Source organism: Girardinichthys multiradiatus, chromosome 8 (genome assembly GCF_021462225.1).
Source record: "Girardinichthys multiradiatus isolate DD_20200921_A chromosome 8, DD_fGirMul_XY1, whole genome shotgun sequence".
NCBI classification, from domain to species: domain Eukaryota; kingdom Metazoa; phylum Chordata; class Actinopteri; order Cyprinodontiformes; family Goodeidae; genus Girardinichthys; species Girardinichthys multiradiatus.
In genome coordinates this window covers 15,801,706-15,945,884 of record NC_061801.1, presented here as the reverse complement: position 1 = coordinate 15,945,884, position 144,179 = coordinate 15,801,706, and the positions used below count along the sequence as shown (strand labels likewise).

At 39.0% G+C, this 144,179-nt stretch overlaps 3 protein-coding genes across 5 annotated transcripts; all 3 read right to left on the bottom strand.

The window, feature by feature from the left end:
• Positions 1 to 38,909: 38,909 nt before the first annotated feature.
• si:dkey-34e4.1 (carboxyl-terminal PDZ ligand of neuronal nitric oxide synthase protein) lies at positions 38,910 to 112,871 on the bottom strand. Of its 2 annotated transcripts, none has more exons than XM_047373647.1 (11): positions 112,299 to 112,868; positions 109,472 to 109,543; positions 70,638 to 70,730; positions 70,496 to 70,554; positions 69,227 to 69,335; positions 67,368 to 67,509; positions 63,773 to 63,951; positions 58,425 to 58,586; positions 57,506 to 57,710; positions 54,869 to 55,181; positions 38,910 to 42,513 (listed from the first exon to the last, which is right to left on the bottom strand). In XM_047373647.1, the coding sequence occupies exons 1-11, from the start codon at positions 112,401 to 112,403 to the stop codon at positions 41,964 to 41,966; spliced, it is 1,989 nt and encodes a 662-aa protein (XP_047229603.1). In that variant the 5' UTR covers positions 112,404 to 112,868; the 3' UTR covers positions 38,910 to 41,963. The 2 variants fall into 2 exon arrangements, with proteins under 2 accessions (XP_047229603.1, XP_047229604.1); XM_047373648.1 differs by lacking the exon at positions 38,910 to 42,513 and adding an exon at positions 46,153 to 46,327 and having other exon boundaries at positions 112,299 to 112,871.
• Positions 112,872 to 121,451: 8,580 nt separating this feature from the next.
• cacfd1 (calcium channel flower domain containing 1) lies at positions 121,452 to 128,870 on the bottom strand. Of its 2 annotated transcripts, none has more exons than XM_047373378.1 (5): positions 128,270 to 128,868; positions 125,928 to 126,000; positions 124,777 to 124,902; positions 124,506 to 124,613; positions 121,452 to 124,192 (listed from the first exon to the last, which is right to left on the bottom strand). In XM_047373378.1, the coding sequence occupies exons 1-5, from the start codon at positions 128,376 to 128,378 to the stop codon at positions 124,102 to 124,104; spliced, it is 507 nt and encodes a 168-aa protein (XP_047229334.1). In that variant the 5' UTR covers positions 128,379 to 128,868; the 3' UTR covers positions 121,452 to 124,101. The 2 variants fall into 2 exon arrangements, with proteins under 2 accessions (XP_047229334.1, XP_047229335.1); XM_047373379.1 differs by lacking the exon at positions 121,452 to 124,192 and adding an exon at positions 124,203 to 124,408 and having other exon boundaries at positions 128,270 to 128,870.
• A 1,884-nt stretch (positions 128,871 to 130,754) lies between these two features.
• Positions 130,755 to 136,867, bottom strand: ptcd2 (pentatricopeptide repeat domain 2). The gene is made up of 10 exons (XM_047372978.1): positions 136,716 to 136,867; positions 134,331 to 134,423; positions 134,131 to 134,260; positions 133,926 to 134,043; positions 133,741 to 133,819; positions 133,568 to 133,659; positions 132,681 to 132,794; positions 132,511 to 132,585; positions 132,311 to 132,424; positions 130,755 to 131,692 (listed from the first exon to the last, which is right to left on the bottom strand). Exons 1-10 carry the CDS (start codon positions 136,828 to 136,830, stop codon positions 131,471 to 131,473), a joined length of 1,152 nt encoding a protein of 383 aa, XP_047228934.1. The 5' UTR covers positions 136,831 to 136,867; the 3' UTR covers positions 130,755 to 131,470.
• Positions 136,868 to 144,179: the final 7,312 nt, after the last annotated feature.

Genomic DNA, 144,179 nt, shown 5'->3' with positions numbered 1-144,179 from the left:
TCCACTCATACTATGAAGCGAGGCTGCATCAAACCAGAATACACTGCTTCTCGTCTCATCATTTCTCCTGTTTATTCAGGTAGTACTGTAAAATACACATACAAAATTACATGTAACAGGACTGTATATTGTTTCAGTGCTGTATAGCCAAATTTTCAGTGGTTTTATAAAAGGTAAACCATGTAAGCAGATCGTGTGCTAGTTATGGGGCAGACAGGAGGCTGTGTAATGGCGGCTCTCCACCGTTACTTGGACTGTGCTAGTAATGGGTATAGGATCTTGGTCATCGTTTTAAAGTTAAATGGTTCTTGTTGCAGAATAAGGACCACACAGAGTTCTAGCAGTAGACACATCTCTAGAACAACTGTTAAGAGGAGACTGTGTGAATCAGGCCTTCATGGTAAAATAGCTGCTAGGAAACCACTGCTGAGGACAGGCAACAAGCAGAAGAGACTTGTTTGGGCTAAAGAACACAAGGAATGGACATTAGACCAGTGGAAATCTGTGCTTTGGTCTGATGAGTCCAAGTTTGAGATCTTTGGTTCCAACCACCGTGTCTTTGTGCGGCGCAGAAGAGGTGAACGGATGGACTCAACATGCCTGGTTCCCACCGTGAAGCATGGAGGAGGAGGTGTGATGGTGTGGGGGTGCTTTGCTGGTGACACTGTTGGGGATTTATTCAAAATTGAAGGCATACTGAACCAGCATGGCTACCACAGCATCTTGCAGCGCCATGCTATTCCATCCGGTTTGCGTTTAGTTGGACCATCATTTATTTTTCAACAGGACAATGACCCCAAACACACCTCCAGGCTGTGTAAGGGCTATTTGACCAAGAAGGAGAGTGATGGGGTGCTGCACCAGATGACCTGGCCTCCACCGTCACCGGACCTGAACCCAATCGAGATGGTTTGGGGTGAGCTGGACCGCAGAGTGAAGGCAAAAGGGTCAACAAATGCTAAGCATCTCTGGGAACTCCTTCATGACTGTTGGAAAACCATTTCAGGTGACTACCTCTTGAAGCTCATCAACAGAATGCCAAGAGTGTTCAGAGCAGTAATCAAAGCAAAAGGTGGCTACTTTGAAGACACTAGAATATAAGACATATTTTCAGTTGTTTCACACTTTTTTGTTCAGTATATAACTCCACATGTGTTAATTCATAGTTTTGATGCCTTCAGTGTGAAGCTACAATATTCATAGTCATGAAAATAAAGAAAACTCTTTGAATGAGAAGGTGTGTCCAAGCTTTTGGTCTGTACTGTAAATTTAAGGTTCTGTATTATTATTATTATTGTTGAAAGATTTGCAAAAGGGATTGATTAGCAGACCAAGCAGTGGTAAATGGGAATATTATTTCAGTTGATATTCAAGTAATTAAAAAAGCTTGCTAGAGTGTGGAGAGCTACAGATTTATCCAAGTGAAATAACTATTTTCTGGTACTACATGTGTGTTAAAGCTAAAGGACATACATATTGGAATAAATCAGGTTATGTAGTAAGAACGTAATTATTAACACCTCTGCTGCGGACATGATTTTTGATTTATGTGTAAAATAGAGATTGGAAAGAAATGTAAATGAAAATGTATTTTTGAATACAAATTTGAGATTAAAGATACTATGAAGAGAGGCTGCATCAAATCAGAACACACTGCTTCTCATCTCATAATTTCTCCTGTTTAGTCAGGAACATTCTTCTGCTGCGGGTCTGCCCCCCCTAGACCGGACCTGTAACATTACCAATACCAGCTGACAGTGCAATACTTGGTTGAAAGTAAATTTCTACACTTGAACAGGTTGCATCCTATCAGAGATTTACTGAGCTCCTGAGAGTGACTCATTTTTTGTAGAAGTTGTCTGCCTGCCTAGGTGCTGGATTTTATTCACCTGGGGTCATAGAAGTGATTGAAACACCTGAAGAGGTGACTAAATATCTTTTGGAAATGTAGTGTATTAAGCCATAATAATAATAGAATCATGCATAGTGCTATAAAAACTGTTTGCGAGCTTACAAAGAAACATTTATCTATTAGTGGGGGTTTATGGATATGTATTTGAGCCTCTATATATAACTTGAACCATGTGTTCATTTGAGAAAATCAACGATAAACTCCTATTTTTCCAGCCAGTTTTAAAATAATTTACGTTGTCTGTTGTGTCATCGGTACATCCTGAAATAGGATGGTTCAAATGCATCATTAAAAAGCCAGAATTAATGACATTCATGCTGGCGATGAGTCTGTAAACAACTGAACTTTAGTTCTGTGTGAACAGCTGCAGGCTTTCACTGGTGTTTACAATGTATATACGTAGATCAGTTAAAGGACATCCTAGGCATTGTTGGTACTATAAATGACAGTCTTCTGCAAACACCTCTGTTATGTTCAAGACAACACACCCACCTTTTTTTTCACTTGATCCTCAGCCTGATTAAAGGTTCACAGCCAATCAGGGAAACAGCTTCACTCATTGAAATCAGAATCATAAGAGGAATACTTGTGTGGGGAGGAAAAAAAAGGCTACCGAGAGCTGGAATCGACTCATTGTCTATGATAATCACCAACAATTTTCACTCTTTCTTCTGCACCTGATTGCACCAATAAACACAATGTTGGAACTGAGCAATCAGACAGGCGGGCTAAAGTGTCTGAATACAGATGTCCTTCAGTGATTTACTTTGTGTTCACAGATAAAACAATCATGTCACACTTCTGTAGTTGAAGAGAGGGTCGTGTAGGTTTTCTAAAGTTATTTGCACCTAGAAATGTGAAAAATTGCTGTGTGTTTTGAAAACCATCTTAGGAAATGTTGTACATAAATGAACAAATTGCCAGGTTTTTATGGTGTAAAGAATAGTCAGTCAGTCATTTTCTACCGCTTATTCCATAGTGGGTCACGGGGGAGCTGGTGCCTATCTCCAGCAGTCTATGGGCGAGAGGCAGGGTACACCCTGGACAGATCGCCAGTCCATCACAGGGCAACACACAAACAACCATGCACACACTCATTCATACACCTAAGGTCAATTTAGAGTGACCAATTAACCTAACAGGCATGTCTTTGGACTGTGGGAGGAAGCCGGAGTACCCGGTGAGAACCCACGCATGCACAGGGAGAACATGCAAACTCCATGCAGAAAGACCCCAGGCCGGGAATCGAACCCAGGACCTTCTTGCTGCAAGGCAACAGTGCTACCAACTGTGCCACCATGCAGCCCCAGAATAGTACTATATAGTACTATGATAAATCATTTTAAAATTTTTACAGGTGAAGTTCAACCTTGTTGAAATGAATATTTGCCCACTCTAAGCTGCAAAAGTTCTCCAAATCTAGCATACTGTTAAAACGTTGTTAAAACATTTTTGATTCAAAATCAGTCTTATTTATTAGAAGTCTAACAGCATGCTATATCTCAACATGATACTATTTGCCCACTCTGACTTGCAATTGCTCTCCAAATGTGTTATTTTGATGCCCCAGATTTTCTCTCAGATTTAGTTGTGAACTCTGGCTTGGCCATTCCAAATCTTTAATTTTCTTCTGGTTGATACCATTTTATTGCTTATTTGGATGTATGCTTGAACTCTATGTGATCCAGAAAAGGGAAAGTCATCTTAACCATCAGCTTTTTATCAGACACCTAAAGGTGCTGGGTCAAAATTGACTTTTATCTTGAACTGTTCATGATTTCATCCAACTTGACTAAAAGCTCAGTTCCATTTGAGAAAAAGGAACTACAGTTTATGATGATTAACCACCATGCTTTTACTGGCTTTAACCAAGCCTAGATACCTCATTGTGGATAAAAAGCATGTCTTTCCACCATACTTCATTGACCAGATGTTTGGAGAATACAGAAGGTTGTTGCCACATGTAGAACTCAACTAATATTTGTCTTTATCTCATTTTGTCATTAATGTAGTCCAGGTTTTTTAATGTTTTGTTGTCTCATATTTTCTCAAATTATTAACTGTCTCCACTGTGCCATGTTGTAGGTTTTTTGTCGCCTTCTCCTGATGGATACAATTGAAAACACTACTTGTAAACATTGGCTTTGACTAAAAGACGTATTGATTTGAGGTTGTTCACACTTATTACATGTTGGGACCCAGCCATGGGTTACAACAAGGCCAGCAAAAATTTTTTGGAACTTTCAGAACAAATCACATTAAGTCACTTCCAGCACAGCCAGGAACACGAACAAGAAGGGAGTAACAGCGGACTTCCCGGGACGTCACTGTTTGAATAAAAACCCCGCGTTCCAACAAACAGACCTCTTCCCCACAGGTCCTCAGCGGATGTCTCTTGCTGGCAAGCAGACATAACTCTTCAACTTGAATCCTGGATTCATTCATATAAAGGATGCAATAAGACAAGCGTGACTTGGCTTTTCTTCTGAGGCCTCCAGAAGCAGCCCTAATCGAAGCGGATTTCCCCCACGGCCTGGAAAAGTATCCCACGCTTTTTGTCTATGTAGCAAGAGCTACCTCGTCGCATCGCAGCCATTCAAGGAGCCAAACGTGCCTTTATCGTACGGTTTGGCTGGGCCAGTTAAAAGCCCATCCCCGCAGCTATGGAGGTTAGCTGTAAGTTAACCCTTTTGTTTATCCACACTAGGATGTTTTCCCCAACGTCCAGGACAACTTCTCAGGACGTTTCACGTAAGAGGTGGTGTTTGGGCAGAGAAGATCAGTTTAGAGTTAAATAATCTAAATAATCTTTGTTTAATGACTTTTGTTTGTGTTGAGAAAGTCAGCTACAGTAAGTGCTAGCCGACTAGCACTCAGCTAAGGATGTGTTCTGTGTTTTGGTTTTAAAGTTAGGAAAAACTTTATTTAAAGGGCTGTTTGTAAGCACAGAAGATCGGCCATAACGCGCCGTCCACGCTCATGCATTTTAACACTTTTATTAGTGCTATCTTAAAGGTATGTGTTGATTCTGGTAACCAGCTATAAGTTTCTTTCGTAGCTCCAACCACTAATGGCTAAGAACACGTGCTCGCCCACTTTATGAGTCAGCTGAAGATTATTCACCCATAAAGGTTGTTGGTTTCCAATCTAGTAAATAATATTTCCCTATTATTTTACTAAACATGATAACTAATTAAAGACCATTAAGACCCATTTATCCAGAAATGTTTGGTTCTTATTCAAAACAATGTTTCCTTCAATATTATTTTAATAAACAAAGTCAGCTAATTTAACACCATTGAGAATTGGTCATCCAGAAGGTTGGTTTAATTCAGCAAATCATTCTTTAAAATGTTATTTTATTAAAATAATGTTTTATCCGATCTTGCATTGTGAATGGTTGTTTGAAGGTATACCAATTATTGCCTTAGTTCCAAGACTAACTTAACTTTATTTCTAGATTCTTCAAGATGATCCTTGGTTCTCAAACACGAATATTGCATGGTAATGTTGCATCACTCTTTCAGTCATAGTTTTCACCTATCTTTGTTTATATTGTACATAGCCCATTAGTCTTTCTTATTCTTTCATTCTGCTTTGTGGTTTAGCTGGGTTGTTTTAGCATAGTAAACAATTTGTTGATTGAAATATGTTTGACTTCGAGTTGACTCATTTTTGTTAATAAATTCTGGTATTTTAGGAAATTGTGTGAATTCATTCTGTGTGTGTAGTTTTGCTGTTCAATAAGGCCAGTGCTTGGCTCTTCCCTTTCAATTTTGTTCTGATACCACCATCTTATTGGGTTGGTATTCACAGGACAACCTTTAACAGACTGAAATATTATTTAATAAAATATTTAAGTATTAATATTAAATATTAAAAATATATTCATAATCACAACATCCATCATTTTCAATTGAATTGTCAAGTGTAAATGTCACATTATATGTGGAAAAAGTTTTGAAATGATTTTTGATAATATTATTGTCTTACATAAAAAAAGAAACATGTTTTTAAAAGGAGTGTGTACATCTTGAGAACCACTGTACACCTAGAAACACACACAGCCCAGTGCCGAGTCTCCACTGAGCTGTAGCTCTGTCATAAACAGTGATCAGGCTTTCCTAAATATTTTAATGCATATGGATTATTTAATATTCTACTGATTAATCCAAAGGCCCTGCCTTCTTTACAATTATAATGGCTTCATTGAGATGTACATATATTCTGAATCACTGGCGGATAGCCACCCTCTCTACATTTTAATGTGACCTCTTGAGCACCTGCCTAAATGAAGCCACAGAGGTCTTCTTGGAAATACTTAAATTTCTATCTTTTCTCTGAGTGCTACTTAGTTCTGAGGCAGATCCCCAAACCCGAGAAGTGTGTATGCATACATGCATACGTTTTTGCCCTCTTGTTTGCCTTAAGTGTCGACTAAAGCCTGAAAGCTGATTAGCGGTGGAATGGACAATGAGACACAGCAATTACCGTCTGATGGTCTCTGATCACAGATGTGTGGGTGAGCAGGACTGAGAAGAACATGGTCTCTTCTGTTTGTGTTCTGCAAGTGCTGACAGTGAAGTCTGTCCCAAAAACACTGTTCAAGCTCGGATGATGGATAAATAAACCGGGTGCATATAAAATGTCAAAGGTTAACAATCAACCTGAAATGCATTTTGTCAGGCTACGTTTGCAGCTTTAACTTGGTCAAACAATGAAGACAGATAAAAAATTAAAAATATGAACAATATGATTCATAGCCCAAGATAACATCTTACAATATTATCCCTGCCAGTGCTGTCATTGTGGACTTCCCCATGCAGAGGTTGTCATTGTACGATAACGGCTGGAAAGGCATTAGGAATACCTTACATGATTTAACTGGTCTTTTTATTACTCTCTAATGTCCTCGTAAATCAGTTTTTTCAAAAGTGGAAACTTGCTCCTTGCTGCCGTCTACAGCTTTGATTTGAGACACGATTTGATAAAAATTGTGAGACTAACAAACAAATCAATCATATACAGTGCCTCATAAAATTACTAATTTCCATGAATTGTTTCACATTTTGTCACAATAAAACCACCACCTTTAATGTATTTTAGTCACATAAAGTAGTGCATAATTGTAAACTGAAAGGGAATTAATATATGGTTTTTAAAATATCCTTCAATTTGAAAGGTATGATATACATATCTATTAATCTCACCCGGATCAATACATTGTAGTGTTTTAGTTTATGTCTCTTCCAGCTTAATAGCTAGAACATTTTCACAGAGACTTTATGAACAGCAATTTTTTTTACTACGCGCACAGAGCTTTTCCGTTTAGCTGTGTTTCCCTTCTAACTGAAGCCACTAAAGAAGACTACTGCTGCCATTAAATCTTTACTTTTTTGACATAGAACTTTTATATGTGTGCTCCTTCAAACCTCCAGTTGTTTGTGGCAGATGGCTGCAATAACTGAGCCAGATTCTGCTGGACGTTTCTTGTTAAGAAGGACTTCTCTTCTGCACTGCCGCTACGTACATGCATGTACGTACATGCTTGTATATTACTGCAAAATTAACGGCACCATGCAATAACCTATCCACTGTCTATGTGTTCATTCAGTATGAGCGATTGATGCAATGTCTTAATGCAAACTGCTGGGCTTCTTTACAAAAACAACCTTTTTCCTATTGGAATAACGAATTGAAATTTACTGCATTGTTTTCTAACTTGGATCAATGTAAGTAATTGACATTGAATCTGTCTGTATGACTGGATTGTAGAGACTCGATCTTTTTATATTTAAATTGGATTTGTAAAATGCCTTCTGACAGCATTTGTTATGAATTGATGCTATGTAAATTAACGAAATTAAACTGAACTGAATTGTTGTAATGTGAAAGAAACGCAGGAAAATATATGAATTCATTGAATACTTTTTCAAGGCATGGTAAGTTAAAGAGTGTGATCATTTCACCATCTGGTACTTTTGCAGTTTTGGTCATTTTATATAGGTTTTTTTTGGGTTAGAAAACAATCTGCAACGGGATACCAAGTACGTTAGTTTGTGCCAGATAATGAATTAAGGTAATCTGAAATCAAACTTTACTGTAGAGAAATGTGGTTACATGACTGCATTAGATATTACCTACATACTAATTCTCGTTTCTTTAGGGGCTTAAATATTACTTCAAAGGAGCACAACCCCTCTTGTGAGTTTTCCAATTTTCCCTGCTTTTCATTGAAAGAGTATACCAAGATGCTTCAAACCTACAATCACTGCTCCCCTCTGTAGCGTAGAACATTAGGTGTAGCAGCTTTATAAATCTGTTCATTTTCTTCTTCACGGCTTCTCGGTGTTAGTAAAATGATCGTAGGAACAGATGTCAGCTATTCTTGACATGGTACCATGTTGCCGCGGCTCCCATGAAATTACATTATGTTCTGCCGACGCATTCGTGCATTAAAAACACCCTTCCATTTAAATGTCACTCTGAACGCTTGCTGGCCGCAATATGAAAAACATTATTTTCTTCCTACCATTCAGCAGATGGGAGTGCACATCTTTTTGTTTGTGGTAAGCATACCAGGGCATGTATATGTACTGTGGGATGTCTGTTGCCGTGGGAACATGAGATGAGCAGGTGAAGCTGCTTTGTTGTAGGGATTTCCCATCAGCACAGTGTTGAGTCACCTGAGGGTGTACCTGAGTGGGTTACTTTTGCATTCAGCATTGCATTCAGAAAATGAAGAAGTTCACAAATGTCTCTGTTACACGTTTAATATTTCACACTTATTTAATTCTCTGGGCTTCTGATTATACCTGCCTTCAACTTCTACCTCTCACCATTACTCACCTGACTGTCCTGAGAGGGAGGAATGTATGGACACAGATTAATTTAGCAGGGACACCTTTCTTGGGCATAAGGTGGAGTTATTACAAAGCATGCTGAGCAGCAGTGCTGAGACAGCTGCAGCCACTTTCAATATTCAGAGGCTCAGTCAGTGATCTGCAGCCAGTGCACTATTTTTAGTTAGTAATAAATAACATTCATAAGAACACCAACCACCATCTCTTTCTCCAGTAAACCGTATATACCAGCACCAGGGTTTGAATATAATAATCAATTTGGAAATGGGAGTGTAAAACTGTCAATGGTGCTGCTCCAGTCAAGGACAATCAGCACCAGTTTAAGAAATCAAGGTCAGCATGGTTACCAGTTCTTTTTAAACTCATCAATTTAAATGGAGGTATATCTCTTGCCCTTGATGTATGATCTATTCAAACAAGGAGACACGCTATGTACAATGTGAAAGTGGAATTTATTTAATTAACCCTAAATTTGATGAAATATACCCCATAAAAACATTGAAAACCAAGACACAATAAATGATTTTTGTCAAAACCATCAGACCAAACATATTTCAGTTTGATTTCTATTTCTATTTTTTAAATATGTATTTTTATTGCACACACAACACGCCTACATTTTCCACATTACAAGTTAGTTTGGGACTATTTAATCACAAATAAACAAACAAATGAGGGTATAAAGAACAGACCTCCTTTCCATCTGCTAATGTCCAGATGCACTCTCTGTTTGTGCCTATTACCCAGGGTACAATTCACCCCTGGAGTCCACCCAACTCATCAGTTATTGGCTCATGCAAAGACAGCTGGCATCTTTTAGACAAAACTGTCCATGCTGTCAGAGACGATGGTTGACACCTCAGTAGAGAATAGAACAGCTGGTTGTTAGATATCCTTTTAATCCCATTACAATAAGACCCAGGGGACAGCCTTGCATGAAGGAATGAAGCAAGCTGCTGTAATAATACAGGTTAACAGTTTAAAGGGAAAACTTCCTGTTAAAAACTCTTTTAACTCTTACACAGTAGACTTTGACTTGTACATAGACTCATCCCAACTCTTGGTATATATCAAAATCTTTACTGTTCAGCAAACCAATAATTCATTTGTAATAATAGAGGTGTGCCAAACAGAGACCACCCCATCACATTCATGCAAAAACTGCAAGGCATGCACTTTTAACCCTCATGTAATAGTAGTTTCCACTTCCAACTGTGTGATTTAGAGTGAGTTAAAACTCATGGCGTCCTCTGCTCATATTAACAAAGATTCTATTGTGACAAGATTTCATGTATGTTTGTGTTCTTTAGCAGCTGTGCACCTGGGAGTTACAAGACAGGTACAGTGAGATCAAATACCTCTTTTAATTGTGAATTAGTGATATTAATTAATACTGCAGAACTGGCCAAAAGTTAACAAATTCAAATATTTGAGATCCTCTTCCGCTATAAGGGAACGCGAGCTGAACATTTCTGCATATGCAGTGATGCTGAATAAACCGAGCACTTTGTGGTATCATCAGATTACTCCAATAACACACAATCCTGTAAAATATGAAGATAAATGAAAAACAAATAAAACAGAAAGTGCTAAATCAAGGCTCATCTATTAAGGCCAGGGTTGATTGCATGATGTGAACTTGTGAATGTGTGTTTGTGTACATCTATGCCTTTGCTCGCTCGTGCACACTTATCTTCATGACAAGTGTTTGTTTGATTGAGTGCTGCAAATGAGGCCCGATGTTTCTCCGTTATGTGTCTGTCTCTCGAGAGTGGATCACATGCTGCTTCAGCACCACTCCAATCAATCTGTCACCGTAGAGCAAGTAATCTGATTAATCTTTAGAAGGGAGGAATTCATTTAAAGAATGTTGGAGATGTTTTTTTCTCAAATACTGCATGGGCTGATTTCCCAGCCATCTTATATTTACTTTTATTCTTTACCACAATTAAGACTGAAAAACTGTATTTCTGTTGAAGTAAATTAAAAAGAAACCAGGGGTTGCAGTCTCTGCCATGTCTCACTTAAAATTGACAGATAAGATCCTATATCATCTTAAACACTACAGAACAGAAAGAGTAATTTTAAGGAATAAAGATACGTCTGTATTGCTCAGGTGAGATGAAGATTATTAAGAATATGTATCAAATAAAAAAGTGACCAATTTTCTTTATGTGGTGTCATTTAGATATCCATTATAATAATCTCAAAAGAATAAGCTTTGATTTACACCGCAGGTTATTTCAACTGCACAGCTTCTCCCTATGATGTGTTCTATTTGGATTTTCAAACAAGTAGCAAGTAATTTGGTATTTCATGTTTCCTAAAAAATACTATGAAAGAAAGTTGTGTTTCTCTTGTTCAGAGCATAAAGTAATACTGTATATTCTTTCTGATGTAGAACATCCAACAGTTCTTCAAGCAGGCCTGAAATGTCTCTCCAATAGTCTGCATCTAGTCTCAATGGCAACCAGTTCTATTAGAATTTTAGCTCAGAGATGGTCTACATCTTCAAGAAATAAGTTTCACACCAGACCCTTCGCCTAAGTGAAAGAAATGCTAGCTACTAGTAAAACTAGCTAAATTCAAATATGTTACCATTGAGCTGGTCAAAAACAAAAACACAACAGCCTCTTACATGCAGGTAAATATTCCATTATTTTATACAATTAGCTTATGAAAGCAGGAAAACCCACTAGTGTGCTTATTTCACTCAGGGAATTTCTTTGCTAAGGGCTCAGCAGCCCAGCCTTAAACTCCAAGCACACCACATTCCACGTGTCATAAATGAGTCAGGCTGGCTGCCTCTTGAGCAGTTAGCTATGTTGCTCCTCCTTCATAGCAAGTGTCTATCATTCTCCATATATCATCAAAAGTTGCCTCCATCAACAAAAGCCTGTTTCTCAGTTTTGACAATAACCCCAGATCAAAATGAAACTATTAAAGTCAGAGGCAAACTAAATATATCCTTGGTTGATAAATATGTTAAATATGTGAAATATGCATCTCAAGTGTACATATTATCCATCCCTGTGTGATGCTGAATAAACCATGGACTTTGTGGTAACTGTGGAAACACACATTACCAGTTCGAAATCACGTTCGGGAACCAGAACGAGCTATGAACTGTGTTAGAGAATGAGGGGTAAGACGGACTTAGCGCTGGTTCTGGGTGCTCTGACATCTGCAAAGAGAGTGAGTTGTTTCTGCTCTTTCTGTCGCTCCTGCTCACAATACTTGGCGATGGCAGCTCAGCTGTGCTGTGTCCTAACCATGTTTTTTACACCTTAAAGCATCACAAGCTCATTCGGGTTGAGAGTGCTAATTCTGAATGGCTTCTATTCTCCTTCTGAGAACTCTGAGGAGGAAGCCATGTTTAATCTCACCTGTCCCGTGCTCACGCTCTTATGTTAGGTGGCATGGCTTCACTGCACCTGTTCGAATGTCTGTTTGTCCATTACTCTGCACGACGCTCTCTATCTGTTCAGTGCCTCTCACACTGGTGGGTACTTAACAAGCTTATATTTCCTCTGGACTCCAGAGAAGCTCAAGGACCTCTGCTGAGGTGCTTAAGGCAGGCAGAGAATCTTACACTGTCAGTACGCATGATTCAGCTGCTGGTACAATTTTTACCTTCCTCGTCACTATTTACTATTTTAGAATATTTATCCTCTCTGTTTTTCAGTTGTGCAGGGTGCCTCCAAACAAAGGCTGAGTTTGAAGTTCTTTACAACCAGATGCTCTGTGTTTGTGGTCCAGATGGACCCAGAGTGGCACAGGCTACATCCTGCTTCGACTTTTATGCACTAGCGATAGCCTTAAAGGCCGAAGCTCTTACGAAATAGAAAGTTGGTTACGTTCCGTAACGCCAGATTCTATGAGTATAGGCACACCTCTTTAAGCTTTGGGCCTCACTGGTTACTGAATGGCTATTTGGAAGCCAATTGTCCAGTATCAACATAATTTGTACTCAATGAGACTGGGGTGGGGCCCACTCATTTGGTGGGTGTGGACCACATTTATTCAGTGCTGTGCTGTGTGTGAGGGATACATATAGTGGGAAAAAGGATAAGTACAGACTATAAAGGGGAGTTTTATAAGAGGGAAGAGGAGGAATAAGGGGTCAGGGTTTTGGTTTTTGTGTGTGTTTGTGTTTTTGTCTGCACTTTGTTTTCAGTTTCCAGATGGTGCTGGAGTTTCTCAGGTGTGCTGGGTGACAGGTGCGACTGATCTGCTGATTGCATTGGAGGAGTATTTAAGCAGGAGGCTGCCAACACTTCGATGCCAGAGTGTTTGCCTTCAGTGGTAACAAACTCAGCCACTTCTAAGCTATGCTTCGTTCTTTGTCACTAAGCTGATGTCTATGTTCCTTTGCAGGCAGAAACCTGAACTTTCTGATCATTCTTCTTTGAACTTTGACTTTGGTTCCAGAAGTTTCTGGACAATCAAGATTACCTGTGTTTGGTGGATTTTGTTTGGATTTCACTTCCAAGTACCAAGCTGGCAGCTTCCTGTTATCCTCCGTCTCTTGAACCAAGGCAGAAGCGTACCCTGTCCACCCTCCAACGCAAGTACCTGAACCTTGAATTAACTCCTGAACTCACCAGAACTCACTCTACAGCTCAAGTAAACCATCTGGATTTTCTCCGCTTCACAAACCTGGGTCCCGACTCCCTCTACCCCTGGCGACCTGACTTCACTCACTTAGTAAGCCGTTCTGCTATTAACATAATTACTTCTTGTTTATTCCTCAAGATTATAGTTCTTGTTTTCACCAGTTCTCCTTCCCCTCTTTCCATGCAGTTGACGATTCTACCGTTCACATTCCAGTATCACTTTGTAAATAAAACACCTTTCACTAATTCAGTTGTGCTTCTGAGTGTTCTTCTGTTTGTGGGTCAGATCTATCTTGAACAAAGTGACACTGGGCTAAAGCCCCCAATGTTTCAAGACCGTAAAAGCACTCCATTCACACATTAAATAAAACTTTTTAAAATCCCTAGTAAAAGCATTTTCTGTACTACTATTTGCAAATCGATCTGATGAGACAATTAGGCACGGTTGAGACAACTGCACAAGAATGGGAGCAGAAGAGAAAAGCAGGAGAACACATAAAAAAACACACAACCACACTGCTTTAATGAGATTTCCAAGGTGAGACCCTCAAGCTCCTCCAAGTGGTTTCCAAGGTGTTTCAAGACTAAAATGTATATATCATCCCTCCGGCTGAGTCTCCTCAGAGCAATTAATGCCTGAAAGACTTCAGAAGGGAAGCATTGTAACCAGATAGCCGAACTACATATTTGTTGGTAATTAGACTTTAAGTCATTTGGTACTGTTGATATTCCGCTGTGTATACTTGGATTTAATTTGAGTTGAGCTTCATGTGTTTCAGTGTTTTACTGACTTCTCAGGCATATTAATCCAACCAAACTACTTCCATTGTGGATATAGCATGCTACTGTAAGATTAGCAGGGGAAGAAAGTCATGATTTAAGATTTAAAAAAAATTAAAGGCTTGTTTGTTTTTTAAAAACTGACAACAAAAACATAAATTTTCCCTACAAGCTTCTGTTGTATCCAGGCAGACAGGTTGAGGAATCTTTGATCCAGGTAATTCTTTATCTTACTAAAAACACCAATTGTTTTTCAATTTCAGCATATCTGTTCAGGGAGTACACAGACAAATTAATATTTAAAGAAACAAAAACGATTAAATTAATGTCGCACATGACAAAAAACACAGATAAACAGCACATTTTCAGGGCAAGTGTTGTGTTGAAATTTGTCTCATCTGCTGTTGTTGAGGAGAACTTAATGAGTGCAAATGAAGTGTTTTATAAACATGGAATTTTCATTTCAGAGAGCCGTGAGTCATTTTCCCTAATTGTCAATGTGTATGAAGGCTGAGCTAAGCACTCAGTCCAGATGGCAGATTATAAGCAAGGTCACACACATACAGATAAACACGGTGGATCTTAATGAAATGATTCCCCACTGTTGCAAATCAATGAGGGCATGTCAGTCTGGTGTTTGTTTGAATGCCATTTGAGACAGTAGGAGTCTAAAGCCCTGCAGGCCTCACTTGCTTCAGTTAAGGTCAGAGTTCATGATCCAACAATAGAAAAGCGACTGGGCAACAATGGAAAACATTAATATTTCACAATATTCTTGTATCAAAATCTACAATGAAGTGTTTACACAGATTCCTCTAATGTGATGTAAAATACTTATTGTTATAGTGGATGCTTTATGGCAGCTGTTGCCATCAATGGTGTAACAACCAGTTATCAGATTTTTTGTGGTAATTACTTTTTCATATAGAATCAGGCCTGTTTTTTCCCCTGATACAGAAAATCATCATTTGAAAGTTATTATTAGTATTTTGTGCTTACGTACTATCTTTGATACTGAAAATTGACAGAAAACCAAAAGTGGGAGAAATCTGTAAGGGGAAATACTTTTTTTTAGGCACTGTGTAATTGTCACCTATGACACCTGCTTGTTTCGTATTTCTGCACAAAACAGCACATGACATAGGTTCTAAAATACAAACATAATGACTTTGTAAGAACAGCGTAAGTTACTTATGATTTTCATTTTCACATGTAATGATTGCCTGACCATCTGAGTTTGAACGTTTAATGCTCTACATAGTCTACAAGGGCCCACAAGTGTCAAAATAACTGTTAGCTAAATGTATAATAAAACTGGTCAGTTATCTTATGCCATTAAAATGCACGGCAGATACAGTTAAGATTTATTTTGTCCATTTGAAGAAAGAAGATGAACGATAAAGAGCATTTTGAACTTAGAGGAAAAGAGTTACTTTAGATAAGAAAATATGAGTGTTACAAAATAATTTTTATTATGAAGTCATCACCAATATCAGCTGTGCCAAACTGTGGATAGTTTCTTGCTCGGTGAGTTTGTAGGGGGCTCATGGGATTGAGATTGGAATTTATTGGGGGGTTGGACTGTTTCGTCCTTCAGCTCTGGTTGGCGGACTCATTTGGACCAGGTAGACCCTTCTTTTGTTCATTGCCCTTTCTCCGAATTGGGACGGGGGTCATTGGGGGCTGGGGTCAGAGCGGGGGGTCAGTGTCTGGGCCGGGGTCGTTTGGGTTTAGGGGATGCCAGCACTAATCTGGGCTGGTGTGGTCTGCCTGTCTCCACCTCGGAAGGAAGGGAACCACCTCCTGGGTCTGAGGAATAGTTACCCTTCTGGGGTATCAGTACCTAGACATGGGAATATAGAGTATGTATTGAGAGTTTGAATGAGTGTACAGAGTCCATTGTTGTGTGTCTTTACGTTGGGCGTGTGGGTGTGAGTGTTTTTATGTGTAGGCATAAAGGTGGGAATGTGTGACTGTGTGCACCTCTTTTTTGTGTCAGGTTGGGTCCTGGGCTGCCCCCTCTCCTGGATCAGCTTTCCTCCCTGCCAAACTCCCTGCCAGTGGCTGGTGTCTCTGCCCACTGGTGTATTGGTGGTTCTCAGTGTCCAGGGCTGGGTGCTTTGGTGTGTGCCGCTTCACTCCCGGTGTTTGCTTGCTGGTGCCTGGGCCACCTGGCTCTGTCGGGCCTCTGCTTGGGGGGTGATGTGCCCCAGGGACAATGGGTCTCTGGGTCCATGGAGGGATCTGTTTCGGTTTAGATGGCTGCCGGCGGGGCCTGTGGGCTCGTCGCTGCAGATCCCTGGGGATACTGCACTGTGGCTGCTAGGTGGTTCCCCAGGGGCTCTCCTCTGGGGGGGGGGGGGGGGGGATGCAGTAGTCCTGGTGGTCGTTCTTCAGGGGTTCCCGTGCTCTGTGGGGGCTTTGGATGTTTGTGGCTCAGATCTCCTTTGTGTCTGTCTTGGGTCCAGGGGGGGCAGGTCTGTGGCTTCTCACACTCACTATTGCTTATTTGTATGGAGAAAGCTGATATACACAAGTATGCTCACACTTACACCAACAGGTGTTTGGATTCAGGTGTTACACAGATACACAGATGTTCTATATTGTGCCGCTGTTACCACCAAATACATCTTGCATTTATTGGTATCATGCACATTTTGGTAACATTGCTGATGTTTTTCCTTTTCGTTTCCATCTCCAAGTCCATTGCAATTTAAATGATCCCAGAGCAGTTTCCAATAAAGTTTTTTTATGCACTACTTTTAAATGTTTACCAGTTTCAAATGGGGCAAACTTTTTTTTATAAACACTACTGGTAAAACAGAGATTCAAGAATACCTTAACTTATAATGTGATTGCATTCTTTTAAATTCTAAATTCATCCTTTTAAGTCAATGAAGCCAGGTGGAACTGCAAAAGACCTTTCTTGTCTGTGGCTAAAGGCAAATTCACAAAGAAGGAAACACAAATTTCAACAAGAGTTTGCCAAAACTACGTTGAAGCAAAGAGATTGCCCCACTTTCTTTTTCACATGAGAGATCTCGCCATCCTGTTTTAGAGCATACCACTTTCTATGCAAAGAAGCACACTTGGTTTTAAATTTCTGTTTTCCTTGAGTTGTGTTTTAAATTAATTTTCAGGCAAGTAATGTGAGGACAAACATTTTGCTTTCCAGTCTATTCAGTCTAATGGAGCATCCTTGATAGTGCATCCATACTCTGTTAAATGCAATGAAGAAAATAATGCAATGTGGATTGATTGAATGGGTCTTGGATTCAATTACACGGGTTTGGAGGGTGCACTGAGAGCTAGTTACTGCAAAGATGATACCATCAGAGTCACAGAGGGAACATCACTAAATTAATTGGTGATTCATTTTCAAGAGAAATCATGAAGGGAATTGTAACATACTATTCTAAAACATTTCTTAAAAACTACCCTGATCTTGCTTTGAGATGATCAAAAATCCCTATTTTTTAGACAAAGCAGTTTATTGGTTTTACCTCATATGAAAATCATTGATCCCATTGAAAAGGTTTCCAAGGTTTAATCCAACATTTCACACACTCAGAAGTACAGAAATCAAGGAGATTAAATACAATGATTCTTTGATCATCAATTGTGTAACAGAGACTGTCTCATAGGTCAAAGAAATTGTTCTAATCTTAGATGTTTCAGTTTCAGTTTTATTTATATAGCACCAATTCACAACACACGTTGTCTCAAGGCACTTCACAACAGTCAGGTACATACAATCCAATTAATCCTAACCATTGAACAGTGCAGTCAGAGTTAGTTATTTATTCAAATTGGATAAAAAGTTTTTCTGTCTAAGGAAACCCAGCAGATTGCATCCAGTCAGTGACTTGCAGCATTCCCTCGTCCCGGATGAGCATGTAGAGACAGTGGACAGTCACTGGCGTTGACTTTGTAGCAATCCCTCATACTGAGCATGCATGTAGCGACAGTGGAGAGGAAAAACTCCCTTTTAACAGGAAGAAACCTCCAGCAGAACCAGGCTCAGTGTGAGTGGCCATCTGCCACGACCGACTGGGGGTTTGAGAGAACAGAGCAGAGACACAAAGAGAACAAAGAAGCACTGATCCAGGAGTCCTTTCTATGGGAAGGAGAAGTAAATGTTAATGGATGTAGCTCCTTTAGTCGTTTCACCTAGAAAGAAAGAACAGATAAACTCTGAGCCAGTTTTCAAGGTTAGAGTCTGAAAGAGAGCACATATAATTAGTTACAGTAAAACTCAGTCAATTGCCATGTCTAGGAGAGAGAAAGGGTTAAACACTGAAAGACAGAGCCATGTGGATCATCTGTAGAGGGTGAGCTTTAAGTTGTTGCCAGCAAAAGCTCGGACGATTCCCCTCTCCAGAAAGGTGTCACAGGTAGACACAGAGCCAGGCCAGGTGTAGCTTCTAGGAAGAGAAAAGAGAGAGAACAAAGTTAAAAGCTGAAATAACAGCAAATAATGCAAAATTGGAGAGTAGTGTGAGAATGTAGTGAAGAGGGTGAAAGTGGTCATTATGTCCTCCAACTGCCTAAGCCTATAGCAGCATAACTACACAGATAGTTTCAGTTCAGATTGTTTAGTTAAATGGCGCTTATTTATAACAATGTCGTTTCAAGGCACCCCACAAAGGGTCCCTCTGATGGTCATTGTTATACTAAAAACCACAATGATTGTGATACCTCTCTCTGTCAAACTGATTATAACCATTGGAAAAGAGAAGGGGTCATACAGGTAGCAGAAATGGAGGGTGTGTTTGCACCTCAACCATAACTGAGCCGGTTTAGGCTAAACCTGACTCCCCCTTACTCCATCCAACAGGGAGGGAAGAAGGCTCCCTCCCTGATAACCTAAGCCACTCTAACTATAAGCTTTATCAAAAAGGAAAGTTTTAAGCCTAGCCTTAAAAGTAGACAGGGTGTCTGCCTCACGGACTAAAACTGGGACCTGGTTCCACAGGAGAGGAGCCTGATAACTAAAGGATCTGCCTCCCATTCTACTTCTAGAGACTCTAGGAACCACCAGTAAACCTGCAGTCTGAGTGCTCTGTTAGGAACATATGGAACAATCAGATCTCTGATGTATGATGGAGCTAAATCATTAAGGGCTTTATATGTGAGGAGGAGAATTTTAAATTATATTCTGGATTTAACAGGGAGCCAATGAAGGGAAGCTAAAATAGGAGAAATATAATCTCTCTTTTTAATTTTCATCAGAACTCTTGCTGCAGAATTTTGAATCAGCTGAAGGCTTTTAACTGCATTTTGTGGACATCCTGATAGTAAAGAATTACAATAGTCCAACCTTGAAGTAACAAATGCATGGACTAGTTTTTCAGCGTCACTCCTAGATAGGATAGTTCTAATTTTGGCAATGTTCCGGAGATGAAAGAAGGAAATCCTAGAAACCTGTTTAATATGGGATTTAAATGACATGTCCTGGTCAAAAGTAACACCAAGGTTTTTTACTTTATTATCGGAGGTTAATTTAATGCCATCCAGGTTAAGTGATTCACTAAGCAGTTTCTTTTTTAAAGACTCCTGTCCAAAGACGACAACTTCTGTCTTGTCTGAATTTAGAAGCAAAACATTTAAAGTCATCCAAGTTTTTATATTTTCAAGACATGCTTGTAGTCTATCTAACTGGTTGGGCTCATCAGGATTTATGGATAAGTGAAGCTGGGTATCATCAACGTAACAGTGAAAATGTATCCTATGCTGCCTGATAATTTGACCTATTGGAAGCATATATATAGTAAAGAGAATTGGCCCAAGTACTGAACCCTGTGGTACTCCACAATTAACCCTGGAGTTTAAAGATGATTTATCATTTACATGAACAAACTGGAATCTGTCAGACAGATCAAATTTATACCAGCCTAGCGCTGTTCCCCTGATCCCTACAGCATATTCCAGCCTTTTTAAGAGAATATTATGGTCGACTGTATCAAATGCAGCACTGAGATCTAATAGGACAAGTACAGACACAAGTCCATTATCTGAGATGTAATTGTTAAGTGGACCGCCTGAATGCTATTTAAACCCACAAGAGCAGCAATACTAACAAGCTTATCACATAAGATATGTCTATCTGATGTTGGCTATTTTCTTTCAAATGGATCAAATGTTATAAAAGCTCCCATACTTTTATTGCATTGTCTCAAACTGAAAATGAAAAACAAATCCATCCTTTAACTTTAGTGTACTTATTCAATGATGAGAAAAGGAAATCCCATATGAAGATAAAAAAAAAAAACACAAAATCACTGGTTCCACACTTCTGCTGTTGTTACTTTATACAACCGCCTATTGTTGACAAACCAGCACTTACAGGTAGATCTAAAAAAATTTGAATATTGTGGAAAATTGAATATTGTGGAAAAAGTTCAGTATTTTTGTCACTAATTTATGAAAGTGAAGCTCATATTATATACACTATATTTCCAAAAGTATTTGTCTACTTTTACGTGTACATGAACTTTGATGACATCCTATTCTTAATCTATGAGGTCCAATTTGTTGATGGACCCACCGTTGCAAGCAATAGCAACTTCAACTATTCTGTAAACACCTTCCAAAATGTTTAGGAGTGTGTTTATAGTTAGATGAGGAAATCAGAATTGCAGCCTCCGCTCTAGGTCACCCCAAAGGTGTTCAGGTTGAGGTCAGGACTCTGCCCAGGCCAGTCAAGTTTCTGCACACAAAACTTTATACACCTGCAACCATGGGAATGATTAGAACACCAGAATTCATTGATTTGGTGGTGTGATCTAATACTTTTAGCAATATAGTGTAGATTCATTACACAAAGTGAAATATTTCAAGAATTATTTTCTTTTAATATTGGTGATTATAGCTAACAGATAATAAAACCCTGACATTTTATGTCTCAGAAAATGAGAATGTTGCATTAAATAAAAAAAGCATATATTAAACAGAAATGTCAGGTTTCTGAAAAGGATGTTCACTTTTTATGCGCTAGTACTTGGTTGGGCCTCCTTTTGCATGAATTACTGCATCATTGTGGCATGGCATGGAGGTGATCATGGCATGAAGGAGACTTTTCTCCCATGTGTTGAGTGTGATGGCATGGCTATGGAAACTTCACACTGGACTTTAAGTAACATCAATTGTGTGCCTCTGCACTCTTCCTGCAGACTCTAAGACCTTGATTTCCAAATTAAATACAAACTTTACTTTCGTCTGACAAGAGGACTTTTGACAACCGCGCAACAGTCCAGTTATTTTTCTCCGTAGCCCAGGTGAGATGCTTCTCATGTTGGTTCTGGTTCGGGATATGATTTGTCAGTGTGTAGTGATTCTTGATATGTTGACTCCAGCCTCAGTCCCCCAAATCTTTGAACTAATTTTGCTTGACACTTCCTTTAAGGCTGTGGTTTTCAATGTTGCTGGTGCACTTTTTCCTACCACACTCTTTCCTTCCACTCAACCTTTTATGAATATGTTCGGATACAGCACTGTGAATAACCCGCTACTTTAGCAATAAACTTTTTTAGCCTGCTCTTCTTGTGGAGGGTGTCAATGACTGTCTTCTGGTCATTTGTCAAGTCAGCATCCTTCTCTATCATTGGGTGGCCCATGACCCAGTTTGAGAAACCAGTTGGAGGCTCAGGAACCTATTGCAGGTGTTTTGAGTTAATTGGCTGATTAGGTTGTGACACCATGATTTCCCATTTTTAACATTTTACAATAATCACATTTTTTGAGATGCTGAATTTTGGGTTTTCATTATCTGTAAGCTATAATCATCAAACTTACAAGAAATAAAGGTTTGAAATATTTCACACTTTGTGTAATGATGGGTAAATGAGGTTTACTTTCAGAAAGGAGTGACAAAAAATATTGAACTTTTTCACAATATTCAAATTATTTTAGATGTTCCTGTAGTCATCTCCTGTAATATGTTAATTATAGGGAGATGGATATTTGACCATTCCTCTTAAAACAGTCTGTTTAGATTGTCCAAAGTCCTTGGTCCTGTCTGATGCTCTCGTTTCTGCTGCTCACCCCACAGCTTTTCTGTAGGATTTAGGTCTATGGGCTGAGATGGCCATGGATGAAGGTTCATTTTGGGTGAGCCATTCCTGTGTTGATTTGGCCATCCTCCACCATACATGTGTATTAATGGACATAATGATAGTAGGTAATTTTTTACATATACATCCTTTGTTTAATGTCAGACTGACCTGGGGGGTGGTTTGTTATTGAAAAGCTAAATTTTTCTCATCTGCCTAAAACATATAGTTCCAGTTAAAGTCCCAGTGGCATTTAGCAACCTCCACATATTTACATTTGCCCTCTCTCAGGACAAAAAAGCCTTTTTCTTGCCACATCATATTTAGACCCCTGGGACACAGGGAGTCATAGATTAATAGTTACATTTCCTAGATACTTTGATCCACTTTAAAAAAAATCATGGGGCTCTAGTTATAGTAGGAATGTTTAGGGGTGCCAAAAAAAGCAAATCTATACTAAGGCTTTCAGGCCATTGTAATTTTTTCAGGATGCATCAAATGTATATTTCCTGATGTCCCTCTAACTGTAATGGTACCTAATAAGGCCATGTGAAGAACAGTAAGCAAGAAGATCTGGTGAAAACCCAGGTGGGAGAGTCTGAAGCCAAAAGAGGATCAGGTGTAATTTGAAATTTGTGCAAAAAGCACCAATTTCAGATGTACAGAATGCATCATGCAGTTTCCCATATGCTAAAATTACTCCTGTATTATACTCATTCCGAAAAGCAAAACAATGCAACAATCTGCAGTCCATTCTCTTGCATATCGTATCCTACAATGCAGAGTGCTGACATGATCACAGCAGTTAGTTAAATGAAAACTCCAACCTGGTGTCAGCAGGGAATACTTTTTTAGCTAAAAAAGATGGCATAGACAAGGCAACATGAACTCCAGGAAAAGTAACTTCAACCCACATTACATGTATATACAAGAAATGTTCGTGATTCCTTATTTCTTACGAAAATGCTATCCGTCTGTCAGGTAAATTAGCATACTGGGAGATTTCCATTTAAATACACGTCCTTTTTTTATATTTGCAGAGCAAAAGGCAGTGCTACTGAAAACATGCTACACCTGGCTTAGACCCCTACATAATAAATCTATTTAACTCCAGAAAGCAGTCTGCAAACAGGATATAGCATTCATGTGTAACGTGTAAGAGACTAAACGTACATCCTTCAATCAAATGAGGTGTGAACATTTTGACAGGTGGGCGGGACTTCCGGTGGCTGGGCCTTCCTGTGACGTAACCGGATATCATCATTAATCGGTTGTTGTCATTAGCCGGATGTTGTCATTACAAGGAAGTGAATCTTTCTAATTATATGTTTTTAGATGGTTTTTTTTACATCTAAAACAAAACATGTAGTTTATCCACTTTAAAAGGTCACTCAGGTTAATGCAGGCACATCACACGAAATTCTGATAAAAAGAGAGAACCTGACAGAATTGTAAATTCATTTTGTTTTAACACAGGGGTTATTTAGATGTTTTTACATCTAAAAAACAAGGAGACAAAAAGTAGATACAGAACGTTTCTTCCTCTGCTCAAATGTTTGAGCAATCTAATCTGTACCAGTAACTTGTAGAGATGATCTAAAACCGAGAAATAAATGAACTGAAAAAAAAAAAAATAAAGGTTATAAAATCCTCAGTCACTGTTTATTGAATTAAGGCATCGTAGCTGTTTCATGTGTATTGTCTCAGACACAGTCTTCACACTGACAGTGCTCTTTTCCTGGCCCAATGTCTGGAGCATTGTCTCAGTCAATACACATCCACTGTTTAATTAATAGGTGACCAGACCTCAGACATCCGCAGGTGTTTCTTGCGTATTGTCTCAGACAAAGTCTTCACACCAACTGTAGCCAAAGTAATTAAGAGGAATGTGCTCTTTTCCTGGCTATAAGTCTCGATCATTGTCTCTGACAATTCCCATTCCCTCTTTATTGAATTAACACGTCTGTGCTGTTGCTGAGGAGTCTCGGGGGGGTGTGGCCAAGGGGCGTAACTATGCGCGCTGAAGGTAGCGTAGTCAGTCATCCTGGTTCTATCGAGAGATACAACGCAATCTTTACTGGGAGATCGGCTTCAAATCTGGTAGCTAAAAGTTTATTTTTAACCAATTACACTGAAATATTTTTAGAACACTTGTAAGGAGAAGCAGAAAAAAAAATGTCGGAAAATATTTCAGGAAATGAAGAAGGTGGTGAACATTCTGCTTCTATCGAAAGATACAACGCAATCTTCAGTAATAAGTATTCATCTTTAAGAATTCCTTAAGTGCTTGTGAATGCTCGTTGGATAATAATAATGTTTAACTTATATTCTTTAGAACCCACGAGTGATGAGCTGGATGGTATCGTTTTTAAACAGTCTGACTATGGTAATTATTAACTGCAACAACATCTGGTTTAGTCAACTAATGAATGCTATTATGTGATTTAAAAAATAAATGAAATAAATTCCACTTACAGATTTAACAAGAGACGTATTCCTGAACGTTGGAGAGGTCAGCGTTTGTAACCGTCTGCCTCTGAAAAAAATCAAAGTTGAGACGGAAACTTGTCTTTAAAAAGACAATCTGATCCCAGCTAAAGATGAAATAGAGGGCGAAGCCATTCATGCGCCACAGTCCCCTGACCGTGCGCCGGGAAAATTAACAGCTCCAGAAGAGGAGAGTAAGTCAAAAATAAATATATATATATATATATATTTCTAAGCATATGTTTTCACAGGTCTATGCGATATTGCAGACTTGTTTTAACCCCTGATAAAATATTTTACAGATATATCGAATGATTTAATCCAGAATCCAAACTGATCCCTGGGTCTTATTCGTCTTCTTCTGATACTCATGTTAATATGGAAAGCCAGATCACACATGCGCTGAAAGAGATAAGGAATGTTGTTGCTCAACTTAATGAAATTCCCATTAATGCAGAAGTAGCAGATAACATCGGGTTAAATGCATCTCCTGCTAACAGTGAAAATGTAATAAATCAAAATCTGTACGGTTACTTTTTAAGCTCGCTAGAACAGGCTGTTGAAGATTTAAATAGAACACCATCTCCACCCAGCATTCAGCAAAATGAATCAGCTGACTTACAAATGCCTTCAACGTCACACGCCGCTGATCATACTGGGCCGCATGGCGGCAATTTCAATCCAGAGGTTGCAGTCAACCCTGATCAGATTGAGGGAAATCATCCTGCGACTGTTGAACGTGAACGTTTTAATAACATTGAAATAAGGAGACCTTTTACCATCCCGCCTCCCTGCCCTGGGAATGTCCCTGATCTCGCTGCAGTCTATATAAACATAATGCATATTCTCAATTAGCCGATACTGCAAGATCTTTAGCCAGACATAACGATGTTGTGCAGCTAGAATTAGTCGGGGAAAATCTGAACCGTAACGTCACGTTTACCATTAACGATGATGGGAATATGATTCTGCCTGCTTTTGAGGATTTTCTGGATGAGTTAGTACAGTCCAACGCTGAAATGCCTGCAGATAATAACCTGGAATTTGTTCTACAGGTAGTTAATGACCCTGCAGGAGGGTCAAAACGTAAGGTTAAAGGAACGTTAGACTGTGAACTGATTAATAAGAAAAAGCATCACCTGTATATTGTAGATAATACCGGTAATCAGTTATGCTTTGCCATAAGTCTTGCACACGTCTCTGACTCTAACCTTACTGATAATCAGGCTTCAGAGCTGGGGAGGGAGTGGCAACACAGGGCTGGTTTAGATGATTAGACAGCAGTAACTTTCAGCGACATTGGTAAATTTGAAAACATTCTAAAGAGAAAAATTGTAGTGTTTCATAGAACCGTTACAGGTTCTGCAGCTCTGTGTAAATTTGAGACCAGTTTCCCTGATCGATCAAACCCTCTCTTTCTGCTGTTATTTCAAGGTCACTACTATGGGATAAAAAATCTCAAGGGTTTTATAGGATCGAGATACATCTGTGCATATTGTTACGGGAGCTATGAAAAGCCAGACACACACCATTGTTAAGGCTATTGTCCGGTGTGTCACTCATACATATGCGTGAAATTAACGAACCTGTCGCCTGTGCAGGTTGTCACAGAATCTGTCGTAACTCTTCTTGTTTCAGTAGACACAGGGAACCCCGCAAAAGACCTAGTGCTGACAGGCCTATGAGTGACTGTGAGTTGGTAAAACTGTGCAAGGTGTGCAAAAGGATATACGTTATTCCAATCAGCAAGCAGGATAAACCACATGTGTGTAATGTAAAATGCCGTATTTGCGGTGAGAATATACCTCCTGATTTAGATGTGACGTGCGATGGTCATCTGTGTTACATTCAAACCGCCCAAGCCTGCCAAAAGACAGTTAGTGAAACTGTGCTTAAACAGCTTTTGGGGAAAGTTTGCGCAGCGAAGTGATCTGTCTCAGACCACAGTCATCACTAACCCTGATGAGTTTTTCAGCTTCATGTTCTCAAGTAAATACAGGGTTAACTACTTCCATTTCTTCAACCCTGAAATGTGTGTAGTGCAGTGGAACTACAGCAAACGTGTCATCTCTCCCCCAAGCAAGGTAAACAATGTGTTTATTGCTGCATTCACCACCGCTTATGCGCGTTTAAAACTTCTCAGCAGCATGGAGCAATTGCAGGACAGATTGATTTATATTGACACGGACAGTTTGATTTATGTGACAAAAAGTGGTGAAACTCCTCTGGAGTTGGGGAATTATCTGGGTGATCTTACTGACGAGCTCGCGGGAGACAGCATTTCGGAGTTTGCATCAACAGGACCCAAGAGTTATGCATATCAAACCAAAAACCAGAAAAAGCTAGTGATACGTGCTAAAGGTATCACTCAGACGCATGAATGCAGCGAGAGGGTCAATTTGGACAGCATCAAAGGGCTGGTCGAGGGGTACTTACAGGGGTCAGGTGAGAGTGTCATTGAAATCCCTCAGCACACGATCAGGAGGGATAAAAAGAGATTCCTCTTAAGAAATGCTGCATTTGTTAAAAGGTTTCGGTTGGTGTATGACAAGAGATGCATTTTTTCTGACGGGACAACTCTGCCTTTTGGTTATTAGAGCATAAGAAGAAAAAGAAGAAGAAAGATAAAATAAAAAAATAAATAAAAATGTTGCAATCTGCCGATTTACAGGAGGTTGATTTTGATCCTAGATTTAGAGCGCCTTTCTCATGTATGATAATAGGACCCAGTGGTTGTGGAAAAACCTTTTTTGTAAAAAGTGTTTTGCAGAACTGTAACCATGTCATGGATGTTGTTCCAGAAAATATTGTGTGGATTTACACATCTTTTCAGCCGATGTATGCTGAATTGCAGAAGATGAATAAAAATATAAAATTTGTGGAATGATTGCCTCATTCTTTTGAAGATGAAAACCTGTTTCCTCCTGATCAGAATCATATGATAATTCTTGACGATGTTATTGCTCAAGCCTCAGATGATGAAAACGTGATGAAGGTCTTTACCCAGTTTTGTCACCATTGTAATATGAGCGTCATGATGCTGACTCAGAATGTTTTTCACCAGGGAAAGTTCAGTCGCACTATCAGTTTGAACTGTAATTATATGGTGTTGTTTAAAAACCCGAGAGATAAACTGCAGCTGAATATACTGGCGCGCCAAATGTTTCCATCGCAAAAGGGTGTCTTCCTGGAGAGTTTTGAAGACGCAACGAGAGAAGCTCATGGTTATTTAATCATCGATTTCACACCTACCTGCCCAGAACATTTCAGACTGAGAACAGGCATACTTCCTTACCAGTGGCCTGCTGTGTACGTGCCCAGAACACAGTAAGTCATCATGTCTGCACGTATAAAAAGGAATGCCCCATTATTCAGAGCTTTGTACCAGGCCTGTCCACAGAAACGTAAGGATATTCTCGCACATTGCTCACCCAACTTTCTTCAGGCTCTGTGTGAGATTGCTCTGAATATTTTAAAAGGTAACATTAAACTATCACCCTCTCAACACCGGAAATTGAAGAAGCAAAGAAAAATCATCAGATTGTTGGCTGATAAAAGAACTGGTATCAAGCGGAAACAGCTGGCACTCAAAAGTCAAGGAGGTGGTTTTATTCTCCCCATCTTAACGGCTTTTGCTCACTTGATCGGTGATCTAGTGGGTGGTATAATCAGGAGATAATGTCTCTCAGAACATCGCAGAAGATGCTTCTCATTTCCCCTCATCAATTCAAGCGTCTGACCCAGTCAGACACGTCCATCAGACAGACGGCGGAGGAGAATTTGGATGCTGAAATGAGAGCAATATTAAACGAGCCCGGTTTGACTTCTTATGAAAAAATCAAGAAATACGATGCGCTTTTCCAGAGGTATCTGACTCTACTCAAGCAAGGTGTGAAAGAAGAACAGCGGGTGAGCTTGACGCTTCAGCGTGACACAGAGGTTCCTGAGCATGAGCAGTCCCAAGAAAAAGAAGGCCCTGGACAGGACCAGGTTGCTTCGGATCAGATTGTTACGGATGTACTGAAAAGTCTATCGAAGCATAACCGTAAAAATGCTGAGTACATTTTGAAGAAATTATCCGAAAGAAGTGAGTTGGACTTCGCGAGGTGAATTTGTATATAAAGGGAATGTTGTAAAGGGGTCCCACATGATTGACTTGTTGAAAAATCTCATCCTTCCGTTTAAAAAATCTGGAGCATGGCTACCCCAAGGGTGGTCAGACTTTCTACATACCTTGTCAGAGGTAAACATCCCCATATCTTCAGTCATTAACCCTTATGCTCGTGATGAATATAGACGGTTCAAAACAGAGGGTACATCTATTGAAAATGGGGGTACACCCCCCAGCGTTAAGCAGAGAAGAACAAGAAGAATAAAGCAGATAACTCATTCTCCCCATTGGTCGAGAACCGAGCTGGAAGATCCAAAAAATGCTGATGGGAAGTCAAAAAAGTCTCTTCGTAAGACGACATTACCACCCAGATGGATTACATTTTCACCATAAACTGTTATAAGAAAATGAAACATGTAGCCTATTTCTTTTATTCAATAAAATATTTATTGATTATATTTTTCAAGTCTAACTTCGTTCTCTACTTCACACACTAACATATGATGTCATTACACAAATATTAAATCATAAGAAAAAAACAAAAAATGAAAAAAAAGAAAAAAGACAATTTAAATTCCATAACAATCCAGAAACATCTTCAAAGAGTATGTTCCGTGAGTATAAAATGTACAACTTTGATTAATGACACATTTCGGATATGTTTTCACAAAGTTAGATACCATTAAATCATTCTTAATCACATCTCCGGTGTATTTTGACAACACTTGCTGCAGTGATAATCCGCACGCTCTATGACATAGATAAAAAATGCAATGGTGACCGCACACAGTGGACAGAGTGTTTTGAAGCTGATTATTATGATACAATATTTTTGAGGATCTGTCTTCTAAAAATGTTACGATGCTTGACGGGTAGAACTCGAAATCCGGAGAGAATCCATAAGAGTCAAAAAAATGGTGGTATGAGGCAACGGGTTTCTGAAACGCATTTCCAGTCTTAAATTCCCACTGGAAACTGGAGATAGAGCATCTGTGTCCTCACCCGGGTTAAGATTAAATGCGAATAGAGAGTATCCTTGATTAAATTCCTGACGTGTTATACTCAGCGGAAGATCTTTTAGATGTCGTCCTGTAGCCATAAACAAGTTGTAATACTCTCTCACTGAATTACCTTGGTTAAAATTGGGGTGGAAGGCCTTAGCTGGAATTTGTCTGCTATCCTTACACAAAGCTAAATATTCCATATCAAAATGATTAAAGTCAAACGGATTGAGATTGCGTGTTCCTGTAAAAGCGTCATGATCCAGTAATGCAATCACCACATACTTGGGAAAGATACCTAAGAAAAGATTATCTTGGTTGCACACCCTTGAATTTTCAGGGATGGAATATGTTTTTACATTCACACGTGAAAGTGGATAGAGAGCATTTGCTTTCATTAAAGCTGTAGTGTGACCCAGTCGTACAGCTGAAGAGACGGTAACTTTTTTGATGAAAAGAGATGCTCCTAATATCCTGAGTTTGAAAGTAGTCTCTTGCTGCCATGAGACAAAAAGAATCGTTGGCTCTTGTAAGTTTAATTTTGAGGTCAACAGAGTTTAAAAGAAGTCTCTCGCAGAAAAATATGTCTGCATGCAGGGGGCCTAGGAGATGTACCTCCCTGGAATTTTCCGTAAAGCCTGCTCTGCTCTTAAGACCTTGGTTAGGGCCGTTAGTTGTAACAATAGAGTTCAGAGCCCCTGCAGTGTCTTTATAAAAAAGACCAGAGCTAAACTGGGTTTTTAAAGAATCCTCAGAAAAGTTTAACAATGTCTCAATCATGGCTCTATATGGATGTGTAGCGCTGGATTGTGAAATCAATCGATCTCCGAGAGTGACATCACACTGACTGAAGATGGTGTTTAACGGGAAGTTGATGAGCCCTACAGGTGCATCATCCGGCAGGTTTGTTCCATCCTCGTTAGTAATTTTCACTCTGAGATGCAACAGCGTATCGTTGAGATCTAGATACTTTTCTCCATCTCCCGGAATGAAAAACTTGATCGGGCCTCCATCGGTGATTGCTGATAAAGGCTGGATCTCGGTGTAAATTTTATCTTCAATCGATAGCTGCGTCATTGGGGCAGAAAATAAGTCCAACTCTGCCAGCGTGCACTCTGATGATTTGTTATGTAAAAGAGCCATTATTTAAATATATCAAAACTTGCGGATGACTTCCTTCCTCTTCGTTTGTCAGCTGCGACTGATCTCCTTTTTCGCGTTTGTCGTTGTTTTTTAACCGTCCTTAAACGATCACCAGGGGGTCTTGTTCTGGGTCTTTTGGATAAAACCATAATTCCTGAACCTTCTTGACCTTCGGTGCGTGTAGAACCACTCATTTTACTCACGGCTCTACCGATGAAATCCGAAGCGATATTTGATGCAGCCGTTTTAAGATGGGGTTTTGCAATAGCAAACCCTTTTTTAACCAGAGGGGATACGAAGCGGAATAATTTTGAAAATAATGATCCAATTCCGCGTCCATACATGACCGGGTCCCCATAAAACCCTGGCAGATTACCGCCTGATTGACTTACATAGTAATTTACACAGCGATTTGGATCACGTCTCAGACTTAGATGTGCCATGTTCTCTCTTGCCTGCTTGGTGCAGTGTTGAAGGACCAGGGTAATATGAATGATAATCAATCAGTCTTAGAGGTTATATATAGATCTCTGTTTATACAAATAAAATTTATCTCAGGCTACATTGTGATATCACCAGTTTGAAGTGTAGTCTTACGATGGTCTTACCATAGACGAAATTTACAGGAACATTTTGGTCCGATTTAATTTCTATATGGATATTTTCAATATGTCTTCTGGAAACTGGAAGGTAGTGGGCGGGGTTAAACATCAGTGTAACCATATCACTGAAGTCGCCTTGTACTTTGACGGTCCGCAGTAAAGGTGCAAAAGTGTAGCCTACTATTTGCGGGCTGACCACGTCGCTGTAACAGTATAGGTGATAGAAACCAGCCTTTATATCTGCCAGAAAAGGAGCCAGTTTTGGTTCAGATACATGAATCCCTTCCCCTGGTTTCACGCCCATCATATAAGCTAGAGTACTGAAGAAGCGTATTTCATACGGACCGCTTTCTTGAAATGCAAATCTCTTTTGAACTTTGCTGAATTTAATGTGGATACCCGAGTTCATTTTTTTGAAAAACAGTTCCATCTCTGTCTTGGGTTGAATAACGCTGTTATAGTAGCCACTTCTGATCCTTTGCGTATTGATCTCCACATCGCCAACCTTCCTCCATTCAAAGTAGGCATCATAATCTGGTAAATTATGCCATGTATGAGGGTATGAAATCTCTGCTAATGCAACCATCCATTGGCCTTCTAAATCAATACGTTGAGCTAAATTTACATGAAAACTCGAACTGGTATTATTTTTAAACACTTCCTTGCTAGCGTTAGAGGGAAGGGTAATGTAAAAACCGTCATCCTCTGCCTTGCTGTCCACGATGCTGTATAAATTGTTAGGTTTTAGCACACACCTATTTTATATGTTTCGTAGTTCATCAAACTTGATCCAACTGTTGAATTTCTCAGGCCAATTTTTCCAGCGTACAAAAACCTGTTTGACGCCCTTGACGGTGCGTTGATTTAATATTTTCTCCACTTGATACATCTTGTCCTTAAATATTTTTACTTTTTGAAGTTCCTCAGCGTAAAAAGAACCCTCAATAGGTTCTCCATCCAAATCTTTGAGTTTGTATACAGGAGGAGATCGGGGTATCCACATCCATACACTGTAAACACTTCATCTGTAAAACTCTGTTTGTATTTTTTGTCAAACACTCCACGTACCTTGGATATTCTGACAAGATCCCCCTGTTTAAACATTGTCACTGAGGCCCTGCAATATCTGTTGGAGGTAACATCGTACAGATTCTGAAACACTTGAAAGGCATTTTCTGAGGTCACTTCCATTGGGCTCATCTTAATGCTGGTGTGGTAGCTGTGGTTGTAGCTTCTAGTTAAATTTTGCAGGACGTCAATGTACCGCCGGGTGTTGTTAGCAGTAAAATATCTCCACATCCTTGTTTTTAACGTACGGTTAAACCTCTCAACCACACAGGCTTTTGCTTCACTTGCTGTGGCAAAATGTTCAATACCATGTTTCTCCATTAGAAGCTTAAATTTCTTGTTATAAAATTCTTTCCCTGCATCAGTCTGAAGTTTTTTTGGGACCTGACTTTCTTTAAAAACTGATTCAAAAGCCTTTAGCACCTCTGCAGCAGTTTTCCTCTTTAAAACACGTACATATGCCCTCTTTGAAAAGATGTCAATGACTGTTAATAAATAATTGTAACCGTCATTTTCCTTGGCCAGAGCTTGCATGTCACAGAGATCGGCTTGGAACTGTCTCAATGGTCTGGTGACAAAAACTCTTGTTTCTCGGGAACTTTATTCTTGCAGGTTTATGTAGAGTATAGGTATCTTCTCCCGATAAAAAATCTTTAACTTTTTCAACCGCTACCTTCTTCCCCGTTTCATCTTGTATAACCCTCCTCAACCTTTCTAAACCCCCTAAACTTCCAGGATTTGATGGGTTGTAATATATATTTTTCATGATCCTTCTTTCAGGCATCCCAGTCTTATGCTCACTCTGACAACTTCTTGTTAAATAATGAAAAAAAAAAACACCTGAGGGTATATTTATACTTCTTTTTTTATTTTGTACCCATATTTAATAGAGAAACAAAAAAGAAAAAACACATTCAGATAATAAAGATCAATTCAAACACTGCAATCTTTAAAAAAACAAAACTGTTATATATATGATTACCAGTAGAAACCCGAGAGAGAATACAGAAAAGACAAAACAAGTCATCAATCATCTGAGATCGGATCGTAGCACTCTGAAACAGAGTTAAGCTGCTTGAGACAGTCATTACCGTTCATCTTCTCGTACATATCAGTGATTGCACTATAGAAGCCTTGTACCAATTTCAGTTCATATAAAACCGTCTCTGCAATCGTTTTCACTCTGAAGTCATCTGCTTGTAAGCGTCGAAGTGTCAGAAGTTTCCAAATAGCAGAAAGGAGCTTGGGGTTTACGAGTCGTCGCACGATGCGTTGAAAGTTGATTTGGTAATACTCCTCCTCCAATATCTCCAGGCACTGATGCTGTCGTTGGCTCGGGTGGTTGGTTATGCACCCGTAACAGGTTTCTTTGACATAGTTCAAACAGGTTATGTTGAATAATTGAAGTATTGCTGTTTTCACCGTATTGATGAGAGCGCTTGAGATCCAGCCGTCAATTCCATCACCCCGATCTCCTCCTCCTCTGGTGAAGGCTGAGGAGCAGGTATCGGGTCTGGAGTTTGTGGGGAGGGTGAGTAGCTGATGGTTGCCTCGTCCTCCACAATCACCCTCTTGTCTTCAGGTTGGATATCTGTGTGTACAGACTCAGCCACGCGTAGCGGTGAATAGAGGTAAGGAGAAGGCGGATGATACGATCTGAGGTTATATCCTGTCGGTGTCCCTGAACTGAATAGGGACTCAAAGAGCTGCGACGATGAGGTGGCTGGTGAGTAGAGGTCTGGAGAAGGTGGATGATACGGCCCGGTGTTGAAGCTTTCATCATCATGATCGGGAGAGAAGACGTTCTCTTCTTGCTGGTTGTAGAGGTCCCTGTATGGTGTTTTCCCGTACGCTCCATACATTCTCAAGGTCTGCCGCCCGCCGTTATGAAGAAGAGTCTGTGAGCTCGCAGTTAGACCCTGATATATAGCGCAGGAAGGTGGGAGGGTCCTCAAGAAGGGGAGTGGGTCCTCAAAAGAGGGTGGGCTTTAGATCCACAACAGGGAACGTCATGATTCTTTTCACTGACATAACATCAATCCAGCAGCGTGAGTTTTCGAAAAGATTGGAAAGACGCTGTCCAATTTCATTCATCTTCTCAACCCAAGCATCATACGGTAGAGCCAGCACAGTCTTGAATACACCGCAGTTCTGATTGAATGCCTCCAACACAAACAGATCTGAGGGGGTCGTCTGGTTATTCTTGCGTTTGCTTGCCTGAAAAGACCAGCGGCCATTTGCTGTGGTTTTTGACCCCCACACTGCACTAAAGAGAGGTTCTCTCGCAGCTATTTCAACATCGGAAGGACACATTCTCATCCTTTTTGCTGGTTGAGGAGAGCTTTCATCTTCATCCTCCCTTTCGTACACTGAGACTGATTCAGGGTTATCGTTAAGGTGTGGGATTGCCAGCCGTAACACAGCCCAGTCGTTGTGGGTGAGAGTACACAGAGCCAATGATCCATTAAATACCTCGTCTTGATCCAATTGATACAGGCAGAGCTCTCCTATTTCGTACATGAAAATATACCCCCAGCTACCGCTCAGTCCATATGGTTCCAAAGACCACTCTTCCTGCAGAGTGTCGAACGGAGGCCTTTGTACCTTGCATAGGTAATATGTTGATTTCTTCGGGGCATCCAATTCACGGCGCGTATGCCTGTAGACGGTTACTGGGGTTTCACACAGAAGAGACGTACGTCTTAGCTGACCTGAGGCCTGTTTTTCATCCATTGTTGTTGGTGAAGTTGAATCATCATCTGCAGAGTATGTTACGATAGGAATTCCGATAGGTATCTCAGACAAGGAAATAGATGATGTAGATGGTTGTTCATCATCTTGGCACACCTTGCTTTTTTCCCCGGTTTGATGAAAAACTCTCTTAACTCTAACCATTGTTCGACAAGCGTTCTTTTCCAGTGAATGCTGCAGGTAAATTGTTGCATTTTCCGCTAGTATTTAAAACAAACACTGAAGAACGCCCCTCTGTTTTTTTAATTCGTTGATTCTAGATTCGCCCCCTAATGACAAAATCCTATCAGCGCGCATAGTTACGCCCTTGATAATATTCAGCTAAGAATATTATCTGCCTTTTACCCCAATTCTGCTGCAGGTAAAGAGAAAAAGAGCATGTAAGTAAAAGGCACACTGAAGATGTAGGGTGTTACTTGCACTGATCTCAGTTTGCCTTTAAATATCTGAGATGTTAAGTAAAAACATAAAAATACGGTTTTGGCCAGAAAGGACTCCTCCATAATATCAGTAGAATTTGGTTTAATTATTGAGCCCACTTAACCACTGAGTAAAACGGAAGCCAGTCTAGCTTTTCAGAGTAGCCTTAACTATCAGCTGTCACTGTAACCTTCCTGGGGATTTTGTGCACCCATTTTGGCACTCAATGAGGTAGAGAAGTCATCCTTGTTCTACACTAGCGTACTGTCAGGTAACGTGGTTATGATATCAACCAATAGGGGGTTGTTTATAGTTTTTTTCGTTTGATAAGGGGTCATAATCTGTCAAAAATGATTCATTTTTATTGGCCCACACAGGGATCAGAACAACAGTCTAATGAAATAAAATGAAATAATATAAATTCATCAGAAAATACTATAAAATTGAATTGTTGGTAAGACAAAAAAAAAATTGTTTTCCTTCCAGTTTTGTCTCATCAACAATTTATACACAATGATGAAGTACAAGAATGTGTGTGTTTTTTTTTATAGAAGTAGTTTGGGACAAAACAGTTGTATGAAGTGACACAGGGGCGAATTGAACTGGACTTGCTGATCTCAAATAGCTCTGTGAAAACAAGTAAAGGTCTTTTCCTTTAAGGTAACTTGCCTGGCAGTAGCAACAGATTAGGTTTGAATTCTCACAAACTTACACAAAAGCTATATTTAAAGAATAAAAAATATTTGAATTTAAATCTGTATTTTGGTTTATCAAGTTTACTGTAACTATTTGTATTATATAGAACATATTGCTGTTTTTCTCACCCTTCCTTATGGAAAAGTGTAGCATTATTGTCTTTCTTCCCAGTAAGTACTGTATACGTTTTTTAGTCTTGACACAACTGATGTAGATAACAGAAGGAAATTGCTGCACACATCATTCTTGAATAATTAAAGGAAAAAGCAACAAGAAAGTCTGTTCTGTTTGTTTTATCTGTACCCCAACTGGTAGCAGTTAAGAGCTTGATGAGTTTGTCCACGTTTCTGTGATCACTGGCATCGCATTAGCTTTGATCACTGGCAGGCTCGGCCCGGTCTACACAACCAGACTAATGCTTTTTCAGCAGCGTTAATGGCTGCATAAAGTGCGACGGCATTGTGTTTTAAGCGTCTGAGTAAAACCTCAGAGCCAAGGTTTGAGAGCTGAGCTGCCTTGTGGCTCTTAAGAGCTATATTACATTGATCGCAGATCAAATGCAGTCCGGTATTGAACAGGCTAATTGAACTGGTTGGAAGCTACCTTTGGAGAAGGAGACAGCGCAGGCGAGACAGCCTGACAGCATTATTGATTATCCAGTTGGGGAATACCATGTGGGAGGGTGGCACCAAGTGAGAACTGGCTCTGTTGTGCCAGCTTTAAATAGAGATGTACGGAGGCTATTCCTCGTCAATACTGATTTCTAGTTCTCTTTCAATCTGACGTGCAGATTTAGAATTTGAGTGATCACATTTTACTTTAAGACATATAGCATTAACTCTTGTCCGACCTTTTTTTTAATTAAACTCAAAAAAAATGCATCAAGGCACATCTTGTATGTTGTGGTGTTTACACGTTGCTCTGAAAATGTACTTCCTTACAGATTTCATCTGTATGTTTCTTTTTTGTCACAATATAGTATTTCAGATCAAAAAAATACAATAATAAATTTTATATGAAATAAAGATAGCAAGAGCAAATATAAAATGCAGCTTTTTAATGGTTTAATTGAAACAACCCCCCCCCCCCCCCCCCCAGATGCATTGGACAATGTTCTGAAGCACTTCAGCAGGTCCACCGCTGAATTGCTAAAAAGGAATATTAAAAGAAAGGTTTTGGAGTGGCTAATCAAAGTTTGGGCTTAAATCTGATTGAGATATTGTGGCAAGACCATAAACAGATCATCCTCAAAAATCTTCTACTGTGGCTGAATAAACTCTGCAAAGAAGAGTGGGCCAAAAGTCTTCCACAGGGATGTAATATATTCACAAAGGCTTGGTGGTAGTTACTGGTACTCAAAGTTGAAAGGGGCAATTACTTTCTCAGATAGGGCCAGGTCGGTTTGGATACGTTTTTTTTCCCCTTAATAAATGAAATTATTATTTCATTATTTTTGTCTGTTATTAAAATTAATTTTGTGATATAAAAAATTTAAGTGTGATTAAAAAAGGCAAAAACAAAAACATTGTAAAGTACAAATACCATTTCACAGTAGATTGAACATGATGGGAGTTCCTAGATCTGTTGCATTTAATGAACAGAAAAAAAAATCAGATTTTATCAGCATTGACCTGCGGATCACTGATCATAGCCAACCAAGGAAAAATTGGTTAGTTCCGCTCTATGACTGCTTGTCTGGCGCTTAATTTATTATAAACTTTTCAACACTCCATTTTGCATGTTTCGCCTTATCAAGGGTTGATGTTTTTAGGGACAAGTTACAGCTTTCACACCTTAGGACTAAGGGATTTCCTATTTGCCTCATTTATCATAAGTGCATTGCACAGAGTCCCTGAGGGCAATAAGCCATCCAGTCTTGTATTAATTCCTTGCAGCGGCAGCATGTGCTGCACATGCAAGCTTTTAGGCTTTCAGATGACAGAGAGAACAGCTCAGCTTTAAAAACCACCTCTGGAAAAAGTGACATAAAGCCTTAATGAGGCTCAAAATAACCATGTGGAAAGCTCTGGCCATATTTTGATTGGCTTGGAAATAATAAACAGAGATCCCACTCAAACGTTATCAATAAACTGGGGAGGATTTCTATGTTTAAAGATTCAAGATAAGCAGAACCTCTTTTGTTACCTCAGCTGCTTTTGTAAAACTTTACCACATTTAAATGCTTTGGTGTTTTCAGCTCCGTTTGTGCTGTGGTTACAGGAAATTATACAGACCACTGTCAACAAAGCTGACTTGCAGAATGAAGTACATGCACAGACAGGTAATTTCAGCAGCAGGGAACATGGGCGTCTTACACAACACATTAACCTTTCTGTCATCCTGCTTGCAGCCGAGCCTAAAGGTTCCTTGAGTATAAACAGGGGGGGGGAAAAGAGAGCGAAGCGTCATAGTTTTTAGCTACACCCCTTTATTGTTTTTTTTGTTTTTTTTCCAGCAACGTGTTAGTGTTGTAAAACTCCTTGCTTAAAGGGATGTTGAGAAAAGCCTCATCCTTCGGTGTAAAATGTTTTCCTTCATGGCATTTTACATTTGCACCCATTGCCTCTTATCACACCTCAGATGCTTCACCTCTTATTGCCTGTTTTTTGGTTTTTCTCCATCTACTCATCAGAGTTAGCAACAGTGCACTTTCAGTTATGTCATAAAAATAACAAAGCAGCAAAGTGAAGGCTTAAACTGCTGAACTTTTTTTCTGGTCTGCTGATGTTTCTTAATTTTAACCCCTTTCTATAAAAAAAACTAAATACAAGATTTGTGTTGAGCTCATTTTTACAACTTAAATTTTTTTTTACACTTCCCATTATAAAATATATGAGATGTTATATCTAAAATACTGTTTTAGCAGTTTTAAAACTGTTGTAGCTTTATGTAGGTGTACTACATGTGAAATTACACTTATTGCTGCGTAATTCAAGCTTCAGAACACAAAACATTTGTGTTGCTTCATTTTTTTTTGACAGCATTCAGTAATCTACCGATTTCCTCCCAGAAAATATAACGTTTTTAAAAAAATATCTGAAACTCATAGAATTGTAACAATTAAAAGGCTGATAAGTTTCATATAATGATTTTCGAGAATTTGCCTATTTCCTGTTCTTCAAAACCAAAGTTCCTCTCCTTACAACAAAAATACCACAAAACGCATATTTTTCAAATGAAGTGACCTCTAGGCAGACCTGGTTTCTGGTATCGAGGCATACCATAGTTTTAAAAAGCTGCAGCATAAAAACCACAAACATTTTCCAAGAAACAGTTCTTAAGGTTTAAAGTCCCTTTAATGAGATGTCAAGCAGTGCCGAAGTGACCACAGTTTTCTCTAGCTGTATGGGGTACTGCCCTTCCTCTACCTGTTGCTGCATACTGCCAGTCAGCTGGCTGAAAAAACACTACTACATATTTTTGCTTATAGGAAAGAAAAACGGGGCATTTTTTGAGAAACGTGGGCAGTCATGGCATAGAAGCTCAAAGTGCACCACCAATCACTCATGTTAAAGTAACGCTGTTCTGAACTATAAACTGTGTGTCTCTAAAGCAGCTGGCTGGCTACCAGAGCAGATAGCCCAACTTTATAAGCAGCTGATACCAGCTTGTTATACTTGTGTTTTTGTAAAAACAAAAACGGCCTAAAAGTGTAATAGTCATATTAATCATTTGTTAACATTTTGGTTTGTGTATATGTTTTGGGATGGGGTTTGCCATGTGGTATTTGTTTGGCCATGTGACAGTGGCAGTGATGCAGCACTGGATTATGGGATGTTTAACTGAAGCAGAGAAGCAAAGTCAGCTGCGTGGTCGTTACTTCAAGGTATTAAAATGGTATGGAAATAAATATAATATCTGTAAATATTGGTTTCGGCCATAACAGCAATAATAATATTGGTTATTGGCCCAACATATTATTTTGGTGTATCCCTAATTCTGTTCAATCAGAAATTCAAAACAACTAAGTTTAGAGAGAGTTTTTATCCACATTGTCCCTGGCTGTGTTGCAACAGGACTGTGTCTTGAAGATGCAGAATTAATGACCTTTTACTGATTTAAAACACATAGAAAATGGCAGATGTCAGACAAGTCTGTGGGTTAAAATCAAAATAAGAATGAATAAATGTCATATATATCTTTACTGTAACTATAATAATCAATATGCTGTTTTTAAAGAAGTATAACCAGATCTCGCAAAATTACAATGTCGCAATATTTATAGTCAAAGTGTAATGACTTTTAAAGCGCAATTCAGTTTTGGTCATTTTGTGACTTAATCGGGTGAAAAACTGTAAGCTATTCCAATGAGCTCCAGATATAAAGAAGAGAGCTTTAAGCTCTTTAATCTCTGAATCTTTTTGAAGTATGAAAGGAAGTAGTTATTCAGTTGTTGCTCTGGCAACACAGAAGCCTCCATCACTTTTAAATCATGTATCTGGGAGCATTTCAGGTAACATTGCTTAGTTAGCTAAATGAAATGTCTTTTATACATTTTTAATTTTAGATTCTGTAGAACAGTTAATGAAACTATTTTGAGGATCATTTTTGATTTTTTTGGGATATCATTGCTATTTGCAACAACAAAAAAATGGCAATTTTTGGTTTTCTCAAAAATATTGTTCCACATAGTGTCGATAACATGTATTGTCTTCTTTCTTGAGCTAGACATATTGTTACGCTGCTATTATTTGCTTTCTGTTTAATATAAAACCATTTAGATCATATTCTGCCTTTTTGTTTTAAATTATTGGCTAAATGTTATGTGATTGTGGAATTTCACTCGAGTTTATCATAACATGAGAGTTTCATACTGGCACATGTCTAGACTCAACTTAACCAAATCCCACTTGCTTTTGACAACAACAAAAATGCAAGCCTAACCGGTTACCCAAGAACAAACACAACTAAACTGACAGACTTTTATCTCTCCTCTGTCCCTTCACTGACTTCCCCTTTCCTTTCTTCCCACCCATCATCCTACCAGGTGCTTTGCAGAAGCTGAGGCTTTTCCCAGCATCACCTCCATCTCCTTGCTCCCCTTCTCCTGTTACTACTTTCTGAGTTTTGCAAAACATCTTCCTTCCACAATTATTTGCACCAAAGTGAAACATCATACAAAATAATGGTTCGATGTTGACAGCTAGCAAAAATAAAATGTGTCCTCCTTTGTTAGTTTTGAATTCTACAGTGAATTCAGAAAGACTTCAACAGTGCAACATTTTGCTACATGTACTCTGCTTAACATTCTAGGCCCTAATAAGTAACTTAGATCAGCAATTTAATTACAAAAATACTAAATCTATTCATTGGCTAATTACTGATACAACAGCAAGCATAGTAACACGTGAACTGTGTCACAGGTGAGTAGAACGATTTAAGATCCTGAAATGGATGCTCTGTGTAGGGTCTGAAAGCAAGTCCTGGATTTTCTATGTTGATTGAAGAACATTTAAGTCCTCCTAACTCTGCTGGGTCATACTGGTGTCTTCTTGGTGGATTTCCAGAGACTCGTCCTCAGAAAAACTGATATGAAGGCAAGTGTCATTCATTGGAGACAAGAAGCAGAGAGGCTGATCGCAGCTGTCAGAACGTGAGGCCATGGTGATAGATTCTGTAGTTGACGACTCAGAGGATGAGGTGACTGCTTCGCCGTGCTCCTCCAAGGGACTTCCACAGCTGCTGGATGCTGTCAAAAATGTCCCGCGGTCGGTAAACAGGTCATCGTCATCACGCAGGGGCGACAGCAGGGACTTGGTCTCCGAGCGGACGCCTGAGTCCTCGCTGGCCGAAGATGAGGAGGAGCTGCTCTCACCATTGCTGAGCGAGTGGAAATTAGCGGACGACAAGGAGTTGGGGGTGATGTCCTGGAAGGAGAGGCTGCTGCTGCAGTTTGGGGATGTAGGCATGAACACAGCTGGGACCTCTGATCCTGGAGAGAACGTTCTGCTGGATCTCTTACGGTTTGTGGAAGGTGGAGGAGGGTCAAGTTTGGGTATTATTTGTTTATACCTACAAGTAGAGAAGGAAAGAAAAACACTGTTAATAATAATCAAAAATAACTACTGGTAATCACATAATGTCAAACTTTTAGTCATGACCACAGATTTAGTTTCCTTATTTTGCTAATTCCCAGCCAGCATCACTCCCCTACTAAAAAGCCTCAAGCCACTTTCACTCTCCATTATTCACATTATACCTCATTAACCTGAGCGAGTAGAACATAAGCTGTTGCTACACAAGACTCTGATTCTTTCTCTGGCTCTCCGTTGTTCTGGCTGTCAAGGAACTTATCTACAGCCCACAGCTTCACTGTTGTGAAAATAGAAATCCTCTGGGGAAGAACAAGAGCCAAAGCCTGGGGGATGTGGGTAAGGAAGCGAGGAGAAACAGCACTCACTGATTTCACCACAATAAAGCCTTGACAAGCACCAGCGCACGCATCCACACACAATTATAGTTCTCCTCTTGGAAAAATGACTCCTGATAACAAGCACCGCTTCCTCTAAGAATCCAAGACTGCTAACTCTGTTCCTCTGAGAGATCCGGTCTGTGGTTCCGTTCATTTCTGAGTAATGAAGTTACACAACTTGATGATGCCTTCGTTGTCTGCTTCTACAAAACGATGATGGGATACTGCAGTAATAACAGACTTCTAGATCAAGGAAAATCATCTTCAGAGGCATTTAACATTTATTTCCGAAACTAAAAAAACAGAAAGGGGAAAAGGGAAGCTGAAATACAGTGCCTTGCAAACGTTTTTATACTTCTTTTACTTTAGTACACTGTCACGTTACAAACCACAAACCTCAATGTATTTTACTGGGATTCTAAGAAGTACACCAACGCAAGGAATTAAATAAATGTTAAGAGGAAGAACAAGGATCTGTGGTTTTGAAACTGTTTTAAAAATAGAAAATGAAAAAGTATGGATTGCATTTGTATTCAGCTTCCCCGGAGTCAACACTTTGTAGCACCTCCCTTAACTGCAATTTGTCTCTACCTGCTTTACACATCTAGCAGTCATTCAGATTAGATGGACAGTGTTCTTAAAAAGCAATTCCTAGCTCTTTTTACAGATTTTCTATTGTTTTTAGGTCAGAGCGAAATCATTCTAACAGACGCCTAATGTTGGATCTAAACCAGGGGTCTCCAGCGCCAGACCTCAAGAACCACTGCCCTTCAACCTTTCGACGCATCCCTGTTCCAGCACACCTGCAGAGCGTGATGCCATCCTGAGGATGTAATTTGGTGTGTTGGGGCAAGGATGCACTCAACACTTGCAGGACAGAGCCTGTCAAGCGCTGGGGATGTAAAGGCCAAATCTAAACTGTTCCACTGTAGCATTATGGTTTAATGTCATTGTCCTGCTAGAATTCCTCCACCCACGGCTCAGTCTCAAAACCTTTGCAGCCCCAAACAAATGTTCATCCAGGATTCCCCTGTATCCATTTTCCGATAAACTCCGACCAGGTTCTATGTCGCTGCTAAAGGAAAGCATCCCTGCAGTAGTAATAGTAGTAGTGGTAGTAATAATAGTAGAAGTAGTAGTAGTAGCAGTAGTAGTAGAGTGCAGTTTTGTGATACTTATGTGTTTTGCTTAGAGGCTAGAATATTCCGTTTTGGTTTCATCTGAGCATAAAGCGACTTCTACAACTTTGCCATCTCCCCTCCATGACTTGTAAGAACAAGAGTTCTAATGGCTATCGTCAACAATGTCTTTTTACTCCCCCTAGTAAGGCCAGATTTGCACCAGAGTAGCGCTCAGAATTGTTGCCTGAGTGCCAAGAAGAAACCCAACAGATTTACTTTCACAAGTGGAGCATTAGAGCTAACGCTTTAATGCTCTGCTTGATATTTATAAAAGAAACCTTATTAGAAACTGCTTTGGGATTATTTCAATTGTTACGGACTCGGAGACAGAAACAAAAAGGAAAAAATAAGAAGCAGGAGAGAAGGAGGAAAGAATGGAGGAGAGAAAGAAGGATGAAGAGATTACAAGATAACACCCTGCTTGCTTCTACACCTTATGAATCCAGGATTTAATTAGTGGTAAATGCAGCTCAATAAACATTTTTGTATCTTTTAACACCTGAATCTAAACACCATTGGGTTTGTATTTGTCACTGTTTAAAACTGACTAAACAGGACAAAAATGTGACAGAATTTTCAATTAATATCTGTAAACCACTAAATGGGGCAGCACAACATTTGTTTGAAAAGAAGAGGCTGTGCCTGCTGGGGACGACCTCCTGGTCGCCCGCCTGAACTCTGTGCCTGCTGGGGACGACCTCCTGGTTGCCCGCCTGAACTCTGTGCCTGCTGGGGACGACCTCCTGGTCGCCCGCCTGAACTCTGTGCCTGCTGGGGACGACCTCCTGGTCGCCCGCCTGAACTCTGTGCCTGCTCAGGACGACCTCCTGGTCGCCCGCCTGAACTCTGTGCCTGCTGGGGACGACCTCCTGGTTGCCCGCCTGAACTCTGTGCCTGCTGGGGACGACCTCCTGGTTGCCCGCCTGAACTCTGTGCCTGCTGGGGACGACCTCCTGGTTGCCCGCCTGAACTCTGTGCCTGCTGGGGACGACCTCCTGGTTGCCCGCCTGAACTGTGTGCCTGCTCGGGACGACCTCCTGGTGGCCCGCCTGAACTCTGTGCCTGCTGGGGACGACCTCCTGGTTGCCCGCCTGAACTCTGTGCCTGCTGGGGACGACCTCCTGGTCGCCCGCCTGAACTCTGTGCCTGCTGGGGACGACCTCCTGGTCGCCCGCCTGAACTCTGTGCCTGCTCGGGACGACCTCCTGGTCGCCCGCCTGAACTGTGTGCCTGCTCGGGACGACCTCCTGGTCGCCCGCCTGAACTCTGTTTTTGTTTTTGGCCCTCCCACCAAGGCCCCCACCGCCCGCCCTGGTCGGGTTGTTTTTGTTTCTTTCATCTTTCACTCTCATGCTCATGTCAAGTTTGATGCTCAAGTCTTATTTTTTGATCATGCCATGCCTGTCTTGCCTGCCCGTTTGTTTTGTTCCTGCCTCCTGTAGTGAGTGAGTTTTCTCATTTAAATAAGATTAAGATTCTGAAACATACATTTTAGGTTCTAATTGTTTAAAAACCTTGATATTGATACATGTTTGGTATATTCTCCATCTGGAGGAGTTTGACACAGTACACCTAAACATGCATGTGACAAAGACACACATTTTAATTTGGACCACAAACTGTAAGAGGGTACAGCTTGGACATAAAGACATGCCTCTGCTCTGACAGCTTTACTGTTCAGCCTGAACCTCATCTGATATGAAACCTGGACAAGAGCATTTTTTGTTCTCAAGGATGTCCTGGAGAGGCAAAAACAAGTGTGGAAGACAGAGCTACCATGCACCAAATAGCGCCAGTCATTGATTATCTCCATACTGATGCGGTTATTAATTTGCAGAGCAGCGCTCCCATGTAAATGGAGGTTATTATGCATTCGTTAGTAAAAAAATCTCTGGTGAGACCCACACAAGCCCACAGACACCCACATCCACCACATGCCCAGTCCCATGCTTGTGCCAAAGACACATGCTGCTTATGATGAGTAATACTCACATAGATGGAGGAGAAGGGGCAGAGAGGCAGAGAAGAGGAGGTGGGGAAGAAGGGAAGGGAGGCGTAAGCAGTGGCAGAGAGCTCCCCAGGCCCCTGGGGGAGAGGCAGGAAACGATGAGAGGGGCAGAGATGGGGACAGAGTGATGGGAGGCATGAGCTGTGAGGTTTGAGGCTGCTGGCTGGGTGGGTGTTGTGGGGGAGTTAGAGAAGGAGAAGGATGAGCAGGAGCGGGTCCTCACACCTGTACCAAAAAAAGGCAACAGTTAGACTACTAATAATCAGGGAGCCGAGTGAGGGAGAAATGAATTTTAAGGCCAGTAAATGTCCAACCATCTGTGACTTTAGAGCCTCTTTTTGTTGGACATTTAAAACCCTGGCTCCTGCTTTGGCAGCATTTAAAAGGCACAGTGGGAGACAGGAATGTAATTAAGTAAGTGGGCAGATCTGCTGGTTTGGTTGGTTTTTCTCACTAATATGAATAAATGCCTTTAGTGTTACACAACACTGAAAGACTTTCCAGTTAGGGCTGGGAATCACCCCTGATATGATACAACCTTGGAAGAATTCCCACTGTGACCAGTTAAAAATGATCTGCTGGACCAAAGAGAACTTTACTGCAGGAAAAACTGTTTCACAATCCTGCAGCTATTCAGTCCTTTCCACTGTCGTAACATCAATTTAAAAAATGTTTTTGAAGTCAACTTTATTTAATTCACATACTTTTTGTCTTCCAATTGAAGATTCGGTTAAAAAGTCACAGAGCATATTTTCTGCTGTACTGAGTACAAAAAGATATATGATAATTAAAAGCACTACTGTCCCTCACTGCAAAGATGCACATTAAAATCAATGTATCTTTCATTGTAGGTAGGATAAACTCACATGGAATACAGGTACATCTAAAAATCTTAGAATATATTATAGAGATTGATTGCACATAGAGTGAAATATTTCAGGACTTAATTATTTGTAATTTTGATGATTTCAAATAATGAAAACCCCAAATTCAGTCATTAAACAAGATATCATACCCTATTCAGCTTATTAATTAAGAACACCTGCAAGGTTTCCTGAACCTCCAAATGGTCTCTCAGTCCAAGTCTGTAGGCTACACAATCATAGAGAAGACTGCCGACATTACAGATGTCCAGAAGACATTCATTAAAACCCTCCACGAAAGGGGTAAGCCACAAAAGGTCATTGCTAAAGAAGCTGGTTATTCATAGAGTGCCTTATCCAGGAGTATTATAGAGATAATTAAGTGAAAAGAAAAAGTGTAGCGGGAAAAGGTGCACCAGCAAAATCCAATCAAAAACTTGGGGGAGCTTCACAAGAAATGGACTGAGGCTGCAGTCACCGCAGCAGCATTAAATACATATTTAGTAGCCAATGTGGCATAAGTTTGAGTTTAGCGTCTAGGCTCTAATCTCATCCTCTATGGCCATAATGCTCAACATTTCACAGAGTCATGAGCGCATTTCTACCCCTCTGAACATGTCTTACACATGAAATGAGGAGAAGGTCTCTGATCTTGGTGCTTAAGGGGGGTTGCTGAGGGGGTAGAGAGGCTGAAGAGAACCAAGATGAAGCTGGCAGCAGCAGGAACGACATGCAAAATGCAGCAGTATGCTTTGCAGCTTAAACAGACCACCCAAATCATTAGGGTTTGCTTCATATAATTTACAGTATGTGTGAAAGATCACACACACTGCCTGAACTAGCTTGCAGTTGTCGCCTCATGCTTCCTTTGACCCTTATTTTCCAATTTCTTGCTCATGTTTCTCCTAATAGAACAATATCTCAGGTTTGAAAATATCATGAGTATTCATTAATCCCAGATGTTTTAAATGGCTACATTTATGCAAAATAACAGCTGTCCCAAACCTAAGGAGAAGCTATTGTCCTATTTCTTACACTGTTGTCAGTGAAGATTTGTTCATGAGTGGAAACTCGAAGCACCTCTGGTATGATCCTTAAACCAGAGGTGTTTCAGGCTTGTCACTGTGGGAAACTGTTTATTTTTGGACTAATTAAATGTCACTGAAAAGTCAATGCAGAGACCAGAGCAGCAAAGAAGCTCCATGAGTCCCCCTGTGGCATCTGAAGTCGAAATGACTCAGAAGTACAGCGTGTTTATCTCCCCTGCTCACTAAACAGGAACAAAGCGGGCAATCAGGAGAGGAGTATAGACGCTTCCTTTTTGGCAAAGAACAGGCAGGAGCTCTGCATATCAGCAGGGAGATAGAACGAAATTTAAGGCTGGGTTTCTAAAAAGATGTGTTGCATTGTACCTTTATACTCAAGCCTTTGTTTTAGACAAAAGACAGAATTATGAAGACAACTAAAAAACAGGCAGCAGGTGGTGGATTCAGACAGGATACAGTGGGCCATGGTTTTGTGAAGAATTTATCACACTTGTACTTTATTTTGAATGTACGTGGGTGAACAGGAGACCCAGCAGGAGGCTGGAAAAACTTCTATCGATTGATTTTCAACAAAAGCCCAATAATACCTGACAAACTCGTTTTCAAACATTATTCTAACAGACCCTCCAGCTCCCTAGATAACCATTTACAGCCCAACAATAAGTCCAAAGGCATAGCTGCAAACGTCCTGCAAATAGTATCTATTTCTGAGCGAGTTCCACATAACTGTGTGTAAATCTAGCTGACCTCACCGGCTCTGCCTAAACCCCAGGAAGCACCATCCATTACACTCCTATCAAATCCGTGCAATTGGGTTATCGGCCGACGAGATCTGCTGGTGCAGCTCTGGCCGTGATGTTACAGATGAATGGGTAAAACAAAAGTGACAGAGAGGAAGGGAATATTGCAGATAATTTCAGGAAATGTGATTGTGAAGCGTACAACACTGACAGAGTGAAGGGGTGAAGAGCAGTCCTTATCGGATATGAAGAACTAATTTGTGAGAAAGATTGTTAGGGATTCTCTGTACCCATATAGTGATCTGGATATCATATGAGTCTTTGCTACGTGTGGGCAGGGTGCAGTTTTTAGCTCCATAGCTCAAGGGATTGCAAACTTTGGTCCAGGCATCCCTTTGTTACACATTGAGACTTTAAAAAATCTCTTGGAAGGATAGACGTTTAGCCCAGGCAGTCATCATCCTAAGAGAATATACTGACTTTAGTCATAATCCTCCGACTCAGTGAAGCTTCTGCCCACAGAAAGTATTTTCAGACTACTACGACATCCTTATTTCATATTACCTTGCCACATATAACTCCTCCATCTGTTGTGTAAAGTGTGACTCACTACATGCTAAGCTATAGCTATTAGTAAGTAAACGTATTTGTAGTCAGGAAACTAGATATACTCTGACTGAGTCAAGGGTCAAGTATTAAGCTAAATGTTTGCCGTTCTTACATAATATTTTGTGTTTAGGCCTTAAAGTTCTCATGTGACTGAAGTGCCCTTTTCCACATTTTGGCTGTATTCCCTCCATGGTTTTTAGCAAACCTAATGTTTTTTGCAGCACAAACGGCTTCTGTTTTCAATTTTTTAAACAGTGAGCTGACAGGAAAGGGGTGGAGAAAGAGGGAAGACATGCAGCAAAGGTTAACAGGACAGGACTCGAACGCGTGACGGCCTACGTTGAGGACTAAAGCCTCCAAACATGGGTTTACCTCTGTGCCACCGCCACGCCCTCAAACTTTAAATTTGATATCTTATGACAGCTAGAGTACGTCTTGAGTCAAAGGGTATGAACACTTTTGCAAGCTACTGTATCAATTGGTGGTTTCGTAGCAGCAGTTAGAGAAAAAATTTAAGTAAACGTTTTTCCAAAAGAAAAACAAAAAGCATTTTCATCTCTAAAACACGTGACAGCATGGTTTCAAGGTTGCAACATTGTGTCTTAAGCTGATACATTTTTTTGGATTGCTGTCTAAAAAGGACAAAATATAATACGGTTGTTTGGCTTTTGATTCATGTATGTTTTGGAAGAAGCAAACCCACCATAACAGCACAAGCACCCAACACCAACTGACAAGCATGGTGGGGGAAGAGTGATGGTATGGAGCTAAGAGACCTGGACACCTTGCATTTACTAAAGGTAAACTGGTTGTTGTGGCTCGAGGGCACTTTGCAGCCATGACAGATTGTCTGATCAGCTAGTTGGCAAGTGCATTTTAGGCGAAAGTGCATATAGGATGCACACCATTTCCTGCCAAACACCGGAAGAATCGCGCTGAAATGTGCCAAGACAGAACAAGTAACCGGACATCAGCCAAGTATATTTTATTGAGCAGCAGTAAAACTAGAACTACTTAAAAGATTTGAAACAGCACAGATGTGTTTACGTTTTTAGGAGTTGTATTTCACTAATTTTATGACTCCACAGACCTCCACTCCAAGTCTCTTTTGGCTCTGTAAAGCTTGAGTTTTAAAAGCTTGCATGTATGTCAGATATCTCTGGCTTTACTTGTGATGTGAGAACGACCAGGGGTACGTCAGCTTTGTAGGTTTATGACAAAACTGTGTTTTGAACAAGGCTTATGTGAACCATACACTGGTCCGTTTGAAAAAGCATACATGAGCTATACATGACTGTTTGCATTTTTTAGCAATGTACGTATAGTTCACAATGGAAGACAACCTCTTTATAAAAGTAAAATCTATGATTAAAGTAAGGTCACGATCCACTGTTTTGCTTGATGAAGGAGGGAGGTCAGACCGGTGAGAGCAGAGACTAGAGGAGTATTAGTCTGCTAGTTCGCAGAACATAAAATCTGGCCACTCAGGCTGTAAACAGTAATCCACTGGGGGAATCAAGAAAACAAAGGAAAATGAAAGCAATAAAATTGGTGGTGGGGGCAGGCTGTCTGACTGCAGCAAGGGTGATGCAAAGGAGTCAGGCAAGAGAGCAGAGTAGCATATTGGATGTGGTTTACATTTCCCCAAAACATTATTTCACTAAACTTTCTTTTTTTCTTTTAGCATTTTAGTCTCTGCACTACAGTGCACATTGTTCTACTTCTAAAATGTCTCCAAAGTTCAGCTGTTGTCCTTTTTTTCAGAGCTGGAAATAAAGTTCTCCACATTTCATTATTTTTCATCTATTTATTGCAAACTGAGCACAATGTGTTATGGGTAGAATCTGCATAAAGGCGATATAACTTAGGTGATGAGGCAAACAGAAGCAGATATGAAAAAACGAGAGAAAGGCTACTTTATAATCTCTTTAGTGAAAAATGTGACTACTTCAGGAGTTTGTTTCGGAAGATGCTGCAGCTTTTGTAAGACAGTAAATAAAAATACGGTAAGATACAAGGAGGGGAGGAGCCGTAGCTTGTTACATAATTTTAAATAAAGAAAAAAATTAATTACTACTTGCAGATTTGTACTTTAACCATTCATACTGTGCAAAATATTTAAAGTTCCTTTTTGCATTTCTCTGTGCATGTAGCAAAAAATAAATCCTGACACACGTGATGTTGCAGGATAGATGTTCAGTTTGTGAAAGGATGAAAGAGAGACAGGACTGGCTGGGATACAGGGCAGTAGGATACCACAGCATGGGAATCATAGACTGACATATACAGAGGAGACGTATGAAATTGAAGCATGCACACAACAGTAACACACATAATTCTGCTAAGTCAATCCCATATCTTTTGTCCTTAGTGTGCTTTGAAATCAACTTTAATACGCTGTCCTCTGAGAGTGAGAGTGGGAGTGAGAATGAGGCTATGAAAACAGATCATACAAAGACAAGCAGTTTGTCGTGCAGAGGAAGTCTTTATGATTTCATGTTGTAAATGCTTTTTCAAGAGGATTAAAAGCTCATTAAAATTGTCATTAAAATGTGATTATGTGCCTTGGCTCCTCAGATACACTTAAGTTACAGTGTGAGTCACATTTCCCATCTCTGAGAATTCACACATATCCCCAAAGGTACAGAAGTAGCAAAACTTCCTATATCCCTTAAAGCTAAATGCATTGCTCCCATGAATAAAGGGATTATTTCTGTCTTTAAATGTACTTTACAAGCTTTCTAGAATGAGTTATTAGATAACAAAACAGACACAGGAACAAGAGGGCTTTCTGCTGAGCTGAGCTGCTCTCCAGCAATACCAGTAAAAGCAACAAAAATGTTTATGTCGCTGTCGCCGGTTTACTGACACTGTTAACACATTTGAAAAGCTCAATGTATATTTTTACACATTAAACAGCACTTTACTTGTTTGGGTTAATTTGAAGCTAAGCTAGCATGTCTTCAGCTTTGTACAAATAGTGACATTGAAGGGAAAATGGCTGACCTGGTTCAGTCCAAAGGTAACAGAGTTTAATACCAGAATCTTATAAGTGTTATAGATCAGGCAGTGCCTGGTTTAAGCTTTATGGTAAAGGGCCAGGGGTGCATGAACGATTTTACACAGAGCTATAAAACAACAAACAACAAAAATAATTTTGATAGAGTTCCTCATGGATTCTGATGCGTTTTCATCCAGTCTGATCGGCTTTTCTCAAGAGGAACACAAATTAGATAGAACATAACCCGTGCAGTTCAAACTGAAAGGGATTCAATCTTATATGTTTGAATTTGATCACAATGATCCAAAAGCCAGAACAGATGCTAATGCGGAGGCTGGGACTCATGGAAACAAGGATCCGAATAGCGACTGCAACTTAAGCTGGTATGTGTCTTTTTATGTTTAACTGATTGCTTTCTTCACATGTTTGGCACTCGTAACCACTGTGTTCTGATGGTATCATCATTACTACTTATGTAATTTGTGTATGTAACATGTAATATGCTTATATAATAAGCACAGTAGTCATATAAATCTAACGTAATACTATAAAAAGTATGTAAACAGAGTGGAGGTCCTAATTTTGTGAATTATGCAGAACTGCAGGGTTATAAATGTTTTCTTCATTCACTCCTTACAATGTATCTCGCTATTTCTGTGGGTGAAGAACAAATATGAGTAAAAACACACCCAAAAAAATGTTTTTGTACTTTGACCGCAGTACAATACTTACAAATACTTCTATAATGTCTCCCAGTGATGTATATGGAGAATGGAAGTTGGTTTGTTGTAAGGATATACTGTATTTTATCCAGTTAAAGGACAAATTTACAAAAAAACAGCAAAACAAACTGGAACATTGATTGTGGCATTCGGTTAAGTAAAAGGCAGCTATTGTGCTTCTGGTAATTAGGAAGCTAGTGCTTCCATTTTAGCCTACATGCTAAGCTAACTAGCTAGTGGCTACTTGCCATAACTTTACAGTTACTACTACCCTCCTCAAATGGTAGTAGTAAGTATGGCTATGGTATTTTGTAGATTTTAATTATGTTTAGATTGTTCATCAGGTTTTGGGATTGTCACATCAAAATACTAGTAACATGCTAAATTAACATTTATTTTAAACTATTCTAAGAATTGTTTCATGGAAATATTTTCATGGTCTCAACCTTAGAAAAATATAGATTATTAGTTATTTTAAGTAATTATATTGCATTGTTATAAAATTAAACATTTCTACAAAGTTTTAAATTAAGTTGGAAAAAACCAAGAATAATAAAATTATATTTTACGTAGCACAATTAAGTAAATAATTGTCAGCTGACTAGTTATTTGAGACATACATTGTACTCTGTGACAAAGTAGCACATAACTGTTACATGAAAGGAATTTCATATGTGGCTTTACTTTTTTTTCTTTTTACAAAAAAACAATCTGGAAAGTGTGGTGTGCATTTTAACTCAGCCCCCTTTAATCTGATACCACTAAAGAAAATACTGTGCTACCAACTGCATTCACAGGTCACAGATCAGTAAATAAAGGCCATAAATGCTAACCTCAGTATAAATCCAGCTGTTCTGCGAAGGTCTGGGAGGTTTCTTAGAGAACATTAGTTAACAAATAGGTTCATGAATACCAAGGAACACAACATACAGGCCAGGAATAGGTTAAAACATATGATCCCACATTTGTTTTAAAACATAATCAAAATAAGTCATCTGCTAAAGTTTTTCTTGAAAAAACTAATTTAATAATTATTTTGTGCAAACATTTCAAGCATCGAGCTTCAAAAATCAGACGATTTGTTCATTCAATTACCTGTATTTTCATGATTTGTAACTATGTGATGTATACAGAGTTCTAAACTTGGAAGAAAATATACTTTATGTTTATTTTAGAAAATATTACATAGAATAATAACTAAACATTTGACATAATTAATAAACATACGTTAATCTAAACCTATTTGCTTCTTATAGAAATTGTATCAGGGGACATTATTAATACCTCTAACAAACCATTTGAAGCAACTAATATATCAAATGTGATTTTATTCCTTTCCGTATCCATATGGGAAGCTTTTAATTGGCAGAGATGAATCAACGTTTACTGTGGACACAGAACCAAGCTGAGCACACAGGGACTGCTAAGTGCATTCCCATTCCATCTGCATCACTAGCTGAAGGTAATATTAGCAAAGTAGACCTTGAGGATAAACTGTTTGTGTTGTAGGAAAAAGGTCCCCTTAGATATGTGTAAGGGGTACAATGCCACATTCACAGTTAGGAGTACTTAATTTGCTTTTTTCAGATTCTGCAAAATAAGCATGATGCTTTTTGCAAGGCAGTGTGTAGTGTTGGATCTCACACAAAACAACTAAAAACTCACAGTAGTAACACTCAATGTTGCTGCATCATCCCCCTGCATTGTTCAAAGCTATCTATCGCTATACCAGATTAATTATAAACATGAACCTGTGTATTATTAACATGAGATCAGCAGCCTTACCTTTCATCCGTGTTGGCAGGGTTTCTAGATGTGAACTGCACGATTTCACTGTTAGAGCTCTCCTTGCTTTCCACTGTGCCATTGGCTCTGATGACAGGGTCCTGCTCTGTAAACGAGGCTGCTGGTTTACTGCTGTTCTCCAGGTTAAGCAGGTTCAGGTAGGACTCAGCACAGTGCACCTGGTTAGGGGAGAGGGGCCATGCAGGCATGGAGGTGATGAGCTGATCTAAGGTCTGATTGTACCGATTCTTCAGATTCAGGGATAATGATTTTGCAGACGTTGAACTTGAACTGTGTGCCGTCTGTGGAGCATCTGGAACAGACAGAAAGTACATGTTGCCATTACACTCAGCAGGAAACAAAAAGGAAGCGTTAACTACAAACTGAATGTTGGGTTTCTTTTAGATTTGCTTTGTAATGATCAGTGCTGAGTGCTGACTCAGCTCAAAGGAGAAGCTGGCAAGGTGCCACCCAACCAACTCAGGTCATTTTCTATCAGAAGGGATGACATGATTGATACAAGCATGAAACGCGATGTGACAAATTAAGCTGCACACACACAGAAGGAAAAACTATGCACACACATCCATGCACACTGCACAGAGGGAAACTCAGCATGTGCTTATTCATTATTACTTTGGCAAGATCAGCCATTTTTTTCTATCTGGTGTAAACACAGCTGTATAAAATGGTTATAAGGGCCAGAAAAAAAGGTTTTAATTTGAACAAAACACTCCCTAAGAGCCTCTTAGCGTGGTATAATGCTGACAGAAGGCAGTTATAAATGAACTCTGCACGGTTTGAAATTGACAAAAGTTAAAAAAAGGTTGTGTGTGAAAAGCTTGACATTAAAAACAAAGACAAGTTGAGAAGTAGTTCTTACATTCAGTTGCCAGACCTTAAAAAAAGCAACAATATTGCAAAGTAAATCTCATTTTTAAAATGATGCTATTTCAGTAGAATATTTTGATCTTGATTATTTGTGGACAACATCAGCCTTAGCTGTAATCTGTCTTTACTGCTAATAAGTGGATGTCATCTTGCTAACATCCAACAAACATCCAGCTTTCTGTGCCCTGAAATTGCAGTCTTTCTGTTGCTATTATGGTATACCAACCACCATAATCATGAGCTAGTGTAAAGATTTAGAGACAACCGCAGCCTCGATGTCAGTTCTGAGAAACCTTACAGTGTGAATGATTACATGACTATTTGAGACATCGGCAATGGGCACAGAGGTTGTTGCTGCTTTATTGTGCCGGCCACTTTGTCAGATATTGTCTAGATAGTTGCTGGTGACATCAGAGGGAGCAGCTGTCTGCTGTTGTTTTACTGTGGGAATGAAGCTTTCAGAGTTATGTGCAGTGTTAGTTTTCGCCACAAAGAGCAATTTCTATGTGGGATGGATGAATAGTAGTTGTCCTGTCAAGTCATGCATACTTTTACTTCCCACTTACAAGGACACACTACTTTGTGCTTCATCAGACAAAATTCCAAGAAAATAAATTTAAGCAAGACACTGCACTGACTAGATCTTATATGTTTTACAATTGGACTTAGGGGTTGTAATTCATGTTTTTCCAGGAAGACCAATATGAATTACAACCAAAGAAAATCAATCGGAACAATGTCTAAAGTCAAGTTGGAGTAATCTCAGGACTGTTTGTTTCCTTAGGTTCCTCACGGCCACGCTGACATTGGTAAAAGAGCTTTTGTCCATTCTGCTCCTTTGTCACAGGGAACGGACAGCAGATTTACTCTAAAAATAAAGACCTAATTTAATTCAGTGCTTTTAAATACAAATTACAAGTATTGGTTTTTGTAATCCACTCGTGACTTTTTTTTAACAATATGTGATATTATTTTATTCCATTAAAGACGGCACAGGCCAATTTCTACCAATGAACCATATAGGAATGATGTTTGTATAAGCAAAATCCAGTTTAATTGTCAACTCTATTGCTAATAAAGATGTTCCAATCTGATCCGGTCTGAACTTGTTTTAAGTCTGCATCTTTTGAAGATGGCTGCTCTAAAAAGCTGGATCAGGACAGCTCCAGCATGCCTGTTGCATTGAAATAATAATTTTTTAAAAACCCAGCAAATTAAAAAATGCAATTGGAAATTTTAGGGAGGCATAAGGGACAGAATTCCATCTAATACCCCAAATATGAAGGACATTTTAAAACTGAGATATATCTTATTATGTACCAGAAAGCTACTTTATACTTCTTGCTGAATAATAACAGGCTGTGCCTCCTCTGAAAAGATATTTTTAGCAACAACAAAAAAAAAAAACTTAAAAGGCCCTGACCATCATCAAGGATTTATTGAATTGCTTTTACCTCCACCTGGAGGAGAGTTTTTTTTTCGTCTTTACTAAGTGAAATGTTTAAAGTGGCGCTAAGGGAAAAGTCCTTCGAAGGGTGGACTCCTAAAACAGTCTCTGAACCAATAAAACCCATCTTTTGTTAGCACATAGTCACAGGAAGCAAGTGCGAATAGTGACTTTCTGCTCCACCCACAGACAAAGAGAGGAGCCAACAATGAGAACAGTAGGACCTGAGGATGCTGACCTGACATTGCTTGCAAAAAAGATTCACACTGTCCCTTCTAGTCATCCATCGGATCACTTACTCTGTCCTTTAGCCTGAGTGTCCAGTTGCGACTGTCCATCTTGCGTGTTTATCAGGGAGCGGCCCTCCATCTCTTTCAGCTGCTGCACCAGCAGTGCCAGGTGCTGCAGCAGGTCCCTATTCTGCAGCAGCAGTTGGTGGATGCGGGCCTGAGCCTCCATGCGAGCTGCAGTCTCTGCAGTCATCTGGTCCTTCAGCAGCTGCACCTGGAGCAGGAGCAAAGGGCAGAATGAATCTGCTTGTATGTAAACATTATCCATTAAAAATGCCTGTTTGATGATTTCTCTGATCTGAGCTCACCCTGATCCTTTGATTGCATCTCACCTCCCACCACACCCACAGAATAAGGTTATGACTCTAAAAAGACATTTTCTAAATATCTTTTATATTGACAGTTCTAACTGACTGATTCAGCTTCCCAACATCATAAATGACTTGGTGGCATGTTAAACTGAGTTACATGCAACGGAGTATGGTAGAAATTAATTTAGTGCAGCTTTCATAAATGCCATTAAATTTACAGAATTTATTTTCTGTCCTTATTCTTGTTTCATTGCTGCCCCCTAGTGGTACAGACTCAACATGAAACATGTTTGGGTCTGCTATGCAACAGCATCCGAGATCAGAAATGCCTATTTCTGTTTCTGTCTTATAATTGCAGATGGAATATAATCTGTGAGAGATGGGCTTAAAGAATAAAAAATGTCTTAAAAGATCCTACTGGGGTTGTAAAGTTACTGGCATGACATCTGTGGATGCTTTCTACACCCCACATTTGGGAGCACTTTTTCCTGTAGTAGAACAGTTGAGCTACAGGTTCTGCAAGGGTGTCAAACCATTGCTGGCCTCTATGGATATGTTGCAGCATGCATTCCTCTTAAAAGAATCCGTTTTGAGTCTTAGCTGTGTTGGTATCCTACCTGTGCGACAGCCACCTGCGTGTGCTGCTGTTGCTGCTGCAGTTGCTGCTGAAGGAGCTGCAGGTAGTGCTGAGAAGCCAGTGGAGTGAGAGACGAAGAGCAAGGGCTGCTGGGAGTGATGCCTCGGGATGTCACAGTGAAGACGGACCTTCGATCAATGTCCTGATAAAAAATATTAAACACAGAGATAGGTTATGGTTCTAGCTAAAAAACTCCATAGCGGTTTTCAGTCTTCTTCTTTCAGATCCCATAACCATTACCAATTTGCCAAATCATTACAATTAATAAAGTGTCAGCTCAGTGGCCTTCGTCTGCATTGAGTCCTGATCTGAGACCTGCTGTGCTTAATTGCAATAAATAGAATAATCCAAGCTCAGTATTATATCATACACATAAAAACTCCAGTTTGTTTGTACCAGTGAGAATTTTTAAATTATTTTTCCTTTTTCCCTGAGGAAATAGGACAGTCCCTAAGCAGCTTTTCATCTCACCCCCTCTTTCACACTGCAAACATGAATGGAGAAAATGAGATGTTCTACATAATGTCTGGGATCTCACTGAGAAACTTAAGTGTGTATCACATTATGCTGGTGGAGTGGTCTTCTGAGTTAGAGAATATGTTTGCACAAAAACAAGTGAAATGTATGTTTGCACCTCTTTTGTTTCTGCTGGCATACAAAATGACGCTATACAACTGTGTAATGCCCACATTAAACCACTAGAGGGAAATAAAATACAATAAAAACCGCAGTAACTATTAAATGTCAGTAACTAAAAGACCATATTACCAATAGAGCCTCCTTAGTCTGCTGATTATAGAGATATAAAAAATCTCACACTAATCATAATTTTGACAGATAAAAACCACATACCAGATTAATTACATTATAAAAGGGAAAGAACATCAGACTTTTAAATAAAGAGCATGAAAGTGTATATTCTAATTAGTCTAAAATGAAAAGCAATACGATAATTAAAAACAGAACTATGTACTAAATGTCAAACGTCTCAATCAAAAGTGCATCGACTTTTATTTGTAATCTTTAATTGTAAACTACGTAGAAAAAGTGATCTAACAAATACTAATCAGGATTTGTCAAAACACTGAATTAAATTAACTTTGGATTGAGTTAAGAGGCTAAACTGGAAAAAGTAATCAACATTGATCTCTTACATTTTTACTACTTTTAGTAAAGTCAGGTTAGAATTAAATATTTAAAAAATTCCCTTAACCATTCAGGCCCTTCGTCTTAAGCAGAAAACAGGTGAAGTCTTGAATAATTTACACAAATAAAAAGACAATGGTAAACAGCCCTGAGATGGACTGGCGACCTGTCCAGGGTGTACCCCGCCTCTCGCCCATAGACTGCTGGAGATAGGCAGCAGCTCCCCCGCGACCCACTGTGGAATAAGCAGTAGAAGATGACTGACTGACAATGGTAAACAATAAAATGAATGTTACTTTCTGAGACCCACTATGTGCAGTCCCTCATAAAATAAACATAAATGAAGTAAAACAGTTACGGACACGGTGATTAAACGGATAAAACAGGAAGGGGGGGTTCCCAGGCCAAGTCTGCAGTGTTAAAACCGGAGCTCACGTCCCCCAGGCGATGGCTGTCCTGGGTAAACTTCATGAAATCACAGAATTATTTTAGCCCAACTAGTAATAGTAGTAATGTTTGTAAAAATATTCAAAACATCATGTTACACAGTTTTACATTTATTTGTATTTCAATATTGTGAACTTGTGAAGGAAGCATAAAACTTCATAGAAATCCATGTTCACTTCCAAATGTTTTTTTCTATACCAGAAAAAAATCCTACAATTTCCCCCACCCTCCTCCACACCTGGCACAAGCTTCACTTCTATCAAAGTGTTTAAGTTTTTAAAATCTCATTGTTCAGTCCCCACATCATTCTCTACTCTCTTACTCCCACAGTGTGTGTCTTCTCGAAGCGGATGCTTCAGAACCTCTCAGATGGATTACTGTGACATTTTTGGGAAATCAAAGAGAACAGACAGGGTTTTTGGGATTAGGTGTCCCCCTTTTACAAGGCAAGCAGGAATATTCAGGTCCCCCACACTAATCCCTGTCTGTCTTTTTGCAGCGTAACAATTCCTTCCACCACAGGGGACCTGGTGAAGTCATCCTGTTCGTCAAAGCATAAAGCACAAGTCTTTTACAATTTTAGTTACAATGTAACTTATTTATCTAATGCAACAAGGAGCCAGGCATTTTATATAAACAGTATCTGGTATTAGTCAGTAGAGAGCTGCAGGTAATGATCTTGCTAGACACTGCAGTAAATGACAAAACTCTACAGTTGCTAAGCTTGAAGAGCCATTTGGAAGAGCTACACTCCAAAAGCCAAAACCCGACAATGAATCACAGGAGATGAGTCAATATTCTGGGCAAAACGCAAAATGCAGTTTGAGGCAAGGAAACCTGTACTCATTACGAGGAGGATTCTGCTGCGTCGGTGCTACTGCCAGGAGGAGGGAGAGTACCTGGGAATGAATTTTCAAGTCTTACCACAGATTCTTAACTGGATTTAGGTCTGGACTTTAACTGAGCCATTCTAACACACGAATATGCTTTTATGTTAAAATTTCCATTATGGTTGTATGTTTTAAGTTGTTGCTCTGCTGGAAGGTGAACCTCTGCCACTGTCTCAAGTCTTTTGCTGCCCCTAACAGTTTTTTTTTTACATTGGGATTGCCCTATATCAACCCTGACCAGCTGCCCTGTCCCCGCTGAAGAAAAGCATCCCCACAGCATGATGCGGCCACCATTATGTTTTGCAGTAGGAAGGGGGTATTCATGGTGATGTGCAGTGTTAATTTTCTGCCACACATAGTGTTTTGCATGTAGATTTTAGTCGCAATTGACCACAGCACCGGTTTGCTGTGTCTCCTAAATTGAGTTTTGACTAAATTTTGTTCAGAGCAAATACTTATTTAGATTTTCCTGACTTGAAAAAGGTCAAACCTGCAGTAAAACAGGTTTACATTTGAGCCAATGAATTTATTTGCTTGGCCAACAGATTAAAATGTATTTTGTTGGAAGCGTCTTTAAGTGGGCACTGAAATGATTTATAACATAAAATCAAAATCTTAAACTTTACGGTTGCCAGTTTTCCTACATTCCTTTATGATTCAGCAAAGATTATATTATCCTAGCGATTTTTGTGGCAGACTAAAAGGATTTTTTTTTTTGCCAGACTATTGCTCTCTTGCCTTTAGGGGTAGAGCCTCATGTATCTGAAAGGTGCACTCTTTGCTGTCTGGATAGTGCCTCCAGTAAATGAGACATTTTGTCAGTGTGGCTAGCCTGTAATCAGATGTGCTCTATAAAGCTGATCCAAAATATTTAAATAACTTCTCTATTCAGCTTTTAAATGTTTTTTAAGTACAAAATATAGAATTTTTAATGTTGTATAACCTACAGCAGAATTTCCTACACATATAATTTAGATGTTTTGAAGATTAAGATAGAGAACTGCATGGTCCTCTTTAATAACATTTAAACTAATAAAAGTCTTAGAGATAGCACTTGTTTTTTTGGATGTGGAAGCAATGTCATTATCTTATGTGACTCATGGATGTGCAATCAGTTCAAAATGAGAAATAAGCACATTCATAACCTAGATATACAAAACTTAGACACGATAGGTGCTGTCCCTACCCTGTGGCTTCCTGATGTGGGTTGATCCTGAACAGAATTATCTATGGTAGCTTTTGTGCTATTTTTTGCATTGAAAGCTGTTGGTGAGATTTGTACTAATGTTAATAGTAATGTTTGTAGTAAAACTGTATTATTATTCATTTTGAAAAGGCAAGGTTTTGTCTTGTTCACTATGACTTTTCATTGCATAGTTTTTACATTTACAACAAAAAGGTGATTTAAAATTTGTTCAGGTGCTTTAGAGTGACATCTAATCCCAAAAACCATGTGTTTTTCTGACAAAACTGTAAAATAAGTATCTGTTTACAGTAATCTATTCAAATAACTAAGAACATTACAATTACCAAGCTTCATAATTCTATTGCTAAAACATTGAGTTAGTAAAAGGTGTTTTAACAGCCTATAAATCCACTATGATTAATTCTCCATTTGTATCTTAGTCATCCTGTTTATATTGCTCTTAACTGTATACATAACCTGCAATAAGGTGTGCTGATGTAGATGAATGGAATGCGTGCAATATTATTCTCTTTTTATGTTTGCTGTTGACATCAGCCAGAGAGAAATGTACAGAGTGTTTGTATATCTGTATATGTCCGAGAGAGTGCGCAGGGTCATCACAACTCACTGGGCAGAACCCCACTATGTTTTTTTTACGTGTCTCGTCTGGTACTTGGCACTCAGAATTGCTGTCTGAGTGCCAAGAAGAAGCCCAACAGATTTACTTTCACAAGTGGAGCATTACGGCTATCACTATAATGCTCTGCTTCATACACATGTAACGTTATACACATGAAACTTCATACACATGTAACTGCTTTGGGATTCAGAACCACTGAGTAACGATAAACATGTAAGGCCAAAAAAGCTTCCACTGACTGAATCCAAGCTAGTTAGCAACTTAGCTAGCTAGCTTTAAGTCTGCCTGTGCTAAAGTCAGCAGCATCCAAAAAAATTCTTAAATATACTAATGTCTTTATGCACATGAAGTACAGTGGCACTTCATGTTACATAGACCTACAACATTAAAAATAGCTGGAATAAGATGTAATACTTTATAATTGATGCCTTGTGATGGACCGGCGACCTGTCCAAGGTGTACCCTGCATTCCGCCCATAGACTGCTAGAGATGGGCACCAGCTTCCCCGCAACCCACTATGGAAGAAGCGGTAGAAAATGACTGACTGACTGACTTCATAATTGAAGGTTGAAATGCACAGACTGCAGATTTCTGCACCAGTTTATTGCAGAATTTTCTATAAAAATAATGCTTTTTTAATTTATGGTTAATTTGAATATTTGAGCATTGATTTACAGTAACATCTTCCACACGGAACCTATGCTATTACCAGTGCAAATGATCTGTATAGTTAAGGGGATTTCACAGACCTGAATAAATTCAGATTTTTGAGTGCAACTTCATTATTGTGGGTTATTCTTCAAGGAAAGAATTTGTTTTTCGATTCCTGCCCACCAGTCAAAGTGAAAGTTGTCTGATTATGACCATCATGCATGTGCATCCTTGCTTGTAATACTAAAAAAGAAGTTGGCTGTATATATTACAGGAGAGGACTGATGCATCAAGTACAATAAACCCCCCTTATTTCAGTTTCTGTAGCTCATTTCAAAGCATGCATATGTGCCTTTAAGCATCTCACCGTGATCGTCTGGCCTGGTTTGACCACGTTCAGGTCGGCCAGGCTCTGCAGGACCTCATTGACTGCTTTCTCGCACAGTGAACCACCGACTGGAGGATCTCCTTCTTCTCCTCCTCCACGCCTTCTTTCGTGTGTGTTCTCATCTTCTTCGTCTTGGTCAGTTTCTGTGAGTTTACGAGCTGTGGAGGGAAACACAAAATAGTCCACTTTGGTTTCATCCCTCTGTGATACACTTATGTGCAAGTTCTTACAGGTCTTCTGAGAGCGTCAACGTCCGACAATTGCCTATTAATTAAACACTGAATAAACATAGATGGCATGATTGCTAAAAGCTATTCTAAGAGCACACACACAGTAATTTATCTTGACGTGATGAAGAGATTTCTGATGCCAGGGAACTATAGGTTCACTGTTTAAATTACAGTTATTAGCTCAGCTGGGTTGCAGCCCACAGAACTGGTCTCAAAGTGTATTAAGGCCAAAAGTATTGTTTTTTAAGTCTGTGCATTATCCTGCTTTACCAGGCATCTGCGCTTTTGCTAGTTGATAACTGACTTGAAATGAATAGACTGGTGAAAGTTAATAGTGATATTAGTTTTAATAAGGCATGGAAACTTCACATTAAAAAGCCTCAGTCAAACTTTAGTCAGAGGTAACAAATATTGAGAGATTCAAGTGCCTTGTAATGATTTATACATGGTTTTGATTGTAATGAAGATTTTAAAATTGTCAGTGGATTTTCAAAACCTGAAAGACCCCACACATAACGATAAAACAATTGTAGATATAACAGGTTTTTGTCCTACTAACCCCTAACCCTTACATTCAGATGTCAAACTGGAAATCTTGCAAAACTTCTCAAGATCAAATGTGAGTTCAGAGTAAAAAAACATGGCCGACAAGGAAGAAGCAACGGCGATAGTTTGTGGACTAATTGTAACAGAGAACAAAACAATACCAAAAGAAAAGGCATTTGTTAAAGGAGTGAAGACAGCACTAGCAGGGGCTCTACTTGCTAGACTATATGGAGGTGAGTTGTTGTGGTTTTTGCTCTTGGGAAACTTTGTTACACATAGTGTTTAAACTGTCCTCTGTTTCCTAGTCAATTACAGTTGAAATAAACATACATCGATTTCTGGTGTGCCATGGTAGTTGTTTTGTCTTCTGTATTTTGGATTACCCTCCTATTTCCGTCCCCTCGCTGTCTGATTGGCTACAAGACACATTCAACAGGCTGTGACCCCCCCCCCAAGATATTGGGCCAAAACAATCCAACATGTTAAATGTCCCCGATTTGAAGTCGGAGAAGTCCTTCCGAGCAGACTAGATTACTCTTAGCACACCACACACACAACACATCACTTGAGATTGTCGGAAGGGAAAGATCAAGTCAAAAATCGGCATAATTATCTAAAACATTTCTCTTGCAGATCCATCCGAAATAAAGATTAACAGTAATAAGAAATTTTATCAAACACAAAATAAGCCAAGCACCTAAAACCATTGTCTCTGTTTCTTGTTTTTTTGCACTGAGTAGCTCAGGTTTGAAGAGATCTAAAGGAATTTATTCAGAACTTCTGTGTTTGGAGTAAGTAAGAAAAAAAAAAAAAACACCGTCATGCAAAGAATTTCAGTCTTTTTCTATTTTTGGTTGAGTCTAAAACTAAAAGGTAACATTTGCCCCAGGAGGCTTCATATCCAGGTCGGATCACTCAAGTGAATTATGTATAAACAAGAAACTTTGTGCTTATTTTATTATTAACGCAACCTTGACAGATTCACGCGCTTACAGCACACTGACATAATCCATGGAGAGAGACAATTAAACCATTTTTATTCATCCGACAACAACAAATTTGTGAAAAAATGAATTTATCTGAGAGACACAAAAGCAAAGCTTTAAAGAGAGAAACAGAAAGGTAAATTTTAGCTTGTTAAATTTAGTGCAGGGCTTCCCCAACAGCAACGTTTATTGTTTTAGTTGGACAGTATAAAACTTCACCAGCAGCAACCAGTTTTTCTTTCATTTTTGGAATTAGACACATGCTCCCTGCTAAGCCTATTTTACACGTAATAGAAATACATGAAAGACAAATTGCAAGTAAACAAATAATTTGATTCTTTAAAAAAAAACAAAAATCAATGTTGCCTTTCCTAAAATGCAATAATATAGCATGTTTTTGGGGTACACGTGAACATCTGTTGCAAAGGATGCATCTGCAGCTAAAACAAAAAGTTCTAACATCAACGTGTCAAAGCTCATCCCTTTCTGGTAGACCAACACAGTACTAGCTGCCCCCAGTGAAAATGGTCATAAAACAAAAAAGTGCAAAAAGTGGATAACACTATGGCTTTTACAATCAAAAACCATAATGTTATCCTAATACAATAGAACCCTTGCAGTGTACTTAACTGTCAAGTAAAAGGTGCTTAATAGGAGATTTTTTACAGAATTTCAACCAGGCAAAGCTAAAAATATGCTACTTGAGGAGTTCTGGATAGAACATATTTACAAAGAAAGAACATTTTTCCTCTTTAATGCAATAATGAATATATTTTCTATACAGTTTTGGCTTAATCACTGCTATGAGTAGGTTGTTCTTTCAGCCAATGGCATGTTTTAGAGTCTGCATACTCCAGTTAACATTGTTCATTTATTAAATTAGTTGACGACTATTTCAATAATCGATTATTCACGATTAATCGATTGTTTTAGCCCTAGTTAAAGTATGTGCAAAAGTGGAATATTTGGAGTATTTCTGAAGTTACAGCTATGAAATCTGGCACAAGTTTTAATGTCTTAACCTGACTGAACAGTGACAATTCAAGGGGACCAGTCAGAAAAAACATTGTCATGTTGCCTACATTTACAAGCAACGTCCTGGCTGATGTCGTCCTGGCTGATGCTTCCACTTAAAGTTTCTTTCTACTTTGTGAAGTGCACGAGTCCGTGCTGCAGCAGCAAAATACAACTACAACATGATACAGCCACCCCCGTACGTCACAGTTGGGATAGTTTTCTGTGGCTGCAAGCTTCCCCTTTTTTCCCTCAATTGTAGTTCCATCAGACCATAGGACATGAATACAAAAAGTAGGGTCTTGCCTCTTGAGAGCATTTGCAAACTGTTATGTTGCAGTTGGAGTACTGGCTTCTTCCTTGCCAGGCGGCCTTTCAGCCCTGCAAGCTAGATATTGCAAGCCTGCAGTTGAAGACACTTGGGCAGGTTTCCTTATTCCCCCATCTGCACACAGAATTAACCTGAGGAGTTGATTTACAATTGTCTGTTACCTGATTTAAATCATTTATGGCTTGTCTGTCACTCCATTAAGGTTCATTTTTAGTACCCGATACCCAAAATGTGGCATCAAAAAAGATTTAAAAGCAGCAGGAGCCCATTCGTTGCTAATGTTGCCAGACAAAGTCAATCCTACGGCAACTGGATCCTGCTTTGCATGACAGCCTTTACATTGAAGAGAAATATCATCACATTTTAATATCGCCAGATCACTAGATCTCATGACGCTCCCAGTGATCACACATACATTTTCAACAGTTTGTTTTTTGTGCTCTGTAAAGGTACACTGGTGTCCTCACCGTGGCTGCTGGGCTCCTCTGTTGACTTGTTGCGCTCTCCGTCTGCCTGTCCATCAGCATCCTGCTCAGCATGCTGCAAACTCAGCTTATGGCAAACCTCAAATGCCTGACCCACCGTTCGCACAATACGCATGGCCTGAGTCTGAGAAGAAGGGAATAGTTATGTCCCTGCTAGTATAGAGAGGTGTTCAAAAGTGAGTAATATATATGTTTATTGCTTCATTAAACATCAGAGAAGCAATGCAAAAACCTACGTAACTACTCTGCTAATCTATTTTTGTCAGAGAGAATATAATATTAATATCCCTTTTGTGTGACAGCTGACTGATACTAGACATCTGAGCCAAAACAATGCACCACAACAGCAGAGATACACAGAAAGGCCTTAAATGAAGAAAAGGGAGAGATCATTTCCTGAAAGTACTCCTTATCCTTTAGCGCAGCTTTTGTATTCACTACAGGCTGTAGTTCTGCTAAGTGAGCGAATATCAACTAAGCCAATGGAAATTGAATTCAAGATCCAATTAAAAACCCAAAATGGAGAGTTTAACTGACATGAACAAAAAATGGATTTCAAAAGGAAAAAAAAAATTAAATTACAGAAAAAGAGGCACAATGCCATGAAAAACTATTTACCCCCTTATAAATTTCTTCTTTTTTTGCCTTTTTGCCATCAAACAAATTTTAACATTAGACAAAAATAAACCAATAATCCAAAAGCCAGTTTTCAAATCCTGTTTTGAAACCAACATGGTCCACTGTAAAAAAAAATAAAACACCTTGTTTAATCATGATTTAGCTGCTATGATATCAATATATCACTTATATAACACGTCTGACAACGTGAAGTAGGCTAAAATATCTCAAAAAGGAACACCTCATGGCCATTCTAGAAACAAAACCAAGAACAAATCAGAAACAGAGTGCCTGAAAAAGGTAGCAAAGTTGTTTTTGGGACTCAACTGAACCACAGTGAGATCCATCTGGGTAGCACAAGGTTTGGATAGATTCTTTACAAAAACTTATTCCATCCATCCATCCATCCATCCATCCATCCATCCATCCATCCATCCATCCATCCATCCATCCATCCATCCATCCATCCATCCATCCATCCATCCATCCATCCATCCATCCATCCATCCATCCATATTCTATATCCAATTTCTTTTTGGAGGAGCTGATGCCTATCTCCAGCGGTCTATAAGCAAGAGGAGGGGGACACCGTGGACAGGTTGCCAGTCCATCGCAGGGCAACACAGAAACACACAGGACAAACAACCATGCACACCCTCATGACACCTAAGGGCAATTAGAGAGACCAATTGACCTAACAGTCATGTTTTTGGACTGTGGGAGGAAGCCGGAGTATCTGGTGAGAACCCACACATGCATGACAAGAACATGCAAACTCCATGCAGAATGGGAGTCGAACCCAGGACCTTCTTGCCTCAATGCAACTTTGCTACCCGTGCCACCGTGCAACCCACTTATAACATCAACTGTTAAAAACGTTTTTTTGGATCTACTTTTTTTTATCTTTGTTTATTACATTTGTTGGATGATTTGAAATATTCATAAGTGACAAAAAAGATAAAAACTGAAAATATGTGTAAGCAAATACATTATCACGGCACTGAATACACTGATTTTATTTACCACGTTCTATCTTTTTTGTATTTAAGGGTATTTAGGTTGGTTTGTTGCTGTTTTCAGTCCTCATGCACATAGAAGCTACTGTAATCTTCTGGAGCCTGTGGATTAACATCTTGAAGGAGCATCATCCATTTTCTCTTTCAAACGTGGGATTTCTCTGTAATCAGCACTTTTTAAGGATTAGACTGTGGAGCAAACTGTACCTTCTTTTTAGATTTGAAGACATTACATCTGAATGAATTACTGGGGCCATCTCTTGCAATGTAGCTGAAGATCTTCAAGTCCTGGGAGTCATGAGATACGTAGAAAATTCTGGAAATCATGAAAGCACATTGAAATGTTCAGTGAAATAAAACCATGAAGATGACCCACAAGGTTCTTTACAACTGAGTGTTAAAGTAGTCATCACTTATAATAACGACTAAATCAAGAGTGAACCTTTTCACACTACATTGAAAAATATTTACTGTAATAAATAACTGTTTGGCCCACAACTTAGTCCAAGTTTAAGGTTTCCGATTGAGTTTGACACCACTGGCTCAGATCAAAGCATGTTTATGTGTGCCTAGTCCAAACCTAAATCCAAATCAGAAACTACAGTAAGACATACAAATGATGTTTACTGGCCCCTTCCTTTCAATTTTACTGAGGTTGAGCTATTTTGGTAAAAAGCTAGCGGGAAATCTACTTCATAGATGTAGAAAGTTGGTACAGATATATCCCTAAACACTTGCTGTAATGCCATCAAAAGGTTTTTCCACAACCAAATCACTCAGGGAGGGTTGAATACAAATGCACATCACACTTTGTTTAATCCTCCATCATTTTCCTTACACTCTTCCTAATAAAATGTGTTGAAGTTTGTGGACATAACATGATTCAATTCAAATTCAAAAATACTTTATTGATCCCGAAGGGAAATTAAATACAATACTAATAAATGATGACACTTAGTAAAGTTTAAGAAGTATGAATTGTTTTGCAAGCCGCTGTACATATCCCTTCTGTTAAAAGTTACAGCTTTATATGTAAAGTGCTTGTTTCTCAGCAGAGCTTTCTATCCCCATATAAAGATTGGGGGGAAATGATGCACAGATCCAGATCTATGACTTCTGTTCAGTAACAAAAAAGCACTGAACGTTTTTATCACTCTAACATGTCTGCAAGTAGACCTTTGAAAAATTAAATGCTTTTAAGACTTTACATACACTTACTTCACCAGCTACATGAGTTGTAGACTATTCATGAACAATGTGACTACATTTGGCATATGTACTGTAGCTGCATATAGTACATGAGTCTTAAAGGCTGAGAAACATAGAAGAAAACTCCAGCTTTCTGCATAACAAAATTAAGAATTATTTACAGTAACAGGTTCAGATTGTTTTTATAAGGGACAGTTATATCAACTATGTAAAAAACATGTTGCTAGAGCAGAGGTTTAAATATGACAGTTTGAGTTTGTAACTGACCTGTATATTGGATCATGCATGATCAACATCTTGCTCTCATCCCATGTCCATTCTTTTCTCTGTGTATGACATAAATTAGCATCATTAGGGACAAATAAAAAGTTAAACCTTGAACTAGTTGACTTTACGACAACTGAATCACCTTCTGTTTTTTCCTTAGTGCTACCTTGACTCCATCCACAGACACCACGATGCTGACCTTCTTCTTCTTGATGTTCTTCGCTTTGAATTCATACTGGAAAAGAACATCTAAACAGTTAACTTAGAGCATCAGAGTGGTTATAAAAGTCCTGAACAAGCTAAATCTGAGTCATTGACAATGCACCTAGTATTGTACCAACTGTTAAACCACAGTAACTCTGTTTTTTACAGTGTCTCGCAAAAAGTATTCACACCTTCAATACAAAAAAGAGCCGAGCTGTGAAGTGGAAATAAAATGATACATGGCTTTCAAGGTCATTTACCAATGAAAATCTGAAAAGCTCCGAAGTCAATAGTTTGAGTATGTTTCTACTAGCTTTGCACGTCTAGTCAATTGTTGCTTATTCGTCGTTGCAAAAAAGCTCAAACTTAGATATTGAGAGCATCTACAAAGCTATTTTCAAGTCTTTCAAGTCAAGTATATTTATGATTAAATTTAGGTTTAGGTCACAAATAAACATGCACTGATTTAGCTAGAAGGATGAACCTACACCCTAGTATAAAGTCTTTGACAGCCTTTTTAGGATTTCCCAGAAGCTCCAGCTACCTTCCCACCAAATTTAGCCAGCTTTACTGTCCCTGCTAAAGACAACCATTTCCACAGCATTATACTGCTGCTACTATAGTTAACACTGGTGATGGTGTGTTCAGGGTGTTGTACTTTTAGCATGTAGGCCAAAAGGCTCAGTTTTAGTCTCATCTGCCCAGAGCAACGTTTTCGGCATGTTTGCTCAGTCTGGAGCAAACTGCAAATCAGACTTCTCATGGCTTTCTTTAAACAATGCTTTCTTCTTGCCACTTTTCCTCAAGGGTCAGATTTGTAGAGTGCATGACTAGACATTGTATCAACTGATTATCCCACCTGAGCTGACAACCTCTGCAGCTCTTCCAAAATTACCATAGTCCTCCTGTCTGCTTCTCTGATTAATGCACTCCTTGTCACGCTTGCCAGTTTAGGTTGATGGCTATGTCTTGGTAGGTTTGCAGTTGTGCCATTCTCTTTCTATAATTAGATAATGGACTGAGCAGTGCTCTGTAAGATGTTTAAAGCATGGGATATTGATAAACTCACAGAACAGCTGTATTTATACAGACCATAGACACAGGCATGCACTGGTTATTAACAAGGTGACTTCTGAAAGCGACTGTTTGTACAGGATTCTATTTAGAGGTATCAGAGAAAAGGGGAATGAATACAAATCCACACCCAACATGTGTCAGATTTTTGCTTGTAATAATCTTGTAAACTATACATTCTTTTCCTTACCCTTTGTAACTATGTGCTACTATGCATTGGTCTGTTACATGCATCCTAAGAAAATACATTAGTTTGTGGCTGTGATCTGAAACAGTTTAGTGGGTATGAATACTTTGGAAAGGCACCAATATTTTCTATGCAGGCATTTGCTGTAGCATAAAAACTGAACACATTCACATCAACACTTCTTACTAGATGCAGTGAAATTCTCTTTTTGACAGGCGATCTGCTAGAACACATTTTTCTAAATAATTTCTTTGCTAAAGTCAGGTAAGAAATCTGAGTTCTGTTTACAGATGTGAAAGAAAGCTCAGCAGATAAAAGACATAAGACCAATCAAACGTCTCAACTAATTAGTAAAACATCCAAGCTGTGTGATTCTCTTTATTGTGCTTGCGTAGTGCAAAGCACTTAGCCATTAACATGTTTTCCTCTTGTCAGCTGGCCCTGAAGGTCTGCTGAGGCACCTTGAATGTCTGGTCTGTCAGCTCAAATCAGGGGTCAATTTAAACAAAAGGCCCACTTAGAGTCTTTCTAACTACAAATCCATGAAGGCCTACAGTGGAACTATCAGAACATGAACTAAAGTTGGTGTAAGTCAGCTGAGAGGACACTAATGTGCTTGGGGACTTAACTGCTGAATGAACATTTTATGAACATGAATTTAATATGAGGTCAGTTTATTCTTATGTTTGTCATGTTTGCTGGTAGCAGAAGTGGGATGTCTTGTCTTGGCTTTACTATAAAAACTGGATAGAAAACAGCTAGTTTTTGTGTGCTTGAACTTAATCTTAGTCAAACTGCTTAAAAAGAGACGACTGAGGCTCAGTGGGAAGAGTAGTCGTCTTGGAATCTGAAAGTTGTGGGTTTGATTCCAGCTCTCTCCTGCCACATGTCGATGTGCCCCTAGAGAAGGCACTTCAAGTTGCCTACCAATCTGCATACTGGTCTATGAACGTGTGTGTGTTTGTGAATGTGGCTCTAGCATAAAGCACTCTGAGAGGTCAGTCTGACTCAAAAGTTGCTATAAAAGTTCAGTCCATTTGATATTTAAAGAGAGTGGGAAGGTGGATGGCACCAGGGAGCACCATTACAAGAACCAGATGAAAAGCATAGCATTCTTATTCAGGAAACACTGAGCTTTACATTAAGAGAATGTGTCCAGGATGGACATAATAAATGTTTTATAACTTTTATCTTTTTAGCTATCTTGATAAGCTATCTAGATAACATGTCGATAAAAATGTTTTTTTCTTTCACCCATTCACATATTTATTCATATTCACTTTTTGTGCAACACAATACTTTTAGTCTTCATCATGTCCAACAGAAGACATACCCCTTGTCATAACTTTGGGGTGTTTGAGATTTGTTATGGACCTTGTTCGTGATTGGTTATGTTTTCCATGTGGTACTTTAGTTCTTTAGTTAATTTCCTTTAAGTTTAGTTTCTTGTTCTGATTATGGTGGATTCTAGTTCTGTTTCATTGCCATTGTTTTTATTGCTTAGACCAATCATATTTTGTTTTCATTCTCTTCCTTTGCCACAGCAATCAGCGTCATTCAGTCCACCTGCACCATGCCAATCGGTCTCTCTGTTTCACCTGTATATATACTCCTCTGTTCTGTTTGCTCCTCGCTGGTTTATTCTTTTGTCCATACCTGTTTGTCATACCAGGCCTGTCTGCGGCTGTGTGTTAAGCCAACACAAGCCTGTTCATATCCTCAACTGTTGCCACGTCAAACCTATCTATGTTCATGCCTGCATCTGCTACCTCCAGCTTGCTGTGAGTTTTCTCTTTGTTTCTTATTGAACCTTTTTCATTTCACCATGCTTCTCCTGCCTGCCTGTCTGCTTATGGGTCCTACTTTGAATGCCACCAACTTGACACCCCTTTGGCAGCTAAATCTGCCTTGTGAACCTATTCCCGTAGATGTGTTAAACAGGTTGTAGTATTGTTGTTACCACTCACTGACTTTAGCCAGATTAAGGAGTAAGAGAAGTACAAGAGAGAAGCTAGGCAAATAATGAAATGTTGCAGTACACAGTAAATGACGTCACAGTAAAACATCACCTGTCAGAAAGAAGTGATAATTGAAGGTTAGGAGAGCTGCGAAGAGGTGGGTTTGCAGCATATTCTGTGAACCTCCTGGGAACTATAACCTTTCTATTCAGCTGCATAGCACTGCTATGCAACAATTAGCTCAGTATTATGTCTAAAAGACTCATCATAAACACTTTGAGATGGTAATTGTTCTGTTTTCTTGTGTATATCCACCCTGTTTGAACAGACTAAGAGCAAAGAAAGTGTTTTAATTTACCCAAGCAGTTTTGTTGTTGCATAATGTGTTACTTTCATCATCTTCTGTTTGTGTCCATTTGAAAAGTCACGCGCTTCCTGTCCTGAGTTCATGGTGATTAAAGTTTCAGTCCCTAATTATTCAGACTGAGTCCTGTGAGAGCTGATTAAATGAAAATAGACGGGAGAAGCAGAAACACACCAGAGACACTAAAATGGAGGAAAGGGGAAGCTAACATGCTTGGGAGTGAAGTGGTCTTGCCATAAGATGAAAGGAAAATTTAGAAGAGAAGTTCAGATTTATTTGTCTTTAATACAGGAAGCTGATGAAGTCCATGAAAAGCCCACTTCTTGTGTGGACCTGGTACTGTCTTTGGAGCTTCTAATGAGCTGACTTGATTTAATGAAAAGGTGACTGAGCAGAATTTTTTTTTTACTGTTTTTTATGGGGTCAGCCTGCCAAAAAGATGACAGCAACATCAATATATTGAGATTGTGCAAATAGGTGCAAAGCAAGACATATTTATGCAAACAGTCTAGTTAGGAAAACGTTAGATCTGTAGTCTTTGCATTTAAACAATTTTTCTGCTCTTTGATCAAAATGCCATTTGTACATTCCCTCTTCTACGAACCAAAAACATCCAAAATGGTATTGTCAATAGATGCTCATAAGAGGATAATGATCCAAACATAAACAGCTATTTTTTTCCTAGGATTCAGTTAAAACAAATATAACTGGAGTAAAAAAAGGCATAAATCTCGCTCTAGGATCATAGGTGCATTTACCTTATTTTATTTTAAAATGGTTATCAAGACTGTCCACGTTGAACAAATAAATTAAATACAATTAATAAAAAATGACATTTTTTTTAATCAGACAGTTTAAGGCCAACTTTTGAGAGGTTTGAGCTGCATTGCAATTTTTGATAATTAAATAAAAAAAGTTAAGCTTTTGTTTGCGCTAGCACTGAATGTGGAAATAAAGAACATTTTTATCTGTTAGTGGTAATCTTCAAAGAAATATAAGTTTGTATGCAGTGGCTCTGAAAACAGCATACAACCTGTTAAAATATATTTTTCATGTAAAACATTTAGACCCAAACATATGTCTCCAAAGTTTATGTGATTTTTACCAAACAAATTGCATTAATGAGCATGCAGTTTGTTTATCAACCCACCATTCCATCCTTCGTCCTCCGAGGTCGGGTCATGAGGGAACGAGGTTCGGGAGGAAAATCCCAATATCATGCTCCATAGCAACACTCTACCAAAGTATTCCCAGGCAAATACATAATCCCTCCAGTGACTTCTGGATTTACCCCAAGATCTTTTCCCAGAGGGAATTTCTTATGAAACTTTCTTCCATCCTAATCAGATGCATGAACCTTGTCTCTAAGGCAGAGCCCAGGTACCATTGGTAAGGTCATGGCCTATATGAGCCACCTTTTTATATTTATCTGCCTTGTCATCTCCAATGTTCCAGACAAGAGTGGAGGAAAGAATATCAATATTCTTGAAATTGATCTGGTGTTTTCTCATTAATGAGGTCTCAGCAATCTTCCTTTATGACACATTGTAAGTTCTATTTTTGCTAAATCCTTCTTTTCAATTATCAATACTACAAAATAGTCCAGGGGCTGCACAGTGGTGCAGTTGGTAGCACTGTTGCCTTGCAGCAAGAAGGTCCTGGGTTCAATTCCTGGCCTGGGGTCTTTCTGCATGGAGTTTGCATGTTCTCCCCGTGCATGCGTGGGTTCTCACCGGGTACTCCGGCTTCCTCCCACAGTCCAAAGACATGCCTGTTAGGTTAATTGGTCACTCTAAATTGACCGTAGGTGTATGAATGAGTGTGTGCATGGTTGTTTGTGCGTTGCCCTGTGATGGACTGGTGATCTGTCCAGGGTGTACCCTGCCTCTCGCCCATAGACTGCTGGAGATAGGCACCAGCTCCCCCGTGACCCACTATGGAATAAGCAGTAGAAAATGACTGACTGACTGACTGACAAAATAGTCCATTTATTCTTATTTGCTATTATTATAATATTAAATGAAATAAAATTTTATTCACATAATATGTGACTTATACACTTTCCACAATCCATAATTTTTCCAACAAAATGTTTCAATAATATATTTTGAATCATTATATAAAATTATTCAATAATTTAAAGTTAAACCTAACCATGCTAACTTTGTTTAAAATCCATTTTGTGGGTTTGTCCAAAGTGACAAATACCATTAAAATGTTAAACACTGTATTTATATAGATGTCATTCACATAAAGTCATTTTAACACAGGCTAATCTGGATATGCTAATTACTACATTTACTTCTGTACCTGTACCAGAAGCACTCGGCTGTTTCATAATTTAAGGTTCATTCCAACATTATGCTGAAGCAAAACTGAATTTTCATATTGCATCTGAAAGTATGACATTTTTATAATTTCTTTGCTCAAGTGCAACATGTTTTTGAAATATTTAAGCTTCTGAGGTACTGTAATGTTGTGTTTTGCCTGGTAACAACATCTGACAGTTTGGTATAAGCCAGAGTTGTCCAGGGTTGGTCCTTAAGGGCCGGTGTCCTGCATGTTTTAGTTGTTTTCCTGCTTTACACACACGATTCAGATGATTGAAGTTCAGGAAAAGCCTTGTAATCAGCCATCAATGGTAAGCAGGTACGCTGAAGCAGAGAATCATCTAAGGCATGCAAGACACCGGCCCTTGAGGACCGACTTTGGACACCCCTGGTATAAGCTAATGCAAGAAAACCCATAAAAAAATAAATGCTAGGAAGAGCTTTACTCCCCTGTGACTAATGATGAAACCTGAACTGCAGTGAAATATTTAGGGTGGTAGATTTTAGGATTAACACATGAGTTATTACTGAAAAGCAAACGACATGGGTTTCAAGATCTGAGTTGCTCTCTTTCAAAATTTGTGCGAAAACCACAAACTGAGCCTAAAACCCACCAAGGTGACTCTTGTTGTGCTACAGGAATGTAGAAACTTAGTGAAAACAAACCTGGAATATTTATTTGTCATATATGTCAGCATTAAGGCTGTCAGCCTCATCAGTCTTCTCAGGCAGTGTAAAACATTTCTGTCAGCGCTCCTCTCTACAATGCATCATGAAAATGTCAGAGAGAATAGTGATGACTGCTGTTGTGTGCACTGAATAGGGAATGAAAACTGTCTCTCAATAGAGCCTTTGAGCCCTGGGTTGTGAGTTATGGCTTGGATGTTTAAAAAGAGAGACAGACATTTAACATGAGGCCATGCAGTATGGTCGCAATACAGAGCTGAGAAATTCCAGGTCAACTTGGAATACCTCAGCTCTGTGTCGCGGTCATTCTTCATGTTATCTGTTGTTACAACAGTAAAGGCCAGTAAGAATTTTTCTGGAACTTTCCAAATAAATCGCGTTAACCTACTTTCAGCTCAGCCAGGAAAAGGAACAGGAGGAGTAACAGCAGACTTCCTGTCACGTCACTGCTGGAATAAAAACCCAGCGTTCCAACAAACCGACCTCTTCCACACAAGTCCCCAGCGGAGCTGGATGGAGAAGCACAGCGCGTATGTCTCCTTGCTGGCAAGCAGACATGACTCTTCAACTTGGCTCCAGAGTGACATGTGATCACATGCAACAAAGTTAAGTAATGATTTGCTGTTTGAGTATTTGGCATTCATTCATATAAAGGGTGTAATGAGACAAGTGTGACTTGGCTTTTCTTCTGAGGCCTCCAGAAGCAGCTCTAATCGAAGTGGATTTTCCCCACTGCCTGGAAAAGAAGGAAAGGACTGCATCGCACGCCTTCCTGCCTGCACGTCCAGGTAGCGAGAGCTACGCCGCCGCATCACAGCCACTCAAGGAGCCAAATGTGCCTTTGTCGTACGGTTCGGCCGGGCCAGCTAAAAGCCCTTCTCCACAGCTATGGAGGTTAGCTGCAAGCTAACCCTTTGTTTACCCACGCGTGGATGTTTTTCCTCAACGCCTAGGACAACTTCTCCTCAGCACGGTTCACGTAAGGTGTTTGGGCAGAGAAGATTAGTTTAGAAATAAATTATCTAAATAATGTTCGTTTAATGACGTTTGGTTTTGTTTGTGTTGAGAAACTCAGCTAAGGATGTGTTCTGTGTTTTTAAAAAAAAGTTAAGACAAACTTTATTTAAAGGGCTGTTTGTAAAGACAGAAGATCGGCCATAACGCGCCGTCCACGCTTATGCATTTTAACACTTTTATTAGTGCTATCTTAAAGGTATGTGTTGATTCTGGTAACCAGCTATAAGTGTCTTTTGTAGCTCCAACCACTAATGGCTAAGAACACGTGCTCGCCCACTTTATGAGTCAGCTGAAGATTATTCACCCATAAAAGTTGTTGGTTTCCAATCCAGTAAATAATATTTCCCTATTATTTTACTAAACATGATAACTAATTAAAGACCATTAAGACCCATTTATCCAGAAATGTTTGGTTCTTATTCAAAACAATGTTTCCTTCAATATTATTTTAATAAACAAAGGCAGCTAATTTAACACTGTTGAGAATTGGTCATCCAGAAGGTTGGTTTAATTCAGCAAATCATTCTTTAAAATGTTATTTTATTAAAATAATGTTTTATCTGATCTTGCATTGTGAATGGTTGTTTGAAGGTATACCAATTATTGCCCAAGTTAGTTCCAAGACTAACTTAACTTCATTTCCAGATTCTTCAAGATAATCCTTGATTCTCAAACATAAACATTGCATGGTAATGTTGCATCACTCTTTTGGTCATGGTTTTCACCTATCTGATTCTCTTGTTTATATTGTACATAGCCCATTAGTCCTCTTTATTCTTTCATTCTGCTTGGTAGTTTAGTTAGGTTGTTTTATCATAGTAAACAATTTGTTAATTGAAATATGTTTGACTTTGAGTTGACTTATTTTTAATAAATACATTTTTAATAAAACATTCTTAATAAATTCTTGAATTTTAAGAGTGTGAATGTGTGAATTCATTCTGAGTGTCTACAGAGTTTTGCTCTTCAATGTCAGAGCTTGGCTCATCCTTTTCAATTTTGTCCTAATACCACTGCCTTATTGGGCTGGTATTTACAGGATAACCCATAACGTGCCAAAATATTATTTAATAAAATATTAAAGTATTCATATTAAATAATATATTCATAATCATAACACTGTCCAAATGCATTCAATGCTTTACATACATGCAAAGTTGTGTGCCATCATCAGCATTTGATTGTCTGCATCAAATTCTGTTGATCAATAAGTACCCCTTACAGTTTATAATGGATACTTGCTTTTGACTACCCCCCTGTGGTGGATCTGAGGCATAATCAAAGTGGAAATCAGATATCAGCTTGTGTGGACAGTCAAGCACTCACAAACACCTGTTGTTGTTTAGAACAGTGTTAACAAATTAAGCTAATGATATTAGCCTGTTTTGCAAAGGTAGTTGCATAAATAATCCAATTCATGTAGTCAAACTGTCTTACTGCCCTTCAATCCTCCACAAAATTTAAAATAAAACCAATGATATATTAATGAAGATGTGTAAAGAGTTGTAATGATGTGTCTTTGAGCTGGCTCATTGGTTAGGGTTAATAACTGGCTATAGCACTAGCCTTCATTAAGTACTTTGGTGGAAAACAAGTTTCACATGTTGCAGTGAAGAATATTTCTACACTAGCACATTCATCAGTGTTTCCCAAACACTGATGTAAACTGAAAGGTTGAAGGTACAACAAATAAACCCTTTGGCTCTAAACTGTCCTTGCCAACCTAATCACAGGCCATTGAGTCTTACAGTTAGCATTACTTCATTTGTCTTTGAGAAGTCTTGCTTGAGAGAAATTCAAAGGGTGAAGTCAAAAAAAGACTAATTTGTATGCTGCTAATGGACATCTTTAAAAAGGATAAACCAGGTGGATTTAAGAACAGCAAGTTAAATCACAGAAAGAGAAATCACGGAAAGTGCCAAGACCAACTGAAAAGCATTGGAATGTGAGCGCAATGTGGGTCACTGATGCTCCCTGTTGTACCATTAAATCCATATAGGAGCCCACAATAGGCCCTATAGATCGCAGCTTAGCAACCCCTTCCTTAAAATTCCAAGGATTTGGGGAGTTCCAGGGAATTTCAATGCTTTTTCCCCCCAATTCAGTATACAAAGGGCTGACTGTGGGTAACAGAACTGATCCAAGAAACACGGCTGCTGCCCACCATCTGAACATAGAAACATGGATAAAAGTTTTGCAGATTAATACTGTTTAAATCAATGGCAGCAGATTCAACTTATGATTATATCATTTGCTATAAGTGCATTTCATTTCTCTACAATAAATCCACTCAAGCAGCTGCTTCCTGGTAGTTTGACTAAAGAAAATGAGCTGAGCTTTGATCACAGCTGCTCTGCTGGTTTTTGCACTTATCATCATTAGTGAACATAAGTGCATATCAGGGGCATTTACCTTGACTTTAACCACTGATCACAACCTTAGCCCTAAAGACCAGGTCCAGGGAGTTTTTTTTTTTATTCTGCAAAAAACTACACAATATGAAAACCACAGAGCTAGACAGAAAACAAACATGTGCTGTTGCTGACCATCTTTATCCTTATGGATCATCCTCTAGTGTGATCTGCCAGGGATCTCCTGGGGCAGATGGGATGTTAACTGGAAACACACCTGGGAAAAGGGAGCTTCTCCATGACAGCAACCTTACACAGACAAACTGAGTTACAGTGGAAGAAATTACGTTTTTATTTCAAGGATTTTTACTAGAGGGCCGCTATCAATATCCGATATTAATACTGCTGTTATGCCCGATATATATATAATATATATTTACCCACCCTTTCGACACTATGAAAAAACAAACCCAAACAAATGCCCAAATAAATGCCACATGGCCAACCAACTCTCCACCTCCTGAGACATTTACACAAACAGCAACAAGATGGCAATAAACATCGGTTATTGATAAATACAGTGCACTCCAGAAATCTGGCCTTTATAGAAGAGTGGCAAGGAGATAATCAGTGTCTTAAACTGTAAAGAATAATTTTTGCAGCCTGCTACAAACCATGTAGGGAACTATGTGTTTTGGAAAACTAACAATGCATTTCAGTCTGAACATACCACCGCCACTGGAAAATGTAGTGGTGGCAGCATTGTGATATCAGAATACTTTTCATATGAAGGTACAAAGAAATGAGTGGATAAGACGATGGATTAAGCTAAATGCAGAGACATTCTGAAAGATAACCCGTTAGAGGCTGCAAAATACTTGAGACTGGAGTGGAGGTTGGACTTCCATCACAACAGAAATCTTAAACATACAGCCAGAGGTAACAATTGAATGGTTTAGTGTGTAAGAGTAGCCCATTCCAAGTCCAGATCTAAATCCAGTTGAGAAAGCATGACAAAACAAGACAGGTCCAGACTGCAACAAACAATCAGGTCTGCAGACAGAATCATTAGGGGTGAACTTCTCTCCATCCAGGACTTATACAGGTCTAGGGTCAGGAAAAAGACAGCTAAAATTTCTGCAGACCCCACACACCCTGCACATAAACAGTTTGCTTTTACCTTTAGGTTGCTGTTTGATAAAACCAGCTGCCACAGAGACAGTTTCTTCCCCCAGGCTATTTCTCTGATACTTTACAGTCAGAGGTCTAGAACAGCACCATGCACACTTGGATTGATCTCACATTATCTTTCTTGTAAAGTCACAAAAAAAGTCACTTGTGTATATATGTACATCTTTAAGATTTTATATTTTGTTATTTCCATTTATTGAAAAAAAACAAATCTTCACTGAGAGCAAACTGTACCAGAGTCAAATCCCTTGTTTGTGTGCACAAACGTGGCACTAAAGCTGATTCTGATTTTGATAACTTGAACATTTTTATTCAAGTCTTGACTTGAATATATTTGCAAGTCTTTGTAGCTTGCAGTAGTTACTGCATTACTGTGTTATTTCTTGTAGTAACAGCTTTGTAGACAAATAACATTAATTTTTAATACAAGAAAGCGGTTTAACATAGAGACTCAATGTAAATAACTCAAACCAGATGCAGCAAAGAAATTGCCGTATGAACTTTAAGATGGTAACTTTGTTCTAACACCTGTTCAAACAAAGTTGAACTTGGAACCCTCTGGTGAACCATCAGTTTCAGATGAAGTAGTCTTGTCAGAGTAATCAGCTTCACCCTGCTGCAGGCCCAGGCAGGCACTCTATGGGCACTGACGCCCTTGGAGTGAGAATGGACCCACGCTTGAAGTAATCACTGACAGGCACAGCAAACGGACAGCCAGTCCCAGAGCGCAGACGGCAGCTACTTTGGGTTGGTCACATGGGGCACGGACGAAGTAGCAAAGAACAACCTGAGGATGCCCAAAACTTGCTTTCAATAACAAAAAGGAGAGAGGTCCACAAGAGGTTGACGTTGTCATCTACATTGTTTAACGGCTTACTCAAAAACCAATGTTCAGGGATGTGATTGGATATGTTTTAACATAAAGGAACACTGATAGGCCCAATTGGTGCTTTGTTTTAGGAAATTAATTAGACACATGTTATCACCTGTAAGGATGAAGAAATCTAATAACACTGGCATATACTTCAAACAAATCAAACCTCTTTCAATAGTTTTTATTTGAAAATCAGGCAATTTACCAGCTTTTCTGGCAATTGATCTTCTTTTCAGAAACAATAACCAATGAAAACTTTGGCCACCTTTTGAGCAAACTCTAAACACTCTATGAAGGTCCGGTGTCGCTCCTTCTCAGTGCAGAAAGAAAAGCAACACCTTTTGTAAGTTCATTTCCTGTAAAGGTCATACAACACTTTTTATTTAGGTGAAACGTGATTGAAAAATAGCAAGTGTATAAGGAGGACAATGAAAAGCACTGCATCTGGTATAGCAAAATTCTGTATATCTCTCAGAACATTTTTTTTGTGTAACGAAAAATTGAAGTTTAGACAAGCAAACACTCAATATTATGACACTTTCTTTCTGAAATAAAAGGCAAAAAAGTCCTCGTTTTCACATAATGCGCTTTACAAGGAACAGTCTTGCACCTTCATGACTTAAGAATTTATCAAAAACTATTTAAATCAACCATTGTTTTTTGGCAGACCAACTAATCCGAAGATTCAGCTATAATGAATACAATCAGGAGCTCTGCCATATTAAATTGTTTTACCAGAGGACCTAAATAAGCTACTGGGAAATAAACTGTCCAATCAAGAATTAGTATCTTAATTCCAGTACTTAAGACATTTCTTAATTTCAAGAAATGGCTTGCATGTACAAACCTAAACATATCGGCAAACATATCTGCAACTTAACATGGCAGTCTTCACAAGCCAAGAAATAGAGAAAGACAAGACACCAGGGAGGCTACATGTGATGTGAAGATCAGTCAACAGGGACAACTGGGAAAATAGACAAACACCAGGTTGCCACAATGCCAGGTTTGAGGTTAATGCTTCAGCACATGTTAACCGATTTTTAGGGGGTCAAACACTGGGTGTTAATCTGGGCACCATCTGTGCTTAACCTAAAAAATTGGATGCAAAAAACCTTTAAGAGAGGCTTTGAGACATGTGTGGTGCTCATGGAGCTCAACCATGAGTACCTTGAAACTTTGTCTGAGAGAACTCAGAAACACTCATTATGCATTGCAGGACCATCATGTTGAGCAGAATGCGCCATCATAATTAGTCATTTTAAAGCCTACAGACATGCGTTTGACATATTTACAAAGGTTGTTGGTAGTAGCCCTTCTACATTGTGACCTCACCTATGTGGATCATGACCAAAAGAACAAGATCTCGCATACAAGTGGCTGAATTAGCTTCCTCTGTAATATCGCTGGACTCAGCCTTAAAGATAGACCAAAGAGCTCCATCGTTTTGGGGAGCAAGTTTTAGAAATGCTGCTTCTCTGTACCAAAGGTGTTAGTTGAAGAGATTTGGCGCATCTTATTAGGATGCCTCCCGGACGCCTGGAGGTTTTCCAGGCACATCCAACTGGCAGACCCAGAACATGTTGGAGAGCCTATATATCCCAGCTGGTCTGGGAATGACTTTGGATCCTTCAGAATGAGGTGAAAAGTGTCACTAGGTAGAGGAATATCTGGGTTTCCAACCTGAATCCATTGCCTCATCAAGTCCATCTTGGAAATGTTGAATACAATGGATAGATGACACGGTAAAAATCCAAACTGAAAGCCTATCGGAACTGTAAATGTCCAATATTTTGCCTAGCACCGAAGTGCAAAATATTTGAGTTTGTCTTGAAAAAAAACATTTCATTACTCAAATGAAGCAATGTGTTTTTACTTTCAGAATAAGTTTTAGGGATTAGCTAGTAAAAACTAACCCCAACCATAACTGGAAAAAGTCACTAGGAAGAGAGATATCTGGGTTTCCCTCCTCTTATCTCCACGATCTAATCTCATATAAGTGGAAGACAATTAATGAATAAATGGATTTGGAGGCAGAAACACTGATAGGCACATCAAAAGATTGAATCAGGGCTCTATTTAGTTAGTTAAAAGAGTCTAGTGGCATATTATGTGTGTTCATTTGATGGCCCTCAGAGGATGTCTGATTTCCCATCCACTAAGCACTGCAGCAGATTACAAGCATTCAAATGGATCAAAAAAGATGAATGACTTTGGTGCAGAATCAGAGGACTTCCTGGAGGTGTGCAGGGCTCAGTATGCAGAACGATAACCAGGATGATCGCTCTGATGCTTTTCTGTTATTACCGCATGGCAAGAAAAAGGTTCTACACCCACTTGAGATCAGCTAAATATAAAGGTATGCCTGCAGTAAGAAATCTGTTTACCAGCATCAGTGTTTGTGTATGACCTTTATATACATATGAATGTTAGACATTTTAATCATCTGGAGATGTTTCAATTTAAGTACAATCTGGTGACCGAACCAACAGTTGTTAAGATAATTAGGCCTAAATACAATGATGGCTCTAAATATCTGGAGATCCAGGTTGTCAACCCTGTGCATCCAGTCTGGCGTAGGTATGCAATACATGGATGAATGCTTTGATGTTTAGCTGCCCAAAAGTGACAGAGCTTTGATGTTGCCCCAGATACCGGGTAAGTCTGACCAAATGTCTTCACAGGAGGTTCAACAACACACTCCTGCACTCTGATTCTAACATGGGTGAGAGCAATGGGAGGCAGGGACAAACTCACACCCAACATGAAAAAATCACCCAATCTCAGGAAAAGACTAAACTGAGATTCAGTTGGGATAAGAATTATTTAAAGGAACTAGCAGGAAATATGAAAGCAGAGGTTTTGGGCAAAATAGATTCCATTTTGGAAACATAGAAATGCCTCGAGTGAATATCATTCAGGGCTTATGGGGTTGTCTCCTTGCTCATTATTCATTCAGTTTTTTCTGCCCTGATTGGCTGGTGTGATGAGGAGAGATAACAATGAGTGAGAAGGAAGAGTTTCTCAAACTTTCCCTGCAGTGCAGCTCGGTACATGAATAGTCCTAGACCAAATTCTGCAACATAAACTTCACATTTTTAGATGAAAGTTTTAGATCACAGTCTCCATTTTTCTCATAGTTAAAATCATACTGTATTTAGATAGCAGAGTGGCCAAAGCATGTACATAAGACTAAGGCTAAACTGAGGGACAAACACAATCTCAACCTTGTCATTGGGACAACAGACAATATTTCATCTTGTTAATATATGTGTAAGTAGAATCACTGACACAGTTAGAGTTAGGATTAACAGTGGCTACAGTGAACAAGTTTTCTAATCCCAGGACATTTAAATGCATACATGGTCAAATTCTTACAAAGACATGTCTTTTAGCAAGTTGCAGATAAATTAAACAGTTCTTGTAGACATCAGCAAGCTTTATAATTCTGGCAGGATATTTGACCCATTTCCTGTCTGAAATGGTAGAGCTCATTTAAATCACAACAATTGGCAGCAGAAAAGACCCCCAAAGCTATGATAATTGGTAGTCACTTTAAACCTTAGGGTTTAAAGTGACTTAACTCTTTCAACAGAGACTCATCTGACCATAAAACGGTTCTCTAGAAGACACTTGACTTGACCAAGTGGGTAGCTGCAAATTTCAGTCAAGACTGTAAAGGTAGATTTTGTAGGTTTTGGTATAAAGATCTCTCAGTTCATGTTGATGTTATAGATCCTTCGCTGGGAACAGTGACACCACTGCTCCAGCATCTTCCAATTTATGATAGGATGGGCCTTGGTTGTTCGCTAATAAAAAACCGAATGTTTACAATGTTGTTGGTAGATATCCACATGACGGTATCATTTGCAATCATTTACATTTTCCTCACTGCTCTCTTTTTCATCAACACACTAGTTAGCGTACAAGGCACTGTAGACTGTGTCAGCTGCGGGAATTGACTCCAGTGAGACTTTGAGAACATTGCATTATAATGCCAAGTGCAAACTTATGACTCTTGGAATGAATTAACCAACTTAAGTTTCAATCCATACAGTTCTTTGCAGTATTAATATTGCACACACAGATATTGTGTTGGGTGTTCCAAATAGACAATATTCACAAAAACACAATAGGAAGTGGGTTTGGTATAGATAAAACAGGCTGACAATTCACTTCTGGGTTGACTAAGCTGGATCTGTATGGAAGCAAATTGTTACCATATTTCAAATGAAAAAGCATTTCAGAAATGCTTTTTCATTTTAAGAATGTGGCTGCATTGTTTGACTCATAAATGAAATTAGTTATCAATCATCCTATTTGCATTTGCATTTTCTTCTTCAAGACTGCTCATTCCTTCACTAAATTAAAATGAAAAAGAAAAAGACATTTGAGATTTATTTTTTAAAATATGCCCCAGCAAATAGATACCAGAATTCAATTTGAAATGTAAAATTTGAAAATGAAAAAGCATTTCCAGAAATGCTTTTACATTTTAAGAATGTGGCTGCGTTATTTGACCCATAAATAAAATTAGTAATCAATCATCCTATTTGCATTTGCATTTTCTTCTTCATGACTGCACATTTTATGCCATAATCAAAAAGAAAACAAAGCAGTCATTGCTTTTTCGTTTTCGTGGTCTGCCCGCAAAGTACTGCCCAGAACTCGAAAACGAAAAAGCATTCCGAGCTGCGGGCGCAGAAGAGTGACGTCAGCAGCCGCTCTTCCTCAGCTCCCTGCTGACCGAGCTACCCATCTTGTTCGGTGGGAGGCGCTGTGCACGTCTGCATTGCATTACATTGCAAATGTGCCGAGAAATTGATTGAATTGCAGCAGGGCCGAGCTCAATTTGTGGCAGTGGCAGGCAGAACTGGTAGTTCCGGTGGCAGGCTGTGGCGGAACTGCCACAGCCTGCCACCGAAGCTGCCACCGGAACTGCCACAGCTTGCCGCACGGTGGCACGGGATTCCGCGTGGATGCCAGAAGGTGCCACACCGGCCGTAAAACTTGCCAATGCGGTTGCCGCTGTTTTTGTGGAAGCTGATGCTGATTATCGGCAAATGGGTTGTCATTGTTGTTATAGCCTGTTACCTTTACATAATGATTTCATTATTGATTATTATTTAATAAACAGCTTTAGACCCATAACATAAGGTGATTGTATTTACTTGACATGGAAAATAAATAGCACTATGTGTATGTGTGACGTGTTGAAAGGATGACGATTTATTGCACAAACAGCCGGTTTATTATAGAGCATGAGCGGCTATTCTGAATTGTCACTCACAGAAAAATATAAATAAATGCTTAAAAACACGCTGGATCTCCCAGGCCATAAGGCTGCCTCAAGGATGCCACAGCCTGCCACCAGAACTACCAGTACTGCCTGCCACTGCCACAAATTGAGCTCGGTCCTGCTGCAATTCAATCAATTTCTCGGCACGTTTGCAATGTAATGCAATGCAGACATGCACAGCGCCTCCCACCGAACAAGATGGGTAGCTCGGTCAGCAGGGAGCTGAGGAAGAGCGGCTGCTGACGTCACTCTGCTGCGCCCGCAGCTCGGAATGCTTTTTCGTTTTCGAGTTCTGGGCAGTACTTTGCGGGCAGACCACGAAAACGAAAAAGCAATGACTGCTTTGTTTTCTTTTTGATTATGGCATAAAATGTGCAGTCATGAAGAAGAAAATGCAAATGCAAATAGGATGATTGATTACTAATTTTATTTATGGGTCAAATAACGCAGCCACATTCTTAAAATGTAAAAGCATTTCTGGAAATGCTTTTTCATTTTCAAATTTTACATTTCAAATTGAATTCTGGTATCTATTTGCTGGGGCATATTTTAAAAAATAAATCTCAAATGTCTTTTTCTTTTTCATTTTAATTTAGTGAAGGAATGAGCAGTCTTGAAGAAGAAAATGCAAATGCAAATAGGATGATTGATAACTAATTTCATTTATGAGTCAAACAATGCAGCCACATTCTTAAAATGAAAAAGCATTTCTGAAAATGCTTTTTCATTTGAAATATGGTAACGATTTACTTCCATAGGATCTGTGCCAGGAGATCAAGAAATTTAAATGAAATGTACTTTTTCTGCTAAGAAAAGTGGTCAAATATTAAGGGGTAGAATTGTGCCAAAGTTGTTGGTAGCTGAGATGTAGCTTGATAAGTGACATTTACCCAGATATTAGTGGGGGGTGTATGCATATATTTGAGCACTGTGTGGATCATTTTAACCCAGTGTAGCTTAAAGAAAATTCATAATAAATTTAAACTAGTGCACCCAGTTCTTGTTTTAAGTCACTGAAACTGTTTGATGTGTATGAATAGTTTTGAACTATGTGGAATTGAAAAATAAAGTTACTTAATTATTGTTTTTTAATTCCTATAAACTTTTAGAACTCAGGAATTTTCCATGTTTCAATATTTTTCCAATCCTATTCCTACCTCAAACAGCAAATTGTTCTACATAATATAGTTTTACTATTTGACTTCCTTTTAGAATCGTATAATCAAACAAAATATCACTTCCATAAGGAAAAATATGATTGACTTATATGGAACGGCTGATATAACCAAATTAAAGCTGTTTCAGCTACAACAGTACTGTGTATGTAAGTGTTTAATGGAGATCTTGACATCTGGATGTCAGCAGGGATTTGAACTTAAAGCTTTTAAAACGCTTCAACTTCTTGCATGTTTAAAAAACACAAAGCTGAGAGAGCAGGAAAAGAGCAAAGGGTGGCAGGAGTTTTACTAAGAGAGAGATGAAGGTAATAAAGAAGGAAATGCACCTGTATGAGGAAGCTGAATATCAGGAAGGGTAGAATGACACCTCCAGGTTTTCTATTAGGATCAGTGGAGGAAGATGAGAGAAAGGAAACACACACAATTATACACACAAGGGCCTCAATCATATTTAGAAGTAGGGCAGCCTATGCTGGCAGCTTAAAGACCTGGAGCACTTTCCTGAATCATTATCCAACAAACGACACCATAACACAATGAGCTTAGCTTATCTGTCTACTCATGGTTACAGAGCGCTCCCAGGCCTGAAGGCATTGCTTACAAACCTGACATCTTAAGTGATACATTAAAAGAACCCAAGTCTGGTGAAGTGATGGATTTAATTTCTGGGACTATAAAAAAACAATGTTAAACCTAACCTAACATTGTTTCCTATGTAAACTGACATAGTTATTTATCAGTAAATAAGGAATTGCAGAGTGTAAAAAGCACCCACCACTACAGGCAATTTGGTAAAGATGTGCAAAAAGGCTTTAAATAAATTCATCTTTTGTTTCTAATGCAAGAGTTCACGTTGAAAAAAATATATTTAATTTGAGTCCATTATTTAGTAGAGAAAATGTTAAGGTAAGGTAAGGTAAGGCAAGTTTATTTATATAGCGCTTTTCAGCAACGAGACACTCAAAGCGCTGTACATACAATTACAATACAATCACAAAGCAAATAAACACAGATACAGACACAGAAAAACAAATCAAATGATAAAATCAAACAACAGAGGTAATTAAAAAAAATAAAATAAAGAGAATATAATGATGGATAAGAAAATGAAAGGAAAATTGGACTGAAAACATAACTAATTATGCCTAGATGGCACAGTCAAAGGCCACTCTAAACAAATAAGTTTTTAATTTTGATTTAAAGCAACTTAGGGTTTCGGCGCTTTTACAGTTTTCTGGGAGTTTATTCCAGATTAGTGGAGCATAAGAACTAAAAGCTGCTTCTCCATGTTTGGTTCTGGTTCTGTGTATGCAGAGTAGATTTGAGCCAGATGACCGGAGAGGTCTGGGTGGTTGATACACTGACAACAAGTCTGTAATTGTTAAGAATAGCCTATACAATTCCTATACAATTGTATAGGCTATACAATTCCTATTAAATAAAGATCTAACTAAATCATTTTTAAAAATTAGACTGTTCTGTTTTGACAAGGGTCCTAATTAGTAACCCATGACTTCCTGGTTCTTTGAGGTATAAATACAATGGGAAACAAAGTAGGAAAGACAAAAGAACATGCTGAAGTAAGGAAGATGCACACTGATTGTCATAAGTCATCTTCGTCTTCTTTTCTGAAGAGTTTCAGTCAGGTTTCAGGGCTCATCATAGCATGGAAACAGCTCCAGTGAAAGTCACTAAGGATATTCTTATGGCCTCAGACAATAGACTTGTGTTTGTACTTGTTCTGTTGGATCTTAGTGCTTCATTTGATACAGTCGATCACAATATTCTCTTAGAAAGGCTGGAATATGCTGTAGGGATCAGGGAAACAGCACTGGCTGGTTTAAATTTTATTTGTCTGACAGATTCCAGTTTATTCAAGTAAATTATAAATCATCTTTAAACTCCAGGATTACTTGTGGAGTACCACAGGGTTTGGTGCTTGGGCCAATTCTCTTAACTATATATATCCTTCCAATAGATAAAACGATCAGGCAGCATGGGATACTGTTATGCTGATGATACTCAGCTTTATTTATCCATAAATCCTGATGAGCTCAACCAGATAGACAGACAACAGGCATGTCTTGAGGACATAAAAACTTGGATGACTTTAAATTTTCTGCTTCTATATTCAGACAAGACAGAAGTTGTCGTCTTCTGTACCAGAATCTTTGAAAAATACACTGCTTAGTCAATCAGTTAATGTGGACGGCATTAAATTGAACTCTAGTAGTAAGTAAAAAAAACTATTATTTTTGACCAGGACATGTCATTTAAATCCCATATTAAACTAGTTTCTGGGAGTTCCTCCTTCCAACTCCGGAATATTGACAAAATTTGAAATATCCTGTCCAGGAGTGACGCTGAAAACCTAGTCCATGCATTTGTTACCTTAAGGCTGGACTATTGCAATCCTTTTCAAGCAGGACGTCCACAAAATGCAGTTAGAAGCCTTTAGCTGATCCAAAATGCTGGAGCAAGAGTTCAGATGAAAATTAAAAAGAGAGATCATATTTCTCCTATTTTAACTTCCATTCATTGGTTCCCTGTTAAATCCAGAATATAATTTAAAATTCTCCTCCTCACATATAAAGCCCTTAATAATCTAGCTCCATCATACATCAGAGATCTGATTCTTCCATATGTTCCTAACAGAGCACTTCGTTCTCAGACTGCAGGTTTACTGGTGGTTCCTAGAGTCTCTAGAGGTAGAATGGGAGGCAGATCCTTTAGTTATCAGGCTTTGAATTATTTGCTGTTATTTCAGCTTTTAACTCTATGTTCACTCTCTGTTTTTTCTCTTTCTAGAAGCTACAGCTGACTTGGCTCTGTGTTTAGCTGTGGAACCTTCGTGGAAAGGGGCATCAGCCAAGCTACTGATGCCAACAACTTAATGCTCACCTTACACAGATGATAAACCTGGCCCTGTCTTTCTGTGTTTAATCCTGTCTTTTCTAGACATAGCTACTGGCTGAGCTTCTACTGTAACTAACTGTGTGCGCTCTCTTCCATACTCCAAAACTGGCTCAGTGTTCATCTGCTTAGCTGTCTTTCACTCCTAGATGAAGCCCCTAAAGGATCTATAACCATTAATGTTTCACTTTTCTTTCCTACTGAAAGTACTACTTGACTAGTGTTTCTGTGTTCTATTTATGTCTCTCCTCTGTTCTCTCAAACCCCCAGTCGGTTGTGGCAGATGGCCGCTCACACTGAGTCTGTTTCTGCTGGTTTCTTCCTGTTAAAAAGGAGTTTTGCTCTCCACTGTCGCTACATGCATGCTCAGTATGAGGGATTGCTGCAAAGTCAATGCAAGCAACTGTCCACTGTCTCTACATGCTCATCCAGGAGGAATGACTATTTTCTGAGGCCATATTCTTATGGCCTCAGATAATAAACTTGTGTCTGTACTTGTTCTGTTAGATCTTAGTGCTTCGATTGATACAGTCGATCACAATATTCTCTTAGATCACTTAAATCAATGCTGCATTTCTTTTCATAGTCAGATTATTCTACTACAGTGAAAGATGAATGTATTTTAATGTACCATTGGTGCCACTGAGTTTGGAGGGTTATAATTTCTATTCATACTAAATATTTGTAGACTATTCTAAGCCTGAAGTTATGTAGACATATTTTGATGATGTCAGTAGTTGTAAAATAGACTTCTGGAGCATCCTTAACATTTATTGTGAAACTAAAGCTGCAGAATGAAACCAAGAAGGGGTGAGAATACAAGAGGGGGATTCACGGCCAACTTAAGGGGAGCCAGAAGTCTGCAGGGTCATTCAGGATGTCCAATCTATACCTGTAGTTTTACACCACAGATAACAAATTAAGATGAAAAATTAAAATTCCTTAATTAAACAAGTCCCACTTCCTTTCTGACTACATAAGATGCTCAGAGCACACAAAACGAAGACTAAAATAAGGCTCTTATAGACACAGGAGGCTTTAACCATTGTGCTGCCATCATAGCATTAAAGTTAGGCAGTATTAAGGATCACGATCCACATTATCTTTGTACTTTAGCATCAAACACTGACTGATCATTAAGTAGAGTTTTGACATTATTAAGCCACAGGACCTTAGATGATCACATCAATAATTACATGTCATCCTCTAGCTTGTGCATGTATCTGTATGTATCTGTCCCTTCAAAGCAGAAATGTGAACATTGTGGGTAAAAATGTTGGAGGAAGTGCTGTTGATATCACTCTAAAGTCAGAGCTGTCCACAAGTGGAAAATGTGGCGTGGATTTTGTATTTTATACCATCCACTGATGCCAGTGCAACCTGCTGCCTTTATCTAATAAGTAAAAAGGGTCCATGGTCCATGGTTTGATATTCATTAAGGCTTTATTCTATTTATGAAAACATGCCGGAGTAGGAGAGGCTTGTTCAGGGTACTATCCATGCAAGAACTGCTATTGCATACCAGAAAGATAAGGAAAAACATTGTCTAGAAGCTAAAAGCAGGATTAGGGTTTAAAACAACATTCTCAATCTATTATCAGGCAAGAGTATGGCACAACTGCAGATTACGAAGACATGGCTGTCCACGTACACTGAAGGAGAGCATTATTCAGAAAAGCTGACAAGAGGCAACCCCACTGGAGGAGCTGCAGAAATTCACTGCTCAAGTAGAAGAATCTGCTGACAAGATAGCTGTTAGTTGTGCATTCCATATATCGGGCCTTTATGAAAGAGTGGCAAGGAGAAAGCAACTACTGAGAGAAAGCCAAAATAAATCCTATTTACAGTTTGCAAAAACAAAATAATTGCCAGGACACAACAAAACTTGTGGAAGAAGGTCCTCTGCTCAGATGAGAACAAAACTGAATTCTGTGTATGGCAGAAAACAAACACTGCCGATTACCGCGAACACACCGTCCCTGCGCTGAAACATGCTGTGGGAATGCATTTCACCAACAGGGACTGAGAGACTGGTCAGAGTTGACAAGAAGATTGATGGAGGTAATAGTGACCCAAAGTCCTGCTGGTGCACTGAGACTGGGGTGGAATTTTTTAGATTTTATTATTAAATGAATTAACATTTATTTCCACATAAACACACACAAAAGTACCAAAAACTGCTACCGCTGAGTAACGGTATCAATTCCCAGGTACCAAGTATCGGTACCGTATCGGTTCAAAAGTGAAAGGTACCCATCCCTAGCCAAGACTAGAAACATCATTGTTCACAGATGCTCTCCATCTAGTCTGAGTAAGAATGGGCAACAATCTAGTTTCTAGATGTGCAAAGCTTTTAGAGACACACCTTAAAAGACTTGCAGCTGTAATTACAACAAAAGGAGGAGTTTCTTCAAAGTACTAACATACTTTTGAACTTTTTATCAAGAAAAAGGTTTAAAACCATTTATCCTTTCCTTTCACTTCACATTTATGTGCTTCTCACATAAAAGCACAATAAAATACACTGAATTTGGTGGTTGTAATGTGTAATGTGATACTTTAGAAAGGCACTGCAATAATGGACTGATTTTCATACTGTATGAGATTTTGCGCTAATGGTTCCAATGAAAACAGTCAAATTGAAGATTTAAATAAACTGATCCGAGAACGGTAAAAAAAAAAAATAATAATAATAATCATGACTCAAAGATTCACACCTAAACTTAAACGGTAATATTGTTCTTTATAAAATTTCCGGTACAACTTGAGGCTTCAGAAGCCTCCTATAGCACAGACTGACAGATGGGTTATTTGACATCTGTCAGTCTAACAAGTTATTAAGCATGAACATAGCAGATCCTGTACTGATGACACCTGATTGTAAAAACACTCTAAATTAAGAAGAAAATAATCCTTTCTTTTGTGCATGGACAAAGAAACCGCCAACAAAAAGCTGAGATCACAGCTAATCCAACAGGCATTTAGGTCACCTACTAGACTGGCATCTGCCATTAAGCCAGCATGAACACAAAGTGAAAACAAAGCCCCCCATTGTGGTTCATGCCTGTTTAAATACAGCATATCACTCAATCCCATGTGGACCATCCAATCACCACACTGACTCCACTGTGTCTTAGATTTGCAGCCCTCTAAAAACTGCACTTTTATTTCTGGGATATTTAGGGTGTCTGCAAAAATGTTGTGCATATTATCTCCTGACCAGTTCACTTGCACAAGGCATTTAATTCTTACTTTTTATGATGGCTGAAACAATTAATCGGATTAATCATGATTAATCGACTATTGAAATAATCGTCAACTAATTTAGCAACTGAATATACGTTAACTGGAGTATACAGACTCTAAAACATGCCATTTGCTGAAACAACAACCCAGTCAGAGTAATGATTAGGCAAAAACTGTTCAACAAATATATACATTTCACATTTAAGATGAAAAATCTTCTTTGTCTGTAAATATGCTCTATTCAGAACTCAGCATAGTTTTAGCCTTACCTGGTTCAAATTCTGTTAAAGAAATGTCCTATTAAGCACCTTTTGCTATTTCTGTTAATCGAAAACATAGTCACTAATTGATTAGCAAAATAATCATCAATTGCAGCCCTACTATTAAGAGTAGTGCTGCATAATATATGAAAATGCAAGTATCATGTGGATCTCAGTTGACTACTAAGCTAACTACCAGCCAAAACTCTGCCTACCAATTATATACTCAGTCACTTGGATGCCCTTTCAATGCCCTTTAAAATCACAACTGATATAGTACTTAGTGGCCAAGATCAGGGAGGGTGTGGGGGGGCAATATGATCATGGGCAAAACATATAAACACACACATATATATACATATATTTACATATATATAAATATATGTACATGGGGGAGAACAAGTATTGGGGTTGCATTCATCCTTCTTCTTCTTCCAAACACGGCGAGTGGAGTTTATACCAAAAAGCTCTATTTTTTTGTCTCATCGGACCACATGACCTTCTCCCATTCCTCCTCTGTATCATCCAGATGGTCACTGGCAAACTTCAGATGGGCCTGGACATGAGCTGGCTTCACCAGGGGTACATTGCGTGTGCTGCAGGATTTTAATCCATGGCGGCGTAGTGTGTTACCGATGGTCTTTTTTGAGACTGTGGTGCCAGCTCTCTTCAGGTAATGACTAGGTCCTGCCGTGTAGTTCTGGGCTGATCCCTCACCTGATCAGTGATGCCCCACGAGGTGCATGGAGCCCCAGACCGAGGGAGATTGACCGTCATCTTGAACTTCTTCCATTTTCTCATAATTGCACCAATAGTTGTTGCCTTCTCACCAAGCTGCTTGGCTATTTTCCTGTTTATACCTGATGTCCTTACACAGCTCTCTGCTCTTGGCCATTGTGGAGAGGTTGGAGTTTGTTTGATTGAGTGTGTGGAAAGGTGCCTTTTATACAGATAACTGCTCAATAAAATAAAGAGAACACTCAAATAACACATCCTAGATCTGAATGAATGAAATATTCTCATTGAATACTTTGTTTTGCACAAAGTTGAATGCACTGACAACAAAATCACACAAAAATCATCAATGGAAATTAAATTTTTTTACCAATGGAGGCCTGGATTTGGAGTCACACACAAAATTAAAGTGGAAAAACACACTACAGACTGATCCAACTTTGATGTAATGTCCTTAAAACAAGTCAAAATGAGGCTCAGTATTGTGTGTGGCCTCCACGTGTCTGTATGACCTCCCTACAACACCTGGGCATGCTCCTGATGAGACAAAGGATGGTCTCCTGAGGGATCTCCTCCCAGACCTGGACTAAAGCATCCAGCCTTGCGGCCCTCCAAAGAAATGCCACCCCATACCATTACTGACCCACTGCCAAACCGGTCATGGTGAAGGATGTTGCAGGCAGCAGATCACTCTCCACGGTGTCTCCAGACTCTGTCACGTCTGTCACATTTGCTCAGTGTGAAACTGCTTTCATCTGTGAAGAGCACAGGGCGCCAGTGGCAAATTTGCCAATCCTGGTGTTCTCTGGCAAATGCCAAGCGTCATGCACGGTTTTGGGTGTGAGCACAACCCCCATTTGTGGACGTCGGAACCTCATACCATCCTCATGGAGTCGGTTTTTAACCGCTTGTGCAGACACATGCACATTTGTGGCCTGCTGGAGGTCATTTTGCAGGACTCTGGCAGTGCTCCTCCTGTTCCTTCTTGCACAAAGGCAGAGGTAGTGGTCCTGCTGCTGGGTTGTTGCCCTCCTACGGCCTCCTCCACGTCTCCTGGTGTACTGGCCTGTCTCCTGGTAGCGCCTCCAAGCTCTGGACACTACGCTGACAGACACAGCAAACCTTCTTGCCACAGCTCGCATTGATGTGCCATCCTGGATGAGCTGCACTACCTGAGCCACTTGTGTGGGTTGTAGAGTCCGTCTCATGCTACCACGAGTGTGAAAGCACCACCAACATTCAAAAGTGACCAAAATATCAGCCAGAAAGCATAGGTACTGAGAAGTGGTCTGTGGTCCCCACCTGCAGAACCACTCCTTTATTGAGTGTGTCTTTCTAATCACCAAATATTTCCCCCTGTTGTCTATTCCATTTGCACAACAGCATGTGAAACTCATTGTCCATCAGTGTTGCTTCCTAAGTGGACAGTTTGATTTCACAGAAGTTTGATTTAGCTTTCAATTGCAATTTTTATTTGTTAAAATATTTGAAAACCATGTGTCATTAACTTCCATAGCATAATTATGTTCTATTTTATGTTATAAAGTAGCTATAACATAAAATCTCAATAAATACATTGAAGTTTATTATAGACTAGCATGTCTAAGATGTACCACACCTCTCACTCAATGTCCACTGGAGAAGCACCAAAGTAAATGCCATCAAGAGCTTGTGATAACCAGCAAGGAGTCTTGTACATCCCTGTGGAGGAATGTTGACCCACCAATAGTTTTATTTCAGCCATGTAGGGGTTTCTTTGAGCATGAACAATCTGTTTATGGTCATGCAACAGCATCTCAATCAGATTTAATTCCAGACTCTGACTAGGCCACTGCAAAACCTTCATTTTATTTTGTTTTTTTAAACAGTTAGAAGTGGTCCTGCTAATGTGTTTTGGCTCATTGTCCTGGTGATTAACCTAAGTGCATTAGCAAGTTCTGCAAACCAATGTGTTAGTAGAATAGAATCTAATTAATGTAATTACTTCTCTAGTTTTTCAACTTTTTGAAATCCACCAATACCACAAATATTTGTTTTTATGAATGCTTTCCAGCAATTGAAATTGCTGTATAAAGATTAGTTGGGCAGTGCAGTGGTTTTCTGGTGCTCTATTTTTCCTCTGCAGTCAAAGGCAAGCTTAGGTAGGCTTGTGATGAACTGACACACTGACAAGCCTTGTCTCCTGCCCTTTGGCAGCTTGGAGAGCATCCAGCACCCCCGCAGCTCTAACAATTGATAAAGGAATAGAGACTGGAAGAATAAAAATCATCTGCCCTTCAAATTTATCTGCTAATATTTGTTATAGAGAAACACATTTTCTACTTGTAGTTTTACAACAGAAACAGAAGCTGACAAAATAAAAAAAAAACCTGGGCTTCATTCTCTTACAGGTCCAGAGTGACTGTGACTTCAAGACATATTAGCAGTCTATACTGAGTTGTGACAGTTCAGAGAACTCATATAAGACTGACAAAGATTCAACAAATTGGTGTATGGAACTAATAAGAATGTTAAGTTTACTTCTTCCCTGCACACCAAACAGAGGCCCTCTCATGAGATGTTCCACACAGAAAAGTCCCAAAACAAACAAAAAATAAATCTTCCTCCTGGTAGACCAGGAAGGAGGCTGCATCCTGAAGGACACGTGAGGGAGCCTTAAAATCCCATTAGAGCTGATCAAAATTCAAAGAAAAACATGCGCAGCCTGCCCTCAGCCCAACATCTATTCCTGTCAGTACTCAGTAGATAGTCAGACATGGGCTAAATCGAGACTCTATTTTGGTAGGAGGAGAGTAAGGAGATGGAAGGAAAATAGCAGTGGAGCGGATGAAGGGAATAAGAGACTAAGAGGGTGCAGAGAGATGAGATGAGCAGGAGTATTGCCTTAAACTTGTTTCTTTTTTGTTGAGAGACACAGGCCTCCTGTAAATAGAACATGTTCGTTTCCCAAAGAAATTCCAGCACACCCACCCGCGTCCTTTTCTAAACCAGCGAGCCGTGGAAGAAGCCGGATTTTTCCGTGCGGATGGACCGGAACACCAGCCTTTGTTATCTGGCCTCGTTAATCAATCAAGGAGGTCATGACGGGTCTCGCTATAATAGACCGCTCTCAGAAACACACAAAACGTGCCTACAAACATCTCTGTGAGCACACACTTTCTGAGCCACCGGTCAAACTGAATGAAATGAATCAAATTCTTAAAAAACCAGCGCAGTGGGGCGAGTTTTCATGCAATGTGTGTGGGTGTCGCAAACTTCAGTGTAATTAATTTGGATTTTATTTGACACAAAATAGCAAGTTGTAATATGGAAAAAAATAAACATGATTTTAAAATATTTACAAAAATAGGAAATTTGTTGTGCATTTAGTATGGGGTAAGAACACTGTCAAAAACAATGTGTATGTAAAGACGGAAATGTGTGCATATTAGTCAATAGTTGTACATAAATAAAATCCAAAAGAGGTATTGTATATTTTTTCTATAAGAATACAAAATAAAATGTTACAGCTTCAAGAAATTACAAACTCAAAGTTAAAGTTTACAGTTGTGGTTTATTCTTTATGAATACAATATGCTATAACCGCCAGCTGAAGAAGAAGAAGAAGCAGCAGCACTAGTGCTAAGATGACGGACCAAGAAACTACTGTACAAAGCCAGGTAATGTTAAAAAGTTTATATATGTCTTAATGTCGTTAATATATGCTCTTGGTCCGTTATCTTCGCGCTAGTGCTGCTGCTTCTTCTTCTTCTGCTGGCGGTACGCAACAAATTCAGAGGTGCATACCGCCACCTACTGTACATCATTGTATAACTCCGCCCACTATATTCTATGTTTTATTTTTGTATTTCATAAAAATAAGAAAATACTTTATTTATAATACTCTTGATTTCCCCCCTATCTCCCCTCTGTTCCTAATATTCCTTTTAGACTGAATTATTTCCCATTCTGGCACTACGTTTACTGGCGGTAAGGAGTGTGACAGCGCATGCGCAACGCGAATCGACTAACTATGCTCCACTAACCAGCCTGAGATCACGTGACACCGAGTCGCTGATGTAAATTCATATTCTCACAGAAAATAAATTGTATTCACAAACTGTTATAGCACATTGTATTCATAAAGAATAAAACACAACTGTAAACTTGAAGTTTGTGCTTGTAATTTCTTGAAGCTGTAACATTTTATTTTGTATTCTTATAGAAAAAATATACAATACCTCTTTTGGATTTTACTTATGCACAACTATTGACTAATATGCACACATTTCCGTCTTGACACACACATTGTTTTTGACAGCGTTCTTACCCCATAATTTAGATTCTGTCCCTTTACTCCAATAATAAAATCCAGTTCCAATAATCCCATCCAGAAGTCTCCTAATAAGTAAATAGAGTCCATCTCTGTGGAATTAAATCTCAGCAAGTACAGTTGTTCTGTGAAGGCCACCAAGGTTTGGTGGAGAAGATTAGTAAGCAAAGGCCACCATGAAGTCCAAGGACAAAGATTTGTGGCTGCATGATTTCTTTGTTTCCTTGGTTCCTAGTGTATCCTTTTAATCATAGTAATGTGACAATCTGCAGTATTTGGAGTTTCAATGTGTTCCTAGGTTTGCATTCTGACAGTGATTACTATGTTTTGTTGGTGTCAGTTTTCTGTTTTCCCTGTTGTGCTCTCCATCAGTAATTTTCCTGATTTATTTTTTTCCCTGCCTCCCTCCTCTCTGCATTTGGGTCCTCCATTTCACCATTCGCAAGTGTGGGCATCTAAGGCTGTAAAAATCTACCTAACAAGTCAAAAACATTAGTGGCATACAAAATTTGCATGCATGGCACTTAAAGTGTGAAATCCCACCAAATATTGCACCAAAGAAGTCTGTTGTAACTGCGATATTGCACACAATGATATTGCAATAATATCTGGGATTCAATATACTGTGCAGCTCTTTTTTTAAGCAGGGTTAGGTTGTAAAACAATATCCCAAGCTATAGGCATCTCACTCAACACATCTTCCAAGACAAGACATGGTGATTCACCTACAGTTGCAGGCGAAGCAAGGAGAACCTTAATCAGAGAAGCAGCCAACGGTCACATGGTAACTTTGGAAGAGCAGCAGAGATCCAATGCTCACTGAGGAGAATTGGTTGACTAGAGAACTATTAGCCATGCACTCCAAAAATCTGCTGTATATAGAAAGTGACTAGAAGAAAGACATAAAAGGTTCTGTTTAAGCTACCAAAAGCCAGGTAGGAGACACAGCAAACACATGGAAGAAGGTTCTCTGATCAGACCAAAACTAAACTTTTTGGCCCACGGGCAAAATAGTATGTGTGACTGAAAAGTAACCCTGCACAAAGTCAAAACCTAATTTTATTTGAAAATCTGTGGAAAGACGTGGAAAAACTGGGATTCACAGACGCTCTCCATTCAATCTGACTGAACATCATCTACTATGTAAAGAAGAATAAGCAAACATTTCAGGATCTACATCTGCAAAGCAGTCTGCATGGTGGAACAGTGGCTAGGGCTCTAATTGTGGCTTGGGCTCTTTCTGCATGGAGTTTGTATGTGATTGCCCACAGTTTGCCCAGAATTTAGTAAAAATACATTTTCTACACTGCACTTGGTCCTGGAACAAGTGATTACAGCTCCAACAATTTATTTTTCTGAAAGAATTTAAAACTTTATTAAACTGCTATTTTTAAACCTCTTTTAAATTATTTCAAGAAAGTCATAATTTTATGCTCTATTCTTCTCTATTCTCTATTTTCCATTGGTTTTGTACTTAAATCAGTTTTATGATGTTTTAATTGTATGTAGCTTTTATTTATTGTTTTGTGTAATTGTACACTGACGTGCCTCTTGGCCTGGTGTCCCTGGGGGTCTCTCCTGGTACTCCAGTTTCCTCCCACATCCAAAAAGGTTATAAGTGTTAAATGTTAGTTGATTAACATTAGATGTGAGCATGTGTGTGCATGGTTGTTTGGTCTGTGTGTCAAAACACAGGCAGCTCTAACTGCAGCCACAGGGGGTTCTACAAAGTATTGACACAAGTGAGCTGAACACAAATCCATGCAGCTCTTTCCAGATTTTAATTTGTAGAAACAAATTAAAACCATGTATGCTTTCCTTCCATTTCACAATCATGCACTACTTTGTCTATCACATAAAACCACTGTATAGTAGTACCATAGGTTGTGGTGGCATGTGGAAAATTTAAAGGGGTGTGAATACTTTTACAATGCACTGATAAAACTTCCCTCAACAAGGGCGGAATGCCTCTGCTCTGCAAACTGCCATCCTCTGTGTGATGCCTGCTGCTGTTTTGCCACATTGACTGAGACTAAGGAGATTAGCTGAGGGAGATGAAACCAGTACGGCTCTGCCAGCCGCCACACAACCCCTCTCCGTTCCACGTCTTCCTCCACAGTCTGGTCTCCAACTTCCATCAAGCTAAATTTTCACCTTCTTTAATTACAAACAACTCCATTGAGACTTTGTTCATTGCCTCGGTTAAAAAGCTATGCTTCCAAATGAAAAGAGAAGTGCTTCGCTTTATGTAAAAAAGAGATGAAGGGAAAGTCAGAAAGATTAGTCGATATTTGATTTGGCAAATAACCCTAAAGGAGCACCCTTGCCCTTTATTGCTTATATGTTAGGACACAGACTACGTGAGAGGGTTTGTAAAGCTCTGGCAAAGAAATTCTTCCCACGTAGTTGAAACCAGAGACTGAACAAACAGCTACTGGAGCTTGCACTTTAATAAGAGGTGTAAAAAGCAGACGGTGAAACTTCAAAAAGAGCAAATAACTCAAAGTTCAACCCAGAAATGAAAAATGATATTGATTTAAACAATATAGGACCAACAATATTACTCCAGATACTTCTTAAACATAAAAATACTTTTTTCTTATTTTTAATTCAATTGTCTGAAATTCCAGCAGCAATGCTGATAGCGATGCCATCCAAGCAAGCTTTGACAACACTGACATTAAATTAAAATGCAAAGGAAAATGACGCTCAGCATGGCTAAAGTAATGCTGGGGCTAATTATTCAAAAAATAATTTGTGAAATATGTACTTGAAAACTACTCCTAAATTTAGCAGCTGTTTATTCTATATTCAGGAATAAGTCTGTGTAATTAATATGTTTTAATATTTAGCACGAATAATTGTTGCTTTTTCTGTTTTAAATAAGCAATTTGATTTTTGAATGCATATATTTTCAATGTCGGGGGTAAATGTGATACTGTTGTATTTTTACTCAAGGATATGATACCATCAGAGTGTGACACTCATCCATACCTACTAGTAAGGGCTCCTGCTGCTGTTCTTCAAGTTGCTGTGTGGAAGACTCCCATGCAGTCGGCAGCAGCATGTGTTTCTGTCTGCAGGCGTGTGCCTTTAAGTCAGTTCGGCTCCTGTCATTGGGTGCACTACTGTTTCAAATCAAACGTGGCAGAAAAAGCAGCGTATTACTCCGTAATGAGACAGGTTTTAAAGGTTTTTTCAAAATTTTCAAAAGTCGTGGTGGTCAAAAGTTTGGTACTACTTTGAGTAAAGTGACAAAAAAATTTGATTTCTGCAAGTTTCAATGCAAACTGCAGCAACATAAGTGTTTAGCCACATTTAGACACGTTCTCTATCTGTTACAGTTTTCCCAAAGGTTGCACTGATTAGATGCCTGTTTGTGCCTTCATGTGTTAATGTGCAAACCTAATTTAAAGTTTTTTTAATGAGATATACTAGAAAGAGTGCTGGAGTCACTGGAATAATAGAGTAACACAGTGCCTGCCCTTCAACTACATGCTGCTGCTCACTGCCAGTCAGCTTGCTCCTACATTTATATGAAAGAGAAGTTATGTAATATATTCACATGTATATTAGATCAGTGACAGAATAGGCCAAGTAATAAAACCCTGTACAAAAAAGTCAGACATTAAACACTTGTATCTGCAAAATCTGCTTAAGTAGGTTTGACCTGGAAATTTGCAGCTGTCCTAAGGTTTTTTAATATTTATAAAAATGTTCTACTTTATCAGACTCATCAAAAACATTACAATTTATTTTATTAAATAATCCACTTACAGTACAGACCAAAAGTTTGGACACACATTCTCATTCAAAGAGTTTTCTTTATTTTCATGACTATGAATATTGTAGCTTCACACTGAAGGCATCAAAACTATGAATTAACACATGTGGAATTATATACTGAACAAAAAAGTGTGAAACAACTGAAAATATGTCTTATATTCTAGGTTCTTCAAAGTAGTCACCTTTTGCTTTGATTACTGCTCCACACACTCTTGGCATTCTGTTGATGAGCTTCAAGAGGTAGTCACCTGAAATGGTTTTCACTTCACAAGTGTGCCTTGTCAGGTTTAATAAGTGGGATTTCAAGCCTTATAAATGGGGTTGGGACCATCAGTTGTGTTGTGCAGGAGGTGGATACAGTACACAGCTGATAGTCCAACTGAATAGACTGTTAGAATTTGTATTATGGCAAGAAAAAAGCAGCTAAGTAAAGAAAAACGAGTGGCCATCATTACTTTAAGAAATGAAGGTCAGTCAGTCCGAACAATTGGGAAACTTTGAAAGTGTCCCCTAGTGCAGTCGCAAAAACCATCAAGCGCTACAAAGAAACTGGCTCACATGAGGACCACCCAAGGAAAGGAAGACCAAGAGTCACCTCTGCTGCGGACGATAAGTTCATCCGAGTCACCAGCCTCAGAAATCGCAGGTTAAAAGCAGCTCAGATTAGAGAACAGGTCAATGCCACACAGAGTTCTAGCAGCAGACACATCTCTAGAACAACTGTTAAGAGGAGACTGTGTGAATCAGGCCTTCATGGTAAAATAGCTGCTAGGAAACCACTGCTGAGGACAGGCAACAAGCAGAAGAGACTTGTTTGGGCTAAAGAACACAAGGAATGGACATTAGACCAGTGGAAATTTGTGCTTTGGTCTGATGAGTCCAAGTTTGAGATTTTTGGTTCCAACCACTGTGTCTTTGTGCGGCGCAGAAGAGATGAATGGATGGACTCTATATGCCTGGTTCCCACCGTGAAGCATGGAGGAGGTGTGATGGTGTGGGGGTGCTTTGCTGGTGACACTGTTGGGGATTTATTCAAAATTGAAGGCATACTGAACCAGCATGGCTACCACAGCATCTTGCAGCGGCATGCTATTCCATCCGGTTTGCGTTTAGTTGGACCATCATTTATTTTTCAACAGGACAATGACCCCAAACACACCTCCAGGCTGTGTAAGGGCTATTTGACCAAGAAGGAGAGCGATGGGGTGCTGCACCAGATGACCTGGCCTCCACAGTCACCGGACCTGAACCCAATCGAGATGGTTTAGGGTGAGCAGGACCGCAGAGTGAAGGCAAAAGGGCCAACAAGTGCTAAGCATGTCTGGGAACTCCTTCATGACTGTTGGAAAACCATTTCAGGTGACTACCTCTTGATGCTCATCAACAGAATGCCAAGAGTGTGTGGAGCAGTAATCAAAGCAAAAGGTGGCTACTTTGAAGAACCTAGAATATAAGACATATTTTCAGTTGTTTCACACTTTTTTGTTCAGTATATAATTCCACATGTGTTAATTCATAGTTTTGATGCCTTCAGTGTGAAGCTACAATATTCATAGTCATGAAAATAAAGAAAACTCTTTGAATGAGAAGGTGTGTCCAAACTTATGGTCTGTACTGTATGTCAGACTGAGCATCCAGCCAGTCCACAAGTGATTAATCTTACAGTGAGATAAAGTAACTTTGCATTAATTAACTCAATTTAGTTTACAACTAAGGTTCGACGGAAAACCACAGCATGGTTTAGAAGCAATTTACTGAACCCTTAGTGCAAGTGTCCATACACAGAATGTCAAGTTCAGCATATCCAGTGACTCTTTTTGTTACCTGCATCCAATGCAGCTAAATACAGGGACCTTACTGGGTGGTGTCACAGTGCTGGAGTTTACACAGGCCCTTTGGGTCAGGCAAAACTGAAATATTTTATCTTTTATGGGTTCAGGAGCACATCAGCACCACAGCAGATGTAGAATACAAGTGTGTGTGTTGATGCTTTTGGTCCCATCAGAGCCATTTTAATGATAATTATGTGTATTTTTAACTGTCTAAGTGCGTTGGGACACTGGGAAATGTGCTCATGGTTGCTGTTCTGCTGGGAGGCGGCTAGATGAGAGGATCCCTGCCATTCTCATATTAAACCATTAAATATTAAGCTGACACTTAAAGACTGCTGCAGAGCGAGGCAGGTAGGCCGACTCTACTCAAAGACAACAAAATTCAAAACGCAACAATATAATCAGAGCTTTTTTAGTTACTCAATCTGAACTTAACAAGTACATAGTTGAGTATTAAACCACAAGTATTAAACCACAAGGACGTACACATTGCAACCACAAACGTCAATGTATTTAATGTGAAAGATCAACACAAAGTAGAAAACATGTGTGAAGTGGAAGGGAAAGGATACATGGCTTATAACATTTTGTACAAATAAAATCTAGTAGTGTAGCATACAGTATTCAGCTCCTCTGAGTCAATACAGCTGTCATTTCCCTGCTGGAAGGTGAACTTCCTCCTCAGTCTCACCTCTTTTGCACACTATAACAGGTTTCCTTCCAGGATTGCTCCGTATTTACCTTCATCCCTCATTCTATAAACTCCGCCTAGCTTCCATGTCCCTTTAGGGGAAAAAAAGCTTCCTCACAGCATTATGATGCCATCACCATGTTTCACAGTGGGGGTCGTGTTTTGAAAGTGATGTACAGTGTTAGTTTTCTGGATTGTACTTAGTGGTGTTACACTAAAGAAGCTGTATATAAATGCATCCCACACTTTTAAAACTTACTTTTTGTAAAAGTATAAGAAAAAACGCATATAATTGCCTGCCCACTTTGTAGTTATTTGTCTTTGTCTATCACATAAAATCCACAAAAATACCTTGAAGTTTTTGCTGTAATGTGGCAAAATGTGTCATGAATAACATGAACACTTTTGTAAGGTTCTGTATTGCAGATTTTTCAAGCAATTAAATCCAACATTCAGGGCTGTTTAAAGGACATGGCATTAAAAATGAAACAGGTCATGCACAGATCAAAGTAAAAACCTCATCCATAAATGAGAATCTTTGATCACTGCCAGCAGAGATCATGTCAAACACAAATGACAATTTAATAAACCAAGGTTGTTTGTATTAAATGGATAATTTATTCTCATCATAGGACACTGCCTCTTTCATCAACACTAAATTGTTCGGCACCACGCTTTAAGAGTTGCAGCAAGAACCAATCGTAGTGGATGTATTGGCTTCATAAACACCTGCTGAGTCATGGTGATATATTAAACGTTATATTTTTTTTTCTTTTAAGACTTTCCTGACTCTGCTCAGCAGATGGTTATAGTCTCTCTCTATCTGAAGCATTATTTATTTTATTTCTATACGGCAGTCTCTGACAAACCAAATAAAACTGGAATGAAAAGAAAGAGAGAGCAGAAAAAGTTGAAATGTATTAACTGATTCATCCAGGCATGGCTGTTAATCAAAAGCAAACTCATCTAATTCCTTCCTGCATGTTCACTCAGTCCGATCTGGGAGGCCTGTCATTTCTGAAGCATGTTTGTCCGGTGAGTCACACATAAATTACAGAACTGTCCACAGTTTCCTGTTTAGCTTCTGCTCGGAGAGGAAAAATAAACTAATTATCTTTGTAATAACATAAAGTAAATGAAGACTTTATGAGAGGAAAACAAGATAAAGCCTGTAAATAAATCCAACTGACTATCAACTCATCTGAGTGCAATAAAAATAGGCAACATTTAGTTTAATCAAAATCATAATAAACACCAACAGACACACACCTCACCCACTAATTCAGAAAGGTGCAAAATCCATCTCAGTCTTTCAGCCATTTCCTTTCTATAAAAAGGCCTCTCTGAATTGCTTTCAAGCGTTGTGTTCTGTTGTTCTGCGGTCAGCGAACGCATCACTGCACTGCTTGTACAAACTGCATCTGACAGGACACGCTTTTTATTCTGTGTGATTACAGGGTTAATGTTAAAGGCGTCTCACTCCTCCATCACGTAGCAATCTCCAAAAGACTTCAGATAAGTGATAAAATCCCTACAAACATTGTTTTTAGCAACCATTCATAAAATATAATGACAAAACATGTTTTAACAGATAATGGCCATAACACAAGTTTGTTTATCCCAACCTCTTACAATGACGGTGACTGTAAACAATTCAAAGAAACTATCCAGAATGTGTTTCATTTCTCAAATATACACTGACAGTAAAAACTCAGCTGGGTGACGAATGTATGGATTTCCATGGCAGGATTTTATGTAAATGCAAAGTTATTTTAAAAGGTGCAGAAGAAATAAATTATAATTCTGTTTTATATGAATATGGGTCAATGACATCGCAATAGGTACAAGAATCAAGTTGATCAGCTCATGTTAGAAAACGTTATAAAAGACAAGCAACATTGATTCTAAATCACAGGAGTAACTACCAGCCAGGCATTTCTTTGACCTTTTAATAAATTTTTTTGTAAATCATTCACTAATCAGGAGAAAAATCTTGAAAAAAAACAAGCTTCCCTGCACACATGCCTCTATTGACAATTCATACTGCGTAAAGCAACTTATCAAGTTTTGAAGAATCTTAGCTTGAAGGTCATCAGAACAAAACGCTGGCTCAAATACGTTACACTGGATCCCTTACAACTCACTTCAATCATAATACTTCAGAATCAAAGTCAAAATCTGTTGAAAATCTCTTATCTGCCAAGACGTTTACTATTTCCAGCTCGTTAGCTTGATTCTTGTACCTCTTGTGACGTCACCCAACAAATAGATGCAAAGCAAATTTAACAGCTATTTCAACAGGGGGCTTTTTAAAGCTTTATTCCATAAAATCCATCAATAGAAGTCCATATTTCCTTTCCCAACAGTGTTTTTATTGTCACTGTACATTTGTTAGTGTACCAAAAATACATCACTGGATAATATCCTTAAAACAAACCCATGTAAGCGTCCCTTTTCTTTGTAGGCTAATCTAAGTGTTGACCTTACCCTGATTCTCCTCATAGCAGCCACAATCTCCATCCGACTGTTGGGCCTGGGCACGTCAAGACTTCCCACGTACTGTGGCAAACACATAGACACAAATACAAAACAGCATCAGTCATCCATGGCCCCATGCTGTGCAAAAACATGGTTAATGACCTATAAACAGCATGGCAAAATTAGGATTATGTAAACAACTATTTCCATGTGAAAATGCACAGATTGCTCGACAGGTGACCAAAGTCAGATCATACTTCAGCAAATGAGGCAATCAAATATTCAATTGTATTTTTATCAGGCCATGCTAATAAAAGCACTTTTTTATCTTTTTTTTTTTTTTTTCCTGAGTGAGCTTTTCACTCAAACCTACAGAATAACAGTGATAATGATAAAATAAACCAGTGCAGCACCCCTACACCTCCTGCTGCACACTCAGCTGGCTGAAAGAAGGCTACTACATATTTTCCATCAATTACAATTAAAAAAAAACATAACAAATTTGGTTTATATTTTTTTTGTATTTTACTTTGCAAGTTACGAGTGGCATGTCTGTTAAGCAGATGACTGCAGGCTAGCTACTTGAGCAGATAGTCTGACTAAATAACCACCTAATCAGACTCCCAGTGTTACTCCACTAAGGGCAGACTGGCAAAAAAGAGAAAAAATTCTGTGCAATAAGCTCATTTAGTTGCTGGTTATTTTATTTGTTTGTTTAATTCATTGTACAAAAATCTTTCTATGTAACATGCAACATGTTAAATGCTTTATATAAACATAATAATTAATGTATAACAGTCTTTATAATAATATTTTGCAGTAGAAGTGAGAAATTTTGCCTATTCTGTTATAAACAGAACATTTAAATCATGGTCTCCATGTTTGTTTTAAATTGTGTTTATTCTGTGAAACCATGATGTTTTTACTCAAATTATCATAGGAATGCCCTAATGCCTACTCCCAAATATTATGCTGGACACTGAGGCCATTTAGAAAATAAGTTCATCTTCTTTACTGGTGTACTAATAGGTATACGGCAAAAAAAGAAATAGCTGTAATTATGCTTTTAAATAACATTGAAAGTCACTCTTTTTCAGATGATTGTTACATCTGTTCAACAATCTGGAGTCCACCTACTCTGACCAATTGTTTATGGTGTCACTTTCAGCCGAAAGGACAACTTGAAAATCTCGAAAAATGGAACCAGCCGAAAACTTGCAATTGGTGCATCTCTATTCGCAACCAGTCTCTGCCTGCGATACGTACTAATCATTTGAGCATCAGCATCTGGGGCAGCTTTAGCCTTCGAAAGAGATCACTTTGTGTAATACAAAACAATGATTTTTCTTGCAACATGTCAAAACTGTATGGTTCTATTTGAAACATGAGTTTAGTATGGCACAGATGACACAGCCTTCCCTTATTAGTAAGCTCTTTGCAGCTTGCATATATTTGAATTCATGAGCGGCCCTGGGGAACATGCTGCCTTTGATGTTGCTCTTATTTTGATTGCAGTAAACGGTCTGGGAGCAGAAAATCTGTACCACTGACTTGGTAAAAATGTCTTTGGCTTTGCTGTTTAATATTTAGAGACTTGATGTGTGCACCCATTGATTTCTATTCATTCATAATCTCAGAGTCATTTTAGTAACTGAGATATTTCTCTTGCTGTTAGATGGAGAAGAGTGGTTGTGATAAATTTTTCAATTAATCCTCAGATTTTGATAAATCTATCAAATAAGCAGGGCCAGACTTAAGATGTGGGCCCCTGGCCTAGAAGAATTCATTCAGAGCAGAATATTTTTATTTTCTGAAACAATCTTTGTTTTTGTCCTTTCTACAACAGACCCGTAAAAACAAGGCTCCATTTCTACAAATGTATTCATCCACTGAAAGAAAATGTTCCAACAACAAACCGAAAACCTAATGTACTTGGAGCCAAGCGTTATGTTTGTGACATCATCATTTTCAAATAGTTTTGTATTGGTTATCTACATAAAAATCTAACAAACTAAGGCACCTTACAGTGATAGTGGCTTATCAGTTTTCTTCAGAAATGCCCACTAGGCCCCCTTGTTGGGGTCACTGATTAAGACTTCCATCACAGAAATCTCTAATGTAAAACAGGATACAGCACCGTGTCAAAAATGGTTAAATCAAAGGAGTGGTACAGTCCAGAGTTCAACAGCAGTAGCCTACTTGCTTCTTAATATGCCTGCTTTCATGTTCTCCCATGTCCTGCTCTTAACCTGGGAAATAGCCAGTGTCCCGAATAAACACACACATATATGCATAAGATAGATAGATAGATAGATAGATAGATAGATAGATAGATAGATAGATAGATAGATAGATAGATAGATAGATAGATAGATAGATAGATAGATAGATAGATAGATAGAGTGTGTGTGTTTGTGTGTTTTGTTGGTTTTCTGGCTCAGGGATCAACTTAAATTCGGTCCTGGTGCCCTGTGGTGAAAATCCTTGACTATAAATGAGAATAACGTTGAATAGCCACGTTCTAACCACAAACACATAAGACTGTAAGTTGGCTTCCATTTCAGATTCATAATTTACCGAGTTGTTCAATCTTCACAATACTCCCATCCCTCAGATCAGCTGTTGATTCTGTCTTTGGAATCTCAAAGCAATCAGAGCAACATTTCTGGGATAAACCTGGAATAATGCTCTTCATACAGTACCTGCTGCTGCCATGTGTTCAAACTTTATAATGGATCCCAGCTGCTCCGTCCACTACACCTGCCACCACCACATGGTAACGCTATACGAGTGTGGTGGGGGGGGAAAGCCGGTTTGGTTAGAAATAATATTTCACCTTGGCTTGGAAGTATATCCCGTGCTGATAAGCTTCCTCGTTGTGCAGCGGCAGCCGCGAGTCCGCCACATCGTCCACCAGGTTGTACCTGTTCCTTACGGGCATCCCGGGCTCCCTTCCCTCCTGCACAGTGAATACTGAACAGAAACTAAGCGGATATGTCCAGAAACACTACAACAGTCCCGGTGCGTGAGCGCCGCACGGCTCCGTGAGGCACCTTCCGGTGGGAACGCGTTCCATCGCCGCCGCGCCGAGCTCCGACCCGTCCCGACCCCAGGAAGGACAAAACTGCGCGGCTCTTTTCCTCACACAAAAAAACCCAAAAACAAAACACAGAGGGTGTCCCTGCACGTTAACTGTGTCAACAGGAAAAATAAATAACTAATAAAACAAAAAGAGCTTTCCCAGGGGGAATCCTCTCTCCGCAGGTGATGAATCCCGCCCGCCCGGAGTCCTGTTTGAATTCCCGTCCTGTTGATGGATTCAGCGCTGCTGCAGTCGATCAGAGAGTGTCTCCCCCTCCTTTCCTCCCTCGGCGCAGAGCACAAAGCGACTCCCTCATTGGAGCGAAGTTCCCAGGCATGATGCAACCGGGAGCTGGGAGGACAGCCAGCAAACAAAGTGAGTCCTCCCCTCAGGAGGTGAAAAATGGGATGGAGCTTGGTTTACTGTGGGAGGCAAATTCTGCAGACATGAATAAGTCCGAGATGTATAGGACCTTGCTAAAAATGTACGCACCTTTTCCGTGTATTTTCACGTCACATCCACAAACTTGTATTGCCTTTCTTGGGATTTTATGTGATAGATCAACACACAAGTAGTGCGCAATTGTAAACTTGAAGGCAAGGGGACATAGATTTCAACACGGTTTATCCACTCCCTTTCCTCTTTTAAAAAAATTCCAGTGCAAATTGTCTGAAGTAGTCCATCTGTGTAGGATTTAACCTTTGTATAACTCCAGCTGTTCCGTGAAGGCCTCAGAGGTTTATTAGAGAATCAGAATCAGCTTTATTGCCAAGTTCGTACATACAAACAAGGAATTTGCCTCCGGTACACTTTGCTCTTTTGTTCTGTTTTTGCATTACAGAATATACAAATTTACAATGTACAATATACAATGTACAACGCAATATTCTGCATTACAGAACATACAATTTTACAATTTACAATGTACAATATACACATATCTAATAAAAAAGGTGCATTTGCAACATCGGTATGCTGTTGTTTTGTACTCTATTGAATGTTCAACAGAGAAACAGCCTGGGGGAAGAAACTGTCGGTTTTAGTGAACAGTGCTCTGTAGCGACGGCCTGAAGGTAAAACTCTAAACAGTTTATGTGCAGGGTGTGTGGGGTCTGCAGAGATTTTGGCAGCTCTTTTCTTGACCCTAGACCTGTATAAGTCCTGGATGGAGGGAAGGTCAGCTCTGATTATTCTTTCTGCAGTCCTGATTATTCGTTGCAGTCTGGACCTGTCCTGTTTTGTGGATGAGCCAAACCACACTGAGATGAATGAAGACAGGACAGACTGAATGATGGCAGTGTAGAAGATGACCAACAGCTCCTGTGGAAGGTTGAACTTCTTGAGTTGCCTCGGGAAGTACAGTCTCTGCTGGGCCTTCTTTCGAACAGTGTCTATGTGTGAAGTCCATCTCAGATCCTCAGAGATGGTGGTTCCTAAGAACCTGAAGTGGTCCACAGCCGATACAGTGTTGTTGAGGATGGTGAGGGGGGTGTATGGGGGTGGTGTTCTCCAAAGGTCCACCACCATTTCCACAGTCTTGAGTGGGTTGAGTTCCAGGTAGTTCTGACAACACCAGTGTACCAGCCGATCCACCTGCTGTCTGTATGCAGACTCATCACCGTCCTGGATCAGTCCAATGACAGTGGTGTCGTCTGCAAACTTAAGGAGTTTCATGGACGAGTCCAATGAGGTGCAGTCATTTGTGTACAGAGAGAAGAGGAGTGGGGATAGAACACACCCCTGGGGGGCACCAGTATTTATTGATCTGGATCGGGAGAAGATGCTCCCCAGTCTCACCTGCTGCTGTCGGTCTGTCAGGAAGCTGTTGATCCACTGACAGGTGGAGGCTGGGACGTTGAGCTGTGTGAGCTTCTGGTGGAGGATGTCTGGTATGATAGTGTTGAAGGCCGAGCTGAAGTCTACAAACAGGATCCTGGCGTACGTCCCTGGGTGGTCGAGGTGTTGCAGGATGAAGTGAAGACCTAAGTTAACAGCATCATCTGCCGACCTGTTTGCTCGGTAAGTAAATTGCAGGGGGTCCAGCAGGGGGCATGTGATGTCTTTCAGGTGCTTCAACACCAGCCGCTCAAAGGACTTCATGACCACAGACGTCAGGGCTACAGGCCTGTAGTCATTTAATCCTACGATGGTGGGTTTCTTGGGAACCGGGATGATGGTGGATCGTTTGAGGCACGAGGGGACCTCACATTTCTCCAGTGACTTGTTGAAGATCCTTGTGAAGATCGGAGCGAGTTGATGTGCGCAGGCTTTCAGACATGATGGGGAGACGTTATCAGGTCCTCCAGCTTTCTTTGTTTTCATGCGCTGAAAGAGCCTGTTTACCTCTTCCTCTGAGATCTTTAGTGCAGGCAGAGGATCTGATGGTTTGGAAGCTCTTAGTCTCTGTCTGTAGGTTGGGATGAGGTGGATTAGATAATGATCCGAAAAACCCAGAGCAGCCCTGGTAACAGGATGATAGGAGTCCTTTAAAGCTGTGTAACAATGGTCCAGTGTGTTTTGGTCTCTGGTGGGACATCAGTGAACAACCAGCATCATGAAGACCCAAGCAACATAGCACACAGGTCAGGGTTAAAGTTGCGGAGAGGTTTAAATCATTACAAATTTAGAATAACATTAAATAGGCTTTGAACAAAGCCAAGACATGGCCGTACAGAACAGCATTTAGAAGAAAAACCACCTGGAGGTACATATTAACTCTGGATGAGCTCCAGAGATCAAGAGCTCAGGTAGGAGAATCTGTTTGCCAGAATAACTGTAAGTGGGGAATTCCAAAAATGTGACATTCATAAAAGATTGGTGACAACAAAGCTATTGTTAAAAGAAGCCACAAGAAAGTTTGCCACACGACATTTTGGGAATACAGCAAACACGTGGAAGAAGGTGCTCTGATCAGATGATACCAAAGTTAAACTTTTTGAAGACAAAAACCCCACAGTGTAACATGATGCATGTGTCACAGCACGTTCCTGCTCAAGACAGCAGGAACATGATTGCAAGATGAATGGAGCTAAATACAGAAAAATCAGAGGAGAAAACCTGTTAGAGGCTGCAAAAGACTGAGCTACAAGTATAGTTTAGATCTAAGCATGTTAGAATGGCCCAATCAAAGTCTAGGTAAGGTAAGGTAAGGTAAGTTTATTTATATAGCGCTTTTCAGCAACGAGACACTCAAAGAGCTGTACATACAATTACAATACAATCACAAAGCAAATAAACACAGATACAGACACAGAAAAACAAATCAAATGATAAAATCAAACAACAGAGGTAATTAAAAAAAAATAAAATAAAGAGAATAGAATGATGGACAAGAAAATGAAAGGAAAATTGGACTGAAAACGTAACTAATTATGCTTAGATGGCACAGTCAAATGCCACTCTAAACAAATAAGTTTTTTAATCTTGATTTAAAGCAATTTTGGGTTTCAGCGCTTTTACAGTTTTCTGGGAGTTTATTCCAGATTAGTGGAGTATAAGAACTAAAAGCTGCTTTTCCATGTTTGGTTCTGGTTCTGTGTATGCGGAGTAGATTTGAGCGATATGACCGGAGAGGTATGGGTGGTTGATACACTGACAACAAGTCTGTAATGTACAGGGGTTGGACAATGAAACTGAAACACCTGTCATTTTAGTGTGGGAGGTTTCATGGCTAAATTGGACCAGCCTGGTAGCCAGTCTTCATTGATTGCACATTGCACCAGGAAGAGCAGAGTGTGACGGTTCAATTAGCAGGGTAAGAGCACAGTTTTGCTCAAAATATTGAAATGCACACAACATTATGGGTGACATACCGGAGTTCAAAAGAGGACAAATTGTTGGTGCACGTCTTGCTGGCGCATCTGTGACCAAGACAGCAAGTCTTTGTGATGTATCAAGAGCCACGGTATCCAGGGTAATGTCAGCATACCACCAAGAAGGACGAACCACATCCAACAGGACTAACTGTGGACGCAAGAGGAAGCTGTCTGAAAGGGATGTTCGGGTGCTAACCTGGATTGTATCCAAAAAATATAAAACCACGGCTGCCTAAATCACGTCAGAATTAAATGTGCACCTCAACTCTCCTGTTTCCACCAGAACTGTCCGTCGGGAGCTCCACAGGGTCAATATACACGGCCAGGCTACTATAGCCAAACCTTTGGTCACTCATGCCAATGCCAAACATCGGTTTCAATGGTGCAAGGAGTGCAAATCTTGGGCTGTGGACAATGTGAAACATGTATTGTTCTCTGGTGAGTCCACCTTTACTGTTTTCCCCACATCCGGGAGAGTTACGGTGTGGAAAAGCCCCAAAGAAGCGTACCACCCAGACTGTTGCATGCCCAGAGTGAAGCATGGGGGTGGATCAGTGATGGTTTGGGCTGCCATATCATGGCATTCCCTTGGCCCAATACTCGTGCTAGATGGGCGTGTCACTGCCAAGGACTACCAAACCATTCTTGAGGACCATGTGCATCCAATGGTTCAAACATTGTATCCTGAAGGCGGTGCCGTGTATCAGGATGACAATGCACCAATACACACAGCAAGACTGGTGAAAGATTGGTTTGATGAACATGAAAGTGAAGTTGAACATCTCCCATGGCCTGCACAGTCACCAGATCTAAATATTATTGAGCCACTTTGGGGTGTTTTGGAGGAGCGAGTCAGGAAACGTTTTCCTCCACCAGTATCACGTAGTGACCTGGCCACTATCCTGCAAGAAGAATGGCTTAAAATCCCTCTGACCACTGTGCAGGACTTGTATATGTCATTCCCAAGGCGAATTGATGCTGTATTGGCCGCAAAAGGAGGCCCTATACCATACTAATAAATTATTGTGGTCTAAAACCAGGTGTTTCAGTTTCATTGTCCAACCCCTGTATTTTGGTGCTAAGCCATTCAGTGATTTATAGACTAACAGAAGTATTTTAAACTCTATTCTCTGAGCTACAGGGAGCCAGTGTAGGGACTTTAGAACCGGGGTGATGTGCTCCACTTTCTTAGTTCTAGTGAGGACGCGGGCAGCAGCGTTCTGGATCAACTGCAGCCGTCTGATCGACTTTTTAGGTAGACCTGTGAAGACACCATTGCAGTAATAAATTCTACTAAAGATGAACACATGAATTAGTTTTTCAAGGTCCTGCTGAGACATTAGTCCTTTAATCCTGGAGATGTTTATTAGGTGATAGAAGGCTGACCTTGTTACTGTCTTTATGTGCCTCTGAAGGTTCAGGTCTGAGTCCATCACTACACCCAGGTTTCGAACCTGATTGTTGGTTTCTAGCTGTATTAACTGAAGCTGTGTGCTAACTTTTAAACGCTTTTCCTTTGGTCCAAAGATTATTACTTTGGTTTTGTTTTGATTCAGCTGAAGAAAAATTTGGCCCATCCATGCATTGATTTCTTCTAAGCATTTACCCAGCGCTTGAATGGGTTCATTGTCACCTGGTGACATCGTAACGTATAGCTGTGTGTCGTCTGCATAGTTATGATAACTTACGTTGTTGTTTATTAAAATCTGAGTTAGGGGGGTCTAGTATATCAGCATATTTAGTTTTAATCTTGAATTGCCTTTTCAGAGTTAGTTTTAATCTTGAATTTCCTTTTCAGACTGAAAAGAAAACATCTGTTTAAGTCAGGGTTTATTTCCTGAAATTTTCTTCAAATTTTCAACAAATTCCTGCTATGCTGTAATTTCATGAATCTATAAATTCATGAATCATTTTCTACTTTTCTACTCGATTTTAAAGTTAGTAATTGTTACTTTTATCTTTTTCTTCTATATTTCCTGTCCTACTGTCTGTCTCCCCTTAAATAAGCCTAAAAATCCATTTTTTTCCTCATGCAGCTACAGGCAAGACCCCCCAGGCTAGATTTCTGATGAAATCATTAAAACTCACACAACCCTCAAAAAAGGCTGCTTTCATCCTTAGAATAGCCATTTGAAAGCCATTGGTGCCACAATTACAAACTGTTTTTAAGACTTTTATGATACTTCCTTTTACACCATTAAGTTGCAAGTGAAAGATTGTGAAGTGGAAGAAATGTCAAGTTGATTCTTGCTCTGCTTTTATTAAGCTGCAGCTGCTGATGGAGTCTGGCGTGTACCAACCCAATAAAGGCCTGCAGGTGCTTGGAGCACTGATGATCATCCCATCTTTGTGAGTGCAGAAGAATGGCTTTACAAAGGGCTTTATTTTTCTAATTTATAACCAAAGCTAACTTATAGCGCCATCTGTAGGTTTTAAAGTCGACTAAAATCAAAACGCATTTACCAATACTGCTTCTTCATGTCTTTAAACCACATGCAAAGCTCTTGTCTATAGTTTTTGCTTTTGGTACAGACGAGATGTTTTGTAGTCTAATCATTGGAAATTATATTATTAAGATCTTTTCACCTTATGGGGTAACAGATATTTTACTTCATGAAGAGCAGATGGTGGTGTTAAGATCTGGACAGACGATTAGCTGCAATGAATCGAACCAAGTTCTTTAATATTCTTGAAAAAACAAGAAAGGTGAAGGGCGGGGTGGGGTAAATTTGCTATCAGGCCAGTATTCATAAATAACTGCTGCCTACATTTGAACTATAATACAATACTAGTTAAAGGCCACTCCAGGAGAAAAGAACCTTATCAAGATGTTACAGATGTTAATTCCCTGCAGTTACACATCACCCTTTATATGTTGGGTGTATAGATACATTGCCAGAGCATAACGGCCTGGGTTATCTCAGTTATTGACTATATGATGACTCTGTGCAGCTGTCAAGAAGAGCAAACTGATACACCAGTGTATAGGAGCACACTATGATGAGTCCTCTGATACATCTGGAGGTTGTATTGAAGAACACCATGATTCCATCAACTGTAGAGAGAAGGGAAATACTGGTTCTGTAAAATAAGTGCAGTGGTAAAACTATGATGACCTTGAAGTGGGAACTTTTTAAAGAAAAATCTGAATTGTGCAATTTGTGACCGAGTTTTTATTCAGAGCAGATTTTATGTCTTCAAGCATAACTGGATGGATATTGCAACATGTTTCATGGCATGATATAAATAAGAATTCCTTTTATAGAGTCACTCTGTAAAACAAAAAAAAAAACCTTAATAATCTATGAGTTGCACTCATGTGGCCTCCTTTAAATGTAGATGTCGTGTCACCAGAGCTTGGCTTTGTCCTTTCATGATGCATTAGATTGTGCACTGAAATGATGCCGCTGCTCTTTTCTAACAGTAGGCCATACATCACTGTAATTACCTTAATGTCTTCTGAGAGCCATAAATGCTATACTATGGTCAGATCAACCTATTAGGAGCATAGGACAAATGTTCTGTGGTCCGAATGGAATATTACACCTCTGATTATGTTTATTCTCCTCAAAGTGGAGCAGAATATTAAAAAAAAGGTTGTAAATTTAAGTGCCGCTCTAGTTCATATAGGCTAGCTGTATAATTAAAATATTACGTAGGCTCTTCTTACATTATCGTGTAAGGATGTAGAAGAATATATCTTGAGTTCTGATGATGGTTTCTAAAGAAGGCTGTCATCTTAACTATGCTATAACAGTCAGCGCCATAGAAAGAAATGGCGCTGATAACAGTGCCAATAAAAATGCTCCTCAATGCGTTGTCGTCTTGGTAACTTTTACAAATAATTTTGAAGGTCGACACTATTTCAACAATACTGGGCTAAAAGTTTCTTTTTTACTTAACTCCAAACATTTAGAAGACAGTTACAATGCTTTTAGGATGGCTATTCTCTCTATAAAACCATATTCCATAAATAAAATATATCATGCAAGAACACTTGTACGGTAAGTTGCATTCAAGGAGGGAAGTGATTAATTTTACCCTCTTGAAGGGAAACTATTGATAAAATTGTCCCTTTCTGGTTGGATCATTTAAGCCTGTAATATTGAAAGACAGCAGCTGGAAAAAGTTTTCATATTCAATCTTCATTTTTCTCACTTCCCAGCCACAAACGTCCATGGATTTTCTTGGGATTTTATGTGAAGGACAAAGTATCATATAATTGTAAAGCAGAGTGAAAATGATGCGTCTTTTCAAAAAACAAAACCTGTAGTATGCATTTTTAACCCCTTTGCTTGTAACCCTTACTCTGATACCCTTGAATAAAATCCAGTGCAACCGATTGCTTTCAGAAGTCCACCCACCTTTGTGTAACTTGATCCCAACATAAATCCAGCTGTTCCGTGAGGGCCTGAAGTTTGTTAGAGAGCACTGGCGAACGAACAGCACCATGAAGACCAAGGAACACAGCAGACAAGTCAGAGATGAAGCTGTGATGTTTAAAGCAGGGTTACATTTTAAAACTAACTCCCAAGCTTTGAACATGTGAAGGCGCAGTGTTTAATTCATTATCCAAAAATGGAATGAGTATGGCATAAATTAAAACCTAACAAGACATGGCAATTCAAGTAAAATTAGAAGCAGGGCAAGATTGGCATTTTTCAGAGAAACAGCCAAGAGAACATGGTCACTCTGGATGAGCTGCACAGAACAACTATTAGTCATGCACTTAACAAATTTGGCCTTCATAGAAGAGGGGGCTGGTCAGTTTACTGGAAGATGGATGAAGCTACATACTAGAAAAAAAAACTGTTAGGAGGCTACAGACTGTGGTGGAAGACCCCCCCCCCATCATCAAGAGAAGGTCCAGATATCCGCACAAGGCAGCAGGCTCCATCAACTCTCTCCTTTAGTTTTCTTCAATTGCTGTTAGCTTGGCTGTTCGCTCGCATAGGTTTTATTTTAATGTCTGCCAGAGGACCGCAGATGGACACTATCCTGTAAGGCTAAATCTGGCATTTTTGCATGATTCCATTTTAATCAATAAAGCCTCAGCACAAAACTTCACAAAAAAAAAAAACAAACCCAGCGGTGGTAGTAGCAAGTTTAATTCACCAAAGTCAGAATCAGAGTTCACATCACAACACACTGACTGTACACATATCTCTTACAGCAAAGTGGGCATTAATCACCTGCAGCCAACAGATGAGTCTTAACAGGTGTAGCCTGAATTAAATAAACACAATAAATAAAATGGATTTGGATATGGAGAAGAGAATAAGATCAGTGTGGTGGTGTGTGTAGCACAATAATGATGTTTAAACGTTTATCAACGCTGGACGTGCATGTTGAAAATGTATCACTAATGTGTTTCAACTGGCTGAAGGTATCCAGTAATTTCACAGTCATCCTTGCACTAGTTCTGTATGATACCTGAGAGCTGTCCATGGTGGTAGATAAACTAAAACTTTATCAATAACTAACCGGGTAAGGACTTGAGACGGTGAAGGCTGTAAGAGACACATGCAAGCACCATTTGTTTTTCTGGGCCAAGACAATAAAAAACAAGTAAATCCTGCAATCTCTGTCCCACTTTAATCTAATAACAAAGGTAAACCATAGCTCTGGCTGATGAGTGGAACGCAGACCAAAACAATCCCCGAATAAAGACACTTCCCTTAATTAAACTGTACACACTGAGAAACTGAAAAAAAAAATGAACACATATTCCGGTTCTTTGTTTCATAATCTGCTGCCAAACTCTGACAGTCAGTTCCTTGATCATCAGTAGGCTACACAGGCTGAGCTACACTACATCAGCTTATCTCAACTGCAAAACAAAAGAAAAGTACATAAAACCCTAACAGAAAAAAGAAATATCTTTGGATATACCCAACACATTCCCCAAAGTTAAAATGATCCCTTTAACCTTCATTTGTTTATAAATGTCCATGAGCTGTAGTTCATTTGTGCCCAGCGTTATTATATCTTGATACCAAAAACACCTCTTATCATTACTTGCTGCATGTTTGGCTGAATTAGGGTTAAAAACTCAGACATCAATAGTCTGACACTTTAACAATAATTGATCAAAGCCCATAAAGCCAAAACCATTCAAACGGTACAGAGAACACGAGATTCTTAATTTGATCAAAACAAAACAGCACGACAGTGAAAAGATTAAGGAAACACTTCAGGTTTCACACACACTCAGCGACCTCCCTATTTACTCTCATCCTTGATAAAAATGTGTTAAGAGATTTTGAATAACTTCAGCATTTATTGCAGAAGCATAATCTCACAATGGAAAATGCCCTGAAGTTCTCCAACACTGAGTATCTGCATTCTTACAAATGCATCCATTGCCACCCTTCTCATTATGTATGGTGGCAAAATAAACTTGGTTCTTCATGCAGCCTTGTTCGTCACAGTTCCAGTGGTTTGACCTTTTTAAATTATTGTTCTCACTGTAGATTTGGACAAATTTAGGCAAGAAGTCATTGATTACTGCTTTAAAGTTACGAGAGACAGATACATTTCTACAAATGTAAGAAGGTTTCAGTTTTTTTCACAGTACAAAAATGTCATTCTTAACAGGATTTTTTATCCCACTCCTGAATTAAGAGTCAATTTAGAAGTTGGATTTTTCTGTAAGAGATCATACTGCTGCAATAAAAGCTTCATTTCTAAACATATTTACCACATTATCTGGTTTGGTTGAATAACTTAACATGACAGTTTTAAATAAAACCCGGAAAACAATGAATAAATTAAATGCACACATCCCTTTTTGCTTCTGTGTTCTTTAAATGTTTCTTTTGCTACACAAAGCATCAAACATTTTAACTTACATGTTGTGATAAAGATTTATTTTAAGCTGTAAAGCAGCTTTTGCCAAATGCTTTGATAAACTGAAACTTTACAGCATTTGCTGACTAAGAGAAGCATCCCTGCATGTGCACCACTATCCTTGACATTATTATTAATATTATGTCACCAAAAAGACTCAAGCAATAGCATGTGGCCTGAATACGTAAGACCAGAGCGTAAGACCACCACATCGGAGTCATACACTAGCTGGCTTTCTGCTCCAAGATGGGTGGAGGTTTCACGTAAAAATATGTATTTGTGTTAAAGTTAAAATGTGTTTGTTTCAGCTGGTGAGTCAACTCTACCATTGTAAATGGGCCTTCCTTTTTGCCTCAAGAACATGCACTCTGATTATGCCGCTCTTTAACGGTCACACAGTCACTAGTAAATAATACAAATCTGTAATTTCTTTTGCGGCTGAGCCCCGCCCCCCCTTCAGATTGCATTCCCTCTCTCACACAACTCTGAATCACAGCCTAAAAGGTCAGGGTGAATAAGCTGAACTCAGTCATATGTTTCCATCACAATCATTTGACGTCTTATTTACTTGAAGGCTTTGGGCAAAACAAAAATATTCATGTTTGAATTGACGCTGGCAATAAAACATGCAGGTACAATCTGGAAGAAGAATTTTAAACATAACGTCAATTAAATGCTTTGCATCGTAATGATAATTTCCATCTTATTGACTCAAGGTAGTAAATTAACTCAACATTTGTTGATGGTACTGTGTTAGAACAAGAAGAATGCACCAGAAAAAGCAAATAAATAATCATTACAACAATTATGTAGTGTTGGAAAAGCACTGGGGGTGGGGGGGTCCCAAGTGTAAAAACTGAAAACAAGACGAGGGAGGTGAAAAACCAGCTGAATCACTCTGGAGCTCCATTCGCTGCCCCTGCCATCCTCTCTTCGTCTCCCTGCTTCTGATGCTGTAGTCTGGCGTAAGTCACAGCGTCTCCCCTGAGGTGGCAGGAAGAGCAGAGACAAGATGCGAAGGAGGGGTGGAAATAAAGTAAAAGGAAGTATACAAGAGGAAGAGTTAGAAGGGATTAGTACCAAACTCACTTAGTTAAAACCTATTTGTATCAAAAAAGGAGGCAGATTACGATAGGCAGGCATTAAACAAACATTATGTTAACTGATTAAATTGTTGTTAATTGCATTTAATGTAAGAGCCTGTTAGAAGGTGAGGTATTGGGAAATAAAAAAAGACATGTTTATATACAAAGTCTGTGATGTGTTGCATGCTTTTAACCCAAAGAAGCCATCTTACTTTTTGCCTAAGGAGGCGAGGCCATATAGAACTCCTGTAGCGAAGGCGATGGCGTTCCCAAACAAGGTTGTGAAGGAGAAGCTTAGGAACACAGGAAACAGGGCCATCCTGAAAACCGGCAACCAAGTGACAGGAGACAAACATTTAAAACATGCAGTATAGAAATGAATTAATGCAAACCAGCAATTTACCCACATAACATCTATTTTTATTCATTAAAGTGCAGCTTTCCCTGATGTAAGCCATTATGACGATGGATGGTTGTTCTTACCCACAGTAGAAGAGGGCTTTCTGCCAGGGTTTGAGTTTGTCTGCGCGGGCTGCGATTGCATTTGCAAATTCTATGAACTGGCAGCAGAATGGGACCTCACAAAGGAACAGCACGAAGGCATTCAACCTTGAGACAGAAGGGTGGGGCCACAAACAGCAGAACAATGAATAAGTCTGTGCACGCCAAAGTCAAACACAGAAACACAAATCAACTGAAAGATAGAATAACAATTACGCTGTCAAAAGTATTAGCAGTCGTATACAGGAATTATACATGCCTACGAAAGGCAGCCCATTCTTCTTAGCCAGTTTGATTCAGTTTATATATATATATATATATATATATATAGCACCAATTCACAACACATATTGTCTCAAAAAGTCAATTCAGACGAATCACAGAGATTCCAAGTCCAATTAGTGAAGCCAAGTAACTTAAGGTCACTTAAACTGGATGAAAAGCATCAGTGATTTTTAACTTCCATGTCTTAAAAATGATTCCGTTAGATTTAGGGCTGGACTTTGACTAGGCCACTCGAACACATGTATATGCATTATTCTATACCAGTGGCTCTCAATCCTGGTCATCCGTGCCCACTGTCCTTCATATCTTAGACGTGTACCTGCTCCAGCACATCTGATTTGAATAACTGTATTACCTGTTAATGACCCATTTCTTACAGTCAGGTGTGTGGCAGCAGGGGAACGCCTAAACATGCAGGACAATGGGCCCTGAGGACCAAGATCAAGAACCACTGATCTAAACAATTCAGTTAAAGCTCTGTCCGTGTTTATAGTTGTTGACCTGCTGGAAGGTGAACTTTCACCCCAGTCTTTTTTTTTTCTAAATCACGATCTCCCTGTATTTAGCTCCATCGATCTTAACCGGACCACCTCATGAAAAGCATCCCCACGGCATAATGCTGCCAAAAAAAGTTACGTTTTAATTGCATCTGACCCAAGCACTGTCTTCCACATGTTAGCCTTTCAACATCCGAGTATTAGGCACAGCCTGCACTGGTTGGCATTGATTGGAAAGAGTCTGTGGTTTTCAGTTGGCGTTCAGCAAAACAGAAAGAAAAGAAAAAACTAGAAGGAAAATGAAGTAAAATCTGAAGTTTTACATTCATGCGTACAATTTGAGAAACTTACACCATCCATACTCCAGCGGCGATGTTTAAAGGGTTTACAGTGACGCAGTTCCACACTCCCGAGACAGCACAGGCTGCATGCAGAGAGGACAATAACAGAGGGATCTTATTGTGATAAAACAGATGGTAGGTCATGGGATCAGACACAAAACATTATGGCCCACCGGAAGCTATTGATCTAGAACAGTAAACTTCACACATGAGTAAGGATCTTTAAATGAAAGATGTGGCTATGAAGGGATCAATGTCAGCCACTTCTGTGATTAACAATAACATGACAAGTACAAGCTAAGGAGATGCTTCTTAAAATCAACATATTTACACTCCAAGCATCACACCTGGAACACCTCAGCATACATCATATGGACGCATGTATCACTGCTTAAATTTTTAAGTGTTAAAAGATTTGGCTTTCAGTTCAAATAACTGTTACAAATTTTAAAAAAAACCGAATTACAACCATGTCACGGTCAACATAGGCTCAGTTTCTATGAGTAAGAGTATTTCAGACAAAATAAAGTATTTTTATTAACAGTCTCATAAGCTTTGGTTATGCCAAGTATTAGTTTTAATGGCAGGTCAGGTTCCTCTAAACAAAAGCCAAAAAACCCACTCATATACAGACTGTCTGAAATGTATACATCTTATAATATGAGCTGTTGAAAGTTGAAAACAAACTCTTAGGTAAGTAAAACACTAGTGTTGCGTTCATATGTTCTACGAAAGCTGTGAAATACTCACAGCAACATAATCAGAGTCAGAATCAGAGTGAGGGAATTGGCATAATCTCAAATTACACCAGCAGCATGTGAGATAAAGCAAAAAACTGCAGAAAAAAATGTTTAGATCTAAAAAAGAAAAAAAAAACAACCTCTGACTTTCAATTACTGTGGTTGTTTTTAGCCGTTTTTGTTTCCTGGAAGGAGTCATTGATGAAGCGAAGCTTCGCAGACATTAACTTTATATTCTGCCGCTGTTTTCCAGAGAAAGCATTCCTGGCTCGATGTGTCCAAGTTTATCTTATTTCCTAGATTGATCCATTAAATGATCTATTACTGACATCAGCTATGTTGTTCACTGTCCTTGTCCTTCTTTCCCATAAAAAAGTACCCCTGGCTCAGTGCTTCATTGTTGAGCTGTGACTCCTTCCTGTTCTTTCAACCCAGCTGGTCAAGCATGATGCCCACTCATACCTAGCCTAGTTCTGCTGGACCGTTCCATTGTTAAAAGGAAATGGTTCCTTTCCACTGGTGCCACGTGCTTGGTTAGGATGAGGGATATTTTCAAATTCAACACAATCCACTGGGTGTCCTTAGATACTTAGACTTTAAACTTTTTACCAACTGGCAATAAATGACCCAAATATATATCACTGAATATAACAATATTGAAATATAGATTCAAAAGAACTGTATGTATCTGAATCAGAATCTATGCGATTGGATTATATTTGAAAATGTTTGCTGATTTAAACTGAATCTGGGCCATATTGGAATCGATATAACTGGATATGAGATGAATGTAACATAAGACGCACAGCTTATTAAGAGCAAACACCATGTGCAACATACATATTTATATCTTAAAATCTAATTAGAAATAAAACCAGTGAAGGTTGAAAAAATATAATATATAAAATTAAACTCAAATTTATTCAAACCCATTTACTAAATATGAATGAATTTGCCTGCTTGTGCTACCACTAAACTTGAGTATTTTGACAATCAACATCATTACACGTTCAGGTGAAAAGAAAGGGTTCTTGTAAAGCTCACACTGTCACAAACACTGGAAAAAGCACGCAAGCACACCCTGCTCCCTTACACCGCCCATCCCTCTTAATAATACAGGAGCCATTGAATAGTGCTTAATGTGATACTAGGACCGTGACTCTGGTGTCACTGAGGAGGAGAGAGGGAGGGGATGGAGGGCTGCAGTGCTGCTGGAAAACTGCAAAGGCAGCACTTAAAACCTGTCTCATAGTCAGATGGATTGAGTTTCTCCTGAAGGGAATATTCAACAAATTTGATTTTGCGTCTGTCTGATTTAGCAGTATTAAGTTGGGTGAACGGAAAAGAAAAACAAACAGGCGGCGCCCTGCTGCAGTGAGGGGACAATGAACCAGCGCAGACATAGCCACTTATAAGCATAAACATACTCATAAAACTGATCTTATCCCAATATAATCATGTGTAAAAACCTAAAACAAATAAAATGGATCAACAATTAAAAACAAGAACAAAATTACCGGAAAACAAAAAGGCAAACGACTGTAATCTGGCACATGACAAAACTATAATTTATAAACTAAGATAGAGAAAACGCACTCTTACAGCTACTCACATATTCCTCCCAAAACCCCAGCTATTTTGCAGAGCCATCTGTACCACCAGGTCATGCCATCATCATCCGGAGTGGCTTTGCTGGGCGCTGCTGTCTCTTCGGAGCTCATTGTGTTGTTTCAGCTACGTTTTCCTACACTCTCAGCCTGAGACCACCCAGCAACGTCCAAGTTAAGTTCGCTACTAGCGACAAACCAGCTGCTAACTAGCTTAATACGCCACTACGGTTCCGTTCGGTAAAACCAAATTGAATTCCAACTTTCTGGCCTTTTACAAATCTTGTTTTTTGTCCCCCCTTGTGTGCTAGTTTCAGCTGCCTGTTACCAGCTGCTTTCGCCCACGGTTCTCTCTCCCCGTCACTCTGAACCAGCTAACCCCGGCTAGCTGATGGTCACAAGCAGTAGCATCGCCACCAGCTGCCGCTAGGAGCGGATATCACCGCCGCATGTATCCTGGAACTTTCAAGCCGTCTTGTAAATAAATGAAATATCCAATGTAAACACTTTATTACAACGAATAAGAATCTATTTATCGGGTTTCGATTAAATTAAAGCAGCTCTAGGTGGGACCTCTGCCAACTTCAGCGCAGCGTTGTAGGAGGGGTTTAAAATGCGTCATGCTTTGTTTACAGGCGGCGCCATCAGTAGAATTTGCTTTAATGACTGAATTATGACTAAATTATTATGACTAAAGTCACAATAATTTAGTATTAATAAAGTTAATTGTCATTAATATATTGTGAGTCTAATTTACCGGGTTGCTTACTTTTGAGTGGAGGTCATAGTGAAGTGTTAGCGCCAGAGGTTTCATCTTAATAAATTAGAAATATTTTTAATAATTCTATTTAAAACGTGAAACTCATCAGTAATATTGAAATTCATTACAGACAGAGTAATATATTTCAAACGTTCGTTTCTGTTCATTTCCAAGATTATGTCTTACAGCTAATGAAGTCCCAAAGTTCAGTATTAAAAAAAAAAAAAGGAAAGGATGTCAATAAAAACATGCTATGTTAATACCTAAACAAGTACCAGGAAGACATCTTTCATAAGGATGATGCTATGGATATGGATTTGTTAACCATAAACGTCTGATAATGGATTTACAGACCAACTCCTCTAGGGTAACAGAACACAGAGGCCAGAAGAGGGGAGAGAGGTAAAGGGACGTTCAGAGCATTGAAAGAATTTTCCACAACAATGGTAATCCGCAAAAAGCCATTGCTAAAGATGCTGGCTGTTCAAAGAGTACTCCATCCAAGCATAATGGAAAGTTGAGTGGAAGGACAAAGAGTGGTAGTAAAACATACGCAAGTGAAAGGGATTTGGGGAGCCATGTCATTTGCTGGTGTTGGTCCACTGTGTTTAAACAAGCTCAAAGTCAGTGCAACTGTCTATTTGGAAATTTTAGTGCATTTCATGCTTACAGGTTTGTGGCTTGTGACTGAGATGCTGATTTCAAGCAAACTCACCTGACCAAAACCCGAGAGGGAATTTATGGAGCACTGTAAAGAAGATGAAAGACACCAGACAACAATGCAGACAAGATGAAGGTCACTATTAAAGCAACCGTTCCTCCATGCCACACTGCATTTCTGCAGCCTCCACTATACTTTATACTTGCAGCAGCCAGACTTTGATTAGTTTGAATTCTGAGGTCAAGGTGGTTCCATATTCTACATTTCAGGTTACGATAGACAATATCTGCTGTCGCTTTCTGTGGATTCTTCAAATTGCCAAATTTAATGTTGTATTCCATTCATCTCAGAAGTCAAAACTTGCATCTTGGGATGATTTTACACCTGATTTAAATCTTATCCCGTCGCAAATCTCCAAACAGTGCAGTTTGCGATTTGACAAGCTAAGTGACCATGTTAACTACCATAAGTAATAGAAGGCAATATGTATTTCTCTGCTTTTATATATTCAAACACAGAATGACTATGTTCCCAAATAGAATATTACTGGACATGTGTCCTTGTTTGGAAATGGGGAGACATTACAGACGCCACGACAGTTCACAGGGATATTGCACCAGTGCTGCATTTTCTCCAGTACAACAAGAAAGATTTGTAAACCATCAAATACAGAAACTTTGGCTTTTAATGTGAACATGCCCAAATTATAATTTTTTTTATTTTTACTCAAGTGCTTATTAATGTTTGGACTGAGAGTTTCTGGCTCCGATTAATCATAATTAGTACAATCACAAAAGCCTTTGTGATTATGTGGTTTTTTTTAAGTCTTAGGGTATCGAAAACAACACAGCCGGGTTGGTATTATAAAGTCATTTCAGGGATATAATTAAATATGTGACATCAGCTCCATAATTTAAATAAATTGTTCTAGAGGAAGAACTAAGTGTAGGTAACTACATGTCTAGTCAGAAGGTACTGGCTGGTAATAATCACTCTGCAACCAATTAGTTTGTAATTTTCAGCACAAGATTTTACCATGCCAACCATGCAAGGAGACAATAAAACAATCTTTCTTAATTCTGGTCCTTCCAGATCTATTTTTATTATTAAATACCTGGCAAACCTTTAATCACTTGCTCACACATCTATACAGAGTTTACAAAACACAACCCTCCTAAAACCACTCATATTGTTCATATGGGATACTTAGAAGCAGATAACACAAATACTGTTTTTCTCTTACTGCTTTCAGGAGCTTTGAGTTGAGGGAAAGGGAAGATATAGAGTCAAATACTTGTCTGGAGTCCATGCATTTCTTTAAAGAGATGGATAACGAGGTAATTGGGATGCACAATGTATGGACAGATTATTGAAATGGCTCTGGGAAGTAGCATTGTTTAGATCTAAAGATCTATGCTTTTCTTAGAGGTATATAGTAGCCTTAAATGAGCATCAGTTATTCTGTTTTTCATAGAAGATCCTGGCAATAAGATCAGGTCCAACCTGGGAACTTTTACAAAGTACCAGAAGAGTAAAGTTTGTGTGGCTAAATTCTGAAGAAGGTAAAGGCTCTTCAATTTTTATAATTTAGTAGAAAATAAATGTATTATTCCAATCTTATTTTTCTCATTTAACATTTTACTACATGTTAGGCAAACACCATTGGCTTTCATGATTGTGCTGATAACGGAGCTCATATTAATAGGGTAGCATTACCATCCCTGAAATTTCATATTCTATTTCATCACCAGTGAGAAGGTTGATTCTAAGTGTTCGTCTCTGGCTTCACTCTGACAACAGATTGGACTGCAGAGGCCTCAGAGTCCTTCGGCTGGTCCTCCTCTCCTGCTCTATTAGAGCTGGTTTCCTCTTCCCCGTCGGGGCACGGCACAGCATGTTGTCGAGGGTCTGTTGAGTCACCTGACAGGCCTGTTGGAGCTGAGTCACCACCTGCTCAACTTTCATATCCAGTAGTCTGCCTTCACTCCTCAAACGGAGGAAATCCAGCTGAAAAAGGGTCAGTAAAAGGTGACCACCAGATGAATTACAGGGCGTTGCAAAAATATCCATGCCCCTCAGAACCTTTCACATTTTGTCACCTTACAACCAATAACAACAAATCTGGCCTACAGTATATAGAAGAGAGCCAGGAGGAAAAACATGGTTGAAAAAAAGCCACAAGACGTCCAGTTTAAATGTTACCTCAAACATGTAGAACAGGGTGAACACACAAGATGGGAACAAAACTGACCTTTTTGCTCAACATTCACAATGTTCTGCATAATGGTGTTTTGCAAGATGATGGCAATGTAGCAATGGCAGCATAATGATTTTCTTTAAAGAAATGCACCCCACACCTTTTCCAATTCTTGGTAGTAAAAAAACTTTAAAATTATATGTACCCTATTCAATTTGGGTTGGTCTATCACAAAGAAATCTGACAAAATACCCAACAGTTTGTGTGTGTAACATGACAAAATGTGAAAATGGCACTGTATCTGATATTGTTGGGGTTTTTTAAAGATTTACAAAGATCAATTTTTTAAGCTTGTCTTGAAAAATATAATGAGCATAATTGCGCTTAAACACTTTTATTTTGTATAAACAGCATTTGTAATCACTTACCACTTCCTGGGAAAACTCTGGCTTTTTCACAAAAAACGGGCTTTTGGGCAACATGGCTGCCGACAAGACGGAAACAGCACCTAATATGTCTCCTGACATTGCTAGTATCATAACCTGTAAACATAAAAACACAAACAGATATGTGTATTTGTCCAACAACTGCTGAAAAAGTAGATTTACTGTTCATGTTGCACATTTACCTTAAAGTTCTGGCACAATTTGCTGTCAGTGCTCATAATTTGTGAATACATAGACTGTGCCTTTTCTACATCATTCTGAAACAAATACAAAAGAAACAAGGAATATTTTTAAAAATAATTTGCACATATTTTTGCAATATAATTAAGAGTACAGAGAAGATTAAACTCACCCGTCTAAGTGCTAATGCTACAGCGAAGCAGTACGCATGGCGGGGGATGAATTGTCCTCTGGTCTGTTCCTCTTCTATTAGAGACATGCAGATTCTGTAGGATTCTGCTGTGTTCTGAGCAACAAACAGAAAAAAACAGAGAAATACAAGACTGAGAGGGTGGTAAAGTGCTACAGTGTGGTTGAAATACCACACTTTTAACTTGCAAAACTTAACACTCCTTTAACTTTTCCACATTCTGTGATATTACATCTACACCTTTTACTGGGCTCTGGCTATATGTTGGAAGGTGACCTCAGCAATTAGCTCCACACATCATTCTATCAACTCTGACCAGTTCCTTATCCCTGCTGAAGAAAAGCATCCCCACAGCATAATGCTGCCACCACCATCTTTTACTGTGGTGATGGTGTACTCAGGGTTATGTGAAGTGCTCTGTTACTCTATTTGTTTTGCACAGAGAACAAAAAGTTCAGTATTACCCTCAACGTCCGCACAACTTTATCCCTCACCTGTCTGGTGTGTTCCTTGGTCTTTATGGTGCCATTTGTGAACTAATGATGTGTTTCAAACCTCTGAGGCCTTCAGAGAACAACTCGACTGTCATAGATTAAATTACAAACAGATGATCTCTATTTACTAAATAGGTGGATTTTATTTTAAGGAATAGGGGATAGGGTCCTGAATACAAATGCATGCCACCTTTTAAAAAACTAAAAACCAAGTGTTTTTCCTCTACCTAACAATTATTGAATATTAAATTAGTTGCTATGTGTTGCCTAGTCCCATAAAATCCCATTGAAATACATTGAGTATTGTGGCACTACTGTGAAAAAAAGTTCAAGGGTTATGAATACTTTTGGTAGGAACTCCAATTTAAACATTACCAGCTTATAGCAAGTACCAGTCGCCAGTGTCACTGTGTCTTTACTGAATGGTACTCCTTGGCTCCTCATGGTTCTTAAAACCTCCATAGCACCTAGAACAACAAATGTCTTTTTTCAATATTAGACCTATGTAATTATACATGTGGATATCTAAAGGCTGATCTGTTTCTTACTTTCATATGAGCCTTTAATAAACAACATGTTGATGGTGATGTTAAAAGAGGTTGAATCAATGAAAAAGCCCTTCATATTCTGTCCGGGGAAGAAAGATGAAACATTAATAGTACAGGTTAATTAACACTTCTTGTTGTAATTTAGTATACTTAATCATCAGGGTTCCGGCTGTTGTAGTTTTTACCTTATCTATTAGTGTTGCAGCAGCCATTTCCTCCATACCCAGCTCATAGCAAAGCCTCATGAAGAGAGGGCCAAACTTGAAGTCTCCGTACAAAAGGTTACGGTTTTCCACTTGATACCTTTAGACATTTGATGAATGCATTGTTTATTTTCATAGAAAAACGGAAGGTTTTGGCAGCTTGTGTCTGTGACAAAATAGCACATACCTGTAGATGGCTTCCCTGGCTATTAGCATATCATCTGGAGTTTGGCACAGGTGGAGAAGCAGCTTCAGGTCATCTCGCAGGATCAGCTCATTCCTTTGCATCTTCTCTTTGAACACCTCGATATAATTGCCTGTAGGTGTGTTAAAAAGTTTAGCTAATTTCACATTATAACTGCAGATTAGTGTCAAACGTTTTCTCACCTTCTGATCCGGAAACAAGGTGAGCCACAGCAAGCTTTCTTTGCTGGAAATCCTGCAGTCTGATAACATCTTCTGACAACAAATGCCTCTTAGCTGCAGATAGAGATGTGGGAAAGTAAAACTCAGGGTGGAGCATTCGATAAGTAACACGGTTAATACAAACAATTGAGTCCCTGAAAACATGACTTAATTTAACTTTTGTTTAATTTAAATCTGGCTCTAAATTAATAAAATCCATTAAAGTTAATGTGTAATCTCTCACGTATAACAAGTAGATGTCCAGATAAAATGAAGGTTGCAAAAGACATACCACTGTAAAATATGCAAAGCAGGAGATGGACAAGGGCTCAGGAATCACAGACCTGTTTCTTATTAGAATTTTAAAAAAATCTTTAAAACATTTTTTTATGTCTGTTTGACTGAATGATTCAATAACAAAATACATCATACAATGTGAACATTGACATGAGTTTAGAAGAGGAAGATAAACTATTTTCCTATTAATGAAATTTACAGAAAAATCAGCAACAGCTATAAATAATAAAGAATATCCTGTATGAATATTCTTAGATAATGTTGATCGTTATATATTAACAATGAAACCAGAAACATATTGCATAAGACAGGTAGCACTAACTTGGTTAAAAATTATTTACAAAACAGATTTCAATATGTTCCAATAAACAATAAAGGTTTACAGTTATGAAAAATTCCAGATGGGATTCCTCAAGGTTCAGTGCTTGGACCCATGTTGTTTCTTCTGTGTAATTCATAATATTTGTAAAATCTCTAAACTGCAATAATTTGTACTGTTCACAGATGACATGAATCTATTTTGCTGTTGACTTAAATCCACCCTTGTGGTGGGGAAGAGCTGAACAAGTTGGTTGTATGTTAGTAAATTAACTCTGAAAGTTTATTCATGACCTAACAAGATATTTAATGTACAAAAGGCCTCCACAAAGGACTGATGTTAAGCAACACTGTGTTGCTTGACAGGATCAGAGGAAGGCTTTGGCAATCTCATCAAGGTTTTTAAAGACAAAACAGAAGAGAATCTGAGCTTCTGTCTGATGTTTTACGGTTTTATTTTGGATTGTTTTGTTCAATTTTGATTTCTAAAAGTGGCTTAGTCTAAATATATTTTCTTTTTATTATGAGAAACAGAGATCATGAGTTTATATCATAAGATGAAGCTTGAGCCTTCACCCAGACTGTGTGTCATTCATTGTTCCTGGATTTGACAATATGTACATTTGTTTTTTGTTATTGTTATTGATTACAACCATTATTACTCTTGGATACTCTTGGATGTATTTTTCCCAGTTGTAAATTAAGAAATACATAATAGCAAATCATGGTTTACATTACAAATTAATAATGGTGAAATTATAAAGCTAAAGCAGTGCAAATCTGAGGTTCGTCTTTGGAAAGGCTTTCTTTTCATGCTATACACACAAATTATAATCCATTTTTTACACTACCATTATTTGACAGGTGTACTTAGCAGGTCCACACAAAAAAATACAGAGTGCAAATTTATAGTACAGACAACTTGAAAATAAAATATTTGTTATGATAAAAATGTTTGCAGGTTTGACTGAAATCATGTGTCAAGATCAAGTGAGCAAATATTACAGTTAATTTTATACTTTATGAAGGGTGATAGGAATTACCTGGAATGTTTATGAAGTAACCAGTGTTAATAAGGAGTAGTTATGTTAGTTTAAAAGGTTTGATCCAAAATGGTTCAAATAGGTAGAATTAGCAGATACAACTTCAGAAAGAGAAACTCAAATATTATATAGATTCATTACACATAGTATGAGTAAAATACTTCAATTCTATATCTCGTAATGTTGATGATTATGACTTACGGAATTAAAACCCAACATTCAGAAAATTTTATTTTATTTCACTCCATGTGTAATGAATCCAGATATTAGTTTCTCTTTCTATTTAACTAAATTTAATTTATCTATTTAACTTTTAACAACAATCTAAAATATTTAAGAGGCACTTGTAGATTGTGCAAGTATACTGCCTCAACCCAGACACTGAGCCTACACAACCTGTGGCTTAAACCCTTTATGAATGTTTCAATTTTCAGGCCAAATTAGTACTTTACTTTGAATTTACAGATAATATGTTCGGAAGAAGAACCCATTTACCTCAGTAAGTGCAGAACTTTCACATGCAACTCAGAACTTTTTTAGTGTGACAGACAGTTTTACCCCAGATTTACCTTCATAGTTTTGTTGCTATTTTTCTTGCTTTACAATGAAGGAACTCGTGTTCCATTTCCCAGTCTGTAAACCGGACAATTTCTACAGTATGTGTATGAAACAGGACAGTGGCTGTCAGTTTTCCACCTGTTCCTCTTACCTCCAATGCAGCTCAGAGTCCAGCCTGGCCGTAAAACTCCAGAGAAAAGCCCTTTACAGGGTTTAGACAGTAATGACCGACAACATTTAGCAGCTAGTGTCCCCAGCATCGCCATGACACTAAGCGATCAAACCATAGCCATGAAAACTGAAGGGGTGCTAGATATCTTAGTACTCGAGTTCTGTTAAGCCCATTCTCATCGAAATGCGTTGAAAACTATTCATAGATATCCTAAAATTAATTAAATGTACCAGTCATACGTAAATACATCCAAATGCTACGAACTAGAGATGTAACAGTGATTTAATAGTTCTCTGTTTTTCAGATAGAGGTTGGTATCTTCCAACATGGCGCCACGCTCTTTCCATCACATAAGTAATTAGTTTTTACTCTTTAACCTGTAGATGGCGCTGTGGTACCATGTCTGATCAGTTCAGCTAACTACTGCACTGTACAGCAGTTGTACGTTTGATTGTAATAATAAATTATTATTATTATTGCACAATGATCCCTAGAATCAGTTACTATCAGATGCTACAGCGCTGGCGTGCAGCATGATTTACACAATTCAGACCAAGAGTTCCTGGTAGAAGAAATGTGGTTTTAATTGATATCAGGTTTTCCTGGATTCTCTTCTTGATTGCACAGATGAAGTAAAACTGTAAAATTGTGAGGAAACAAGGAGGAAGTCAACATTTGAGCACACACACACACACACAAAAATCTACACCAAACTAAAGTTGTAAATTATGTAGGCTTTAAATATTAAACAGGAGCTGAAAACAAATCGAAGTTTCCCACAGTTTTTAGAATTTGTGGTGTTAATTTATTTTGATTATTTTAATTAATTAATAAATGAATTCAATTGTTTAAGCATTGTTATTATTGTTATTTTTGTTATTATGATTCGGAACAATAATAACAGTAATAGTTATAATACCAATAATAATAACAACTTGCAGAAATAAAACAATAGACCCACATAAACATAATAACTTAAAATAGCACAAAATCTGAAACTAAATCCTGTAACTCATCCATTCATCCATTCCCACCTTGGTCGTGTCGGGTCACGGGAAGGTGGTGCCTATCTCCAGCTGTCATTGGGCAAGATGCGGGCTACACCCCTGACAGGTTGCTAGTTCATCACAGGAGAACATAGAGACACACAGGACGAATATTTTTGGATTATTATATAATAATTGTAATAATAGTAATCAACTTTTTAAATATTAGTATTTATTAATAACAATAATAATTATTATTTGTAGTAGTAGCAGTAGTACTGTTCTTATTATTGCTATTATTACTTCTTCTGTTACATATCAAATCGTACATATCAGGAAACGGAAAACTTTACAGTCCAAAGAGCCAAATTTTCCCTCAGTCTTTCTAAATTAAATTGTCCAGGGCTACAAAAGCTGTATAACTACATAGCTCTTCGTTTTTGTTTTTTTGTTTAAAAAAAAAAAAAAAAAAGCAAATCTAACATATGATTAAACTAAAGATCCACAATTTTATTTCTATTATTGATTTGTAGAAAAAAAGAACAACAAACAAATCAAACTATTACAAAGATAGAATTAATGCATTTATTTTTATTCCACATTTAAGGACATTGAAGGAAAACATACATAAATACATACTTTGTGTTCTAATGATAAAAGAAAAAACTTATTTTTGCCTCCTATTTCTTGCCATTCTGTTGTGGAAATTCAATGTAGATATTTAATGTAAAACACAGAAAAAAAACTATTATTTTTATTATCTCTGTGCTTAAAAACATTGTTCATTTCTTCATCATTTTTGACCACTTTATAGAGCCACCATGGACATGTACCTCCAGAGCTGCATATTTCAGACACCTGGTCTATATTCTCTGATATATTTGACATCCTCAGAATCAAATCTGAGTACAAAAAATGTAATTTATTTTCCTAATTCACCTTAAAATATTAATTACATCAGCCACACAACTAAAATGGAAAATAAACTTCATGTCAGGAAGATAAATACTATATCTACGAAAATCTTAAAATTACTTGATGAAGTGCAATTTAAGTTGTTATTCCCTTCCCATGTTCATTAACTTTATTTAATGTTTTTTGTCGTTTTTAATTGTGTTATAATAAGCTTATATCTCTAAAAAAAGAAAGTTTAAAGAGACTTCATTATTTCAAAATAAACTTTCGAATATGGGCTACACAGTGGTGCAGTAGGTAGCACTGTTGCTTTGCAGCAAGAAGGTCCTGTGTTTCACTCCCGGCCGGGGGTCTTTCTGCATGGAGTTTGCGTGTTCTCCCCTTGTATACGTGGGTTCTCTCCAGGTACTCCGGCTTCCTCCCACAGTCCAAAAACACGACTGTCAGGTTTATTGGTTTCTCTAAATTGCCCTTAGGTGTGAATGAGTGTGTGCGTGGTTGTTTGTCTTGTGTGTTTCTGTGTTGCCCTGCGATGGACTGGCAACCTGTCCAGGGTGTACCCCACCGGCACCAGCTTCCCCACAACCCACTATGGAAGAAGCGGTAGAAAATGACTGACTGAATATCAAATATGAAAAGGTGGTAGAGACATATCAACACGGTGGCGCAGTTGGTAGCACTGTTGCCTTGCAGCAAGAAGGTCCTGGGTTCGATTCACGGCCTGGGGTCTTTCTGCATGGAGTTTGCATGTTCTCCCCGTGCATGCGTGGGTTCTCACCGGGTACTCCGGCTTCCTCCCACAGTCTAAAGACATGCCTGTTAGGTTAATTGGTCACTCTAAATTGACCTTAGGTGTGTGAATGAGTGTGTGCATGGTTGTTTGTGTGTTGCCCTGCGATGGACTGGCGATCTGTCCAGGGTGTACCCTGCCTCTCGCCCATAGACTGCTGGAGATAGGCACCAGCTCCCCCGCGACCCACTATGGAATAAGCGGTAGAAAATGACTGACTATATATATATATATATATATACACACAAAATGTCCTAAAAATGAATATTTGTAGATACCAAGCTTCGTGATAAAACTGTGGAATACAATTTGAGCCACAAGTAATCCTGCCAAAGTGGTGTAGATCGGATCCACCAATACTTCATTAGAGCAGGCTGCAGGAAGCAACACTTCCTGCTACATTAGGTTTGTGCCCCCATTGACCTACACAGGATTACATAACAGAAGAGTGGCATCCTTAAAATGTCTCTGCTGTGTTCTTTCTGTAAAGGCTTGAGGAGGTCATACATTTAAAATGAAACACTGCCTTTAAATAGGTCATAGTCTTGCTGTTTATTAGTACAGACTTCCTCATATTGCATGTTCTCAGCAGGTATGTATCAAATTCTGACCCCTGGCTTGCTTTTTTAATGATTTTTCTTTTCCTGTGCAGACAGTCGGATAGTTTCAGTGGAATAACCAGCAGCCATTTTGAAAAAGCATTTTTGTAAGTTTCAAAAATGAGTTATACACATTGGGTGTTTCATGATAAACTCCTGTGATGAACAACCTTGCAGAGAGAAAATAGGACTGGGACAGGGAGGTTCCCCAAAGTTGCCCTAGCAACATAATCTCAGCCCATCCAGCAAAGATAGCTCAGCCAATAAGATACTGGGCTTTGGATAATTTATGGCATCCTGCAAGGTGTGTGAGCTTCTTTCTCTCTCAAATTCTCTCCCTGCATAAATAGGATGATTTCATATAGCTGCTCATCTGTAGCTAAAGGCTGACAATGTAATTGTTTTCAGAGATGATGCAATAATCATATAAGAAATAGTAGTATTTATGTGGATATAGTAACACCCTGTCTCTCATTACGTAGACAAACAGACATATTGAGCTGAGGGACTGCAGCCTTTAGATCTTCTTTGATTTATCCTTACATGCACTTCCCTTTGATTTCGGAAAGCGCCTCGGGTGTCTCGTCATCATTAATAAACGTCCCCACTGAAACAGTTTTGGAACAGTGTGAAAACAGCTGGAGCTGGGAGCTGCCTTTGCCACTGCCCATGAAAGAAAAAGAGAAAGCCTCCATCTGTAGAAAAATTTTGGATTTTAATTTAATGGCAGATGATTTTGAATTTTACATTGATTATTTTCTGACCACACATGCATGCTGAATCTGGAGAAATGGCTGGGATATTTTCTCATTCATATGATTCTTTAATAATATAATAGTACATTAAAGAAAACAGAAAAGGTGTTCACTTAATGCATTTTCTAAAATAAGCAGAACATATGTTATGAGGTAAAATCTATCTTAGAAAAAAACATGCATAAATTGGCTGTAATTGTTTTCTTCATCTGCTGTTAAGCACCTGGTATTTTTGCTTTTTTACATCTAAATCCAAATGTATGTCAGGTTACACTGAAGCAACCCAATTCATCCTGGTAATTCATTAAAGCAACACTTTATTTTCTTCTGAGTTGTGGAGGGCTGGGACTGATCTTAGCTGTCACCAGGGAAGAGGTGCAACACACCCTTCCCTGCCTATCACAGGGCCAGTGCAGTTATACATGTGATAAACAATCTGAAATACATGCTTGCAGCTGCAGGAGGAAACTGAAATACCGTTTTAAAAGCAATAGACACATCTGATCCTGCACCCTGGGTGAAAAGACCCCTACTGAGATACTTACCATTTCCCTATATAATAGGCATGGGTCTGTGTGAGATCATCACTACATAATAACTTTGAAAAAGCCAGTTTTACTTTGAATAAATAAAACACATGAGCTGGCCGGGGTTCTTTCTGCACATAGAGGTTGGAAATATTTATATTTTCTACAGTGCAGACAGATTCCAGAAGCCACTTTTGGCTCTTCTGTCAGCAGTAGTTTTTTTTTTTTTTTTTTGAGGAAATTTAAAAGCAAGTAACATGTAGTTCTTTTTATCAGACAAAAAATATAAATGAAATTACCTCGAGGTGCTTCGGTGTTTACCCAAACATTTTAGAGATTTTTATGGATTTTCTGATTAATGAGTTCATATCTGTATCAAATTATGTGCCCTTTCAGTCAAGAAAAATACTTACATTCTTGCATTTTGGCTCATATAAATTCCTTTTACATTTAATGTCTGTTTAAACTATTTAAATATTTGTTTTCTGTCTCTACTATACTGTTTGACTGGCACCACTTGTGAAAATAAAATAAAAAATGCTTAAAAACATATAATCTATTGTAGAAGCATACATTTAGATAATTCAAACGTTTCAAGTATGTTTGTTCAGTGGGAAAAAAAACTCACTTTAAGTTGTTTTTAAATAAATTTCTAGTCACACAATTACTGAAACTTCATATAATTAGTATTAGTATAATTAGTTTTAAAAAAATAATATTTTCCTTTTTTAAGTAGACCTGATTTACTTTAGATGAAATAATCCATGACTTCCTCTTTTCCTGGGGTATAAAAAAGACGTGACCCAAAGTCCCACTTGGCTGGACAACAACTTCATTTTATCTTGTCACCATGAACAGTGAACAGGATGGTAGTTGAGTTCACAGAAATATTCAAAGCTCACTGAGCTACAGCAAACACCGCCATCCTGGGGTCAACAACAATTTGACGCTATCTTCATGTCAATAGGAAGCATGCCAGGAAAACACCTTTTCAATTCTACCATCACAAAAATAACTGCTTTGGTCAGATGAGACTAAGAGGGCGAAACAAAGGATTAAAATGTAGAAAACCACCTCATGCCCACTGTTAAGTCTAGTGGAGGATCTGTGATGCTCTGGGATTGTCCAAAAGCCATGAAGCCCCTGCTAGAATGCATGGCGATATGGACTCTTTGAAACACCCAGGGATTTTTAAACAAACAAGTTCTGCCAGAATCTTGAAAAGAAGGTTATGACTGGGTATTTCAGCAGAATAATGATCCAAAACCTATGATCAAATTTACACAGAATTATTCAAATAAATGGTGAAAGATCCATCTCTATATGCTCTTACCTTTTGAAATGTTATCGGAGATGACTAAGTGCTGTCCCAGGGGTAGTACTAAGTATGAACAGAGCATTAAGCGTGGTACTAGTGATTTTATGAAAAACAATTATTTATTTTGGAGTTTTTTTCCCATACTAAATAAATGTGCTCAAACTAATGGATGGACAAAAGAAGTGTGAGATTGTGCTATGGCACTATTTATTCTAAGGCTTTTTACAAATCTTTACTAGGGACACCAATACAGGTTTGTTACATATAGGCTATTCTAATGTCTAGTGCTTTAATTATGCCTCGAGGCCAATTATCAGTATTCTGACCGGGAGGAAGAACAATCAATACCATTGCAACAACAACAGTAAAAATAAGTAATATCAATGTCAAAGAGTTCAAAATATGAGACAAACAGATGTTAGCCCGCCTATTCCTGTTGCGAGGAAAATCGAACCTCCGGATCCGGTTAATGCAGCATCTCACTGTGAGGGCATAAATCCTTCTTCTTTGAACTGTCTGGCATTCCGAGTACAATTCATCAAGGACAGTAAAAGAAAAACTCATCCCCTGGGCTACCATGTCAAATACAGTCAGTCATCTATGGGCTCATGTCATTAACATGTCAACTCTTCAGTTCTCTGACAATATTATATTGCCAACTGTATGGTTTCATTTAAATAGAATAGGAGGGAATGCTCTATAAATCCAATTTTAATCACACAACTGCTATAAATACTGACAAATGGGAGACAGATTGATAAGATACACTGGCATATATACAAGGAGATGCATGAAGCTGGAGATTGGTTAAGGAATTTCATGTCAGATTAAATTTGCTTTTGTCATTCATGTCTTTCTTGCAATGATCTTAAACAAGAATTCAGACATTTCACCTTTCCCCATCACACTGTACTCTTTCTTATCAAGATGCTGCCAGATATGTAACGGGGATAATAGGTACTATTATTTTTACTATTTTATTCTCAGCAAATATGTTTTCACTGGAGCTGTTGACATAAAATTCACACCAGATTTCACTAATAACCCTAAGTAAATCATGTATTAAAAAAACAAAAACAAATCAGTCCGTAAATTATGTGTAATAAATTGGAAAACCTGGAAGCCCAGAAAGCAAAAAGCTAAAATGTCTCCCCTATCAGTGCAAATTAACATCATCTAGTGTAGCTTCATTTGATTTCTTATAAAAGGTGTCTCATTACTAAAGTACTGCACAAAAAGCATGTAATGATGGGTAAAACCTAAGAGGTTTTTCAAGATCTTCACAACCTTTTGTGCTGCAAAACTCACAGTTGGTATTGGTTACAGATGTATTTCTAAACCTGATACATAATCCTGAAGTGTTCATCCCAAGATCTCTGAGAGAGGAGTCAAAACATAATCAGAAAAGATGCCACTTGCAGAGAGCTTTAGAAAATATAGAACCAGCAGAGACTGTTGTTTTAAAGAAAACAACAAATAATGCACTCATATGCTATCATGTCTCAGTATGCTCACTGTACAAGATTCCACTGCTGAAGTATAAGTATGGTACG

What these genes read in the sequence shown, in the direction of transcription:
- si:dkey-34e4.1 (XM_047373647.1), bottom strand. Translation starts at nt 112,403, where the DNA reads ATGCCCGTAAGGAACAGGTACAACCTGGTGGACGATGTGGCGGACTCG. An exon ending in AGAGGAGCCCAGCAGCCACG is followed by an intron (nt 63,952 to 67,367) that starts GTGAGGACACCA and finishes TTCCCTCCACAG; the next exon opens with CTCGTAAACTCACAGAAACT. An exon ending in CACTCAGGCTAAAGGACAGA is followed by an intron (nt 55,182 to 57,505) that starts GTAAGTGATCCG and finishes TGTCTGTTCCAG; the next exon opens with ATGCTCCACAGACGGCACAC.
- cacfd1 (XM_047373378.1), bottom strand. Translation starts at nt 128,378, where the DNA reads ATGAGCTCCGAAGAGACAGCAGCGCCCAGCAAAGCCACTCCGGATGAT. An exon ending in AAAGCCCTCTTCTACTGTGG is followed by an intron (nt 124,614 to 124,776) that starts GTAAGAACAACC and finishes GCCGGTTTTCAG; the next exon opens with GATGGCCCTGTTTCCTGTGT. An exon ending in CTCGCCTCCTTAGGCAAAAA is followed by an intron (nt 124,193 to 124,505) that starts GTAAGATGGCTT and finishes CTGCCACCTCAG; the next exon opens with GGGAGACGCTGTGACTTACG.
- ptcd2 (XM_047372978.1), bottom strand. Translation starts at nt 136,830, where the DNA reads ATGGCGATGCTGGGGACACTAGCTGCTAAATGTTGTCGGTCATTACTG. An exon ending in CTGCAACACTAATAGATAAG is followed by an intron (nt 133,820 to 133,925) that starts GTAAAAACTACA and finishes TTCCCCGGACAG; the next exon opens with AATATGAAGGGCTTTTTCAT. An exon ending in TAGCATTAGCACTTAGACGG is followed by an intron (nt 132,586 to 132,680) that starts GTGAGTTTAATC and finishes TATTTGTTTCAG; the next exon opens with AATGATGTAGAAAAGGCACA.